Source organism: Erpetoichthys calabaricus, chromosome 13, assembly GCF_900747795.2.
Source record: "Erpetoichthys calabaricus chromosome 13, fErpCal1.3, whole genome shotgun sequence".
In the NCBI taxonomy this organism is placed as follows: domain Eukaryota; kingdom Metazoa; phylum Chordata; class Cladistia; order Polypteriformes; family Polypteridae; genus Erpetoichthys; species Erpetoichthys calabaricus.
The window spans coordinates 131,105,442-131,249,620 of record NC_041406.2 but is presented as its reverse complement, the minus strand read 5'-3'; the positions used below and the strand labels follow the sequence as shown (position 1 = coordinate 131,249,620).

The window sequence follows — 144,179 nt, the reverse complement described above, 5'->3', positions numbered from 1 at the left end:
CAGCAAAAATTCTTCTGTGTCATCATTTTCAACTTTACCGCCTGCTACAGCTTCAGTTTCGGAATGTTTTCTGTCCATTTTCACCTCCACTACCACATGTGCTCCGCCTGCTTAGTGGTGTAGCAGTGAAAAAGAGCCCCCGCGCAACACCGGTGTAGCAGTGATAAAGGTCCCCCTTAAACAATTTCCCCCAGCGCCAATTGCCAAACGTTGTTTAGGCAATTTAAACCGGTGTGGCGGTATAAGAAAAATCCATATCATAACAAAAATAAACGGTTTTCGGTATGAACCGGTATACCGCCCAGCACTATCTCACACAATCAATTAATTGATATTGGTAATTAAACTCTGCTTAAATGAAAATTACGTGCACATATGGTTTTAATCATTAATTACACTGTAGCTTTTTTGCTGTTAAAATATACTGTAGCCGCCAAAGTATAAGGCGAGTTCAAGCACGGGTAAAACACATGCTGAAAGAAATCTCTCAGTGTGAAACTTTGTTTTAAAAATATTTAGTGAAAATTAAAAGCAAATAATCCACACAAGAATAAAGAAAAAAGTAGTTGCACATGTAGAATAAAGGCAAAAAAGGGAAACATATATCTTCTCTGAACTTAGCTTTTCTTGAGAAACTTGTTATTTCTGTACTTAAAAGTTCTTAATTTCTTCTTCTGTACGCCTTAAGCGTACAGCTTTGCACTTAAATAAGTGTGTTTTCTTAAGAGTTATTTCACACACTCAAAAGGCCCATAGGCATGGTTTAAAATCATGCGCCCTCTACACCTTACACATGGCAAGGCTGGTCACTGAGAATAATGTTTAGTCAGAGCTGTTAGAAATGGCTAGAATATACCAATTCTACTCAATTTATGGAGTTTATAGGAACCTCCCATAGATTATGCATTGTCATCTAGTAAAATATTTATGAATCTTATATAACTAGGAAATGGCTCTTGCATATACATTTCCTATATTTATACAGGCAAGTTTTTTTTCTTCTTCAGTGCATCAGCCTGACATAATTTTTGAAGTGTAATTATAACTATGGATTACCATTTTAATTATGTAGTACTTGTTACTTTTCAAAACTTGTACTGTATGACATACAGCTACAAATAAACACCATACAAATCTTTTTAAAAAAAAAAGCCACAAGTCTATCAAATGTTCATAAGTTGTTTATCAAGAAGACGCAAGACTAACATGTTTAACAAGTTTATAAGTACATTTTGCTGTTAATGCTAACAAGCCTATCGTTTACTAAGCAGCAATTTCATATTCGTCTTTATCGTTTCATTTTCCAATTAAAAATGTAAGCTGCTGCACTTTAAGCTGGTTGTCCAAACGCAGCAGTGTCAATTTTAAAGTACAAAATAAAAAAATTGAATTAAAGTATCTTTTCTTGCCGTTTGTCTAATTGCAAAGGATGACTTCTCCATTTCCTTTTTTTTTTTTTGATTCTCCACCTTTTTAAATGTAAAGTCTAATATTCTAATAATCTCTCACTCTCTGGTTAAACAAGCCTTGACTTGCTGCTCTTTGTTTACATTGCAGGAAGCTTTCAGCAAAAAAGTAAAAGACAAGTTCTAGCTGAATTACCATAATACCTTGCACAAAGGAGCACTGCAACTAAATTACGGTAAAGCTTAGAAATGCAGCAGCTGAAACAATCTGTTTTTGTGTTCGGCCAATTTACCGATCACTGATTGTGTCTTTTTTTTTTTTTTTTTTTTAGTTAAAATCATCCAATTTAGATTGGTGGCCGACTGATCTGAGCATCACTAGTTTTGAGAGATTTAACTATACTCTTAACAGAATTGCAGAAGAAGAAAATCACATTATTCTTCATTTATTCCATATACTTGCCATGGTATATCCCTCTACTTTGTTTTACCTATATAACTAATTGAATTTTACATTGAAAGATCTGTGAGATGATTACGGTTATGAGCAACAATATTTCAACCCATTTATGGCAGATCACCAGTCCCGTCCAACCAGCTTGTACCCCATTCAGCATTATTACTGTATACTATTTCATGCTTAAATCTTTTTGATTGATTCCATTTTCTTAATCCCTTGACTCTAAGGTTTTCTCATAGCACTTTCCATGCTGTAAGATGACACCTTAATATTTCTTGCTTCTATATAGTGACTTCTAGGATAAGCTCTCCTCGATGTTAGAGAATTTTCTGTGTATAAATTTAAGTACATTCATGATCTTGCATATATCTGTGTAACTGTTGAAGGCATTATTCAAGATTTTACCATTAGATAAGTTGTTAGTTTGGGCAAGTGTATCAACAGACGATTCAAGATTTAGAGCCATGCCTATCTTTTGTGGAAGAGTAGCATCTGTGTCTTGCACCCTGAGAATGTAACTTTGATTAGAAATACCAAAACTGAACTCTGTGTCTTGCTGTTTGAAAAAAGTTGAATTTGAAAGCCACTATATCAGTATCAAATATTATGTTTTGGGTGACAAGCCTAGTGAATTGAAGACATTACAAGTACAGTACATCACTGTCCAGAATTTACTTTTGTTTTGACCATTGAAAGCAAAAATGTAATGCTGTCCAAAGGCACTGTGGTGTAGTGGTTAAGGCTTTGGACTTCAATCCCTAGGGTTGTGGGTTCAAATCCCCAACTAACATCATATCAGCGTAAACAGGTCACTTCACGTTCTTGTACTTCAACATGTCAAACAAAAAAAGAAATGTTAACAATTATATCACAAATGTTGTAATCACCTTGGATTAAGGTGTCAGCCAAATAAATAAACGTAAATGTCCACAACGGATTAGTAATGATGATGAAGTCTTTCTGTGGATCCTATTAAATGTATTTCTTGAACATTTATGATTACTCTGAACCATGAACTGAATTGTTTCCTAGAGAATTGGTACCTTCCCTGGTTAAATGAGATGGACGCTCTTAGACTTGTTTGAAATAATCTCCAGACTCAAATGATGGGAAAGCACTTGGTCAAAAAAGGCTGCCTCCAGCAATTCTACCCACTTACTCGAGTCTCCTGAAAATGATGTATCTCTAGATTCTAAACTCTGCTTTTGCCTCAAACAAATTAAATCCCATCTAATATCGAATCCCCAAATTAATTTATCTTTGATCACTATTATTTTTGAACATGACAGTATTCATTTTTGTTTTATTTCATTGAGTAATGTGGATGTGCAATTGCTGACTAAACACCTAATGTGACATCTTTATAGTCTTTAATTCACCAGCTAATTAATCCTGACCAGCCTTGTTTATTAAATCATAGCAAGCAGCGGACAATGTCTGATGCTTACTGCATATTTTAGGCATTCCCCAACCCTATGCCATTCAACTGTGCTTTTGGCCCTGGGTGTAGAAAGGGCCGTTGATGGGGTGAAGTGAAGATTTTGTGGCAGGTCAAATATCTCTTGAGCTTTGGGAAACTAATTGAAACTATTTTGCCTCTTCTAAATTTTGAAGGAACCAGGTGGTGATTAATTTTTCGTTTCCTTTTTTCTTCTCACCCTGTAATTCGGTCTTTCACAGAAGCCTTTAGCCACTCCTAAACAATTCTAGGTATTCAAACTCTGGGTATGTTTAGTATTGGTCTCCATTTATTTAAGATGTTTTGGTTTCACAGGCCTGATTGATTTATTTTTACAATGGAGATCATTTCTCTGTTATCAGTCACACCTCACAAGGAAGGTTTCTTTGCCCTCAGATAGGCATTCAATAGATTTCCAGCCCAGGATTCTTCCACAAACACCCTCATCAAACTGGAAGAACTGCTTTTTTTTTTTTTACCCTCAATGCTTTCTCTTTCGATAACAACTTTTTCCTCAGGTCAGTGAAGCTGCAGTGGGTACTAGAATCTGACCTAGCTATGCCAACATCTTTGTCAGCTTTGTAGACGAGCACTTGTTTTCTTTCTACCTAGGCTTTGAGAGCCGACCTGTATAAAAGTTATGTAGATGATTGTGTTAGTGTTGCCTCTTGCTGCAGAAGAGAGCTACAAGTTTTTATTGGTTTCCTCCCAGTTTCCATATATATCTCAGGTTTACATTCAACATTTCCCTACAGTTTTAACATTTTTAGTTACCAGTCTTTTTGTCAGCTTTCCAGGACTTAAAACCTTTATCTGTTGTTAGCCAACTGACTCGCACCATTACCTCTTCTACAACTCCATCTGTCCCTGGTATACTAAAAACTCTCTAAGCCTTTCACAGTTCCATAAACCATGTAACATTTTCAGTGATGAGGTTGACTTCTGTAATGAAGCACTCAGAATGAGGAATTTCTTCAGTAATGGAGAATATCCTTCTCCTATTGTAGACGGGGCCCTCAATCAAGCCAGGAGTAGACCTCATAACATCCACTCGATGAAGAACTGCAATAATGAAACCCACATTCTGCTGGTCCTCCCATTCCATCATAACATGCTCTTTCACACTGGTCAAATAAAATTATAAATTTTTACAGATTGATTCTTCCCTAGGAGTTTTTTTTTTTTTTTCTCTGCCTTGATCTCCTTCCATTGACTGCCTAACCTACACAAACTTGCCGTCTGCAGCTTACTTCACAGAGAAGAGCCACATTCCTCACCAGGCACCTTGAGCGTTAACAGGAGTTGCTGTGACACTTGCAGATTGTCACCCACAGTACCTATGTATCTGGTCAATCTGTTAAAAATTCATTATTAAACAGCAGGCCTCTTGACAATCTAAAAATCACTTTTTCCTGCCAAAATTGTGACTTAGGTTACTGAATAAGTTCTAAATGTAGCAAATATTCAGTCAGGAGTTATATTTTGAAAAATCAAACGGAAATATTGTAATTTAAAAAAAAGAGAGATCATTTGCTTTATAGCCTCTCTTATAAAAAGTAGAGAATACCAAAGCACATTATCTTTCAATTCATTGCTTTTCCTTAGTTGTTTCAAGCTTTTTTTTTTAACTAAATATTTTACTAAGTTACAAGAAAAAAAGCCAGTCTGTTTAACCTTACATTGTGTCAAGTGTCATTTCTCTTGTCATAGTGGCAACAGTAATTTTCCATTTGGATATTTTGCACTGTATGTTAAGTTTTGTTAACTACTTCTTGTCTTGGTTTAAGATAGCCAATTGTTCCAGATATTTTAGCCATCTTAATATTTGTTTGTTGTATTTTTTGTTGTTATTTTTTAGGGGCAGCTTTCCTGGCAATCACAACCATCTATGCAGAAAGTGGATCGGGCTTTGTAGTTCCCAGTGCTTCAGCAAAAGCAGGAGTTGACGCTTTATGCAAGTATGTGGAACACAGCACTGATTTAGCTGTAATACATAATTTTAAAACACTTACAATTACATAAGATTTGAACATGCAAAGTCTTTCTAAAATCTAAATATTTCATTTGTAGATTTTGAGTAAAATCACATTTCCTATGTACCTATGGTATATTTGTATTTTTGAAGTAAGACAGTGTGGTTGTATAGAAAGTTAAGGCTGCAGAATGTTTTTTTTTTGTGCCCAAGTGTACCAATGTATTTTGCCAAAAAAAAGCTGAATTATTGACTGTTTGCATTATTTGAAGAATATGTTTGAGCAGGGGTGAAGACAGCAACTGAAAAAGAAGGTTGGTCTAAGTAACATCTTGGTGGTTAAGAAATAATCTGAAACCAGGAAAATGAATCACTTTTTTTGTAGGACTATCAAAAGATAATTTATCATGCAAATATTGTAGAAGATGTAGTGAATGTTTACCTCAAAAAATCTAATTAACCCCACTCTGCTAAGAGCAGAATCAACAGCAAAAACTGTATCAAATGCTACTTTTGTTGATGATGCTGCTACTGCTATTATATGGAAATTTTCAGACTACAGAAAATTACTGGATAGAAGGAGGCTATCTTAAAAATTTCACTTTTTATGGGAGAGCACATAATTTATAATGGCAAAAGAAATAATCACATGTATCAAAAATTGTTAACTGTAATTGGTATGAAGGTGTATAAAAAATCAATTCTAATTTACATTTTTACTTAGTTACTATGAGATAACAGACTAATCAAACAAAGCAAGTTATTAACTGACCATAACTACACAGAAGTTTAGGCCAACTTAAGGTGGTTGACAAACAAGTGGAGTGTACTCCATCAAGCTTGTTTGGTTAGTTAATACTTATATCAATATATCATCCAGGTGCCAGGCAATGAGGACACATGACAGACAAAGGATAAGGTGCAAAAGTGCAATAATGCTTTCACACACAAAAGTCAAAACAGTGGTTCAGAACCTTAAAGTCCAAAAGTGCAGTGCTCTTCAAGAATATTCTGTATAAGTCAATTAATCCATAAAAACAATGTAACAGTGGATGTTTTAGGAGTCCAGTATATAAATAAATCAATGACCCATTTAAAAACCCAAGGTTAAAACATAGGCAGGATCTTTTTTTTTAAAACCAACACACGCCTTCATGTTAAACTGATGTATCCTCAGCATGAGAATATGTGGACCAACAAGCACAGTCCATCCTTCTCTTCAGGTTGGGCACCAGCCATCTCTGGCATTACCAGCTTGGATACCCCAACTCCAGCTTGTGTCCTTACCACTTTATCTTGGAATCTGTGGGGACCCCACAAGCCCTGCTCCTTTCTCCCACCACCATCCATGTCTGCGGGAGTGATACTTTGCACATCTTTTATTGCTGTTATGTCTTTTTTGTAATGCGTTGACCAGAACTGTGCACAGCACATAAGTTGTGTACATTATTTAAGCTTAACCTAAAATCCCTTTATTTATATACATTTTTACAGTGTAATTTTTGTGTAATTGCCTTTTCACATTTTTAGACAAAATTTAAAATGCATCAACATAAACATCTACAGTATATCCTTTTTAGAGATTGTTCCTGTAAGTCAGCATCATCCATCATGTATTACAATCATCAAATCATTCTGTCTTTTGCTTCACGTGAACAATTCTTAGCCAATTTCTCCTCAGCACCTGTTGCTTCCACAGTAAGTATTTCTCCTGTAGCTCATTTTTCATCTTTCTCTTACTTTATGACAATCTGCATGACCACGTGGTCATTTTGATCTCTGTTCTTACCAGTTTTGCTTCATGTTCATCTTTATCAGCCACATCTCACTCCCATAAGGTATGCTTCGCTGTCGTAAGCTTTTCTCTGCAATGCCAGAGAGGCCACCTTAGAAATCAGAATGTTAATCAACTTCCAGAATTTCTTACTTGCATGTGTTATGCTTGCTACCACAGCTATGCCTAGTATGTGAATTTATAATTTAATGGATTGGCATTTTGTACTCCCTAAGACACTTTCCTCCAACAAAGGTCGCACTTTCTTCCTACAGACAACCATTCACATCCTTACATCTTTTATGCACCCCTTCCAGCAGCCTGTGCACTGAATTGAGATTTTCCCAATACCTCTATTGCACATGCTGCCACAGCTATGCACCCACCTCTTCCACAATTCAGGCCTGTTTAACTCCAACCATCACCTTCATCTTTATTCCATTTTCCTTCCTATTCAGTATGTCTCAATTCCACTTCCAAGTTTTCTTTTTTAAATTTTATTGTAATCATTCCATGCAAATAGATTAATTTTTACAAAAATAGGATTGAAAATAAATCAACCCCCCCCCCTAAGAAAGAGAGCATTGGCAACGGAATAAAACTTAAAGCTAGTAAAAATAAATACAAAGCTAGTAAAAATAAATAAATGGATGAGTTTAATAGGTGGATAAAGATAAATGGAGAATTTAAAGAAATGGGAAGAGAACCTGCTTCCTCAGTGCTTTAAGAGCTTATTCTAAAATATTATTGATTAGATCCTGTAAGGTTTTGAAAAAGTTGTGCACAGACCCTCTAAGTGAGAATTAGATTTTTTCCAATTTCAAATAATATATAATGTTACCCACTGACTTAAAAGAGGAGAGTTAGGATTCTTCCAGTTTAGCAAAACAAATCTGCATGCCAATAGTGTAGTAAAGGCAATCACAGTTTGTTTGCCTATCTGGAAGAATACCAAACACAGCTGTTAATGGGTTAGAAGGGATTGTGACACCAAGGCTGTCTGAAAGGCACTTAAAAATTTTTGTCCAGAATGATGTTAATTTGGTGGAGGCCCAAAACATGTGACCCAGTGAGGGTGGAACTTGATTACAGCGTTCACAGGTTGGATCTTGCCCTGGAAACATTTTGGACAGTTTTAAGTGAGACAGATGTGCTCGATTTATATAATTTTGAGTTGAATTTTTCCCATCAAAAGCACTGAGTCCTGTTTGTGTGCTTCTTAAAGACTCAAGAGGCTCAAGAACACAGGAGCAGGAGACAATGTTTTTGTGGTTAGACGGTGGAAAGTTTAGGTCACAAACAATTGAGTAACAAGGATTTCTCTTATCTGCCTGCAAAGTTGAGAAGCAGGGAATGTTTTAGCAGTCACCTATCTTTTTGTCTGCCTAAGGATGCAAAGGTGCCTTAGATTTGTGTCTCCAATTATGATGGTGATACTTCAATTCTCCCTCATGGATACGGAGTTCAGCTGATTCAGCCTGTGTTCCCAGTGGTATGTTGCATGTAGAGTTGATGCTGCAGGGTAGACTCTGGCTGATTGGAAGAATTCTTATACTGTTTGTAGACAGGCTGTCTGTTCTCAGAGTTGGCATTATTGTGTGAGGAACTGCTAGACCTGTCTTTTTAAGGTCCTGAGTTCTTTATTAACATGCTGAAGCTCATAACTTTTTATCTTCAATTGCTTTACAAAGAGGACAAGTAAGACAGAAGTTTATAAAATGTGTGCTTTTACTGTACACAAGGAGAGGTTAACATGGGAAGAATACAAAGTATAAATGAAAAAACAAAGCAAGAAAATTCACTCCTCCTTTGGACTCTTAACATATAGGACTGAACCCATATTTGTTTGATGATATGGATTACCTACTTTCTTGAATTCCAAATACTGCCAAGCACTCACTTTATCTATCTTCTCTCTTTCTTTCTCACTCACTTTCTTTTTCTCCTGCCAGATATCTTTCACCCAGAACTCTTCTCCCAACATAGAATTTGTTTATTATCAGCCTCAAGGCAACTTAAAACTTTCACTTCCTGCTAAGACTCTGGAATCGCCCTTCATGTCTAGGGAGCCCTTCTCTGGCTATAAGGATTCTTAACTTGATCTCCTAAAATGGCCTCTGGTGTACCTGCACTCTAGTGTTTTTGGTAACTCTTAAAGATCTCGCTGACTAAGACAAAAGGGAGAGTTTTATGCTGCCCTTCTAGTGGATAAGCAAGAGAGAAACCAGTCTTTCTTTTTATTAGATATCCCCGTCAAAGTTTGTTAAGAGATCTGGAGGCCTCATGTCACCCTGCAATAGATTTTTACTTTCTTTGGATATAGGGTCAGGCATCCCTCCAGCATCATGGAGTAGATTCTTTCTGGGCTTCCAATTTTTCTAACTGTTCTGAATTAATATTTCTGTCGCATTGTCCATCTTAAACTGGCAGATGCAGCACAGAACTTTACACTTTCAGTGTGTGAGTCTCTCTCTCTACTTTCCCTCCCAGAAGTCTCTGACTGACGTCAGTCACTCCCTTACAATATGTTTTTTGTATGCATTTGGCTATTCATTATTGTATTTACTGTGCCCATTACGAGTGATAGTGTAGAAGACTGCACTTTGTTGTCCAGGACTGGTCCCCATCTAGTGTTCTTGGTTTCCAGCAGCATTTAGCAAGATAAACCAGTTAACACTAGAATTACCAGACTCTACGAAAAAACTTGTAGATCCGGTCCACCTTAAAACCATTCTCACCTCTCCATCAGCGTCTTTTGTCTTCTAAATGTGCCGATTAAGACGAGCACCAAGCAGCCAGCTATTCCATCCCCCACCATTGCAGAACGTTCACTAAGTTTTCCCAGCTCATGCCTTGTTTGATTATCTGAGAGTGACTGAACTGCAGGAGTTTTACAGTGGAAATAATAGATTGTTATTTGGAACACACGCATTTCATGTGTGTTCTGTTTCTACAGTAATCTGTGTAAACACATTGTTAAAACAAACTTTTTCATATTTTAGTAATAAATGTTACAAAATGTAGGCGTAAACTATAGAATGTGTGAAGCCTGACGTCCAAACATCAAATAAATACTTTCACAAAAGGTTCAAGGATGATACAACACCTTCCATGGCGTAACGCTAAGATTTGCAGATTCTGAGCACAGCAACCCTGCCGTGCCTTAGAGACCCGAGTTTGATTCACCACTGGGGAGGAAGTGTTTTTTTTTTTTTCTTCTTTGTAACCTCAAACGGACATAAAATTTATAAATTAGTATGCAATGTAAATCGTTTAAGTTTAAAATGTCGATCGCGGTTATTTCTGTTGATTAATTCATGTTTTTTTACTTAGAGTCAGAACAGGAGCTTATTCAGCTTCTGATCTGACTCAAACAGCGCCAGTATAAATTCACTCCCAATCTGACGCTGTTCATTTTCAAATAATATTGCATTACTTTGACGATGTTTTCTGATTGGTACTATTTGCGTCATAAAATGATTTCATCAAATCGTCACATATATTTGTCTCTTTCTTTTTTTAAAATGTGCGTTGATCACTACCAGCATGTTGTAGCACACAGCAACTGGCCACCTGCATGTTCTTGCGCGCACTGAATAAGACAGCGCTATATGCAATCATCAGATTCAAATGTTAACAGTTAACCATTCATTCACACACACACAAGGATCGTCTTTCTTACATTCACAACGTGTGTACCTGTTACAATGTACACCAGGCATGTCAAACTCACTACCATTGGTGGGCCGCTTCGACAACCATACGTGCGTCAGCGGGCCGCACTGTAACAAATACTATTATACAAAGTTACTGTAGCTTTCTTTCCAATACTGAAAACTTTAAAAAATGTAACACTTAAATTGCTTTTCTTTAAACTTTAAACTTTATTTCCATACAATCTCCGTACAACAGCGTACAATTAGAGTCTTAGCCTCTTAGCTAGGTCCTTGTATTATTATATTATATTCATTATATTATATTCATTGCTTATATAGGAGTCTTACAGTGTGAGATCCATTTCTTTTGTCCCAACACTTGGCATGTCTTGTTAGTAACCAGTTCGTCAATATCAGGCTTGAAATCTTGTGCAGCTGCAACTTTTATGAGGGATGAAAGGTGCTTGACAGTAAGTCTGGAGCGATGTGGGGTTTTGGTAGCTTTCATTAACGAAAACAATTGCTCATAAAGGTAAGTGCTTCCGAACATAGACAGTACTCTCGATGCCAACTTACGGATCTGCACATACAAGGGTGGCAGGTAAGCATACAAGCCTGGCACACCAACTTCGTTGTATTTTGCCTTCAGAATAGAATCCGACTGCAGTTCAATCAACTCAATTTGGATATTCTCAGGCGCATTCTCAACGTTGTAAGAGTATGGTGACGTAAACAGCGCAAAGTCCTGTTCGTGTGAACTGAAATTACGAAAACGCTCACTGAATTCATTGTTCAGTAATTCAAGTTGGAAAATAAATCCTCCAAAAATCTAATTTTACTTTACTAAGTTTACTTCAAAGTTTATATTGTAAAATAAGCCGATATGCAAAAAGCCCCCTGACCTACACTAATTTTACAAACTCAGAATCTCAAAAATTTGTTAATAAACAACTCACCAACTTCTCGCGTCCACTTCAGATCTTCAGCTGTAGTCTGCACTAACTGTTCGTTACAATACTAGCACAAAATTTCATAAAACTAGAGCAAAAAAAAAAAACGTGAAAATATGCGAGCTATTACTACTCGTGATGGTCAGTTCTGCCCAGTGGCCAGTCTCAGCAGCCCAGCCAGTAGTGTAGCCTGCCAGGGGCAGCTCTAGGCTCGTGGCGGCCCTGGGCAGAGAGAGAATCGGTGGCCCCTTCGCCCGCCAATGTCAATATGGTATCTTATGCACGGCGGATGGCCATGTCCATTGCAGACACTGCATAGCCGCCTCGTGCTCATGACACGCTTCTATATGCGCGTGTCTGTAACTTGAAAACCAAGTGGCGGTCTATGATATTCTCATTATGGCAGAACGTTATAATACTACATACAGCTTACTGCTCCAACTTGAGCAACATTAGTAAATACAGCGTACTAATTACAAGAAACACAATGTTTTTCGGCCACATTGCTGTAAGCTGTGTCGTTATTTTCTCCTTCTGTTTTATATTCAATATATATTGACGTGGCGGCCCTGTGCAGGTGCACAGTTTGCACATGCCTAAGGCCACCCCTGCAGCCAGGCTGCTTCAGCCCACAGCACTTCAGTTGCGACGTCGCGGCTCATTAACTTTGGACAAGGCTCATGGCTATACTAGCAGAGGACGTTTCCAGTACCGCAATGCCATGGGAAAATGCGCTTTTGTCAGAAGGCAGAAGTAAGAAAAGTCAATAAGTAATGCTGAAGATGCAGAATGATTCAATCACAAACGATAGTAATCATTTTGTACAAGTTTAGTGCTAACTAGGATCTGTTATGCGGGCCGCACAGATTTCTGTTGTGGGCCGCGTGTTTGACATGCCTGATGTACACACTTCTGTCTATGCTGTGATTTCTATTACACACCTGAAAGAAAGAGACAATATATGTGAAAACATCATCGCACTAATGCAATATTATTTGAAAACGAACAGCGTCAGATTGGGTGTGAATTAATGCTGGAACTGGAAATTCTCTGATGTGTGGAATCAGTTCTGTATGGTTGTGGGCGTGGGTGTGAGTGGTGGACATAACTGAGAATTACTGTGAATGTGAGTGGTGTTTTGAGATAATGAATAGAGCTGCAAATTACAGGGAATTCTCAGATGTGGAATTCTCTGATGTGGCGAGATAAAACCTGACGCACAAACATAGGTGAATCAGTTGTGCTTGATTGTTATTTTGAGCAAACAGACACCTCAATGGCCACAGCTCTTTCACGAAAGAGGAGGTTGTCCCCTTCAGAGGCTTTGGCTCTGCTGCAAGAAATGAATGATTGCGACTCATGGTGGCGAGGAACTTATTTTTGATATCGAGGAAGACGACGAGACAGACACAGAGGTGAGCCCAGATGAGGATTCTATATCAGAGAAAATGAACAGAAGCCCTTCCTGCAAGAAACGTCCAGTCCAACAGAAGAACACCGCAGCTGCACCAGGCATAAAGGCAAAAGATGGCACCATTTGGATACAAAAAATAAATGTGTAATGCCACGAAAAGTGCACGCAGACACTTCAGTTCGCAAGCATTGGTACGAGAATGCAGTCACAAGTACACTGCAGAGGTATGGCGCGTCTTTATGTGAAAACAGCAGTTTCAAACGGTTTGGTAGGATCCTGAACGTGACTGAGAGAATGAAAAGTGAATAAAAAAAAAAAACAAAGCTAACCTTTACAAGCATCATAAATTACACCGGCTGTTACAGACTGAAATCAAATGTATGTTTTTATTCTAAAATAGTAAGAATAAGAGCACCTCACTTCTCAAAAGGGAGTCGTACAGGATCAAACTTGTGACCTTTTAATTCCCAGTCAGCAACTGATACTGTTGCGCCACAGCGGCAGTCATAGTAAACGCATGTCAATGTCACACACTACGGCGGCTTTTTTTTTTTCTGCAGTTATATTTTTGAATAAAAGCGCATTGGTTCTGTTATATTTGTACCTTTTGTGAAAGTGTTTCTTTTATATTTGGACATTATATAGTTGATGCCTACATTTGGTCATTTACTACTAGAATATGAAAAACGTTTCTATTTTAAAAATGTGTTTACACAGATTACTGTAGAAACGGAACACACATAAAATGCGTGTGTTCCAAATAACGATCCATTATTTCCACTCAAACTCCACTTCACTCCCAGATAATCAATCAAGGCATGAACTGGGAGAAGTTCGTGCATGTTCTAAGTCGGGGGGGGGGGGCGGGGGGGGATGAAATAGCCGGCTGCTTGCAGCTTGTCTTTATCTGCACATTTAGAAGACAAAAGACGCTGGCGGAGAGGTGCGAATGGATTTATGAAGCGATTTAAGGTGGGACGGATCTACAAGTTTTTTTGTAGGCTCCGGTAATTCTAGTGTTAAAAGATGGATCCTAAATGGATGTCTTAAGAATCTTCTTCATATTCATGATCTACTTCTTTGATCCTGCTTTGTGATTTGCTCCAAAAATTCCACTTTTTGGTCTGGTTTTATTTTGTGCATTATAAATATTTTCATGTATAAACTGATAACTTCTAAAATTGTAATCAGCTATGAATGGGCTTTCTGATTTATAAATGTACTTATTTTCCTTTAAAATTTAATCTGTGACTTTCATGTTTTGGATGAACATTTTTGTTTTGCGTTGGTCTTGTTTGATATGTATAGCATTTATACAAAAGAAGTAAAATCAATGATAGAATGCATTTTGTTTTCACAGTCTCATAAAGAAAGGGGTTTTGCTAGGTTTGGGATTTGTTGGACAGAATTTTGGAAGTTATGTTGGGAATCATTTTGTATGAACTGCACTTGGTTGTAATTATAAATATGTCTGTGCACTATGCACATTAATAGATTGAGTGAAAGATGCACAGTAATTGCCAATTTCAGATGTCACACAGTTGACAGCTTCAATGAAATCCTCTCAAAAACAGCTTTGACCTTATATATTTTACTTTCTGTGTTTAATTTAATTTTGAAATAAATGTTGCATTTGTTGAAATAGTTATTTTATATGAAATCTGAACAAGTAACACAAACATTAACTTGGAGCACAGCCGAAACACCAAGTCAGAATCTGCACAGAAGTTCAATGACTTATCCTGACCAAATGGTTTGACCAAATATTTTCACTCTACCAAGAGTGGTTAAATTCTGCAATTAAAGTGGTGTTTAGTTGCATCTCTCTCTCTCTCTCTCTCTCTCTCTCTCTCTATCTATCTATCTATCTATCTATCTATCTATCTATCTATCTATCTATCTATCTATCTATCTATCTATCTATCTATCTATCTATCTATCTATCTATCTATATATATATATATATATATATATATATATATATATATATATATATATATATATATATATATATACAGTGGAACCTCGGTTCACGAACGTCTCGGCACACGTACAACTCGGTTTACGACCAAAAGGTTCGCCAAACTTTTGCCTCGGTTCACGCCCAAACACTCGGTATACGAACAAGCCAGGTTCTCTTTCGGTTTGTTGATGTTCATTCTCTCCCTGTGCATTTCCTGTGCAGTGAGCGAGAGAGAGCGCGCGCGAGCGCACGCGCACACACACACACAGAGAGGCAGCGCAAGAGACAGAGGGCTGTACACACACACACACACACACACACACGAGAGAGGCTTGTGCGCACACACACAGGAGCGCTCTAGACAGACACACTGTGAGCTGCAAAGCTGATCGCACCCCCAGAGAATACAGATGCCCCTGGGAAAACCCCTAAGAAACATGGACAGACTACCTTCACATTCCTCCTTTCCCTTCTTGCCGGCTCTGTCGCGTAATATGCCTCTCGTGCGGTGCTCCGCCTTCTTAAAAAGCCTGCACGGGCTTCTTTCAGTTTGTTAAATTGGTTGCTTGCTTCTCCTTCTTTCTCTCTCAGACAATCTGTGCTCCTGGCGGAGCTGTCATCTCTGACTTGTCATGGAGCACGTTTAAACTTTTGAAAAGAGACAAATGTTTGTTTGCAGAGCTTTGAATAAAGTTCCTTTTTTTCTACAACCTCCTGCGTCTCTGTGCAAATCTGTGACCCAAGCGTGACAACACACACAGGCGCTCCAGGCTCGCAAAAGAGAGACGCACACACACACAGGCGGGGGAGAGAGAGGCGCGCGGACACACACAGGAGCACGCTAGAGAGACACACACAGGTGCTCCAGGCTCGCAAAAGAGAGACGCACGCACACACACACACAGGCGGCGGCGGGGCGTGGGGGGGGGGGGGAGAGGCGCGCACACACACAGAGCAATTGAGGGACGCATAAGTTAGAGAAGGCTTGTTTTTGTTTTCACTTCTGTTTACAGTGATCGGTTCGTAGCCTGCATTGTTGCAATGTTACTTTTCTTGGTGGTTTATTAAATTATGGATTTTTCAAATGTTCCTTTTTTCCCCTGTGCTTAAAACTCATTAAAAAAAGTGTTTTTAGCGAGAGCGGTTCCTAGCACTATAGCGCGAACTATTGCAGTGTTAGTTTTCTCTGTTGTTAAAGGTTTTTTCAGTGTTATTCAATGTTTTTACATTTAGTTTACCATTACGCTGTGCATTCTATGGTATAATTAACTATATTTGTGCTTAAAAACTAAAAAAATGTATATATTTACGTACAGTTTCTACGGTCTGGAACGGATTAATTGTATTTACATACAATCCTATGGGAGAAATTGCTTCGGTTCACGACCAACTCGGTTTACGACCAGAGTTTTGGAACGAATTATGGTTGTGAACCGAGGTTCCACTGTATATATATATATATCGATATAGATATCTATCTATATTATATATATATAATATAATATATATATATATATATATATATATATATATATATATATATAAAAACCTGGAAAGGAAATTTCCAGGGTGACGATACGTGATCCTCTTGGAAGTTTTCGGAAGACATTTAAAAGACACACGAGACAAAAAGACTGGTCACGGAGTGTCTCGTGGGGACTGTAAACATGAGACTTGGTGCCAAGAGATTGTCCCAGGGCTGTCTCATGGGGACGTGGAACTTGAGATTCTTGAACGATACGCCCTTCTTATCAAATAAGAGCACAGCCAGCGGAAGCACACACAGATCCTGTGCTCTCAGCAAAGAAGAAACAGCAGCGTGGAGAAAAGAGACCTTTGGGAGAGAAAAAAGGCAGATAAAAGATTATAAAAGCAGTGGAATTATAAAGGCTCAAACAAACGATGGCACGATAAACATGCAGAGAAAGGTACAGAATATGAAAGCAGTAAAAATTGAACATATTGTAGCGTCCCAGCCAAGTTGAAGCCTTTTTTGTTTTAAGTTTAACTGCTGATGGTGGGTGAAATATAGTACTTACACAATTCTGGACCATACGTTATGAGATTCTGTGGTCCCGCAACAGTTAAAGCAACGATTCCAAAGAAGAAGAAAAAAAAGCTTTTAAAAATGTATATCCAATTAAACAAACACAGGGGTTGGTGAGCAAAGCGAGCAGGGGGCAGAGCCCCCTAGTTTTTAATAAAAAAAATATATATATATATATATATATATATATGAAGATCTGTTCTTAGAGCTTTTGGTATTAGTAATTTAAACAATATAAAAAGCTTTCAGTAATGTCTGATGCTTGAATAGTTCTTTATGAAAAGATTTGTGATAATTGAATGAAAAAAGTAATTTTATAGCAGTTGTTTTTTTAATTAAACAGTGTGTTACATTAGAAAAAGAGTGTGAAAACACGAAGAACCGGGAAGACTTTCAGTCAAATTCAGATTGAGGCTTCTCCAGATTAAAAGCTTCCTGTCAGAGATTTTTAGGGTTGTATAATAATTTTGCACATCTTGGTGCTGCTAGAATTGTTGAAAGATAATAATAAAAGTTAAAAATGATTTAGACAAAAAATGAGGGGGAGGGGATTATTTCCACCCTTTCTTCGACTTTGCATTTTGATTAAAGTTCATAATGGATCACAAACAAATATGCATTTTTATCTTAAATGAGAGGGAAGGTTTTCTTGATGACAGACTTGTCTTCACAAAAGAAGCAACATCCTTGCTGAACTTATGTCCTCTTTATGTAACAAAACTACTGAGTGTGAATGTAGCATGATTTATGCAAAGAACTGTACTTCTAAATTGAATTTAAATCCATAGACATTATATGCATATTTGTTCACTTGCTTATGTTATGTATTCTGTACAATGTATGTAAGGTGCAGTAAAAAAACAATCCAGATGGATAGGTTTATAGATTTTTTTTATAGTCATTATTGTCACATGTACAAAGTACAGTAACATTCATACTTGCATGTGCTACTTAACATGGAATATGTCACCACTCTCTGGTGCCATGATTTGAGCAAAACTACCTTGAAACATCCTTTAATGGGGGAAAAAAAAAAAAAAAACTTCCTCCTTCCTCTTCCTCCTGTGATCCCCAAATGTACAGTATCTATAAACAAGGAACTGCACATTCCTTACGGTGAAGTGATGTTTCATAGCATAAATCTCATCTGAAACAGACAGATATTTGTCAGTTTATATTATTTTTTGATACAGGGAAGAAGACTTTTCTTTGATCATATTTATCTGTATATTTGTTAATCACAAGTGAATGGAGTTTTTGGTTAGTTTTTAGTTTGCCATGATGTAGTTAATGGAACTGCTTAATTCAAAAGTTAGTTGAAAAAAGGGTTTTAGCTCTATCACATTGTTTAGAGGAATTGTTTTGCTTGCATTATATTATGTTATTGTGGTTCATCCATCCATTTTCCAACCCGCTGAATCCGAACACAGGGTCACGGGGGTCGGCTGGAGCTAATCCCAGCCAACACAGGGCACAAGGCAGGAACCAATCCCGGGCAGGGTACCAGCCCACCGCAGGACACACACAAAACAAACACCCACACACCAAGCACACATTAGGGCCAATTAGAATTGCCAATCCACCTAACCTGCATGTCTTTGGACTGTGGGAGGAAACCGGAGCACCCGGAGGAAACCCACGCAGACACGGGGAGAACATACAAACTCCACGCAGGGAGGACCCGGGAAGCGAACCCAGGTCCCCAGGTCTCTCAACTGCGAGGCAGCAGCGCTACCCACTGCGCCACCGTGCCGCCCTTTTGTGCATTTCAGATTCATACATTTTTTTCAGATTGCTTTCTGTTTCAAGTATCTAGGATTATAGTTACTACTGTTTGTGTTGGCATGAGTATACAAGTATTTTAATTTACCTCGGTGTTAGAAACCAATAAAAAAAAACACTTTGCCATCTAAACAGAATGTTTTTTTTTTCTTCCAGAAGTTAGGATTGCAAATTAAAATTGGATCAGTTTTGACCCAAATGATATGAAAAATTTGTATATCACCACTTGTGCTCCCATAATTCAATATTGTAAAACATTAGCTCATTGTTTCCAAGGGTAAATTCAATATTATTTTTTTTGCATAGACATTGTCTACAGGGAGTAAATCAACAAATGAAACATTTCTTCCTATGAAATGTTTGACTGAGCAGGATTGTTAGGGGTATGAAATTCCATATTGACATTTTTCTTTAAGAGGCATGGTAGGCAGCTGGAAAACACTTTCAAATCACTCTAACTGCCACAGAGCAAGCATAAAAGCTGCATTTTTAAAAGAACATTATGTGCAGCTCATTCTTGAATTTTATCATTTACTATTTATCAGGTAATAAATACATAACTAAAGTTTTATATGCTGTTAAAATATATTGTTGCAACAACATCTTTGACAATGGTGGCTATTGCTTGAGATTTTGGTATAAGGGGTTTTGTTTTATTATTAAACATAAGCTTGATAAACAGAAAAGTATTTATTAATTCTAGTTTGCTAATCTCGCTACTCATTCCCGGAGTAATTTTTTTAAAATTTATGTTTTCATGTTTAGGTCACTTGCTGGTGAATGGGGCAGATATGGAATGAGATTCAATGTTATCCAACCTGGACCAATAAAAACAAAGGTACTTTTAACATCTGTTACAGTATCAATGTAAATAAGGAAACTTCAAAGTTATTAGATACATATAGATATTCAATACACCATAAGAAATTATGAATGTATTGCAACCGATTTTTTTGAAGACTAAGGGTAAACCATCTTATCAGTGTTATTTTCTTAATTATTTAATTAGAGAGATGTTTTGCAAAATTTCCTTTTTTTTTATCAACTTTTCTCAGGGTGCCTTTAGTCGTTTGGATCCAACAGGAACATTTGAAAAAACAATGACTGACAGAATACCAGTGGGACGTTTGGGGACATCTGCAGAAATTGCAAACCTTGTTGCATATCTCTGTAGTGACTATGCCAGTTGGGTTAATGGAGCAGTGAGTTTCTGTTGATTCTCCATAAAAATAATTATTGCTGGTCCACTGTAGACGTAAAAAGATTGAACTGCAGTTTTTACAGTGTATTAGAAAAGTCTCTCCAGCAGTAGCAGAATACCTTTAAAAAGATGAGCATTATTGTATTATATATTTTATTGTGACCGTGATCAAGATATGGTGAAAAAATATCTGAATGAACTTCATGCATGAACCATATAGTAAGGATGACTTTTTAAACATTTGTTTCAATATAATTTGTGATACAGTACTCAGAAAAAGTTGGCATAGTGAGGGACCTAAGCAACTGGATAGCTAAAAAGATGCAAAAAATTAAGTTGTTTATTTGCAAGTTGAAGTGCAAGGGCTACCAAGAATTTGTGCTGCAAATAGATATTTCAGTTTTCAAACGCATAAATTATAGCACATTTTATTTGAATGTGGCACCACATTTTGATTCCTTTAAAGCAATGTAAATTATAAAAGTATAGACACAGTTTTAAGATTCACTGATGTTTTTCTTTTTACTTAAAGGTAATTAGAATGGATGGCGGAGAATATGTTTTTATGGCTGGTGAATTCAATAACCTAGTAAAGGTAATACAGCTTTCTAATTAAGAATGAATTATTTCATGTGGTCGCCCAATGGTCTCTAAGCATAAACTTCTCTTTCTCTAGGTAACCATGGAACAGTGGACTTTAATGGAATCATTGATAAGACAAACTAAGGGATCCTAGATGGCATTTGAATGAAAAATAATGAGGAATTTATAGTGTCAATGAAATTTTTAATTAAAAAATGTAGACATTATTTTGCGTTCAATTCTTATAATGAATGGCTTATTAAAGTTTGTTGCAAATATTGGTCCCATCTGGAGTAGTGGTGAATCAGAGGATGATCTACAATGTATGTTATCACATCAAATTTATGATGTGTTTCAATGCATCAATTTCTGACATTTTAATAAGCCACTATGGTATAAAGAGCACAGTAACACATTTAGATGTTTCTTTACCCTGTTATTTTTTTCTGACTTACCAGCTGAAGGTCACAATAAATTACATCATTGAAGTTTCTCATTTGAAATAGTTTTGAATAATGAAGCATAGATTGACACTGTATTCATCCCTTCAGGGAAATTCAAGATGCTCAACTTTCCCTAAAAGCAGGGTTAATTCCATGCCAGAAACTAGGATAAGTTAATAAAAAGGAAATTAGAAGCTGTAAGTATATTTCTTTTGCATTATCTTAAGAATTTATCTAAATTTAAATTTCATCATTAATATCCTTCAAAATAACTTAAAACCAAAAGTAAAATACAGTAACATATCTATAACTTTCACTGGACCAAGGAGACTAGAACATAACTCTAAAATTTGCTGATTACCTTTTTGAAATACTTATAACTGCTCAGTAGTATGAAACTTCAGCTTTTATGGTTTACTGTTTTACCCCCTAACTTCAAGCAAAATTGAATAATTTACTAAAAACAATAGTCACAAGTCAAGATTAAGTCAAAATTCTGAGCTGTACACATCTTATGATATAGTCACACAAAGTCATGTAAGAGTTCTGAGATTTTCTTATTGTTTGGCTCCAAAATAATAATATTACATAGCATCTTTTGAGATTCTTACATCCGTAAAAGTTATATTCAGTTCTGATTAGTTTTTGTTTGAAAAGTTTACCACCTAGTCTTCAAGGAATGTGGGCATAAATGAAGGGCTTTGTTGTGGTTGCTTAAATATTCTGTATCTGAATAAGGATACTTTGGAGGACTGAGGCAGAATTGTCTTTGTACATCATGAGTTTGTATACAGAAAATTTGTAGGTTTTTATGAGGAATGTTAAAGTATGGATTAACAAATACAAAGTTGAAAACCAAACAAATTCCATTCAAAAAATTACAATATTGTAAAGAAAAGTCAATTATAAGATCTCAGTTAAACATAAACAGGAGTTCCTTGACATCAAAATGACAATATAAAATAGAATCCTTAGCAGCTTTTTCATTGTAATGTTAAAGGTGTTCCTATTGAATACAAGTATCCCATAAAATTAAATGTGTGCCTTAAGGATAATGTTTGAACTGTAATTATCCAGTTACTTACTACTATATGTTAAAATTGTGGATGGATCAAATATCGGTTAAAGGATAAAATGTTATAGAACTTGATGTAATTACATTGCACCCTGATTAAAATTATACTGTTAATAAAGTAAGAGTGTTGAGTTTTTATTTGATTTTGTTTTTCTTATCTATTTCAAAGACTTTAAGAGGATTTTGCATTACATTGTTAATGTTTAAATGGTAGATGATTTTAGAAAGCATGAAACTTGCACATCATGTTCATTTTTTAAAAATAAAAAGTTAAGTTGTATGCCTGTATTGCATAGATTCATAGTTATTCCTGGAATACCACCTCTTCTCAATTTGTGGTTGTTTTTATTTTATTATTATTTTTTTTATTTAACCACAATCTTTGTAAGTTTATCTAGTATTTATTCTGAGTGGAGCTATACTATATTATTACTGTGTATTACAACAGTTAACATTTAGAGAGCTTTATCTGTTCACTAAACCCGTGGTGAATGTCTATTAAAATAGATTTCAGAGGGTATTAGAAACAAAAGTAAGGTTATGGTGACAGAAGTAAAGCCAATTGGTCTTTAATTGCTAGGATTTATTTTGTTATTCACCTTGCAAATTGAATTCACATTTCAGTTTTTGGGTACTTCAGTGTTATGTTTTTGTCAGAATTTTTTTTACTAATGTTTTTCTTTTATGTAACGTATTTCATTCATCATAACTGGTAGAACTGTATCAGGCCTAGGGGCTTTGTTAGTCTTTAGCTCTCTGAGTGGTTGAAGCACATCTGACTCTTTTTAAATGTAAAATTCTTAAAAACAAGCCTTTATTTCTGTGTCGCCTGGGTCATTCATTTCTTTTTTGATTGTTAATAAATACATGTATAAAATATTTGTTTAGTTCATTGGCTTTATATTGCTCATTTTCAGTGTTTCTTTTCTTTGTGGATCCCTGAAATGTCCTAAATTCTCTTACTTTTTCTTTTCTTTTTTTTTTTCCTTGAGCAGCACTGAAAAAAATGTTTGCAGTTTACTTACAGAAATTCTTATTGTTTCCCTTTTGCATTTTTACATGCTTTTTTTTACAGGCCAGTTTTTTGCCTCTTTTAATTTTCCTGTTCAATGATCATGGTATAGATGTATTAGGTCATTACTGTCACATACTGTAGGTTTAAAAAAATAACTTTGGGTATTTTTGTTTTTGAAAGAAAAAATACACTTTGTCAAGAAAATATCTCTGAAGTGGCATAGGCTATTACATACTGTATAAAGATAACATTAAGAGTTCCAGGCTTTAGGAAACTTTTGAGTGCACAGTATGTGTAGGTTCCAGAGATAGACAAGACAGAACATTAACACTTTTGGAATAAAAAACGAGGATATTTTGTATGTGGCCTATAAAAGGATAATGTAAGTGTATTTATATGTTTTTATAAGGCCACACAGCACTGTTTTGGACAAGTTGAAATCTATTAATGGTTTTCAAAGAAAAACCAGCAAAAAGAGAGTTGAAATGGTCAAGAACAGATTATATGAACTTCTTTCTTTTTATCATGAATGAACAGATAAGATCCACCCTTTCATAATTTCCTAATGAGGTAAATATAGTACCTAAGAGAATTTACTTCATATTTGCTCCTGTTCATTGAGTACCTTGAGAAGAGTGCATTATGGGTAATGATATGAATGTGAAGATCAAAAACAACCTAAACATTCATAAAAGCAGTTTTCTGTGTTTCATTGAAATACCTGCATGCCCAAAGTGCTAATTAAAGCATAGAACCTTCTTCAATGGTCTTAAAGGCATTGTCTGCCTGGGATGTCAATCTCTGCGGTGTTCAGGCCAGTTAAGTTACTTGAACCCAAAAAATATGTTTGAATGGTTTTACTCCAAAAATTAAAAGGGTGGTACAGTTCAAGCTTAGCACTCAAAAGTTAAATGTTAAGTTGCACCCTCTTGCAAAACACAGGAGGTTTAAAACAGGAAAATAAAGAAAAATTGTAGTGATTATGCACTTTCCCAAATATAGAAAGCAAATATGCTACAGTGCATTCAAATATCCCATAGAACAAATGTACAAATCAAAATACTAGACCAGAAATAGTAGAGTACACATGGTAATACTAGGCCATTAGTGTCCTTCAATTAGAGAAATTGAATGCAGTGACACAGAGCAAACAAGACCCACTCTATTGTGTTGCTCTGTATGAATCAAGGTGTTCACCAGTGTTTGGAGTTTTATTTTAGGACGTAGCAATGTGTCAGAATGAGGAACTTTCAGGTATTCATCACATCTTCAGTTTGTAGATATCAAATCCTTCTACCAAAAATGCTTATTCTGGTATGAAATGTTATGTTTTAATTAGCATGTTGATTAAATCTTCATATTTTTTATTTTTTTATCATAAAGTATATTGTCTTGAGAGTTAAGTAGCACTAGAGGTATTTTTCATACTGGATGACTTTATGGGTGAACAGTGAAAAACTTTTAAAGACACACTACTACAGCTTATTCTAATGTAGTATTTATTAATTCAATATAGTTATTCAGCTTTAAAACCACACTATAATACCAACCATTCTTATGAGAAATATTAATCTTTATTTATTGTGTTTTTACACAGTGAGTCTGGTTTAGATGCCTAAAGTTTTAAAATTTTAAAAAACCATGCCATTTGTTGGTCTATTATCATGGCCAATACCTCAGATATTTGTAAAGTGTATGACTAATTTGCATCTACATTGATAACAGAATAGTCTTCAGCAAGACCATGAAATTGAATATCTCTTAGTATTGTCAATTTTCATTAATTTTACATTTTTTATCATAGACGGAACCCAAACTATTCTGTCCATTTTCAGGTATTATTACATGAGTGGGAAAATTTACAAATGAAAATGCCAGCAAAATTCAATATTTAAATCTTTAAATACAGTGGTAACTTACAACCTGTTAAGTGCCCTGTGTAGCACAGAAAAGAAACCAAATATTGTACTTTTTATGGAATATAATGTAGTAAAAGGGATATAACCTTTATTATTATAGTTATTTCAATAATTACAAAAAGCTGTACATTACAAACAGTATAGAAACAACAGATTGCAAAGTATGTCCCACATATCCCAGTGATTTATTTCCTGCATATGCTGTCAGTTCGGTTTACAGATTTAAAAAAAAATACATCCTACACCCTTGGGAGTTAGGAGAGAATCTTTACACAGATCACTAGTGCATGGAGATAGTTGTAAAGAAGAGGATTTCTCTCAGTTTTCCTCTGCACAAAGAACCAGTGCCAGCTCTGTTCTATAGAGTTTGCCTCCATCAGATAATGCCATAATGGCATTTTTGTATGTTGAAATATTTTTTATATCCAAAACCTAAAACAAAAAGGAAAAACATTGGGTTCAATACCTGGAAAAATAGTGTCTAGAATAGTACTAAAGAAGTGCCCAGATAACAATTTAAAAGGTTTATTAGTCCATCCTTCGATTTTCTTAACCTTCTTTTCCATTTTTGACTCTTTAGAAGGTGACCCTGAGCAATTTTCTTAAATTGCCAACTTCATACCATAAGGAATATACTTAAGCAATCAAATGATGTCTATATTCTTTTAAAGAATGCTGGGACAGTGTTTGCTATGTAAATTTGCTACATAAAATAAAGGTTGCTGGTTTCATGGCATTCCTTGAGATCCTGCCGTAAACTTAAATTGAACGGGACTGCTGTTAGGTATGTTGTTGATCATTTTTATAAACTTGCTGTACATTCAGGTATGTTGTTGAGTGTGTGTGTGTAAAAAAAAAAAAAAAAAACTGCACACAGAAATAAACCCTCAAATGAAAACTTACTTTGACTCATCAAAGTCATGAGGGTTGGTTCTAGTGACTGGTGAAGTGTCGGTAGCAAGGATTTAAACATATTTACAGCAGATTTGAATTAAAGTAATGGCTTCTCACAGTAAATCAGATTTTTTTTTTTTTTTTGCAATTGTATTAGAAGTGCACAGTCACAACTTTGAACATGTGCATGAGCCACAGGATTCTTAAGTCAAGCAAAGTGCAAATGTTCACTCTGCAGACGATTCACCAGTCAAAAAACAATACTTGCTAGAGGCTGCCCTCTCATCACTGACAAGTAAAAATGACAGTTTTCATTTCAGGGCTTATTTCATGCTCTGTGTGGTGTCACTGTAATAAATAAATGAAGAAATAATTAAATAAATACTTGAAGAAATAAGCAACAAAAATATATTTTGTGACACATTATTTTACTTACATGGTATGTTTTATTTATTGTCATATTTCACAGTACTTTTATTTATTTGAGTTTTTAATTTTATTCAAAATATTACTATATTTGTGTGCATTTCGTATACCGCCCTTTATAATAAGCAAGTAGATATGCTAAGTTTAACATAAAGTTAATATGTGTACTAACGCTCTGTTTCTGTCCACCACAAAGTGATTGTGAAGACCCACTGATACTCTTATGCCACATGGAGGCAGGAGCTGGTTGAAAATAGGATGCACTTCAGTGACACGGTAAGTAACTTTTGGTAGGCAGATCTACATTTGTGCTCTTTACCACACAGTAGGGAATATGTGCTTCCTTTTTTAAATTTTCTTTCTACTTTTTAAATGACATAACTGTTTAAAGTCCCTTAGGCACTAATTTACACTGTCATATTTTACTAAGAAAAAAATAGCTGTAAAAGCATTCCATCTAAGGTGTAGTTCTCTCTTTCATTAGATATTTTCAGAACCGATTAATATTGCAAAGGAAAGGGTGGATTTGAAAGTAAAGGATGCATTTAAGCACCATGACAAAAAAACAAACAGATTAGTCACAATCAAGTTTAGAATTTCAACCAAGGATTATAGAATCGTGGGGAAAATACTGATGTATACATATACTTAATACAATAATCTCCTCATTCACTCTCTTGTATTCTGTATTATTCTTAGCATTTTCTTGTACATTATATGTATACACAATAGATAGAACATTTAGGTAAAGGCTTCTCTAGCTTTATTGAATTAGTTAATTATTGTGATTTAATTTTGACTTTTGAGATCTTGAGGATTTTCAAAAAAATTGTGCTTTATGTATTGTGATACCCGGCAGGGACACCCAGAGAGTGGAAGGATGGTGGAAGACAGCTACTGTGAGACACTGCCTCCCCCAAGACGTTAGATGGCAGCTTCCCTGCAGTGCAACAGTGCCCCGGATTCCCTCAGGGCACCATGGGATATGGAGTTTGGCATCACAGCCCTGCTGGATACCGTGGGTGCTGCCAGGAGACGCTGTAGGACATTGGGAGACAAGGTTCTCACCTAGCCCGTAAGTACTAATAGGTCACAAGAACGGAAGCCCCGAAGTACTTCCGAGCTGATTAAAAACTTAAGTGCTCCATCTGACCCAGAAGTGCTGGTAGGTCACATGGACGGAAGAGCAGAAACACTTCTGGGTCGGGCACTATATAAAAGACTGCTGTGAACCCAGCAGGGAGCCAAAGTCGGGTGGAGGTGGACAGAGCTTGCCGGGAGGTGAGGAAGAGAAAGAGAAGATTTATGTTTGTGCTTGATTTACTTGCCTGTTTATTGTGGCTGTGGTGCATGGAGGGCACTGTTTAAGAAGAAGAGAATTAAAAAATATTTCTTGGTGCTTTTACCCTGTGTCCTGTGTGTGTGTCTGTCTGTCTGGGATTAAGAAGCAACAGTGACCCCTAGCGTCCACAGTATATAGATATAGAAAATCTGTGAACTAAGTTATGCATTTTTTTCAATAATATAAGTAAAAATCACCTGTTTATAAAACATGAAAAGTTTATATCTTGGAATGCATAAATCAAAGTGGAAATTGTTTGAAAAGATTTAACATTTTGCATTGTACAATTGTGTTTAGATATTAAGGGATTCTAATGGATGTGCTCTCAAACTGAGGTTCTTTTTGTATTCTCTAAAAATTCAGCTAGAGTTTGTAACTTTCCACATATTTTAGTAAGCGTAACCGTTATTTTTTAGTGTTGTATAGCTGGCAAAAATGTATAGCCATGTTTAACGCTTGAAAATAGTGAGAAAAAAGATCTTGCATCTGATTTTTAAGTCTAACATTTTGTTAGGACTTTTTTTCTAGCAAATATTTTATAAGACATAATGTCTAAAAACTATAGGGGGCATCACTAATATGAAAAGCACATTGTTTAACAGTAACAGAAACCTTACACAATAGTCTCAATACTTGCACATGACCTAAAAATAAAACAGGAGTTTACCTTCTGGTTCTTTTCACATAAATCTTTAAGAAGTGCATCCAGTTCATTCTCATCCATGTAACCGTTGCCATCCTGAAATCATAAAGTACAACATTGTAAACTAATGGAACACCCGGACCTCTGGTACTCAAATAAAAGGGAAAGTAAAACAATTGAATTAACATAGGGGCTTAAAATGGATAGACATCAGGGTTTGTCTTTTAGACTGAGTAGATTTGTTTGTGGTGGTGTTTGCCTACTGTTTGTAGTGAACATGGCGGCAACACCACAAAATCTTCTGGTGTCTTTCTATGTTTGTTCCATTGAGAGTGTCATGATTCATGGGATACTAATTGTGGTATGGGAACAGCTCAGCAGCTGACAAAAAAGTCTCTGCAGAGAATCATAAAAACACCAGAGAAAATTACTAACACACCTTTGCCTACCTTAGAAGACATCTACACCACTCTGTGTCTACGGAAGACATCCAGCATCATAAAGGACTTGTATCACTTGGCACACAAACTATTTGAACTTCTCCCATCAGGAAAGAGATGCAGGTCCATTAGATTGTGGACCACAAGACTAATGAACAGTTTCTACCCCAAAGTGATGACTACACTAAATTTTGTACTGAAATCGTAAACCTTATAGACATAATTGTGAAAAATTCTGTTCATCATATAATCTATTTATTACCTGAACTTGTGCAATATTTTTAAAAAACTTTTTTTTTTTTTTTTTTGCATATGCCGACAGTTGTGTAATGTGTGAGCTGTATATGTGAGAATATTGGATATGAATGTGTGGTTTTTAATAGTATAGTTTTGAGCAAAGTTTCAGGTAGTTTAATCTCATTGTATGTATTATACGATGTTGGAACATTACCTAACATCATCGGTCTTGTGTAAAATGAAAATATGAAAGTATATTTTGACTTCTTGAACCTGTCTGTCCTCTGTCTGAGCATTTTTCGTTTAATTCTATTTATAAATGGTTGGGCATAAGGATTGTTAGCACAATGAAATGGTGCAGTTTTTGAAACAAATGAGGAGAGATGTCTTTATTTTCAGGTCTTGAAAGTCTTTGTGTAAACACTTGATTAGGATATGTTGTATAATAAGATTGGCATAGGCTGAAAGTTGACATTTGCAGGGGTGTAGTCCATCAATATAATGATAAACTTAGTTACGAATTTCGAAGGTGTAAGCACTGTGACCTGGGGGTTATTAATGAAGGCTCCCATATATGCAAAAAAATAAGGAGCTGTAGACACTTTGTTGGTGTTGCATATGGTGGTGTCTTGCACTTCATGTGGAAGTTATAATGTCTTTTAGTAGTTAAGTAGTGGTTAACAAAGGCATTCTGACACTATAGGTCTTGCGTAAAAGTGGTGAGGAAGTACTGTTTTTACTTTTTGAACCAGGTTGTCTTCTGCCAGTAGTTGTAGAACTTTGTAGAAGTTGTAGAACTTTGTTCAACTTGCCTTCTCTTACTAAAGGCTCCTGTGCAAGTGTTGTTTGCGTTAATTAGATACCATAATTTTCTAACTAAATTGGAGCAATGTCTGCATTTTAAGGCCACTTGTCACCTGTACAGTGTGGCAGGTGGCTGGGATTCATGCCCGGCCGGGGACACCCCTGCACTCTATATTCAGGGGGAGCAGCCCTGGGTGGTGCAATACCTCCCCCTGGACGCTAGATGGCCGCCCCCCTGGGTAGGAGTGGTGCCTCGGTTTCCCGCAGGGCTCAATGGGAATTGGAGTTGGATGCAGCCCTGTTGAGTCCTGCTGGCACCGCCAGGGGGTGCTGCAAGTGGGATTCCTGAGCCCATATGGACTGCATATTCACCACACCAGGAAGTGTAGCCGGAACTCGGCAATCAAGCACCTGGAGCACATCTGGGTGAACTATAAAAGGGGCCAGCAGCTACCACTCCGGGAGCCGGAATTGGGAGGAGGAGGAGGATGAGATTGCCTGGGAGGAGTGGTGGAGGAAGAATAAGAATTAGTATGGTTTTTGTGTTGCTGTTTTTGGGACTGTGCTGTGGCTGGGGAACATGGGGAAGATGTGCCCCCAGCTGAGGAAAAATACAATTGTGTTTTATTTTTACGTGTGCCTCCGTGTCCATCTGTGTCAGGTCGGGCTCCTATAAAGCGCCTTTTCACAACAGGTATGTACATGAGGAGTTATTGAACCTGCCAAGTGTCACTCATTTGTATGTATGCCCTATGTCCTGGGGGATTTTCAATAGAGGCTCCCATGGATACAAAAGGTAAGGAGTTATTGATACTGCATATGTGTTGTAAATGTATAACTTAGCTTCACGCACAAACTTACACTCTGATCGCAAAACTCAGTTGTTGTAGTGTCTGCATTCGGTGTTCTGAAGCTGACGCACGTGCCATGTCCTGTGTAAGGTGCTTTGTGGAGTTGTTCATGTTTCCTGTCAGCAATGTGGTATGCCAGTGCCTCAGTTCTGTTTTTGTACCAGACATGCAGTGGAATCGCTCAGCCATTGTTGTTGTGTCAGTTAAATCAAATGTAACTGTAAATTTCCTGTCACTTGAAGCACATTGCCACAGAGCTACACAGTCCAAATTCAGATCTGCTTTGGGTTGGATGACCAAATTATGGGTTCTGTTGGTGTGTCACATCATAAGCTATTGATAGAGACCTAGGTGAAGTTTCAGGAGCCAGGGGTGCATGAGTTTTTGAATGGTAGACAAACAATCCTTCAAATTTTATAAATAGGTCTAATCATATTTTCCATTTGCTTTTTCTAGTAAGTGGTAGTGGTAATGTGTTAAGTAAGCAAAGCTGAAGGGCCTTCCTGTTTCCAATAACAGTCTGCATCTCTTCTCTGGGAATGTCCAGGAACTTTCAGGCAAGGTAAGCAGTGCAATGCCTCCTACATGTCCTAAATGTCATCCCATATATCCCTCATAAGAGATGCACAAAGGGCATTGTCACTAGATATTTTGTTATCCTTACAAAGAAACCAATGAGAGAAGGAGTGAGATTCCCTGGTTGACACTTCCAGCCATCTGGTATGAAACATATCCCTAATAGGACTCCATTTTTCTATATACACAACAGACCGCTGCTATGGGGTACTGTAACCTGATGTTCCCGTACCAGCTGAGGACTACCCTTGATTTCTGAAGTGATTTTAGTGGTTTACTCAGAAGTAACCCTAGGACGTATGCTTCTTGCTATTAGATGAATGAGTGAGGAGTATAGCTGCTGAGAAAGAGAGAGATGTAAGGTGAGATGGGCAACATATTCTTGATCCAGGGCAACCAATTTTAAAAAGCTATTTTAGGATGACACAATATTTTGTTTGTTATTGGGTGCTTTGTGTTCTCGCGATAATTACTTTCTTATGTGTATTGCATAAATGGACACTTTTTGAGAGAAGCACTAGTTTTCTTGTGGCTATGGAGGTGGTGTATTATTATCCTTATTAAAATGGTATAACATGTCTACCAAGTCTGAATCTTTTACAGCAAACATAATTATAAGCGGAAAGTCTTCAATGTAAAACTTTTCATTTAGGCCTGCTATTTAAAATACATTTATTTTTTTCAAACATTTTTTAATCATATAATGTAGCACGGTGGCATAGTGATTAGCACTGCTTCCTTATGCATCCAGTGTTCAGGGCCCTAACCTCATTCTGGTTGTGTTCAGCCTTTGTGTGGTCCTCCAGTTTTTTTTTTTTGTGTGCATTTTCCTCCCATTTCTAAATCTCACTCCAATCTGTGTGCTCTGTGATGCACTGGCACCCTTCCCAGGGTGATTTGCAGCCTTATGTCAATTGCTGCTGGGACAGGCTGTGCCAAACCCCAACTCAAATTCAGCATTGGATTAAAGAGGTCTGACAATATATGTATTTCACTTTTTTTTTGTAAAGTTTTCAGTGACAGCTATCAATCTATTTTGGATTTAAACAAACAACCATATTATTTGTAACAGTCAAACAAGGTGCTGCAGGTCCCTGAGTGAATCCAACTTCAATCTTACAGTTGATGACTTTCGCGGTTTTCACTTATCAGCATGGCCCCAACTGTCTGACTTTGTGCGCAACCTGAGCCTGCCAATCAATAAACATCTAAAGCAGTGTCATCTGCTCCTTGAAGAGATGAGACAATAGATTACTAAGTGTTGAGGCCAAAACTCTGCCTGGTGTAATGTAACATAGTGCCAGCACAATCATAAATTGAATCCCGCTGTGCATACAAATAAACCTTGTCTGCCCCTAAAAGGTTGCATGTGGCTGCTTTTATCGAAAAGTTTCTTGCCTGAATAAAAAAATTTTGTATTACATTTTAAAAATCATTAAACTTTTACACTTCTGCGTGGGGCTTTGAGGGCATGGATGAGGCACATTTTCATAGATTCAGTGTGGTGTAAAGCAGCTGTGAATAACTTGTAACGGACAACATTATTATCATTTATTAAAATTAACATACTTACTTGATCATATAGCTCAAAAATTTTATTGAACTCCTTTGCTGGCATTTTCACATGCTACAAAACAGAAAAATATAAAATGATGCATCAGAGATAAAAGATTGCTGACACTCATCCTTGTATTGACATTGTGACATTTTCTTAATATTAGCTGCATTTTATTAACCTTTATTCAATTGCAATTGGTTTCATGTTTTTTAAACTCTGCGCTTAAAACTCTTACTTTATACGTTTATCAGTTAATTTTGCATCAATCGAAGGAGAGATTTTGAACAACCAGTTCTCTGATATTTAGTTTTCAGTTTTATGGTTCACTGTTTCAGTTTTTCATTTTATTTATTTATTGGATGCTGAAATTAGTGTATACGTTCACAGCAGTCTTCTCTTTTGTTGTAGAGTGCTTTTAATGATATTCACCACGGCAGACGCTACATAAATTAAGCTCAACAGTGTCAGTGTAGCTGACTGTAAAATCCTCTAGCTGGTTTGGTGCAGGCCTGTGCTGTGCCACTGTTGGATTGCCAGCAAGCAGCCTGAGTAACCACTAAAGTTTGTAACTTTAACTCAAGGACAGAATGCACCACTACATTTTCACTATAGCCTTATACAAAATAAAATGTTACATTTTCAAAGAAATCACCTACCTGGAATTTTAACAAAAAATTCTCATTTTCAGGCAACAGTCTACAAAAAAATACATATATAGAATAATTAACTATTTAGTAAATTTACTTCCATTCAAAATTATAATTAAAATCATCAGTCCATTAACTCATTGCAAATCAACTTTTTACTTTACTGTAGCCTAACCAACAAGTCACAATGGAGTCTTGGATACCAGTTCACTCGCACTAGTGCCAGTTTTGTGTCACCAATTAACCTAAATGACATATCTTTTGAGATGTCAAAAGAAATCCAATTACCTAAAATAAAAGCATGTATCACTAAAGGGAGACCATGCAAAGTCCCCACAGATGGTGAAGGGGATGGAAATCAAACCGAGTCCTTGGAACTAATCAAAACACCATCCCAATCTAAAATGAAGATCTACCAACATTTTGATCGTACCTTGCCATTTCTGCCAAACACAGTTTCCCATCATTGTTAGAATCAAATATCTTTAGCTGAAATAAAGAAAAAACCTTCAGTTTCTTATAGAATAAAAAATGAAAACATAAAGCAATAAAATTTAAAAAACACAAGTTCAGGAGTAAAACTGGGGTACAGACCCTCATTATAAAATACAAAGAGAAGCCCTACGGCTATCCAATGGAAATATGTATAGTCCACCCATCTATTTTTACTGAAAGCACATAACCCAGTTTAGTGTCACAAGGGTCAGAGTTTATCCCAGCAGCAATGAGCACAAGGTAGGACGTTAGCTGTGTGTGGAGCGTCAGCAGTGTAGTACACTTGAAGAAGTAACCTTAAAAATTTTCAAATTAACAGAAGCTGCATTTCACTGTTCATTTCTAACTGACCACTGTGACATAAAAATTCCTTTGTAGTATTGTGGTCAGTGGTATAAAATAACAATCAATGCATTGATGTGATTTGTGAGCCAGCTTGTTTAATGCAGTTGGTAAAGTCTTACTAGAATATAAACAGGAGGGCCTTTTCCTTCAAAAAACTAATGTGTGCCCAAAGGTTAAAAATAACCAGATGTCACTGTTTTCTGTAAGCGTAATTGTTTTAATGCAAGCAGTTCAGTTTACATACAAGATTAAATCTTAACAGATAATGAAGCCATAGCAGTAAACTGAAGATTGAAGGTTGCATTTGGAGGTTAAAAATGTAGGTGGCCAACAGAAGATGTACTCGTTAATCAGATGATTAAAAGAAGGGGAGGTAATGTGTGTATTTTCTTTAAGTAGCTCAAAAACGTTAATTGACAATTTAATTAATGAAGACAGCTGATACCAATGTACTATGTATTGTTCAGCAGAAATGATCTGCAAAGCAAAGAGTTAATAAGAGCAAACAGACAATTAGTTAATGGAATATGATGTAATGTCAGCAAGGCTTACTATTTGATTGGTCAGTTTTCTAAGAGTATAAATAGCATATAGTTCGGTCACTTATTGAAGTCTAGGTGAACAGGTGGAAGACATCTCCTGTTGTCTGTCTCAAAGACAATGCCTCTAATCCTCTGAAGATGGGCATACTATTGTCAAAGACTCCACTGAAAGACCGTAAGACAACTGTGCTGTCCTTTAGGCTTCCTCAGTTGTTTTCTTTATAGGAGTAAATTCAGTATTTAAAATCCTTTCTTTTGTGACATGATATCTTTGTCTTAATATCTCCATCGTGGATACTGGGCTTGATTTATTGTTTCAAGTAGGACTACAATTTTAAAAGAACACATTCCCATGCCCCCCCTGCTGGACACAAGTAGCAAAAAATAAAATAGCTGTATAAAAGTGAATGTATCAAATTCTCATCCCGTGTAGAATGTTTTAATTCCGTAGTAAAATAAAATGATAATTTTTTTAAAGCAAACAAAAATGAACTCGTAATCTCAGAAATAGGAATACCTTGTTAGAATTTCTGTTATATTTATTCTGTTATTTTAAATATGATAAATACAAAAGAACAATATTTTTAAAAACTGTTAGCTATTTGTTATGCCATAATATGTAATATTTTAAGGAAATTTTCATCCATTCAGAGTAAATGCAGCTATTGATCTGCGTATCCGGTTCAGTGCTTTGAGAATTTACTGCCTACACTCTTAAAAATAAAGGTGCTAGAGTAGTTCTTCACAGTGATGCCATAGGAGAACCATTTTTGGCTCTCAAAAGATCCATCCACACGAAGGATCCAGAAAGAACCTCTCTCTAATTAGATTCATAGCAGCCTCAATACAATGAATAACAATGAATAGATAACAGATTTATGAAATACCAAACAGTCATGATTTTAAAAGGACTCTTCCTTCAAACAATAATACAGGATACATCAAGGTTTTCTTACTCAGTGTTTAGTTCACTATACAGTAAAGATTTTAGTTTGTTTTTTTCCCCTACTAGGATGTTTTTCAAAGGCAAAGAACCATGTTCATATGCAGAGAACCCTTCCCAGAATGAAATGGTGCTTTGTCAAGCAATAGTTCTATGAGGAACCACACAATCTAGTAAAGAACCATAAAATGCCATTAAAAGCCAGGATTTTTTTTTATATTGTGGCAACTCTGGGTACAAGTCAGAAATCAATACTGAATTGAGACAGCAGTACGCTGTAGTGCACACTGCCACACTAACCACATTAACTCGTACTTCGGATGATTCAATTTATGCATTTTCTGAAATTGCATTTTGTATTACAGTGTCATAGGCGTCTTAAGCCTTCCATAGCAGCATAAGGTGGCATAGTAGAAATGCACCTTCAATGGGGTGTAAAGTCATCACAGGGCATGCTCACTAGCACACACCTTACATACAGTGGACCAATGTTAAATTTAAACCCACCAGTTTATGTGAAATGCACATCTTTAGGGAAGACCCTAAAGGAAAAAACTCCACATCAGGCAGGAATTTGCACCCATGCCCCCAGTGCCATGAGGCTACAGGAACAGCAACTCAGTGTCACCATGTACTACTCATGTAGGCTATTGCCCTTGAATTCATAAATACAGACATTTGATGACTGTTGCTCACATTTGATCACACCACATCCCTCACTGACCAACACTGATACTCATAAGTTATCACTGACTCCCAAACAAGCTTTTTTTTTCTTTTTTCTTTTATGATGGTGGCTTTTCAGCTTAGGATCAATGTTAAAACCTTAATTTTAGAACCATCAATACATTTTGTTGCACAGGATGAGGATATATTTTCTAACCATTTACACTACCTTTACTTAGTCTAAGCAGTTAGCAGTATGAGATTCAGAGGTAAACATACAGTACAATCAATTTGAAAACTTAACAGCAATGAAAATCAGGGGGGCATTACAGCCCTCTGGATTCTGAAATAAAAAATCAGCTTAAATACCTACCGTTGTCTCTGTGTATTCTTCTAACTTTTTGTCGTCATATGATTTTTTGGCTTTCTGGAGTAGATCTTTCAGAAAACTCTATTTTGGGAAAAAAAAACGGGAGAGTCAGTTGATAACCGTTTAAGAACAAAGCAATGGGTTAATATTGTAACTGTCACAAGCGGCAGTGTCAGTCTTAGAGGTGCTTGACCTGAACTTGGGCCCAGGACTGTCATAATTAATGGGCACAATGGGAACTGGCAGGGGCTCTAGGTACATAGGGACCTACAATGCTTCTGATGCCTATGTATGTTTCTGTTTTGCTATCAAAGCAGGAGCCAAAGCGCACTACTTTGCCCGGTGGCCTATGATGCTGTTAAGATGGCCCTGAGAAGTTGGGCCACAGGATTTAGAGTGAAGAGTACAGGCAGATTAGTCAATTGATCTGAAAAAGAACTCTTCTCACTTTAAGGACCAATCAGGCTTCTCGCTGCAGGTTCTCTCCATTTCAGCCTCGCTACATTTGCCCCTGTTGTTACAAGAACAGATGTTTGTTACATCTTCTGAAGGCCGAGCCACTCCTGGATTCCATCTCCAGACTGATCGTTCCAGGCAGAAAATGTAGAAATGGGTCCATACAGAATGACTGCTAAGGTTTAAGTGTATGTGCCTGCAGCCTGGGATGCTGAGAATTGGCATGGTAGCATTCGTCACTGTAGCAGGTTCACTTGTCATGTCTGTTATTATTTCAAGGGTCCATGAAAATTGTTATCTTCCAATTTCAGCTTTATTTTAATTTAAGTAATTGACTCCCTTTCTTCTATTACGTTGTTTAATGCATTGAAGGAGGTGAAGGTTAAAAATTCCTAACAGAGCATTTTCATGGGGTACTGTATGGTGTGTCTTGTTTATTTTTGTGTGCTGCTGACTATTAATTTAAATTAAACTGGTCAATCTAAAGAAGACAAAAGAGGTGAGGTGTCGCTACATAACTTGCGTTGAAGTTCTTTTTGTGCATTTGTTTTGTTCTCTTGACCAGGTTTATTTTTTTCCCATGATGGGTGCCAATTAAGTAGCTTACAAGTGTTTATAGGAAAAAAATTCAAAATATAATTTTAAACCAGTTTAACCTCAGATACCCTTTACCAAGGTTTCTGTTGTTTTTCATTGTGCCTTAATAACAAAATAATGACTTTGAAAACTAACTATATCTGAGACAAATAGTATCTCTCTATTATAAAAAAAAAAATCTTGGAAGGAGACAAGACGTGATTTTCTCAGAGAGACACTTTCACGTCGTGCAAGATATTGTCAGACACATTTCTTGTAGAGAGTAAGAAACGATATTTACTCACGGGCAGTTATACGTTGAGTTGTCACAATGTAATTCCAAACACGGAATCAAAATTCAGTGTGATATTGATGAAAAGGCAAAAGCGAAAAGAAATCAAATATATGGACATAGGTGATATGACAGAAGTGTGTCGTGCGAGATGCAGATCACATGGCGCAACAGCAGGAGAAGAAGAAGAAGATCGAGCGAAGTGGAGGTAAAAAAAAAACAAAAAAAAAAAAACCACTTTGTTTCCCATTGTATCACTGTTTAAAAGAGAGTTTCAGAGGAGCGACCACGTCTCCTTTTTGGGGGATGGGGGTTCGGTAGTTGGTGAGCAAAGCGAGCAGGGCCGAAGCCCCCTAGTACATTTACAAGTGCTGGTCATAAAATTAGAATATCATGACAAAGTTGATTTATTTCAGTAATTCCATTCAAAAAGTGAAATTTGTATATTAGATTCATTCATTACACACAGACTGATGTATTTCAAATGTTTATTTCTTTTAATGTTGATGATTATAACTGACAACTAATGAAAGTCCCAAATTCAGTATCTCGGAAAATTAGAATATTGTGAAAAGGTTCAATATTGAAGACACCTGGTGCCACACTCTAATCAGCTAATTAACTCAAAACACCTGCAAAAGCATTTAAATGGTCTCTCAGTCTAGTTCTGTAGGCTACACAATCATGGGGAAGACTGCTGACTTGACAGTTGTCCAAAAGACGACCATTGACACCTTGCACAAGAAGGGCAAGACACAAAAGGTCATTGCTAAAGAGGCTGGCTGTTCACAGAGCTCTGTGTCCAAGCACATTAATAGAGAGGCGAAGGGAAGGACAAGATGTAGTAGAAAAAAGTGTACAAGCAATAGGGATAACCGCACCCTGGAGAGGATTGTGAAACAAAACCCATTGAAAAATGTGGGGGAGATTCACAAAGAGTGGACTGCAGCTGGAGTCAGTGCTTCAAGAACCACCACGCACAGACGTATGCAAGACATGGGTTTCAGCTGTCGCATTCCTTGTGTCAAGCCACTCTTGAACAAGAGACAGCGTCAGAAGCATCTCGCCTGGGCTAAAGACAAAAAGGACTGGACTGCTGCTGAGTGGTCCAAAGTTATGTTCTCTGATGAAAGTAAATTTTGCATTTCCTTTGGAAATCAAGGTCCCAGAGTTTGGAGGAAGAGAGGAGAGGCACAGAATCCACATTGCGTGAGGTCCAGTGTAAAGTTTCCACAGTCAGTGATGGTTTGGGGTGCCATGTCATCTGCTGGTGTTGGTCCATTGTGTTTTCTGAGGTCCAAGGTCAACGCAGCCATCTACCAGGAAGTTTTAGAGCACTTCATGTTTCCTGCTGCTGTCGAACTTTATGGAGATGCAGATTTCATTTTCCAACAGGACCTGGCACCTGCACACAGTGCCAAAGCTACCAGTATCTGGTTTAAGGACCATGGAATACCTGTTCTTGATTGGCCAGCAAACTCGCCTGACCTTAACCCCATAGAAAATCTATGGGGTATTGTGAAGAGGAAGATGCAATACGCCAGACCCAACAATTCAGAAGAGCTGAAGGCCACTATCAGAGTAACATGGGCTCTCATAACACCTGAGCAGTGCCACAGACTGATCGACTCCATGCCACGCCGCATTGCTGCAGTAATCCAGGCCAAAGGAGCCCCAACTAAATATTGAGTGCTGTACATGCTCATACTTTTCATGTTCATACCTTTCAGTTGGCCAACATTTCTAAAAATCCTTTTTTTTGCATTGGTCTTAATTGATATTCTAATTTTCCAAGATGCTGAATTTGGGACTTTCATTAGTTGTCAGTAATAATCATCAACATTAAAAGAAATAAACATTTGAAATACATCAGTCTATGTGTAATGAATGAATCTAATATACAAGTTTCACTTTTTGAATGGAATTACTGAAATAAATCAACTTTGTCATGATATTCTAATTTTATGACCAGCACCTGTACATTATAGAGGTGAAGCTAGAAGAGGCAATATAATAAATGCATTGTCATATAATTGTGTAATTTTATATTGTATTCATTCTTGTTTTGTAAAATACTGTGGTAGTATTTGCCGTAAAAGTGACTGCAAATATTAATCTGATAATTATGCAGCAGGAAAGCAAACAGCAACAGGTAAGCACTACATGATGGCGGCGTCTTCTTCATTGCTGCAAAGGTTCTCGGTGGTCTGTTTATGTATTATTCAGTAAGTGGTTAGTTTATTCTTTAGGAACACCCACCTAAAAACCAGATAGCCCCCACTCATCCCCCAGAATGAGGAATATTTGAGAATAAAATTTAGAAAATAGAGACAGTCACCTAGAAAGCACACAGTGTACCAGGGAACAGTTCCAGAACATGAAGAAAAGTCCCATTTTTTTTTGAGATATCAAAGCTGATAGTTGGGACTGGCATAAAACATCATAAAAAATATAGGCAATGTTAGTTTGGATTTTTAGAAGAGGAAGAGATGTTTACCAAAGTAGATTTTCAAGTAATTGGGGGCAATCAAGGATTGTCATGCTGCTAGACTGAAAATATCTGTAAAGGGTCTAAAAAGTACACAGAATTTCATAGTGGACCACCATCAGTTTATAGTTTAGTGACAGTGGACAAAGAAAAACAGAGAGAGAATAAGAAGAAAAGCAGGCAAGACAGCAGGCTGCCATTCGTTTTAAGGGTTCATCTAAGATGAAAAGAGAAGGGAAAGGGAGGAGAAAAATCCAAACGTTTGGAGTCCACAGTCATCAAAGGTGTCACAAAGTCTCAAAATATTGTGAAATGCCTTGAATGGAAAAAGTCCACATAATGAATGGTGGAGGGAATAGTCATGCCATGCTGTAGAAGAACCAAGGTACTTCTCAACCCTGTTCCATACTTAGTGTGCAAAACGGCACAAAAAAAAAACTTTAATGTCCTGGAAGTAAAGAAATGTACAGAATTGACTCTGGGAATAATTAGGACTGCATTTCTGATTTTTCAACAGAAGCAATAAATATTTTTCATTGTACTACAACAATGTAGAATGACAGTAAGTTGAACTGAATATTCCTGACTTCCTTGTTGTATTCCTAAAAGTATTTGAAGACTTTCCTAACCTTACTGGATTTTGCAGAAAAAGACCAATCACAGCAGAGACCACTGCTTCCATGGAATGGACTTAATCAGTACTAGTATTCATATATTTTGTGGTGCTTAAATGTTGCTCTGCTTGCATCAAGGGAACCATAGTGGGCCACAAAAACAAATCTATGCTATATTTTCATAGGGTTTTTATCATGTCCTGCTCCTCCCATTAACCTATAGTCTTCTAATGTTTAGCCCACTACAACCACACACTCTTGAGTTTTCTGGTACCAGCAAACCTCTGTTCAGTTGTCAAATTGCAACACCAACTCTGTTACAGGGTGCAAAAAAAGTTCTGACTTCCTGAATGCCTCTTTTTGCAGTATTGTTGTACTCTGCTCCTAACCCATGTGTTACTCAGCAAACATTGTGTCTGCATCTATTAATCTCTTCCATCAATGGTCTATTTCTGACCCCAGGATTTCCCTTGAGTGGATTCCTTTTTTGAGTGAGGACCCTTTCTTGATGCCTTTTATAATGTAACATGTACAAATGGCAGAAGGTTTGCTATTCCTTCTACTCAATGTGTCTGTCACCCACTATCACACAACGTTCAAGGACACTTAAATCTTTAGTCTTCCAAGTTTTCTTCTGGGCTACATAAATAATCTATGGGTAACTGTCTGTTTTCTATGTGATGCTATCTGAAAGAACAACAAACTAATTCAACCTTAAATGTTGGGCTCACTTCTTATTTTTTTTAAGAGACAGAAGACCTGAGGATGAGAGAAACCATAAAGGTAAAGAAACTTTAAATGCCATTGAACGTTCTCTCTTTTTAGAGGAGCTCAGGAGGCATCAAAAAGAAAACATGCCCCAGAAAGTACCAAGAAATAACAGGTTACTTGACCCTGTAAGGTCGTCATAGTGGAATGGACTACCTTTTGTGATCATTTGACCTGAAAACAAAATGAGAGCAACCTGAGACCGAAACAAAAGACCTCTATTTGAGGCTTTGCGAGGATGTTTTGACTAAAAGTAGTCCCTAACAATGATAATTAGTGCATGGATGAAGGGAAATGGTGTTGACTTATCAGGGCTAAATTTGTGAACTTGGAATTACTTTGTTTTACACATACTGCTAACAGATGGAGAGCAACCATGTCCCTAAAAACCCTACTGGAAACCCCTTGAGAATGAGATGTGTTGCTCGTTTAGTGCTCTGAATTAGAAACTTAATTCAAAGACTTTGTGTGCTGGCTGGTAGAGCACCTCCACATAGTCACCAAATGTAAAAACATGACAGTGGTGCGGCATTATAAGACTTTCTTAGTCTCTGTTTCTTATTGTGCTGTTTGTTTTATTTGAATTGTTTCATAAACTCAAAATTGTCATACGTTACAGGTGGTTGATTACAGTGACAGATTAAAAATGGCTACACTTCATAGTTCTAAAAATCAGGAATAATTTAATTGCATTTTTAAAACAATAACAACAACAATTTGAAACACATGCCAGAGATGGCTCAGCTGAGAGCTACGCTTTGTTCCACTAAGATCTCTTAATTAATGTAAATGGAATAATTATTTGAATAAACAGGCAAAATTCATTTGTTGGCAGTATACCCTTTAGTCAAATGAATTGTTATAGTAACATAAAATATTACACTGATGTGGTCATTTTAGATCAATGAACTGAAAATCTGAGTTAATGCTGGCAATGCATCACTTGAGGAGGGAAACTTCTACTGCAAAGATAACCAGGTTAATTTGATTATTATATAAATAATGTATTTCAGTAAGCATTTAAATTAGAGGCTACCATTATATGGGCAGATAAAAGGCATTAAGTGAGACAAAAGCATTATTAGTGCAAAACAGTCATTTGTAATTAATTCAGTGTTTAAAGTCTGCGCATTGTGAAGTAGAGATTATTCCGAAGTGCCCTGTTGTTCATTTTAAGTGCTTACAATTGTTGAAGTTACACGGGCGCCCTTTCATCTTATGATAAAATGAAAGAAATGGAAAAATTATTTAGCAATTAATTTCAAAACATGCCACGTAGGGCTGTCTGTATATTCATTTTCTAAAACTACTTTTTTAGTGCAGGGTTACAGTGACTCTATTTTAGAATAACTGGGTATAGAAAATGAATGGGTGGATAAATATGTAGAGCAGTTAATATTCCTTAGCATGCATTTTATCTTTTACTGGAGAATGATTGCCCTTCTCTTTTCCATTTTAAGTGCAGGACACTGTAATGCAATTGTGCTGTGCTTCTCAAGTTCAGTCCTGGGGTCCCCTGTGACTGCGGATTTTTGGTCCAACCAATTTTACAATCGGTGAGTCATTTTTCCTTTGACTGATCCCTCTATTTAATTAGTTTGTTTTCTTTTTGATTCTCATATTTTTGTGTTCAGAAAAGGGCAGTAATGTGAGAGTTATCTTTTTCAAGAAATGTAGAAATATTTATACTTTTGTCATTGCTTTAAATGCTCAAAGGGTTTTTCAAGTCAAAGTGTTTTTCTTCACAAACATGGCATATATACATTTGCCATTTTGAAATTGTCTTGTAAAGTTCTGCATTTTTTTTTCTATATAAATTTTGATAAATTCCTTGCCTTTATATTGTTTTATATTGCTTTATATTGGAATTAATGAGGCATTGAGCACCACCGGAAAACAAAAGTTTTAAAACCTACCGAATATGTCCATTTATTATACCAAGACAGTTGTCGAGTATTGATCTGCATCTTGTGATTACACACATTGTAAAATAGCTTATACTGTACATATAATTTTTGAACAAAAAACACCAATGTTATGAGATTCAGCCATTTTAAAAGAAAACCAGCTGTGTGCAATAGTGCAGCATTAGGGATGAGCAGATCGATACCACAGTAATCGATACTTTGATGCTCAAACGGTAATCATTATATCAATTACCAGTTAAAATATTGATTACAATTTTTTTCTGTAAGATACAGCTGTAAGGTTCTGGCAGAGACATAGAATTTACTAAAACACTTTCTGCTTACATGTACTGAAATGAGCAGACATACTGTACTGCGACACCAGAATGCTATGAACCCACACCCGTCACCCAAACACAGACTGTGTACAACAATGGCTGACTGAAAGCAAAGTGAAAAGAAAACATATCCTTACCTCGAGAAAAACAGTACCAGGAATATGTGATAAAATAATTATTTGCTGGTCCCTTTGTTGTCACAAACAGGCATTGCAAGCATGGGAGGCATTTCTTTGTTTATTAAAACTCCAAGAAGACATATTCAGTAAGTTTGAGCCCTTTATTTTCCATTGGTGCTTTGTGCCCCATTGCCTCCAGTGTGGACAAGATGTTTTTTCAAATTTACAGAAAATGCTTGATGTTGGAACACAATTCTGGTGGCTAATGCAAATATATTATGTCTGTCAAGAAATAAGCTTGACTTGTAAAATACCAAACTTTCCCTTTAAATCTATTTTGTTGTTTTCCTCCAACTTTTCCTCCTAAATTATATCCTAATAGTGACAATCAATGACAAGTGGAGTAAACAGTGGGGCAAATGCTGAAAGGCTGCAACTACGTACTAACATGTTTATTGAAGAATAATGGATTAGTAATTAGAACACATGAAAAAGCAGAGTGAAAACCAGCACAATAAATTTATTTAAATACAAGATAAAAGCTGCAAATGATGTCCATGTAACATTCATCAATGCTTAAATTCCAATAAACACACTCGCAAACCCAGTTTTGTAATTTTTTAGTAATCTGGCACTAAATCATGGGGAAATTAGCTTAGCTAAGGCAAGAGTCCAATTAAAAGCAGAAGATGGTTGAGATGAAAGCCTGCAGCCACAGGGGAGATCAGGAGAACCCCTGCAGTAGAGGATATTTACCTTGTTCAACCTTTTTATTTTTGTCTATTAATATTTTTAAAACTTTTCTTTCTTTTGAGCTTTAAAAACTGGCTATGACACTTAGCATTTTATAATTTAGAGGTTGCTAAACAAGGATTTATTGACATTCTACTGAGATTTAAAATCACTTTTAGGTCCAGACAGTCTTCAATGGATTGTCACGCTTGGGTCACAGATTTGCACAGAGACACAGGAGGTTGTAGAAAAAAAGGAACTTTATTCAAAGCACTGCAAACAAACATTTGTCTCTCTTCAAAAGTTTAAACGTGCTCCATGACAAGTCAGGGATGACAGTTCCGCCAGGAGCAGAGAATGTCAGAGAGAGAGTGTGAAGCAAAATAATCAATTCCAAAAGTGACAAGCGCTGTACAAGGCTTTTAAGTAAGTGGAGTACCATGCAAGAGGTTTATCACGCTTTATAGCGCAAGTAAGAAGGGTAAGGAGCAATGTGAAAGTAGACTGTCAGCTGTTTCAGGGGTTTTCTCAGGGGAGTCTGTATCCTCTGAGGGTGCGATCAGCGCTCCCGCTTACACCCCCCTCCTCAGCTTTATTCACATTCTTGTGAATCAAGCGACTCTCTGTATCAGGTTCATACAGCCGTGATAATACGTCTGCATTGACGTGCTCAGAGCCTGGTCGATGCTTTACCGTAAAATTGTAAGGTTGTAAGCCCAAAAACCATCTCATGAGACGAGAGTTTGTATCTTTCTGACGGTATAACCATTGAAGTGGAGCATGATCAGTTACCAAAGTGAAATTTCAACCCCATAAGTAATAACGAAGCGCTTCGACAGCCCATCTAATCGCCAAGCATTCCTTCTCAATTGTCGAATAATTGCATTCCCTAGGAAGTAATTTCGTACTCAAATATGTGATAGGGTGCTCTTCTCCATCAAAAATCTGTGACAGGACTGCGTCTACACCAAACTCACTTGCGTCCGTTTGTAAGACAAAATCCTTTGAGAAATCGGGGTTCCACAGAACTGGAAAAGTAGACAAAGCAGTTTTCAAATCACAGAAGGAACGTTCACAAATTTCTGTCCATATAATAGGGCGGTTTCTATTGTCTCTAGTAAGTTCTGAAAGAGGAGCAGCCATATGTGCAAAGTTAGGGATGAACCTTCTATAGTAACCAGCAAGCCCCAGAAAGGTGCCTATCTGTTTCAGTGTTCTTGGTCGTGGGTAAGCAAGCATCTCTTCCACTTTCCTTAATTGTGGCCGAAGTAAACCCCTGCCCATAGAATAACCTAAGTAATGAGTCTCAGACATACCCAGTTTACATTTCTTTGGGTTAGCAGTAAGGCCAGCCTGTCTCAAGCTTTCAAGAACAGCTTGAAGTCGCTCTAAATGCGTTTGCCAATCATTGCTGAAAATCACGACATCATCAAGGTACGCCCCGGAATATTCAGAATGAGGACATAGGATCTGATCCATCATACGCTGGAAAGTTAGAGGTGCCCCATGAAGACCAAACGGGAGTCTCATAAATTCATAAAGTCCGTCAGGAGTCGCGAATGCTGTTTTCTCACAACTGCCAGCCTCTAGAGGCACCTGCCAATTAGTGCTGGGCGGTAGGACCAAAATTCTATATCACGGTATTTTTCAAGATTGTACCGGTTTCACGGTATTCGACGGTATTTTTTCCCATGCATGAGTTAATCACATTTTCCACTGCAATTACTGCAGTAGACTGGCTAAGAATAACCTATTCCACTGTCATGAGAATTGTACATTGTACAAAAAAACATTTTAATGTGCACACAAGTATTAATACACGTTTGCATGGCTCCATAAAGTGATAGTTTTCAAAGGTGGGGGGGGGGGGGGGGGGGGGCACTAATGAAGAGAAGGAATCACACTGCATGACAGTTGCTGTCAAAATATAGAACCTTTTTATTGAACAAATTTTGCAAACAACTTAAACTAAAACTTTGACAACAAATTGTCAACCATCCAAAGAGGCATGTAGTTGTATTGCATTGAACATGTCTTAGAAAAGGAAAAAATGGCAAATATTTTTTGTAAACCAACTACACTTTGTTAATGTTAACAATCTCTGTCCACTGACATGTTAAAGTGACTTTTTAAACAACTTTACCATCATTAAACTGCATAATATATAAACTAATAAATAATAACAATAAAATAAATAATAGTGCAACTTCCAGTAATAATACTATTACATCAAAACTTCAAGCCCAGGTACATTACACAGTATTCACCAAACTAAAATAAAACAAGTGCAACTTGGAGATGACATCTTTACCAACTGAACCGTCATTAAGGCAAATTGCATTAATATAGACCTTGCTTCAAGCTAAGCTATATATATATATATATATATATATATATATATATATATATATATATATATATATATATATATATATATATAATAAAATAAAACTGCAACTTGCATTTATAATACTATTTGTTGTTTAGTGGGTCAAAAAAAACAAAAAAAAAAATGGTCCGTTTTTAAATCCAGTTTGCCGTGTCTGTCTTCGTGGGCGCGATTGCTCAACCGCAGGGAGTTGATGAGGTGATTGGGGCAAGTCGCATCTGATCATTCTCAATGGCTTCGTCGGCTTAGTGTGGTGTGTGAATAAGGCGCTGAGCCCACGGACGGAGACGTATATTTATGGGCCGGCAGGATGGGGGAAGGAAAAAAGAAAAGATAGAACACAAGGGGGTTAAAGAAGGGAAAAGGCAGTCATGGGAGACGATCCAGACACCAGGAAGGAGAAGGCAGCACGAGCTGGGGCTCCGTGAGGGAGTGCAGGCTTAGGCGATCTAGGGGCTGGTTCACCCCACTGAGTAAGCGTGTGGAGTGGGGCCAGCAAAATGTAAGACCTCCAAATGGATCTGAGGAGTGACTGAGTGAGCACGAAGGAAGACGGGAGGTGTGCCAACCTCGGACGGTCTGGCTGCGCAGTGTGGCGGCAGCCAAAACAGGGGTTGGCAGAAAGCAGTTCATGCTGCAAAGGCTCCGTCAGCAATGCCAGTGAAGGGTGAGCCGTGGAGACAGAAGGTGGTGTGCTGCGATCAGTCAAGGAGAGAGACTGCATTTTAACAGATATATTTATTATGGATTTTATCCCCACATTTCACTGGCTTTATGGATTTGCTATTTATTTGGGTACTGTATTTTTCTGAACACTGTCCAACGGACACTTTTGGTTTTACTTTGACTGTTTTTAACAAAAGCACTTGAGCACTTTCCAACATCTCCTGGCTTCAATGAGATTTCTCAGCTCATCTCGGTCATAACTATCAACGGTGTTGGTTCAACAGACTCCCATGTGGGAAGAGGGAGTCTGTAGGGGACCGGCACCGTCACAGTATTACACAGTAACCAGATACATTACACAGTATTGGAAAAAAAAAAATAAAATAAAACAAGTACAACTTGGCTTGCAGTATTATCCAGTAGTATAGAAACAGTATTCATACATTTGAACATAATGCTCCACATCCGACCTTTTAAAAGCAAAGTATCTACAGATAACAGACACAGCACCTTTTTCGTCAAAAGTTCTTCTGTGTTATCATGTTCAACTTTATCGTCTGCTACAGCTTCAGTTTCAGAATGTTCCCTGTCCATTTTCACCGCTCAATATCTCCACTAACACATGTACTCTGTTGGATGCGTATTTTGCGGTGCACCAGTGAAAAAGGTCCCCCTTAAACAGTTTCGAATGTTGTTTAGGCTATTTAAACCGGTGTTCCGGTATAAGAAAAATCCATATCATAACAAAAACGGTTTTTGGTATGAACTGGTATACCGCCCAGCACTACTGCCAATAACCCTTCGTGAGATCTAGCGTGGAGATATAGCTCGCCTGACCCAGTTTTTCCAACAGCTTGTCAACACGGGGCATCGAATAAGCATCAAATTTAGAGACCTTATTCAAGCGCCAGAAATCGATACAGAAGCGAACCGAACCGTCTTACTTTGGGACTAATACGACCGGGCTGCACCAGTCACTTTTACTTTCACATATTACACCTAATGCCAGCATCTTCTTGACTTCTTTGCACACAATATTTCGTCACACTTCTGGAATCCGATACGGCTGCATCTGTACGCGAACATCGGGTTCAGTAGTGATTTTATGTTCTGCAAGGTTAGTCTTGCCTGGCAAGTCTGAAAAGACATCAGTGTTCTGTTCGATCAAAGATAACAGTTCTGTCTTCTGTGAGTCAGTCAAATCGTTACCAATGGCAACATCGGTCTGAGAAACAGCAGCCAAGGAAGTGTAAACCCCTTGTCGGCCGTGCCATTCCTTCAAGAGGTTAATGTGTAAAATCTGGAATGGTTTGCGCCGGGCTGGTATTCTAACCTTGTAATTTACCGGACCCATACGCTCCTCAATAATGGCGGGGCCCTGCCATTTAGCTAGGAATTTGTTCGGGTCAGACGGAACCAGTACCAAAACACGATCACCAGGTTTGAATTCACGGAGCTTACTGCGCCTAAGTACCTGATCTGCAAAGCTCGGCTCAAGAGCTGTTGACTCATTTCCTATCCATTCCTCTCGTACAACATCCAGGATGGCTCTCGGGCGCCTGCGGCGATTCCCACACTGTGAACATAACAAAAGGCAGGACAGAGTCCCAGGATGTAGGATCATTATGAGCGACTCGCCTGATCATCTGTTTTAAAGTCTTGTTAAACCTTTCAGTCAAACCATTAGTCTGTGGATTGTAAACAGTGGTACTCAATTTCTTAATAGCAAAGCTGTCACACAATTGTTTCATCATGCGAGAAGTAAAAGGTGTGCCCTGATCAGTTAAAATTTCTCTAGGGATGCCAATACAAGTAAAAATCCCGCACAGAGCTTTGGCTACAGCGGAGGAGTTAGCCTTTTTCAAAGCAGCCACCTCTGGATATCGTGTTGCATAGTCAACCAACACCAGCAATATTGGTACCCATTTTTAGTCTTAGGTAAAGGGCCTACAATATCTAATTCCACCCGCTGAAAGGGGATTTCCAAAATAGGCATAGGACAAAGGGGAGCCCGAAAGGAGCCTTATAAGCGGAGGCGATCTGACAGTCAGGACATGAAGTACGGAATCGTTCAACATCTTTTCCCATATTCAGCCAATAAAATCATTTTGATAACCGCTCTCTGGTCTTATCAGCCCCCAGGTGCCCTCCCAAGATGTGAGAGTGGGCCAGCTGCAAAAGAATTTCCTTATGTACTTCAGGTACAACTAGTTGTTCAATAAATTCCCCCATTAAATGGTCTGAAATCACTCTGGAAAGGCAACCATCTTTTTCTAGAAAGTGTGGAGTTTTCAAGCCCCCGGTATCATGCTCTTGGTAATAAGAGTCATTGGCAGAGCAAGCCTGTTTAAATGCATATTCTAATGAGCTATCAGTATGCTGCAAGCACACAAAATCCGACTGCTCGCTAGTACTTGGTTTGTGATCGGAGGCATTTGCAATCTGAGAAGATGTAGATGGGCCTGCCTGCCACTTTGTGAAATTGGTGGGGTGTCTCCCTCAGTCTCCCTGGACAGATCGGGTTCAATATCTAATTGGGGCTCTAGATTATCCCCGACTGCCACTAGTTCTCCTTCTTTTTCTCCCCCACTAAGCTCAACAGGCGACTCGATAACCGGTGCCCGACATTTATTAATTAGTTTAGGAAAAAGGGCATTCCTCCTTCCTATGAGTAATGGCCAGGGGCAGGATTCTGAAATGGCAGACCAAACTTTAAAGTGGCGACCCTTATAAGTCAAAGGAAGAAGCAATGTCTGATAGTCTTTAACATCACCATGTACACAACGTATCTTTACAGTCTCAGTGTGACTAAGGCATCTGTCATCAAGACAGTCCCATCTGACAACACAAAGGTCACTGCCCAAGTCCAATAATGCTGAAATCTCTCGGTTCCCCAACTTCACAGAGATTAACAAGCCATCTTTTTTTATCCAGAGAATAGGGAATATTTGAGCAACAAACCTTGGCCAATCCAATTTCCATTGATTGAGCTGGAGACGAGCGACATTCTCTTGCCAAGTGACCGGGTTGATCACACCAGAAACCTCTTCGGTCAGCTCCACTGCCGAAATATCCCCTGCGTCGTCCACGACTTCTGCGGCCTGCTCCTTTCTCCCCAGATATGGGCACCTCCTCAACAACCGGATTCCCCGGAGGCCTTCCTGACCCCATTCGATTGTCAGGTCCTGCAGTTTGTGTTTGCTCTAGCCATCGATCAAAGTGACGAGAATGTCCTGGACGCTCGTTCGTAGGTTGTGAAACAGCACCAAATCCACCGCTCTTTCACCAAGCGGTCTGAGAACCTTGCAATCGTCTGGACATAATCGATAATGATTTCACATCATGATGCAGAAATTCATCTCAAAGAACTGCAGGTATCCCGGCCAGTAATATATTCATGACAACTTTCTCCACAATTTGCTCCACCACGTCTCCCTCAAACCAGCAATGCACTTTATGAATCAAATCTTGAATTTGTGCACGGATGGGACCATCCTTGTTTAGGTTCCAGTCGTTAAGTGCAAAACCTTTAGCCAAAAAAGTCAGTCTTACGTAAAACAATTTGTTGCTTCAGGAAATTATAATCGCCGAGCTTATCGCGAGGCACATTCCGTAAGGACAGTAGAGCATCACCAGACAAAAAAGGTGTGATGATAACGGCCCAGTGTCATTTGTCCCCCATCCCAATAAAGTCGCCACTTGCTCAAAGGCTAAAAGGAACATCTCTGGGTCATCGGATGAACCCATCTTCGTCAGCACATTCTTAGAATTTTCAGGAAGCGGAGGCAAAGGGATGTACTGTCGACGGTTATGAACCGGGACATTCAGATCAGGGATAGGGGGCAGGTCATTCTCTGGATCGTAAGGAAGTGGAACATTGTGAGCGATTTGAAATAACTCCTCGGCATCCATCTGTGCAACCACTCCTGGTACCACTTGCCACACTTGGGTCACAGATTTGCACAGAGACACAGGAGGTTGTAGAAAAAAAAAAAGGAACTTTATTCAAAGCACTGCAAACAAACATTTTGTCTCTTTTCAAAAGTTTAAACTGTGCTCCATGACAAGTCAGAGATGACAGTTCCGCGAGAGAGAGAGAGAGAGAAAGAAAAGCAAAAGAATCAATTCCAAAACTGACAGGCTCTGTACAAGGCTTTTAAGTAAACGGAGTACCGCGCGTTATAGCGCAAGTAAGGAGCAATGTGAAGGTAGACTGTCGGCTGTTTCAGGGGTTTTCCCAGGGGTGTCTGTGTCCTCTGAGGGTGCGATCAGCGCTCCCGCTTATAGGATAAATGCAGAAAATGGGTAGAGTGAGTGACAGGTACTTTTTCCTACCTTGATTACTCTCCCTGCTGTGCACAGAATAACCCCAGTGCTTTCAAGGCAAAGTTTAAACAGACATAACTGATTTGCTGCCAGCGTTATGACTGACTACCTCTGTTGCCCATACTGTCATGTAATGCTTTTACAACCAGTATGAAGTACTTCTTTGAAGCGGATCGTAGACAGATGATAAAGCAGTGCCTTTACATATGTACAGTCATGTGTAAAACAGGTGAACCCTCTCTCTATTCTGTGGTTTGTTATTTTATACAGAGCTGGCAGCACTTTTTGATCATCACTAGTATTGATTGGTGAAATTTGCCAAAGTGTTTTTCACAACAAATATGCTGTGTTCTTCAGTGAGATTATTCGCCATGTATTTTCCTGGAAATTTGCCATGTGGATGCCTTAGATAAGTGCTCTATGATGCTTTGCGAGGCCAACGTGATATCATAGAGCTGTACCAGCCATGTGCAGTGCTTTCATGCATGCTTACTGTAAGATTACCACCTGATATGCTTTGCACATTATGATTTCCTGACCATATCCAGCTAGATTTGCACTCACTTGCCTTAAAAAAAAATGGAAAATTGTAGTGTTTTCATTTGAGAGGTACATTAGCTGATCATAATGAGAAAATTATTATGAGTAATGCCACTGGATATACAGTCATATGAAAAAGTTTGGGAACCCCTCTTAATTCTTTGGATTTTTGTTTACCATTGGCTGAGCTTTCAAAGTAGCAACTTCCTTTTAATATATGACATGCTTTATGGAAACAGTAGTATTTCAGCAGTGACATTAAGTTTATTGGATTAACAGAAAATATGTAATATGCGTCATAACAAAATTAGACAGGTACATATATTTGGGCACCCCAACCGAGATAATTCATCAATACTTAGTTGAGCCTCCTTTTGCAAATATAACAGCTTCTAGATGCCTCCTATAGCCTTTGATGAATGTCTGGATTCTGGATGGAGGTATTTTGACCATTCTTCCATACAAAATCTCTCCAGTTCAATTAAATTTGATGACTGCCGAGCATGGACAGCCTGCTTCAAATCATCCCATAGATTATCGATGCTATTCAAGTCAGGGGACTGTGATGGCCATTCCAGAACATTGTACTTCTCCCTCTGCATGAATGCCTTTGTAGATTTCGAACTGTGTTTTGGGTCATTGTCTTGTTGGAATATCCAACCCCTGCGTAACTTCAACTTTGTGAATGATGCTTGAACATTATCCTGAATAATTTGTTGATATTGGGTTGAATTCATCTGACCCTCGACTTTAACAAGGGCCCCAGTCCTTGAACTAGCCACACAGTCCCACAGCATGATGGAACCTCCACCAAATTTAACAGCAGGTAGCAGGTGTTTTTCTTGGAATGCAGTGTTCTTCTTCCGCCATGCAAAGCACTTTTCTTTATGACCAAATAACTACATTTTTGTCTCATCAGTCCAAAACACTTTGTTCCAAAATGAATCTGGCTTGTCTAAATGAGCATTTGCATACAGCAAGCGACTCTGTTTGTGGCGTGAGTGCAGAAAGGGCTTCTTTCTCATCACCCTGCCATACAGATGTTCTTTGTGCAAATTGTGCTGAATTGTAGAACGATGTACAGATACACCATCTGCAGCAAGATGTTCTTGCAGGTCTCCCAACCTTTTTCATATGACTGTATAACCCTGAGCCATGTGCATTGTCAGGCAGTTCATGATGGTTCATTTGCATGCATAATTAGCCATGTGCTGTATTTAGGAGTCAAATTAAGCTTTAAAGGATATCTCATCTTCTATCTACTCTGAATCAGTATAAGACCCCTATCTTATATATAAATGTCTACGTGTGTCTGTTTGTTCAGCCCAGAAGTGAGAGATGGAGTTGGGGTAAGGGCTGCACCTCCAAGGAAACAGAAGACTCGCTAATAACACAAGCATGGCCAGCACATTAGCAAAACAAAACCTCAGAAGAAAGACAAAGTCGCTTAGCCACTAACATCAGCAAAACAGTATCCCTTTTACTTTTCCTCTCGCCGCTAATGCACAAGCGATGCAAGCACGTCGGCAAAACAAATCCTCCTAGGGGAGAAATGCCCTGATTAGTTCCTTTCAAGTACCTGACATCGCTACATTTCAATTTTTTTTCTGATGATTTCAATAGTTTCTAGGACCCTATTCTTTTTACTGCACAGGCTTACACAGCTAGTGAAGGAAAATAATAACAAAAGATTTATAACTATTTACAAGGCATTTCTAACTTCTTGATGGAGGAAAAAAGTGCAATCAAAAATGGTTTGCCTAAAAGGGACCCCAAAGCAAACTAATCTAGACCATAATTAAAAATTAGAATCAAACTTACAAAGTTCATCCTAATTCCACAATATTGGCGCTCTGAAGGATTTTTGCCCTCGGGGAAGGCCCCCCAGCAGTGATGTTATGATGGCCTCTTGTGGTTCCACCCACAGTGCATAAGGGACATAACTCATATACAGTATAAAAATGCATAAAATTAAAAAGCATGGTTCAAGTTAGGATTCTAGTATTAGCATTTTGTTCTTGAAGTTTAACAAACAATGTGAGAAAAACACTGAAAGCACAGGTGCAACAATACAATAGACAGGTAATGAAGCATAGCAAAAGCACCTGGAGGGGGAGAATCTGTCAAATGTCCTTAGATGCAAGAAAGGCATTCAAAGAGCATTCTGTTTTGGGGGAGACCCAGTACTCAAGGAGAATCAGAACAAAAACAACCTTATTTGCCTAAAGGAATTCAGTTAAAGGCTCGAGGTAACCTGTAAGTCAGAGGCTGGCTGCAACAGATACCAATACCCAAAGGGATCTTACAGCAGGACTGAAAAACTAGCCAAATGTTGCATTATATGTGATCTTTGTTTCTGTAGCACTAATGTCTTATGCTTGTTATGATTATTTTAGGGTGATTAATGGCTATTCTGATGAAGAAAAAAGGCAGAAAGTAAATGCATTTGACATGTATGTATTATGTGTGAGAATCAAGATTTGCAGAATAGTGTCAAATAGGAATTTACAAATACAAAGAATAATGTATTTTCAAGTGCAGTGAGAAACATCCAGACTAGTTACTGGGATTATGACAAGGAATATACTTGATATCATTTTACTTAATCTCAAAATTATTTAGAATTAACAGGGGTTTTCAGTGTTGCCCAGGATAGGGGCACCAAATACATTTCAGAAAGAACATAGCCTAGGGTGTTCCCTGTTAAAATGGGGAATATGTGCAAAACTTGGTGATGACAGGTGGAATTACACACCATACAAACACACATTCACTTTATATATTAGATGCTCCAAAAATGTATTTAATTGTAGAAAAGTATACTTCTAAATAGAGAAGCACATCCATGGAATGAAAATCATGCTACGTAGCGACTCCCATATTTCAAACCTCTATTTGGATACTCGAACCTGTCGTCTTTATGATGGCATCAGCCACCAGAAACGGGGGGTCTTAGATGAGCAGCAGTGAGGTAATGAACTGAAAAGCATTTGTGATTCAATCAGCACTTCTCAACCTGAACTGACAAAGATTTTGATCTTTGTTGTATTTTATTTGGACAAAATGGCTAGTAAGAAGATCCAATTTATTTTTATGTGTTAATATATGTTGCACATTTATAAACTTTGTTTTACTCTATTGTAATCATTGTGATCTATTAGAAGTTAATAATTGAATAATAAAGAAAACATACTCTTCTTGCTTCTTCTCATTATTTCCCTTAATCTCATCATATGTAAACACTGTATGTCATATTGTCGCTTTGTAATGCTTTGGCATCACAAAATATAAAGCAATTAAAGCCCATTTGAATCTAAATTTCTGTCTTTTAGATGGTGTCCTGCAGGGATGAGGTAGAAGGGCAGTCCAGGTTTTACTTCATCAATCCAAAAATCATGATTAATGCAGACCCGGGCACAGTTTAAGACTCTCTTGATCTCAAGGCTGAGTCACATCTCATTAAGCGAGAGCACATTTCCTCAGCAGGATATTAAAGTCTTGGGTAAACTGCTCGCTGAACCTCTTCTTGAGCAATCATCAGCTGACATGCTTAAGTTTACGCTCAGGATTAATTCTTCTGCTACCTAAGCAACAGCAAGGTTTTAGGTTGTGGTAGCACAGCATAAGTAGCTCATTAAATTAGTTAAGACAGGAAAACTCAGGATGGCTCATTTGAAAAGAACTACCTCAAGAATTCCAGTTCATTCATTTGAATATTAACAATTGAATTAGTTTATTTATTTATTTATTTTTTTAAATATTTACATTATATTTTAGAATATGTCCAATAATGATCACACTTGAAAGGATGGATAGAATAATAAAAAAATAAATTAGACAAAAATGTAATAATTGAGGGCGGCATGGTGGCGCAGTGGTAGCAGTGCTGCCTTGCAGTAAGGAGACCTGGGTTTGTTTCCCGGGTCCTCCCTGCGTGGAGTTTGCATGTTCTCCCCGTGTCTGCGTGGGTTTCCTCCGGGTGCACCGGTTTCCTCCCACAGTCCAAAGACATGCAGGTTAGGTGCATTGGCTATTCTAAATTGTCCCTAGTGTGTGCTTGGCGCATGGGTGTGTGTGTGCGCCCTGCAGTGGGCTGGCACCCTGCCCGGGGTTTTGTTTCCTGCCTTGTGCCTTGTGTTGGCTGGGATTGACTCCAGCAGACCACCGTGACCCTGTACTTGGGATATTGCGGGTTGGATAATGGATGGATGGATGTAATAATTGAATGAAAAGCAGAAAGGCAACAGGACTAGAAGAAATACCAGCAGAAGTGTGGAAGAGTTTTGGAGAAGAGGAAGGAGATGTATTATGGGATCTAATGCAGAAGTTCGATGAACAGGAGAGAGATGCCAGAGGAATAGTGGAACAGTGTGATTGTGCCCATTTATAAGGAGAAAGATGATATTCAAGATTGTGAAAACTACAGAAGAATAAACTTGATGTCACACACAATGAAAATTTGGTACAGGGTTATGAAGAGACAACCATAGGGGAGAAGCGGTTTGGTTGTATGTTAGGGAAAGGAGCAACTGATGCAATCTTTGCAATGAGACAGCTCATAGAGAAGCTTTGAGAAAAACAAAACGAGATGCATATAGGAGGAGGCTTAAAATAGGGTGCCATGTCAAGAGGTCTGGAGGTACACAAGAGAGCAAGGAGTGTCAGAGACGTATGAGAGGATTGAGGACTCTGATTAAACTAAAAACAGATAAGAACCCAGTTAGAGTAGGACTGCACCAGGGATCTTCTTTAAGTCCTTACGTCTTTGATCTGGTTATGGATGTGCTGAGTCATGGAATAAAAGACCAATCTCCCTGGTGCGTGCTATTTTCTGATAATAATAATAATAATACTAATACATTTTATATATTGCCTTTCCCATGCTCAAGGTGTTTATAATGTTGTGTTGTGTAGCCCCAGAAAAGAGGTAGTAGAGAGGAAGTTAGAAGAATGGAGAAGGGCTTTGGAAGATAGAGGATTAAAGATAAATAGGAAGAAGACAAAATATATGAGGTTTAATGATGATTAGTATTCAGACGTTTGCCTGCAGGGAGAGCTACTGAAAAGAATTTATAAATGTAAATATGTAGAATCAGTGGCAGCCCAAGATGGAAAACTAGATGCAGAGATAACCCACAGAGTGCAGTGTGGTTGGAACAATTGGAAGAAGGTATCAGGAATTTTGTGTGATTGAAGAGTTAAGACTAACATAAAAGGTAAGGTTTTTAAGGCAGTGATAAGACCAGCAATGATGTATGGAGCTGTGGCATGGGCAGTAAAGGGAGTGCAGGAGAAGAAGTTAGATGTGGTAGAAATGAGAATGTTGAGATGAAATGTATAAAATAAAAAATGAGACAATCAGAGGTACAACAAGCGTGGGAGATATATCTAAGAAAGTACCAGGAAATTGGTATGGACATGTGATGAGTTGAGACCATGAATATGTGGGCAAAACAGTGATAGGAATGGAAGTACAGGGGAAGAGAAAATGAGGGAGGCCAAAAGATAGATAAAGTAAAAGAAGATCTGAAGGACAAGGGTTGAACTGGGGAGGAGGTGCAGGACCGAGCTGGTTAGAGAAGGTTTATCAAGCACATCATCCCCACATAGAAGTAGAAAAAGATGAAGAAGAAGAATGCAAAAATGTAATAATAATAAAGGATGTCCAGTTAATTCCAATGTCTTAAATAACATCAAATCATCTTTGAACATTTCATTAGCAGTAATGCCATTGACACATCAGACATGACACGATGTGAAATCAAACATATCAGTTTTTCCTTCTTATTTTTCCCCTTTAGTTATTAAATGTATTTATTTAAAACAGATACAGTAGATAGGCTAGTAACATGGGCAAAAACACAATCTTTATAAATAAAAAGAAATACTTTTTCTTCAGAGCTTTTTTGAAAAATAAGTTCCAAGGACCACAAAAGGCAAAAAGGAATTGCCTGAAAACAGAAGGCAATCCAAGTGAACAAGTCCCTAAACCAAATCCAGAAAGCAAAAAAATACTAGAAACACTCACTTATTCCCAAGAGCATTTGAAATGAACCGCAAGGGACTGTCAGTTGTCCCCACCTTTATAGAGCTGAGGGCAGACCTTTGACAGTGATAGGCAGGAGGCCCTGCCTGTTGGGGGACCACCCACACAACATATGGCACATAATAAAAGATGCTTAAACATAAAGAAACTTAATAATCAATGTTAACATAAACAATGAACAAAACATACATAACATTGCATTTGTACCCCAGCTGGGGATGAACCCTGGCTGAAATACAACAGCCTATGTATGGTTTTGTTTTCATTTCCATATATTAAAGATCCTTTATTTGCTCTTGTTGAGGTGTCTTCAATGATGGAGGTTAAAAAGATGCTTGGTCTTTGTTGTATAAACATTAAGCTCAATGCTTTTTGGCCGGCAGCCTTGTAAGCTCCAAATACCAGTTTAGGATATTGGTGGCACATCTCCATGTCTTTAATGTTTTGTAATATATGCTGACTAGCTGGATGGGCATATCCCAAAGTGGTTTCTGTGGGGATGCCCTGTTATGCTGTAGTCTACCATGTTATTTCCACTTTATGGTTGCCCTTAGTGTAAAAGGAGATAGAAAGGCAGCACTCATTCTGTTGTATTAAGCTCTGCATACTGCAACGTCCCATTTCTTTTTTCTTGACTTTACTGTACATATACTCCTTAGCCTTGTCTTGTGCTTTTTAATTTGGATTGACCTGATTTTCTTAATCTTTCAAGCCTGAACAGTCTCATGCAACCATCAACACTAGATCTTCACTTCTGACAATAATGTTTCTCCCGGCAAGCTGACCCAATAAACAGGGGCTTAAAAAGCTCTGATGGGATGCATGTTGCTGTTGTTACAGTTTTACTCGTGCGGATCGCCAAGGAAAGAGAGGCAGTGGCTTGGCAAACATTTACTCAAGCCGGTTAAAGTGTAAAGATATCAGTTTTGGTAAAATCAAGTCCTTTGAGTATCTCACCGTTGTTATTCATGGAGATTCTCACATTCTAGTATTATCCGTGTACAGACCTCCTAAATTCAACGCGTCTTTCTTTGAGGAATTCTCTGACTTAATGTCAATTTTAATTACGAACTATGACACACTCTTAATAGTCGGCGACTTTAATTTTCATATAGATAATCAGTGTGACCAAAAAGTAAAAGAATTTATGAACCTCCTGGACTCTCTTGATTTGAGACAGCTCGTTAATCAGCCTATACATAAAGCAGGTCATACGTTAGACTTAGTAATTACTAAAGGACTAAAAGTTGATATAAAGCAGGTCATTGATATTGGTCAACCAATACCATTTTCTTCTACTTTTTAATACAGAAATAATGATAGAAAACACTCATGAGAAGCATATTGTTAAAAAACGCTTCTTTGACTCATCAGCAGCTTTAAAACTTACAAACATTCTAAGTAATCAGTTCGTTTATAGTGCCAACTATAATAGCGAGGATAATGTAAATAGTAAGGTGGAAGGATTTAATACTAAAGTGAGAGCTGCTGTTGACATAGTTGCACCTGAAAAGACAGTTAAAAAATCTTCTAGCATTGTTATACCATGGAAGACCCAAAGAGTGTCTGATTTAAAGAGAGCATGCCGTAGAGCTGAGTGTAAATGGAGGAAGACTAAACTAACTATCCACTATGAAATATTAAAAGTTAAAATAACAGAATACAATAACACAGTCCATCTTGAGAGGTGCTGCTATTTCTATAAGATTATAAATAATGCTAGTAATCCCAGAGTTTTATTCTCGACGATTGATCGTCTATTAAACCCAGGTAACTCAAAGGAATGCCTCCTAAGTACTTCCAGTAAAACCTGTGAGGCTATTGCTGTATTTTTCAATCAAAAAAATTAATATTAGAAATAACATAGTATATCTTCCCAATACTAAGGATCCTCCTAAACCCCAGCATTCTGTTATAAACAAATTAAACTCTTTCACTAGGATAGATTTACCTGATTTACATAAAATAATTTCTCAACTGAAACCCTCCATCTGCGTCCTTGACCCAATAGCAACAAATTTTTTCAAAGAAGTATCGGGCGTGCTAATTGATAATGTTCTTGACATAGTAAATTCATCATTAGATACGGGGGTCTTCCCAGACTGTCTTAAGACTGCTGTAGTTAAACCCCTACTTAAGAAAAATAATCTCGACCCCTCATTATGCAGTTAAATGAGCACCTCAATAAACATGCTATTCTTGATAAATTTCAGTCAGGTTTTAGAACAAATCACAGCACAGAAACTTCACTCGTTAAAGTAGTAAATGACTTGCGGGTAAATGCAGACAGAGGCCATTTATCTGTTCTCGTCCTCTTAGATCTGAGTGCCGCATTTGACACACTTGATCATAATATTCTTAGAAATCGCCTTAGTCAATGGGTGGGCCTCTCTGGCAGTGTCTTAAATTGGTTTGAATCCTACCTGACAGGGAGAAAATTCTTTGTTAGTTGTGGTAATTACAACTCAAAGACACATGATATTCTATATGGTGTTCCACAAGGCTCTATCTTGGGTCCGCTGCTCTTCTCAATCTACATGCTTCCGTTAGGTCAGATTATCTCAGGGCACAACGTGAGCTACCACAGCTATGCTGATGACACACAGCTGTATTTATCAATAGCACCTGATGACTCCAATTCTCTTGATTCACTAACACAATGTCTGACTTGTATTTCAGAATGGATAAATAGTAACTTTCTCAAGCTAAATAAAGAGAAAACTGAAATCTTAGTGATTGGCAATAATTGATACAATGAGGCTATTAGAAATAAACTGGATGCATTAGGATTAAAAGTCAAGACGGAGGTAAAAAGTTTTGGGGTAACTGTTGACTGTAATCTGAATTTTAAATCGCATATTAATCAGATCACTAGGACAGCATTTTTTCACTTAAGAAAGCAAAAGCAAAAGTTAGACCTCTTATATCATCGAAAGATGCAGAGAAATTAGTTCATGAGTTTGTTTTTAGTCGGCTAGATTACTGTAACGCAATCCTCTCAGGAATACCCAAAAAAGACATAAATCGTTTGCAACTAGTGCAGAATGCAGCTGCTAGAATCCTAACCAGGAAAAGAAAATCCGAGCACATTTCTCCAGTTTTGATGTCACTACACTGGTTACCTGTGTCATTCAGAATTGACTTTAAAATTCTGCTTATGGTTTATAAAGCCTTAAATAATCTCGCCCCATCTTATATATCGGAATGTCTGACATCTTATATTCCAAATCGTAACCTCAGATCCTCAAATGAGTGTCTCCTTAGAATTCCAAGAGCAAAACTTAAAAGAAGTGGTGAGGCGGCCTTCTGCTGTTATGCACCTAAAATCTGGAATAGCCTGCCAATAGGAATTCACCAGGCTAATACAGTGGAGCACTTCAAAAAAACTGCTGAAACCACATTATTTTAACATGGCCTTCTCATAACTTCACTGTAATTTAATCCTGATACTCTGTATATCCAATTCATTATAATAACTATTCATGGTGGCTCTAAAATCTGTACTAACCCCTACTCTCTCTCCTGTTTCCTTTTCCGGTGTCCTTTTGGTGGTTGCGCAACCGTGATGTTCCAACAGTGATGGATTAAAAGCCAAAAGTCTGCATGACTATCATCATCAAGTCCTTCCGTGAGAACCCTAATTACAAAGAGGACTATTTCATTTATGTTAGGTAGAATGCCCAGAGGGGACTGGGCGGTCTCGTGGCCTGGAACCCCCTGCAGATTTTATTTTTTTCTCCAGCCGTCTGGAGTTTTTTTTTTTTTTTTTTTTCTGTCCCCCCTGGCCATCGGACCTTACTCTTTTTCTATGTTAACTAATGTTGTCTTATATTAATTTCTTATTTTGTCTTTTATTTTTCTTTTCTTCATTATGTAAAGCACTTTGAGCTACTTTTTGTATGAAAATGTGCTATACAGTGGAACCTCGGTTCACGAAAGTCTCGGTATACATACAAATCGGTTTACGACCAAAACGTTCGCCAAACTTTTGCCTCGGTTCACGACCACACACTCGGTATACGAACAAGCCAGGTCCCCTTTCGGTTGTACATCTTCAGTCTGTCCCTGTGCATTTCCTGTGCAGCAAGCAAGAGAGAGAGTGTGAGAGAGCGCAACACACATACATACACACACACACAGGCAGCGCGAGAGAGAGAGCCGCACACACACACACAGGAGCGTGCGGGAGAGAGAGGCGTGCACACACACACAGGAGTGCGCTAGAGAGACACACAGGCGCTCCAGGGTCGCAAAAGAGAGACACACGCACACACACAGGCGCGAGAGAGAGGGAGGGACGCATAAGGTAGAGAAGGCTTGTTTTTGTTTTCAGTTCTGTTTACAGTGATCGGTTCGTAGCGTGCATTGTTGCAATGTTACTTTTCTTGGTGGTTTATTAAATTACAGATTTTTCAAATGTTCATTTTTTCCCCCTGTGCTTAAAACTCATTAAAAAAGTGTTTTTAGCGAGCGGTTCCTAGCACTATAGTGCGAACTCTTGCAGTGTTAGTTTTCTCTGTTGTTCAAGGTTTTCTCAGTGTTATTCAATGTTTTTACATTTAGTTTACTATTATGCTGTGCATTCTATGGTATAATTAACTATATTTGTGCTTAAAAATTTAAAAATATATATATTTACATTCAGTTCGGACGGTCTGGAATGGATTAATTGTATTTACATACAATCCTATGGGGGAAATTGCTTCGGTTCACGACCAAATCGGTTTACGACCAGAGTTTTGGAACGAATTATGGTCGTGAACCGAGGTTCCACTGTATAAATAAATGTTGTTGTTGTTGTTGTTCTTCATGGGATTCAATGGTGTTTGACTGATCACTGCTGCTGGGAAGTGTGACGATGCAGGTTCTGCTCCAGGCTCCTGTCTGCATTTTGGGAGCTCTTGAACCCGACACATCAACGAAGCAAGGGGATGGTGCTTTTATTAAAACTGAATAAAAAAAAAACAAAGCTAACCTATACAAGTATCATAAATTTACACCGGCTGTTACAGACTGAAATCAAATGTATGTTTTTATTCTAAGATAGTAAGAATAAGAGCAGCTCACTTCTCAAAACTTACTCGACCAGGGTCGAACCTGTGAAGTTTTGATTACCTGTCAACAGCTGATACCGTTGCACCACCGAAGCGGTCATAGCAAATACGTGTCAATGTCGCACCCTAACGCAGGTTCTTTTTCTGCAGTTATAGTCTTGAATAGAAGCACACTTGTTCTTATTATATTTGTACCTTTTGTGAAAGTGTTTATTTGATATTTGGACTTCAGGCTTCACACATTATACACTTCATGTCTACATTTTGTCAATTATTACTAAAACATGAAAAACGTTTGTTTTAGCGATGTGTTTACATAAACATGAAATGCATGTGTTCCAAATAACGATATAGCATTTATAAAAGGTGTCATTTTGCTTGACATCTCACTCTATACAACTCTAAGCATCTGACACGCAGGTAAACAGATTTGAGCTGAGAAAACTGTGCAGCGGTGGGGGGATGTGATAGTAGGCTGCTTGCTGCTTATCGACACATTTACAGGACGAAAGACGCTGATGGAGAGGTGCGAAGCGATTTAAGGTGGGACGGATCTAGGAGTTTTTTCGTAGGCTTTGGTAATTCTAGTGTTAAAACAAGGCTAAAACGAGATTGAAATCCTGCTGACAACATTGGGGTCACACCAACCAAGCTCTGCTCCTTCCCAGTCTCTCCAGCTCACCTAAGGTATATTCAGAGGGAGAGACTTCAGCCACCGCGGTCCTCATTCTACTGACCCCAGTCATGGCTGCCTCTACCAGCATCTACCTGACCTCCTGGAGTCAGTTGTCCTCCCATCTTCCTTCTCGCACTCGGTTGTCCCTCAGATTCTTATGGCGGACTTTTCCCCGATCTACCCACTCTATTAACTCAATGTGCACAATCCTGTCCCACGAGCGTCAATCACTCGCTCCCTCTGGGACCGCTGTCCATGCTGACCTCTCTCTTTCACAGCAGGCTGGCTCATCCACTCTTTCCCCAATGCTGTGCTCTCACTCTCTGCCTCTTCCTTTCTTTTTACCGTCCTCCCTCCCCTTCCACCTTGTGCTTCTCCTATATATTATGGGGACATGGCTCAGGTGTGGCGATTGGCAGCTCCCAGCTTCAATTACGGATGCGGACGATTCCTCACCTGTGCACATAAGCAAGGAAACGCCTGCCTCATGCAGCATCCAGGAACCGCTCCAGCCACACTACTCGGCCCCCTGTTTAAGCCGCGAGTACGGTGATTATCTATTTAAAAACTGGGCTTTTTAATTTGAGATGTGGACCCGTTATACCACATTCCTCCCCCCTTAAGCCCCAGTTTCACAGGAAGGCTCCATCCCATGACTAACCCTGTGCAATTGGCGGCCCACGTCCACAGCTTGGCCACACTACAACTGCACTACAACCAATACATAATAAAAGCACTACAACAATCCCACACTAAAACCAACCCAAGCCCCCTTTGTAAAAACAGGACGTTAAAAGAATAAGAACTTTAAAATGACAATAAAAGTTAATTTTAATAAATGTCCATTAAAAAGCTCAATTCTTTAAAAATGTCCTCCTCCGGCTTGGGTCCATGGGTTCTTTGAGAAAGTCTGGCACATATCCCAATTGATGCTCTTGGCTCCTGCTCTTCGGTCCCCACTGCCAGATCATCTGGTTACATTACCGACGGTGTCAGCTCAAGAGCTCCCAAACTGGAGACAGGAGACAGGAGCCTGTAGCAGAACCCGCATCCTCACAGGGAGATACCATATATCCACAAGAATCCAAGGTATACATTAGAGTGAATAAAGCTAAACTAGTAAACGAAGATGTGTGTTAAAACTTCTATTAGGCCATGAGTACAAAGCAAAAGCCAAATGTCATTAACACAGGAAACTAGAGACTACAAGGAATACAATAAATTATTGAGTGACTAAGAACCAAGAGGAAGCAAAAAAATGTAATTAAACTGCATCAGGTGCCTCGTGAGTACTAGGCATTGGCTCGCAATGGGCCCCAAAACAATCAACACATATAAAGTATAAATCAGATGACACGGCAATGGGCACATTTGAAATCATAATGTGATCTCTCAAAGCAGTGTGCAAATGTCACGCAAGCCTGCTAGAGGAACAAACTATCTAACATCTTGTTACAATTGGCCCAAGGAGTGGTCAGCTTGAAGTACAGAAAATTATTTTGTGTTAAAAAAAATCATATAAATGTGCACAAGGACAAAAAATGGAGATATGTCTGAGAACAAAAGTGCATAGTGACAAATGTTTACAGTGACAAATCTGCTCAGCTAGCAAGTTGCTCTTATCACTTCAGAAAGTCATGGTGGAGAAAAGTGAAGGAATTTAATTTAATGGACACTTTCAAAAATGAAACCTGTTACAAAAATTTGCCTGGTGAGGAAATTTGATGCGTCCAAAAGAACATAAATGTATGTCCAACTTCATCACCATCTGTAATAGTTGCTACCAACGTATGAACTGGTGCTACTTTTGGACTTTTACAAGTGATTGCACCTAATATGATATATATAAAATATGATTGCAATATAATAATGTGAATTTCCCCTTGGGATTAATAAAGTATCTATCTATCTATCTATCTATCTATCTATCTATCTATCTATCTATCTATCTAATACAGAGCTATAAACTGTACAGTCTGACCACTGTTTTATTTATGTGGTTTTGTATTTCATTTGTGTCTCTTTTTGTGTTATATTTTCTTTTGCTGCATTTTTATATAAAATTTATATATCTTTTTCTTAAACCTTTGAGTGGTAAAATTACAATTCATGAGAGACTAGTATTTCATAATTGAAATTATATTTATTCAGAATTTATTACCAAAAGGGAGTTTACAATCTCTGCATTTTCTTCTCCAGATATTTGTTGCTGTGCTTTTGTCTGCATGTATTTGTCGGCACACTTTTGTTGTGCAACCCCTAGAAGGAGTTCAAACAAACAGTCTCTTAAAGACGCAGTCCATTTCTACGGTGGCCCCGAAGGGCAAGTGACAAAAAATGTAAAGGTGTGACGCACACAATTAAAGAAGGTGACATGCACATTCAAATGAAGTGACACACAGAATTAAATGCGGTGCTGCACAATTAAAAAAGGTGATGCGCGCAGTTGCACAAGATGATGCGCACATTCAAACAAGGTGACGTGCAAAATTAAATGTGGTGCCGCGTAGGATTAGAGATGAAGCGCTCACAATCAGAGGGGTGATGACAAGTAAAAATATACAGAAAGGGTAGGTACCTTGGCAAAACAAAAGGAAAACACTGATTGATGGCACTCGGGTCGGTCCGTGTTCTTTTTGGTATTTGAAATTTCATTTCAGAAGCAAAAACGAAAATGAAAGGAATTTTCAGATTTTGATTTTTGATTAAAGAATAAAATGAGGGAAAATAAGGTATTTTTTAATTCTATGGTAACAAATAGCAGCCATAAACTTAAAATTACACATACTTTTCTGGATTTATTTGTGATTCAAATAATTAAAGTGTAATAGCTCAAAAACAACAAAACAGACGCATTTTTGATATCTGAAACCGAAAGTACTGTACTACTTCTTCTGCACGATTTTTGATGACACGCACAAACAGTCCTCCTCACAACACATCGATCGACAGCCTTGAAGTTACACTGGCATCAGCAGAGGATGGACCATTAGGGTATTTTTCGGAACAGTAAAAGAGTGACACTCCGGGACAAGGACATTACTGCAGAAAAACTGAGTTGCAGTTTTTTGAAGTGCTTTGCAAGCTTTGCAAACTTTGCTTCATTGATGTAGCAGTTCTTTTATGAACGTTATTGTTGTTACTTACTGCAAAATAAATAAAGGGCATTTTCTCGTTCTCGTTTCTTGCATTTTTCTTTTCAGATGTGCGAAAGAACAAAAGGAAAAAGTAATTGTTTTGCGTTTTTCATTTTTCACTTTTAATTTGAAAATCAAACAAGTGTCTGTTTTTCTTTTTAAAATGACATTTTCTGAACCGAAATTTCAAAAACCAAAAAGTACACGGACCTCGCACATATAAATCATGAACGTGAGGGTTGATGGTTTTGTCTCTTTTGCTGCTATGCCTTTCCAATGACACAGCACCCAATCGAAAGTAAAATCACCACGGAGCACCATGTTAGATTACAAATAAATTCCTTTAGTGATTGTTATTACAATAAAATGGTATGTAGAATCTTAAACTGAAACAAACTATCAAGCACCACACCTCAGGCAAAGAAAAAAAGAACGGGGAGTACCCCAGTTTAGTTTGGGATCGGATTTTTTTGGCATTGGAAAAAAGAATGGATGTCCGCCTGTTAATGTACACCATCATGTACATACATCGAGAACTGTGATCACCAGCAATTTAATTGAAAAAAATGCTATATTAACTTTCCCTCACTCACCACACCAGTTAACCATAAACTTCCCCTGTGGACTGACAGGCAAACCTTTCCACCAATCAGTGTTTTCCTTTTGTTTTGCCGAGGTATCTACCCTTTCTGTATACTTTTACTTGTTGTCATCTGATTGTGAGCGTGTCATTTCTAATTTTGCGCGGCTCCACCTTTAATTGTGCACTTCACCTTTTTTAATTGTGTGGCACCACATCTAATTCTGTGCTTCACCTCGTTTGAATGTGCGCATCACCTTGTTTAATTGTGGATGTCACACCTTTAAATTTTTTACCACTTGCCCTTTGGGGCCACCGTACATTTCAACTGTGCAGCCATTTCAATTCTAGCTGCCCACTATTTCATACAAGAGGGAAACTGCAGCACAGGGTCATCAAAGATGGAGCCACAATGCAGTATGTAATGGCAGTAGCGGTGGGCTCTGAATAAGTATTGGTTGACAGTGTGTAATGGCAGCTCAGGCATGGGATTCGGAAATCAGGCAACACAATCAATGGAAATGTCTATGTTTTTATAAAAATACAAAATACGGACAACAAAATATCAAAATAAAAAAATCTAAACCATCATTTTTTTGAACAAACTTTATAGGATGCAGATCATAAAATGGTAAAATATAAACTTGAATGCATCTGACAAGGAGCACCTAAAATTAAAACACTCAAAAGAGTGCTTGCATGACTGTGCTTCAGAAATCTTTCTGGCAGGGTGCAGCTCCAGGGTCTATTCGGAAATGTGCTGCTGCCTTCTCGGAACGAGCCACATTAACCATTCAGTTGAAAAGTGAGTGATTGCCGTCAACACATATAAGACTTGGCTTAACATGCTAGAACAGAAGGCCTACATGTTTTATTTATGCAAGCAGACTGATGTATGTAATTCGGTCTATTGGAATGCATCACAACATTCTCATTTTCTTCCATTATAGTTCAGAAATGGAAACATCCACTGCTGTGGAGATCTTACACTTGTTAGCACTCTGGGAAGGTGGTGGGGCCTGACAGTGTTTCCATATACTTAATTAGCTTCTTCTATTACAGATTGTCAAGGAGTCAAGGCCAGATTAAGACACCCCCAGGGTGTCCAGGTTTAAAAGAGCTCCCACCTCATTACAGCCACTAGGGACTATCACATACTCTGCCATTATGAACATCACATCTGTCAGTAATACATCAGGCACAGGGATTGAAGTAGAACAAGTCCAAAACTTTATACAGTGGAACCTCGGTTCACGAACGTCTTGGTACACGTACAACTCGGTTTATGACCAAAAAGTTCGTCAAACTTTTGCCTCGGTTCACGACCACACACTCGGTATACGAACAAGCCAGTTTCCCTTTCGGTTTGTGCGCGCCGATGATTTCCGCACGTGTTGCATTGTTCTCGGTCAGACGTGTGTGCTTGCACGTGCTTGCGTGCTTGCGTGCTTTTGCTGTGAACTCTTTGTGCTCTATTTCATTTCCCTTCCGGTTCGTACGCACCGATTACTGTATTTAAGCACGTGTTCAGCCTCTCCCTGTTTATTGTTCTCAGTCAAACGTGTGCTTTCGCTGTGAACTCTTTGTGCTCTGCAGTATTTCGTGTGCTTTTGCAGTTAACCATGGCTTCTAAGCAAGTGAAGAGTGGTGAGAAGAAAGTTTTGCAGAAAATTGAAATCGAAGTAAACAAAGAAATTGTTGAAAAGTATGAGCGTGGCATTCGTGTTACTGATCTTGCCGCCGAGTACAAGAAGTCAAAATCTACGACTTCGACTATTCTAAAGCAGAAAGAATCTATTAAAGCAGCTGATGTTGCAAAAGGAGTTACAGTGTTAACCAGGCAGAGGCCTCAAGTGCTGGAAGAGGTGGAAAAACTGTTTACCAGTTTACTCGTTTACCAATTTGAGACACTCAAGCAGCACAATGTAAACAAAGCCAGACTGCCAGTGATGTGGAGGGCAAACAGGAAGGGTTGGGTCACAAGGACTTTGTTTTTGGAATGGCTGCACAAGGCTTTCGCTCCCACCAGCTAAACCGCTAAAAACACCAGAAACCCAAGAAATCACAAGAGAGAAAACACCTGAAGGAAAACATCCCTCCATCGCGGAGCCAGACTCTCCCTCAAAACTGTAACCTCCTCTCCACCCAGTTCCTCCTCACTTCATGCCAGACCTCGACTCATGCAAGGTTAGTTTTCTTGGTGGTCTATGGTTAGTTTTTGTATTACAGATTTTTCAAATGTTCATTTTTTGGTTTGTAGCGTGAATTGTTGCAGTGTTACTTTTCTCTTTTTTCAAATGTTAATTTTTTTTCCCTGTGCTTAAAACTCATTTAAAAAAAGTGTTTACAGCGAGTGGTTTGTAGCGTGATTTGTTGCAATGTTACTTTTCTTGGTGGTTTATTAAATTACAGATTTTTCAAATGTTCCTTTTTTCCCCCTGTGCTTAAAACTCGTTAAAAAAAGTGTTTATACAGCGATCAGGCGCAAACTCCTGCAATGTTATTTTCTTGGTTGCTTGTGGTTGGTTTTTAAATAAAGTTCGGATTTGTTCAAATGTTCATTTTTTTCCCCTTGAGCTTAGTGTTTATACAGTGATTGGGTCATAAGGCTATAGCGCAAACTCTTGCAATGTTATTTTCTTGGTTGGTTTTTAAATAAAGTTCAGATTTGTTCAAATGTTCATTTTTTTCCCCCTGAGCTTAGTGTTTATACAGCGATCGGGTCATAGGGCTGTAGCGCGAACTCTTGCAATGTTAGTTTTCTCTGTTGTTCAAGGTTTTCTCAGTGTTATTCAATGTTTTTACATTTAGTTTGCTATTACGATGTGCATTCTATGGTGTGATTAACTATATTTGTGCTTAAAAATCTTTAAAAAAAAAATATTTACATACAGTTCGTACGGTCTGGAACGGATTAATTGTATTTACATACAATCCTATGGAGGAAATTGCTTCGGTTCACGACCAAATCGGTTTACAACCAGAGTTTTGGAACGAATTATGATCGTGAACCAAGGTTCCATTGTATTGGGTTAACTTCACCTTCCTTTTTTGTTCATTAGTGTATTGCAATGATTGCTATAAACTAATTAATGAGTGCCATAACACATCAGAGGGAAGTCAACTTCCATTAGGGCAGCTATCAAACATCAGCTAAATATTTTTAAAAGGCCTCTGGCACTTTGTGGTAAAGAAGTAATATGTAACTGAACAGTTTGGGTTTTTGCATATTCATATACACTATCCTTCGTTCAAAGTTTGGTGTAATTCGGCGCATCTTATCTCCTGCTTGCCTGTGTCAGTGTTAAGATTCAGACCACAAATTGCTAGAAGTGGCAAGTTAGTAAAGTTAGTTGTAAAGTTAGTCGCATTCGTCTCATTCATATTTACAGCTTGTTCAAATCATCATTTTGGTTTATTTTTTGAAAAAGTTACCAATTCCCAGTATAGTTTTCAGCAAATCAATATATTTTTAATTTTTTTTTAAATTTTTCTTTTTGCTACACCACTGGTCTGTCATTTTGAATTGCCATTTATTTTGAGGTTTTCTTAATTTGTGGCATTTTAACACATCAAATGCAAAATCATAAAAATGCGATCACTGATACACCTGCTTTGATCATGTCTCAGGCATATCAATCAACCAGGAATCATACTTTTCTTTTAAAAACTTTTAACTCTAGTCTGAGTGGATATGCTTATAATTGTAAAAATCAAAGTGGGGTATGATTTTTTTTCTGGATAGCTGATTGCTAGCATTTTTTTTCTTACATAAGACCCCATTCTGATCAGGGTGCTTCCAAGTTACCCTGATGGTGGGTCTAGCCATGCAGGGAGTTGGAACCTGTTCTGATAGTACTGGGTTTCAGATATTAACCAGGCCTTGATGGGATTCTGGAACATCACAGGGAATAGTAATGAAGTATCTATCAATCTATTAACATTTTATAAACATGCTTAATTCAAAAGTAAGGACTGGGAGAGGCTGGAACCTGTACTGGGGCCATGTTAGGAACCAACCAGAAATGGAATTGCAGTCTGTCCAAGTGAATCAATGACAAAAATCAACAAAGATTAATAATTGGCATTTAAATTCTTCATCCTGAAGAAGCCTGGATATTGCAAGTCAAATACTTGTACTAGGGCTTTTACTGCATGAAAATATGTTATGTATCACGAGCATGGGAAGGCAATCTAAAAATAAAATGTATTATTATTTTGTGTCTTGGCTATTTACAGGTCATCTTTAAACAGATATGAAGAGAAGAGAAGAGAAGAAAAGAGACATTTTTAGGTAGAATTCACACATGCCCACAGTTAGGGAATGCACAATATTTGTATGAGCCACACTGAGGCCTTTAGCCTATAAATCAATCCAATTTCGGATCAGAGTGGCCAATGACTTTGTCTTTGACATTTTTGTTTTCTTGTTCAACTTCATAAATAACAAATGTGTTCAAAAATATATTTTGCAACAAGTTGCTCAGCTAGCAAAAGGGGGTCGGAAGAAGCAACATGATGCCATCAGACTAGAGACGGGCCCAGCTAAGGTCACAAAAGGAAACAAAAGTCCACTCCTTAAAGGGCTCTGCCATTTCCTCAAGTGGCAGTGATGCAGATGGAGACCATGACAGCACTCTAAATCTTCCTGTTGCCTCTGGCTACTGGTGGTTAACTTGCATTTTGTGACTAATCCTGTTCAAAATGCCATAAATAATAATAATTTACCTTAAGTTCCTCGGCTTCAATGTACCCACTATGATCAGCATCATATCTCCTCCAGGTCTGAGGGAAAAAAAAAACAACATTAAGTCAAAATGTATTTATTTTGACATGTTCGGGTGGTTGTCATGTATGTAATGAGACCTTCAGAACTGGGGCCTCTTTATCCCTAAAGATAATTTGAAGACTTGTTAAGTGAAGTTACCAAGGAGACTAGAGCCATGAAACTGACATGCTGCTCATCTAAATGCTCCCTTTGCCTGAACATTTATTTCTATTCTCGGAAATTTCCTGATAGTATCATGAGGTGAGGAGTCTAGTGTGAATTGCTCTGATACATTTTAATATGACAAATTGCCTTTTTGATTCTATCCTATTTTTAATGACTCACAACAAATGTGTTCAAAGAAATGGTTATTTCACTTTTCAGTATTTTAATGCTTCTTTGTGTGTCCAGTGCAGCAACAAATACTCTGTTTCTTGTCAAGTATACATGCATGCCATCACCCACAGTGGTTAGATGTTGACTTGTTGCAAAGCACAGTAAGAAAGAAATCCCTCCAAAGGATGAGGGCTTGTTCCAGATGGGGTTTCCATTTCAAGAGTCCACTAAATAGTCTTGTCTGAGCTGTTTAAAAAAAAAACTGAGCTATGTAGTCAAAGCAGGAGATGTGGACACCCTTGGGGTTTAATGGTGTGTGATCAGGTACAGTCTGATCTCCCTGCCTTAAAACTGGTTATTAACCAGACAAAATGTTAAGTAAAGCTTACGTAGGAGGCTATGGCAGCCATTATTTTTATACACTTTAGTCACTTGGCATACCTGCATGAATTCTGTACAAGATTTCAACTGCTGTCGGAAGAATAACAGGAAGTTTTCTTCAGTGGGCAAAATTTGAACAAGCTGTAAAATAAGAAGAACATAAATCAGTGACATATAAATGAAAATATTAGTGCATGTTTTCATAAACATTCCAGCAATAATCAATAATTTGGCTTTGATTCTGAATTGCCTTAGTATTTTAGGAGCACTACGATGGCACAATAGTTAGCACTGCTGGCATTTGAATGTGGTGTGCTGGATTTAAATCCTATACCCAGTTACTGTCTATAATATAGCTTCCTTAAAGAAGCCAAATTTCCCTGGTGGACAAATAAAGTTCTATCTAGCTATCTGTCTATCTATCCATCCATTGGGTTTTCATATAAATAGCCATACTGTATATAAGGTGCAGTGCTACTCTATAATAAAATAATTTGAGAAGCCATCAATACTGCAGTTGGGTCAAAGAGCAGAGACATCATAAAAATGTATCTGAGAGATAATAACACTAGTGTCTCTTTAAGACTTAATTTAAAGTAGAATCACATTGCTTTTCTTTTCTGCCCAAGATTTTTTGGATTATATATGGTAAAAAAAATAGAGTACATAAGAATAAACTGTTTTCGTTAATGCAGGTGTCAGTGCACAGAACTGACTGCACCTGCATGTAACAAGCAATCAGCTTGCCTCCCCACTTAAAATTCCACGGCCGCAGTGTTTCACAGCAGAAGGCTTGAGCACACACAATCCAAAGCAGCACTGATTCTATATCTAAAATACTGCACTGCCATGGACACCTAGCTCCAGATGCCTTGTGTTATGTGTATACTTCAATTCTCATTAATGGACAATCAGTATGGCACATGCCAATGGCTTTGCCTCCAGAAAACAGTGATAGCTTAAAATGAAATATTAACAGCTTGCACATACATATAAATAAACAATTTCTTGGCACACCAAAACTTGTTTGTGCAATGGCTGCACAGAGCAGCATCAGTTTTAAATAGGATGGAATCAGAAGATGGAACATGATAGTAATAATAAGTCTGGGTCAAAGCCGAGAGGACACGATACAAATAAACAATCGTCAGGATGTGAGGCAAAATCCTAGGTGGATAGACGTAGCAAGAGAGTCAGCAACTAAGAATATTTCAATTAGCTTAAGCCGAAATGCAAGACATAAATAAAAGTCAAACAACAGAAAGCAATTTGTAGTCAATAAATTCCTTGGCCTCTAAAACCATTTTTTAGAAAAAAGCTATAAATATTAATTAAATAAAAAGAAAAAAACAATGTCCAACCCATGACAATTTGTATATATTTTCAGTTAAAATTTTAGCCTTCATTTTCAATTAAAAAAAATGTATTTATTGATAAATATAAGACAATTGCAGTTCAGATAAGTAAAAGAATCTGTTTCCTTCTGCTGGGCAAATAAAATAACAAATATAGAAACTAATATGTTTCTATGTACATAGCTTAAAATTTACAAGCTTATTTATATTTAATGGCATATGTACCTAAATGGTAAATAGTGTGTCAGCTTATCACAGAACAATTAGCATCAGCAATCTGCACAGATTTGTTACACTTTTTGTGAGCAGCCTCCTCACACAAAACTGTGGCACTTTATACTGTTGTTTGGTTCTGGAACTACATCTGCACTGTCTTGCTTGCTACAACCTTGACCATCTCAGTTTGTTGCCTTTAAAATAAGAGAGTGCTAGCTCATTTTGGTCAGTGTACTAAATGGGCTTGTCTTTTTTGCATATAGCTTATTTGCCAGGGAAAGTAATGTAAAAATATTGTCTACAGTGACATTTATCCCTTTGCCTGTAAAAGGCTCATTAACACTAGAATTACCAGAGCCTATGAAAAAACACGTAGATCCGTCCCACCTTAAATCACTTCACACCTCTCCATCAACATCTTTTGTCCTGTAAATGTGTAGATAAGCAGCAAGACTCAAATCAAATGTATGTTTTTATTCTGAGATAGTAAGAATAAGAGCAGCTCACTTCTCAAAACGGAGTCGTCCAGGGTTGAACCCGTGAAGTTTGAATTACCAATCAACAGTTGTTACTACTGCGCCACCAAAGCAGTCGTATCAAAGGGGTGAGAATGTTGCACCCTAACGCGGGTTCTTTTTCTGCAGTTATATTCTTGAATAGAAGCACACTTGTTCTGTTATATTTGTACCTTTTGTGAAAGTGTTTATTTGGTATTTGGAATTCAGGCTTCACACATTAAACACATCATGTCTACATTTTGTCAATTATTACTAAAACATGAAAAACGTGTTTAATGGTGTGTTTATATAGATTGTTGTACACACGGAACACACATGAAATGCATGTGTTCCAAATAACCATATAGTATTTATAAAATGTGTCATTTTGCTTGACTTCTCACACTATACAACTCTAAGCAACTGAAACGCTGGTAAACAGACTTGAGCTGAGAAAACTGTGCAGCGGTGGGGGGATGTGATAGTAGGTTGCTTGTTGCTTATCTTTACATTTACAGGACAAAAGACGCTGATGGAGAGAGAGGTGAGAAGTAATTTAAGGTGGGACGGATCTGTGAGTTTTTTCGTAGGCTTTGGTAATTCTAGTGTTAAGTTGCAGCACCACAGTCAAAGATAGTGCCCCCTCATGACTCCAATGTTAAGTGCTCAATTATGATCTTTCTCTAAATAGGGAATAGTGTTTAGCATACATTTGTGATTTACATCAGTGGCTATCCAAAACATAATGGCTGTCTTGTTGGGTTTCATTTCATTGACATATACTTAGAGAAAGGGCTTCCACATTTCATTAAGAATAGCTGTTAATCAACAGTTAGGCCTTGCCCTAACTTAAAACAAAGTTGGCAGTTCTGCACAAAAGTGTGTCAAATATATGATACAGGGGCAAAACTGTCAGTTTGCTGTAAGATTTCATTTATGAAAAAAAAACATTTGATTTGAATACACATGTACCATCAGACAATTGTGACTTATATGTGTTTATTTAAGTTTCCTAAATGTTTTATATATAGTCAAGGTCCATGTTGCACTGGCTCTCCTGGCCTTAGCTGCAGTGCAGTTTCAGGTGTGTGTAAGCACCTCCCGGTGCTGTGCTCTTCACTCTGTGTCATCTTCTACATAACCCACGTGGAAACTGATCCTTTGTTGAATCACATACAAACAGAATAGTTTAACTATAGATGCTTACAGAAATCATGTTTCTTGTTTTCCTTAAACAGCAGCTCAAATATGGTTAATTTCCAAATTGCATAATCCATTCAGCACAGTACAATCTTGGATGTGCATCAGCAATTTCATGTCACACTAGCAAAGAAAACTGACTATTTATTCTCTCATTTATATACAATGTCGGGGCTGCCGTCTCTGTGAAATGGGCCACTTTCCAGCATTGTGCTCTTTGCCCATTATTTGCTCTATCCACTTTGTGATATCTTCCCTATTCCCCACTTGCAAAATGATGCTGGCAATGTACTTCATTCTCCTAGTTATGTTAAAAACATTGGGATGCCATTTCAGGTGAGATTATATACATTTTTCACCTAACTGGAATAACTGGAGTGCTGACAGTTTTCCAGATTTGTCTATGATTTTTTTTAATCACACATAGTGAATGAAACAAGGTGAGTGTTATTATAAGCATGAATTACCTTGGTAAATATTGTATATTTGTCTGGAGGTGAAACAGCAATTCACACTTAGGCAGTAACATTCAACAACATCAATAACATCGCTAGGAGAGAATTTTTCAAAGTAAAAAAGAAAATACAAATGCGGTCCAGTGAGAGCTGGAGGAGAAAAGCACATGTAATTTATTATAAAAACAACAAAGGAAATATCATCAATCTGTTAATAGAATTTTAGAGTAATAACAACTTTGGCAGTGCAGCGATTTAGAAAAAGTCAGTAAGGAAAGGAGCATGACATGCACACAGATAAAGTAATTAAAAATGTAAGCAAAGTATGGAGAAGTCATCTACAGCAGCTTTATTTCTGAGTTACCTAATTACCATTCATGTTAAAAAAATTGATATGTCTCTATTTTTATTCTGAATGAAATGTGGTATATTTTACTGGTTTTCATTATAATCCGATGTTCAGAGGAACATAATCACAATTAAAGGGTAATCCCATCATGACTTTGACATTTCTGGTCCCTGCAGGGCAAATATTTACGTCACGATGGCATTACTTTGCATTCAGCTTACAACCTCCTCATTGTTACTCTGTATCCTGACTCAAATAAAGAAGGTCCTGCAACATCATGGCCAAATTTTGCTTTTATGTAGAGTACTGTAGCAGTGAGCACTTAAAACCAAGTCTTTTTTGGTGTGGATTATTTCTGCTGAGTTATACCATTAGCCTTCAAGCTGAATTTATAATGTAAAACACTTATGAACTTGACTAAATGGGGACAGACATATATCGACATTTGTGCATATGTTATATAACAGTTCCATTGAAGTTAAACATTCTTAATATTTATGAAGGCCCCGTAAGAAGGACCACAGATAAGACATGAGTCCAAGAAAGGATCGGTCGGCTGTAAATGAACCTGTTACAGTGAACCCTCGTTTATCACGGTTAATCCGTTCCAGACTCTACCGCGATAAATGAATTTTCGCGAAGTAGGATTCTTTATTTATAAATCGAATATTTCGCAGTTAGAGTATAGAAAACCTGTTTACGACCTTCTAAATACGTTTTTTAACACTATTAGAGCCCTCTAGACATGAAATAACACCCTTTAGTCACCATTACACTCGTATTACCCAATATATTAAGACAAAATTAGAGACAATAAGACATATTAGACGTTACAAATATCATATTATTATTATTGTACTGTACATTAAATTACACACACACAGTTCTTACACACAACCACTAACCTATGAAGACACAAGCTCAGTAGGAGAGTCTTCAGGTTGTAAGCTGGAGCACTGATCGCACCCTCAGAGGACACAGACGCCCCTGGGAAAACCCCTGAAACAGCTGACAGTCTACCTTCACATTGTTCCTTAACCTTCTTACTTGCGCTGTAACGCACGATAAACCTCTCACGCGGTACTCCGCTTACTTAAAAGTATTGTGCAGCGCCTCTCAGCTTTGGAATTGGTTGTTTTGTTTTTCTCTCTCTCTCTCTCAGACATTTTCTGCTCCTGGTGGAAATGTCATCTCTGACTTGTCATGGAGCACGTTTAAACTTTTGAAAAAAGACAAATGTTTGTTTGCAGTGCTTTGAATAAAGTTCTTTATCTTCTACAACCTCCTGTGTCTCTGTGCAAATCTGTGACCCAAGCGTGACAAGGTGGTGCAGTATCTTCAGCAGGTGCGTCGTTGTCTTCTTCCGCTGAAGGAGTACTAGGAGTAGGCAGTGGGTGTCTGGGTGCGCGGCTGAAGAACATCTTGATAGGCAGTTGCTGGCGCTGTCTTTTCATATGCGTGAGGAGGCTTTTGTAGGGTATTGCCATCTTTGATCATATCCAAGAGTTTCACCTTCTCCTGGATGGTAAGCATCTTCCTCCGGCGCTTAGTTTCATTGTCTGAAGGCTTAGAAAAAGCAGCACGTTTAGGAGCCATCGTGGAGCTTAGATTAAAGTTCTCAGAAAGCGCACGCGTAGTGACGTAAGCGTGTATGAGAAAAAATCGCGATAGAGTGAAGCCGCGAAAGTCGAAGCATGATACAGCGAGGGATCACTGTACTCTGAAGTCAGAAGCCCACTCACCATGAACACCAAAATTACACTGAGCTTTGCCAGCCTCTTGGAGAATGTCATGTACAGTATACAGTATTAGGATTTGCAGTAATATCACACTGGACAGGACTGGCAGTAGCTTCTACCTGGAAATTCCCTTGGATCCACAGGTTATAATTATGGTTTATTGCTTATCTATTGAATTATTTTTGGGATGTTAGTATACGTTTAATTTCTTCCACACTAATATTTTTTTCATGAGGAATCAGATTTTTTTTCTTTATTTGGTACTCCATGCTATAACAATGTTCATATTTTTTAACATTACATTATTTTACGTTTACTAAGTGTCACCTAGACATCACATGACTCTACCTGCCACATCGACGATGTAGAACGGTTGCATACAAATTTACAGCTCTTGGATCTCAGAGTTTAACTTTTGGTGAATAAACCAAAGCTTTCCTTGCATTTTGTTGTAGCTTAGCTTTCAAATAAATAGAGAGATTCTTTTCGGTATGCTGACTATAGCATTGTTTTGATGACTCTTCTTTTGGCTTTCCCCTGTCTTATGGTGTGTGGTAATTTTGCTTTAACAGTATTGATGTTTGCCGCTCTGACAATGCCTTGGGCTACATTCATCTCTTGGTCCCATTTAAATTCTCACAATAACATTAGTGTGCCTGAGAGAACATAACAGGTTGGTGTTCACTTACTCTGTGGAGTGGCTGAACATCGATCATTCATGTGAGTCCAGGATAACCCTAATCTATAGTCTGCATGTCTTACATTATGCTTTTGGAAATAGGTACCTGAATTTCACAAAATTAACTTTCACTTCACTTATCCTGGTCAGTGTGGCAGTTGCAACTGGCTGAGGTGGATATACCAGGTCATCCTAATCTCAGCAACTTCTTTCAACACCTCCTAAGGAATTCACAAGCTGCTCCAAGTAAGTGTGTCCTGGGTCTACCCCTAGATCTTCAAAAAAGGGGGACATAACCCAGGTGGTATCTTAACTACTGTATGTACCCAAACAACCTCAAATAGCTTCTCTTGTTCTGAAGAAGTCATGGGTCTACTTTGTAGTCCTTCCTTAATGCCGGGGTCTTCTCTCTGTCATAGATGGGCAAGAAAAGAACTTCTGTACAGGAATGTTATTCCAAATACTTATATTCACAACCTCCATCTTTCTATTAACCTCCCATAGCTTGTGTAAAGATTAAAGTGCCCCTGAGGTTTTGTACTCAAATTCTTTTTCTTTACTAATCTCCATATTTATATTTTTACTTTTAGTAATAAAAAGGAAATGGTGTCTTCATTTTTCTTGTATGCTTCTTGTTATAGCTGTTAATTTTAAGGCATGTGATCAGTAGCTGAGCTCTTTGGTGAATAATTTGCCATTAAAAATGCATGCATCTTTTCCTTTCAAAAGTGTGTTTGAAGAATATGAGATACTTAAAAAAACGCTGACAGTCAGTGCTTGTAATACTGTGTGCCTTCCAAAATGTGATATTTCCTGGATATCTATATAAGGTGCCATTTTTACAATATCTTCAATAAATTATGTCAGGTATTCGGCGTCTCTGCTTACTCAGTAGAAGATTAACACATAAATGAACAAAATGTTACATGTTATGTATGAAATAATTATATTTACTTGAAAATTGCCAGGACTGAATAAGTTTAAAAAAGAGACCATAATGATATGCATTAAAGAATTCACATATAAATAAAAAAATAGATCTTTTTTTACAAAGTATGCAAATATAGCCATATTATACTTCTTGTTCATAATTTACAGAAGAAAGTTTTAAGCCTTGGTAAAACCAGAGTTTAGACCATAATGAGTGTGTTGTGATGTGAGATTTTACATATAACTTGATGAATATTTTGTGTGTCTTTATTTGTAATTTAGGCATAGCAATGTAATTTAGTGTTTACACACCACCACACCCCCACCCCCCCTTACGACTGAGCCTCTTTGAATTTTACGACAGGATTTGGGGGATGTGTCTTAAACCAGTTTGCCAAGTGGTTCTTTGCTAAAGTCATTTCTACCCCCGCAAATAGGCTAAGGTGTACTTTAACATATGGTTTGGGGGCAGGTTTTAAGATGTTCTATTCCCCCATTGGTCTGAGGTTTGGCTGTTTGGAATTGGCTTGTCTCAGAGGCCTTTAAGTACCATGATGTCCTATTGGCTCTAGGAGTTGGATAGAACATCTATAAATGTATGTGTTTAACCTCACAATCTCTCTCTTACCAACCAACATATGATGATGAAGTATCTCTCTCTTGCTAACCTGTGATGATGTAGAAGTATCTCTCTCTTACTAACCAACATCTGAAAGAAGCATCTCTCTGGCTAACCTGTGATGATGAAGACAACACAATGAAGAGCACAGCTCAGCAGCCATATTGAACAGACATGTGGCAGAAAGCTGAGCACCAATGATGCCTTAACTAGAGACATTTAAGTAACTACAAGTCTGTGCCGCCTGAACTACATATCACCATTTAATCAGGTTGTATGGTTGCCAATATTCAAATATACTTTGCATTTTGTTATTATTTATGAATATTATCATAGAGAAAAGCCAAGCAAAATGACACCTTTTATTGGCTAACTAGAAAGATTACAATATGCAAGCTTTCGAGGCAACTCAGGCCCCTTCTTCAGGCAAGATGTAAGACCCGGTGGAAGAAACTAGTACTATGAATATTATCAATAATACATTGTTTAAACTGTAACTTAACTTCTGCTTGTCTTTTTACTACATCTAATTGCCTGAGGTTATAGATACAGAAGGGAAGGTGGGGATAAGTTATATACAATAATACCTTATAAACAGTGGTAAGTCTAGGAGATTAGGCATTCTAAGGCTACATATTAATAATACAATAGGGGAAAGTAGAGCAATATATATTACTCTACCAAGACAAAACAGAGTGGATTATAGATTATGTGGGATGTGGTGAAATGTATGCTAACCACACATTTAATTAAATAAAAAATATTTTGTCACTGAGCACAAATGCAGACCATTTTAACATTCATATTCATGTTTTTTAAAATTCTATGAGTCTTCATACTTGGCACAATGAATGACCAGTACCCATATTTATTAAGCATCTCAAAATTACCCATAGGAATGGCACTAAGAGTCTGACTTGGATAAGCATTTGTCCTAACCCAGAATAGGACATGAGAACTAGTTATGAGTTGTCCTACACCCATTCCCAGCAAGGAGTAGAAGGCCATGTTTGATAATGAATGATGTCACAATTTTACGGCACCCTAAGCACTAACATGGCACACGTGAATGTGTTTTGTAGTTTTGTTGGAAAGCATGATGATGCGTTATAGTTTTCTGATACTAGCAGTAAGGCTTCAAACATAATAATAATAATAATAGTTATAATAATAATAATCAAAGTAGTAGAGGAAGAAGATGAAGAAAAACATAATAAGGTAGAATATTGCGCTAAGCTGCATTTAATTGTTGCTTCTTTGCATCAACATCAACAATAATACCATAACAAGCACCGAGATGGAAAGACTGAGACACATGCAGACTCTGAATGAGAGTAAAACCAGATATGTGGAACGTTTATTTAACAATAGCCGTAGAATCACTTTCTCATTGTTACAGCCACGGGAAACACCTCGCAAAGTGACAGTTACTAAAACTAGTCACGGCTATTCTTGTACAGTTTCTAAAGTCGCATTTAGTCTCCCAGTGTCTCTGATCATTTTCCAGAATTGCAAGCTGTGACTTTCTCCACAATTTCCCTTTATCTTCTGTGAGGTTCTATTTCTCCAGTGCCCTGAGAGTTTCTGACTGCCTTCTAGAACCTTCCCAGACTTGTACAGTGTAGCTCAAATGTTCCCGGGGTTCGTGGCATGAAAGCTCAGCTTATCTGTGGGACATTTCACTCTCAAGTCACCCATCCAGCCATGCCTATCATCAGGGTAATATGCTGCCTACCAAAGTACAGTTTACATCAGTGACTACCTGTATTTTTATATTGTAATATCACTTCCGTAACCCATATCTGTGTTCATCCACATTTGGGACATTGATCTTTATGTGCATGCCAGTTTACATGAATGCTGCTTGCTTTAGCATTACCTTATGTGGATTGGTGAAGTATTGTATAAATATACATATTACCTCATACACTGTAGGGACTTTCAAAGTTTGGTGGAAACTGAAGAAACAGTAGGTTTTGACATACCCAGATCATCGCTATTGCAAAGCTGTCTTTTCCCTGTGGCCAAAAAAATATCTTGTTACCACCAATTTCATTTCAACTGAGAGAACTCATGGATTCTCCATGTAGATGGAACAAATCACCTAACGTTCAAGATTTGTTACAACTATTATACCCATCTCTGTCAAATTGGTATCTTTTTACAAATTCATTGTTATCCAACATTTTCATAGTATTCTGTCTTTCCTGGAACATGACTGAATGCCATCTTCTGGCAGCTTCCAGCAAGTTAGGGCAGCTTAAGAGCTCTCTTATATCCTGGTGATGTTAGGAATAGTTTCCTAAATTAGTAAAACTGATACAATGCATTTACTTCCACTCCTAAAAGTAGGACCAAATTTGCATCACTCTGAGATTTTTGAGCCAAAATTTCAGTGCACAGTAGGCAATGTTGTTGCTTCACATGTACAGTGTCTTGGGTTTGAGTCCTGTGCCCAGTCATTGTCCATGTGGAGTTTCCATGTTATTACCACGTCTGTGTGGATTTTCTCCTTAGCACTCAAATTTTCCTTCCTCATCCCCAAAAATATGTCCAGGTTGGATTTCATTGATGATTCAGAACTGGCCTTGTGGTTATGGGCTCTGTGATAACAATGACATGCTATGCAAGGCTGTATAGGGGATTTTTTTATTATTTTTAGTTGAAGGATGCCAAGCAATAGACCTTAGCCTGTGTTTGGTCAAGCAGAACAGGAGTACAGTGTTTGAGTGTTTTTGCATTGTTTGATTCTGCAGAGTTTGATTTCCATGGGAAAAATAACCTTGAGTTTATGATAATGATTCTGTAACATTTTCTGTGTTTTGAGGAACTATAAACTGTCAAGGTGCTCAGCTCATGAAGATAAAAACAAGTAAACCAGGTGTTTCATGTGTGTGTCCATTTTAGGCAGACATGCTAATGCATTCTTTTATTGTAAAAAAGGGACACGTTTTTCAAAGAGCCCTCAGTTCAGTTACTGCATTACACTTTTTAGTTCTCTCTCAGCTGACAGAAATTTTCGAGGAGCCCCTCTCTTTCAGCTGCTTCTTTTAAAAACTAAAATTGACATTTTCATGGAGCTCTCTCTCTGTTGCTCGACCTTTTTACAAAGAGCTCAGACTGGCAAGAAATCGTCTCATTTTTTAATTAACTTTGAAACCTGGGAATTTTCCTCAGTGTCTTGCTGTGGCAAATGGGACTGCATGAAGACTTAATCAACGTAGGTTGTATGCTTCTTTGTATCTTAATTTGTTGCTATTGGTTTTGATGCACATAAATATAATTAAGTATGAGTGAAAACTTAAAAGCCAGTGTGTCTGTCTGACCGTTATTAGTGTTTAGTATCAGGGGGTAGTATTAGGGGGTTTAGGTTTTCTAACTGTACACCCTTAAGTGAAGTGCATGAGAGGACACTCTTGTGAAGCCCCCAATTGGTGGTAAACTCGGTTGAAGTAAAGGTGTGACAGTAAATATAACTCCAGGGTGATGCATGCCATAGCGATCCCCAGGGTGAAGTACATACTGTAGCATACAATATGGTTAGTGGGACAAGTAAAATGTAACAGTAAAATTAAACAGTTAGGTAACAGTTGAATTAAGAGTTAGGTGACAGTTGCATTAAGAGTTCTCCAGTTAGTTTTGACATTTCTTTCTATCCACCATTGAGAAAAGACCCTAAAAGGTTACTTAGTATCTTTCATGTTTGTAGCATGTCACAGGAGATCTGATAATATGATAAAATATTTGCAGTGCCATCAGGAAAGGCTGTGATGCCCCAAGACCCTGAATTGCCCCAAGTTTAAGAATGTTCTATTATGGATGGTAATAAATCATCCACACCTTTACATCTCTTGTTATGGTCTTGTTTTAAAACATGTTAGAGGTTTTCAGTGGATAAGGAAAATTGAATCATTTTAATCAATGTAACGGTCTGCATACTTACATTCCTTGTGAATAAGTACAGTATAATGTGCAACTATGCAGTAGGTGAAGATGAGCCTGTAAATAAATTAATTTAACTGGCTCAGCTTATGCTGGATGTAAAGAATAGGTCTCCTGACTGCTTATATGGTTTCTGTCCAATTTTATATTTAAAGTAACACTGTGATAAGCTAGTATAATTCAAACAGTGTATCACTCACACATTTTCATTGAATCAAAATAAAATGTTCTAGAACATTCTGGAACACACCAACATTCCACTCTTGGCGGGACACCCACACACAGACACATCCAGCGTTGGTTTAGCATTATTAGTTGTAAGCAGAACTTGCAGGAAGAAACACATATGAACAATTGGGAGAAATACCTGAACCACTGTTCTAAAGATATTAATATTATATAGATACTCAATACTCAAGAAATGGCACAGAGGTCAAAAATATTTATACTGTTATGAAACATAAAAATATATAAATCATAGAATCAGAGAAAATCGAAGTGAAACAGTTCTGAAACTTTGACTTGTTCTGAGGTCAACAAGATTGTGGCACACTATGGGCTGTTACCCAGGACTGCAAGGTGTATGAGTTGTTGAGTAATAATGGTGCATTCTTTTAATCCAGTGCCCTCTTTTAACTAACTACGTCTGAAAGGACAGGTGTTATATGAGCATGTGTGGTTAGGTGGGCGTTAGTGGACTTCTGGATCCAGCCTTGCATAACTCTAAGTGGCTCAGAAAATGTCTTGACGTTACATTTAAAAGAATATGGCACAAGCAGACAAACCAACAGAGATTTATTTTTTTCTTAGCAAAATAAAACAAATATTCTCCTTCTCCACCCTTCCATATGCCAAACCCAGCTGTTTCACAAAGGGATCACATTAAAATGAAACTCATCTTTGGAGCATTGGTTTTATGGGAAGTCAGCTACTATCATACTGGGTCAATTTAGGGCCACTAATTCATCTTCTCTTCTTTTGTGTTTCTCTTTTTTAATGGTTGGTGACATGCAGTATTTACATTTATGGTGCTGGTAGGACAGACTGCATTATGACAAAGATCCATACTGTCTTGCAAAAATATTCTGTTATATTTCAATATGCACCTCTCAGGAATGCAAAATGCTTCATTACCATGTTTAAACCTTTAATTCTTATAAAAAGCTTTATGAGCTTAACATTTCCAAAGTTATGATGGCACTATGTTTCCCCATCTAGGATTCCCTCCTTGCAACCAAAGGTGCCATGGATGCACTATACAGTATGTTCCTCTTTTTGATTATGTTTAAAACTGTAACTGTATCTGTGACCTCCTTTTTGCTCAGTTATATAAGATATTTTTGAATGCATCACTGCATCCACAAAGCCATTCTCATCAAATCTCCAATACATACTTTCAGCATGGTTTGTTGCCATACATTGCATGAACATGCATTGACAACTGCAGTGCACAAACAAGAACTAAATGAGGTAAGAAACAAAAAAAAAACCTTCAAAGAATAGCTTGAAACATTATGTTAGGGCCACATGTACTGTAAAAATAAGAAAAGTGGCAGGCAGACCAGGATGCAGCCATTCCTACTTTCACTCTCTACTTGAACTAGTAACACTAGTGCTGCTTCTGCTCAGGCCACACATGCTATGAACTTTCCAAAAAGAATGACTGACACTGAGCTGGAGTTCCATAATGTTTCACTGTTTCTCATCTGCTGCTACAGTCAGATGTGTGATTGAAATATGTTCTAAAGCCATGGGGCACTGAAAGGTAATTTGTCTTGATGCACTGCAGGGGATGTTTGAAGCTGTTGGACAAAGTGGACATTGCCCGTTCTGCTAGGCTTTAATGCCATACCAGGCTTATAAGGCAGCAGATTTAGCAGATCATCAGCTGCATAAATCTCCCACTTGCATTCCAAACTAAGTGATTGAACTTCATCTGATAACAAAATCAGAGTTGAGGCCCTTCAATAGACTTCTTGAGCCAGAAGGCGTGAGATAGACTTAAGCCAGAACAAACATGTATAATTCAAGGGATGACTAGGATGGACAGAAGAATTCACCTATGAAGAAACACTGATTTTCTAACTGGAAGTGACTTTAATCTGATCAGGTGAATTTATACATTCCCTTAAATCTCTCTGCACCATCCTGAAATTCTTTTTGGGATATTCTCTGGATTCTGACTGAACTCCCTGGGGATCCTCTTAGTGCACCCTCTATGGGAATCTCTCAGGGAAGGGGAACAGTTCAAAATGACTGAAAACCTCTGAAACCTGCTCTCTGAACCAAAAGACTATGACACACGCTTCTTTGGAGAACCAAAGCCAACAAACTCTTCTCTTTGTGAACCTGAGATCCAGTCTGCCAAGTCAAAGCTATGACAGTAACCTGAAAAGGCCTGGGAAGCACTGAGGAAAGCACTGCACATCACAGACAAAGGATCATGCAGCACAGAGAAAGAGTTCACTCCAATGCATGAAGAATCCTCCACTTGAACCTGGAGCAACAACAAAGCTACAACTACACAAAACATCAGACATCATCCACAAAGACTTGGAACTGTAAAACTAATTATCTGTGCTAAGATAAATTAGAACTGTAAATAACCAGTAAATAGCCAGTGTATATGTTATACAGTATGCTCATCTTTCTAGTCTTCCTGCGACCAGTCTTAAATGTCAATATATGCTGTATATGCATTTATCTTACTTCTATAATCCTTGTGTTTATTAATAAATAGAATTATTCTGTTTCTTAAAATGCTTCAGTTACCTTGATATGTACAGTATAAGACTAAAGGCCAGAGAACCGCTTCCTACAACAGAGATAGCTAAGTTAAATAAAGTAGGAGCCTGCCAAAGTATTTAGTTAATTACCAGTACTGCTGAAGGTAAGACTGGTGAGTAATTAACCAACTTAAAAATCACTTACTTCCTACAGAGCACACAAGTTACAAATAGGAGGAACTCCATTAGTTATATTTCAGTTCAATGGAATCTGTGGATAATTTAGGGTTGACAAGTGGCATTCAGATACAGATGGTCAGTCAGTTTTAGCTACAGTGTGTAATGGTTCAACATTACTGGTGTGCCATCCAGGACTGTCTCCTGACTTGCACCATTAAATGGCAGCATTAACTGCCATGACCTTGAGCTGATAAAAGGGTGAGATAATGAGTTGATGGTTTGGTATTATGCTGGCAACAGTTAACTGGATTCAAATCCTACCCTTTGAGGAGTTTGCATTTCCTCACTTCAGAAACATATTTTGACTCCAAACCAAACTGTTTGAAGTGAATGTGATTTTTTTTTGTGCAACAAAGTGTTCCTTTCACTGATTATGACTAGTGACTGCATTTCTGGCATGGACCCCGACACCATAAGACCCTAAAATTAGGTCATGTGTATTCATTGTGTATTCATTGATGGATGGATCAATAATTTTGCCTTAAAACATTAAAAAACAATATCTTTAATAATTCTGCCAACCCATATATCTATTATGAAACTCAGTTTATCCAGCCATTACACTCCCAAATCTTTCATGTGAAGTCTATTTGCTTGAAACAACAGAGCTCTATGAGAACTCAACTTTAGTTTGCTAAAATCAAAAATTACCACTCCTTGCATGAATCACATAGCAGAAGTGGTTTATACCAAGAACAATTCCCAAATATCCTACTTTGCACATGAGTAAGGCCCTCTTTATAAATTAAATATATTATTATTACATTTGAATAATGGTTCATATGCTTCTGCTCAGCATTAATGAGCTATAATATATCTTGAGGCATTTTTTCCTTAAGTTAATGATTCTTTGTCCTCAAAAATGCTTGTTCCTTTTATAACATAAGGGCTTATTTAAAGAGTGATTAGACATTGAACTTTGTGCATAAGCTCAAACCTGCAGCCTTAGTGAGCCCCCAGGACCGAGGTTGGGAAGCACTGGTATAATTTACCACGATCCATAAACTATGGTGGCCATTGTTTGTGTAAACATTTCCCGCATTTCTCAAATATTAACAATCTGTTTTACTAATTTTTCAGCAAGACAATTGAATTTAACAATATGGCAATCACAAAAAGTGTATAGTGCAGAAGTAAAAAATGTTAAAGTTAATTGCATGCCGAAATATATCAACACCACCTTTAGGCTCGTGTGGCAGGCATGATAAAGTCTCAACATCGTGGACGCTGGTTTTTTTTCTGTATTCTTTTTTTTTCCTTTTTGAAGCTGCATACTCACCTCCGACTCCACTTTGTCAATCAGATAGTCAAAACGTTATATTGGTTCATGCAATTTAAAGACATGATATACAATAAACATGGGCTGGTTGCTGTGCCTCAATATTTTGTATTAATTATAGCTAACATTTGTGGTCACAGTCTCATTCTTATGTAACCAGCTTCCACCACCAAGGTCTGATGCCTGCACGCAATTAAAAAATGGATAAAATACACAATAAGAGGTAGTGAACATTCAAGGTGTAGGTCGAAAGTCAAGGCATGTGTAGGTAAGTGTAAAATTGGTTCAGACACAGGAAACAAAGGGTTATGGTACGAGGAACCCTATAAGAGTTAGGGGACTTTCAAAGTGGTGTCCCTCAGGGATTAATGCTGGAGCTGCTGATATTTGTAATATGCATACAGTAAATGTTCTTATAATCAATAAGCTGGTTGATTTTGCAGATGGTACTAAACTAGGTGGAATTGTAGATGACACAGAACCAAGTAAATTGTTACAGAAAGACCTGAACAGAATACAGACTTGGTGGAATTTAATGTAAGTAAATGTGAAGTTTTACATGTAGAAAGTAGAATTGTTAGATTTGAATACAATGGGAGGTCTGAAAGTTGAAAGGACCTTCTATGAGAAGGATCTAGGAGTCCTAGTGAACTGGGGCCTCATGTATAAATGGTGTGTACGCACAAAAATGTTGCATAAGCCCGTTTCCATGCTCAAATCGCGATGTATAAAACCTAAGCTTGGCGTAAAGCCACACATAATTTCACGCTAGCTAAAACCCTGGCATAAGCAAGTTCTCCGCTCAGTTTTGCAAACTGGCGGCACCCCAGTGTGGTTTCCCTTTCTTTTTTAGATGCACATCTCTGACGCGGCTTTATAAATACACTGAAATTAACCGCATATTGTTTATTAGTTTAAGGTATCTCCATTGTAACTAAAATGTAACAGTATAATGGTTCACGGAATGGCCAAACTATTCTAAATACCATAGTTGCTTTAGCGTTGTTACTCTCATTGCACCTTCTTCTTCTTTTTTTGGCTGCTCCCATTAGGGGTTGCCATAGCGGATCATCTTTTTCTATATTACTCTCACTGCACCACTCGGAGTATTTATATCACTGTATTTGAATGTGGAATCACAGCTCTACAGCAGCTGATTGGAAAGAGAATTATCGGTATACAGCATCAAGCACACGCTGCCTCAGCCATGCTGTCTATTGAACTGCTGCCTGCAGGGACATTGCAGTTCAGAAACAGTTTTATCCCCAGATCTGTAAAAGCACTCAATCAGTCCATCAAGTGCTCCTTGTAGAACGCTTTGTACTTATAAGTACAATTACCTCACTGTAAACTTGCGATACAGTTATAATATTGCACAACCTGAGCCACTTTATAAAGCGTGTATTTACATATGATGACGATATCATTTTTAAGATGAAATGCAGCAAAATATGTTTATTATATTATACATATAAAATGTTAACATCATTTAAATAATCTATATTGTTAATAATTAAACATGTGAGGACATGGTGTCGCAGCACTAGCGACGAGCTGGTGCCCCATTCAGGCATTGTTCCTACCTCGCGCTGTATTCTTGCTGGTGCTGGCGTGACACTGGAAGGATAGATGGATGGAATAATTAAACATGTACTATTAAGATAGTTCAATGTTCCTTAAATGTTTTGAAGAATCAGCGTTCTAAGCTTACAGATGGCTTAAAATCTATTACAGAGCTGAATGTTTGGCGATTGGTTACTTGGAGAAAGAAAAGGAAGGACAGGAATTGGAGGTTAGTACGTTTGAAAGAGACAGTACTGCTGCAATAACTTATTTCATTTAAGGTCGCACACAGCACAGCATGCATCTTGCGGGAGGCACAAAAAATCTCTGGACAGGGCGCCGGCTCGTCACTATCACTGCGCCACTGTGTTCCCATGTTTAATAACATGCTTTAACTCCTATCATCATGAAAATGATATGAAGTATACATCTCAGTATTTTAATTATTCAAAGAGCTGTAATATCACGAATGTAATGGATTCTGTGTCCAGTCAGAGGAAGAGAAAGCCCATTTAAGAAGCACATAGTGATTCACACACATAGAGCACATAGAAGAACATATACAAAACAAAGCATGTAACGTACTACTTTAGTTACGATGGGATTTGTGAAACTAGTAAATTAAACAATTTAAAGATTAAGTTTATGATGTTTTTTACTTTAATGACAAAATAAACTACATGATTAAAGTAGAAATTTTGAGATTAAAGTTGACATTTCGTGCTTTTTTCTCACTTTTCTCTGTACCCTAATAAGCTTTTATATGACACTCAGACGGTGGGCTACGACTCTCCTTTTTACAGCGACTTTGATATCTGACAACTTCTTTTTTATTTCAGGCACTGTGCAACTTTGTGAACTTGAGCTTTCGAGTTTCTCCAACACACTATGTCACTCGAACAACTTCCTTTTGTTGTTTATACCACTGTTTAAACCAACAAATAGTACGTTTTTCCTTGCCTCCACTTAGTATTCGCTGTAATTCTTCTATTTCCATCCCCGTGCTTTTGCCATTGCCTTTTCACAGAATGCTGAGCTTAAGGGCTATTTATATTGATTTGCATATTCAAAGAGGCATAATTCTGGGAGGAGTTTGGGTGGGGCAGCAGGCACGTGCACGTGCGTTACTTTCATTCTGACTGGGATTTATGGAGCATCTGGATTTTTTTGTGCATACACACATTTCCGCTTTTGTCCTTACGCCATGTTTTAGTGTGAATTCTATGCACAGCGTTATGCATGAGGCCCCTGATCGCTATCTACAGCAAAGAAGTGTACAGAAGTTATCAAGAAGGCTAATAAAATGTACTCCACACATCTTGGTGTATAACCTAACAAGTCAAGGGTGGTAATGCTTGCGATGAATAAAGAACTAGTGCGGCCTCACCTGGAATACTGTGTTCAGATTTGGTCTTCATATTATGAAAAAGACATAGCAGCACAGATTCCAGCACTGCAAGGTGTGAGTTATGGGGGACGAGCATTTTCAGTTTAAGAAAAACAGAGATTAAGAGTCGATATGACTAAAATATTTAAAATTATGAAAGGAAATACTTACTTTTACTTTAAAATGAGTTCAAAAAGAATACAGGGACACAGCTGGAAACTTGCTCAGGGTATATTTTGCACAAATATTAGGAAAGTGCTCAATCAAGTTAGAATGAACAGTTACCCTAATACATATTTTTTGGAATGTGGGAGGAAATCTCATACACACAAGAGAGAATGAGCAAACCCAACGGAGAGAGTGGTCAAGTCAGTCTTAAAGGACTCTGAGGCAGCAGCGCTAATCATCTGAAACATTTTCCAGCTAATTAAACAGTAACATTTGGTAAGTAAATGAAATCTGGTCTACAAACGAAAGCTGGTGGATCTAGCTCCTTAGTATTCTATATCTAGTATTCTGATTATTAATGCTATTTGGAAAGGTCTTTGTGTGAGTAAAATTTGTTTAGTAATATGGATGTAACCTTTGCATCTACATGATCACCTCCATATCTACTCAATTTAGTTTTTGCTTCACGTGCCTCCATTAAAACACTGTGAGGATCTCCTGGCAGTTAAGATTTTTTGGTGTGTTTTGTCAAGTTTTTTTTTTCTCATCTTTTGCTGAAATTAACTTTTTACCTTTTTAGGCTCTGTTTTACCATGGTAGCAGACAGATGTCAAGCAGTACTAGCATTGCTCTGATTTCTAGGGCCACTTTCCTGTTGCATCACTGCTGTTACACATGCATCAATTGATTATAACTGATATGAAAACTGAATTATATGTTTCTTATATTGCCATTTTTCAGCATTTTCTTGAAGCCCAATGCTTTTGCTTTAGATTTTTGATGGTAGGGTAATTTCATTAAATAAGCATGAATTATATTAACAGAGCCCAAATTTGAGAGTGTTGATTAAATTCTAGGAAACATTTCAAAAAATGTGCACTTAATAACAAATGATAATGTTGAACAAATGTATGGAGCAGTTTAGAGGGTGCCATTACCCAACTGGGGATCAACAAAGGTAGCCATCAGCTGCAATGTTGAAAATTAGCTACAATATAATAAGGGGGATATTTTCTTCTTACCTCTGCAATTCCAATCTTGCCATCAGCATTCTGTCCATACTCTTCCACAAAAGCCTTCATTTTCTCTGTCAGTTCCTAGTGACAGTGAACAATACAACAATGTTACTAGAGAGATTTAATAAACTAAATTATTTTGGCTGCTTATCACATTTACAGGTTATAAGTGTTAAAATGGCATGTAATCCTTTTATTATCCTTCTTACATATGCTGCCTGCAGATAAAAATTCTGAAAAGACTTAAAGTCAACCAAAGGAAAAATAGATTTACTAAGAAAAGACAGTCCTAACTTGTGGCATACAATACCATACAATAAATATCTGACTTTGTTTTTGCAGCTCAATATTAATAATCAGTGTGCATATTTTATTACTTATGGATAGAATGTGCACCTTATTTAATACATTCCAGCCATACGTTCAATAGCACTTATAATATACAAAGCAAACTCCTCAGTCACATAAAGCCCCTCTGGTCTCCACTGATCACTAAAATTATTTACTACAGTTAAAAATAAATAGTTTTCAATGAATACCGAATGTGAGTCAATCATCTCTTTTGCACATGCATGCAATGCCGTCATTTTACAGTACTTGTAATTTATCAGGTGTCATGTGTATATTAAAGCAAGGATTCCCAATAATCTTATCCTTTATTTATGTGTGAACAAAGCTCTTGAGCTTCCCAACATGAATATACATAATTTTGAAGCAGCCTGCTATAAGATGTTCTGATGTCAATACTAGAGAAGCAAAAAAGAGGCTGAAAGATGACGTGCTGAAGTCTTTTTTACCATCTTATTTAAGAATGAGGGGTCACAGAGTTTCCTTGTCTTAACTTAAAAATAATAGAAAATGTTTCATACTCTTGTAAAAAGAATAAGGTTTCATTAAGATTTTCAAGTTCTTGAATTAAGCTATTATAAGTGTGCAACATATTTTGCCTAATCAGATAGATTTGCCCTAATGATTGACCCTTGTTAGTAGTAAAGACTGCCAATGATACAGTACATTCTTTTCATGGAGAAATATCTTAGCCTTTAGCACATTGACAGCCCATACTGTTTTATTACACTCATTTTGTGTATACGTCAGCAACTAGATGTTTTTTCAAACATATGATGAGGAACTTGGTTTCTGGAGCAATATTTAATAATTGGCTCAAAAAAAGTCAGGGATATCAGAAATAAAAGGAGCTACCTGCCATTTCAGCTTAGGAGAAAATGATTTCACGCTTTGTGCTTGATACCTCTGGCCCAACACAACTGAAAGTTATTATTATGTTATGTTAAAACATGTGGCTGTATATAACCAAATTATATACAGTAGGTCACTTGGTATATTAACAGACCAATTATAAAAAAATTATAGACCAATTACAAATTTTTAAAGCACGGGCAGCCTGAACCCTAATATTCTTACTTTATTTCCAGGGTTAACAAGAAAAATGTTGAGACACACCATCCTTATTTATTGCACTACTGTTCTGGTAAAATAACAATCTTGTAACTATATTATTTAATTTTTTTGAGCAACTGAAATTAGAATATTATTTTATTTTGTGTTGTATACAGTAAATATTAGATAGATATTGAATAGAAATCCAAGGCAGTAATTTAGTGAGTTGAATCATGAGAAGAGATGTAGTCAAAAAAGTTTGTAACTCATAAATCAGCCATGATTTTACCAAACCCCAAAATTAAATTAAAAAAATCTTAGTCAGAAAAAAGTCCAAAGAATCAAAAATCAGAAAGCAATACATGCTAGTCTTTTAAGTTAATCCATCACACTTCTAAATCTATATATGTAGCGTCTATGATGTCACAAACTGTGCATCTCCAGACAATGCTCCAGAGAGGTTATGCTCAAGTTTCATAACGCACTGGTGAGGCCTCATCTGGCGTACAAAAAAGATACAGCAGTGCTGGAAAAAGTCCAGAGAAGAGCGACTAGGCTGATTCCAGAGCTACAGGGGATGAATTACGTGGAAAGATTAAAAGAGCTGAGCCTATGCAGTTTTAACAAAAGAAGATTAAGAGGTGACATGACTGAAGTGAAAATTATGAAGGGATTTAGTACTGTGGATCGAGACTGTTTTATTAAAATGAGTTCAGCGAGAATATGGTGATACAATTGGAAACTGGGTAGATTTTACACAAATATTATGAAGTGTTTCTTTACACAGAGAACCATAGATACTTGGAATAAGATGCCAAATAGCGTGGTACACAGTAAGACTTTGGGAACTTTCAAAACTAGACTTGATGTTTTATTTTGAGGAATAAAGCGGATAGGACTGGTGAGCTTTGTTGGGCAGAGTGGCTTGTTCTTATCTAGATTGTTGTAATGTTCTAATGCTATATTTCCTGTGACAAAATGGCAGTGTCCGTGAAAAACAACATGGCATTGCAGGAAAATAAAGAAAACTAAAATAAATTAATTGTATTTTTAAAAATTAACTAGAAATTTTGAATTCACAGGTCCCTGAACCTGAAATAAGAGCAAAAACATTGCAAAAAATGTGCCTGAAGGTTATAAAAATTTATAAACAACCTGAACTATAACAGATATAATCCAGATCATCCAAGATAATGTTTATCTCCAACAGTACCTTATGTGAAATAGAGATTTGGGCACTACTGCCCAGCACACCCAGGGACCAGAACTTGAATGTCAGTACTCTCACTTCTCACAGCATAAAAATGTACAGGTTGAAACTGGCAAATTTTAATTGCTAGAGTGAGCGTGTGCATGAGAGTGGGTCCTGTGATGGATTTTGTCCCATAGTGTAATGTTTGGAAGCAGACTGGATTTGATAGTGAGCCATTAAAAAAAGACAAATGACAAAAAGGGATCAATACCGAGAGTTCAAAAAGAACAAGCAGCAAAGCCAATATAAGACAAAAATTATGGTAAAAAATAAGTGCAATGAAGTCATTACCCAAAATCGTTTAGGATAAAGAGTTTGAAAGAATGAATTTGAAAAGGTTTTGAATCCACTTGGATAAAGAAGTAATTTCCTGCAGGATCGTTTAACCTATCACATCATGTCATGAGCTTAGATCAAACACCAATAACAGTAAACACATTTGCCGTAACGCCAGGAGCAGCAAAATAGCAATGAGTATGAAAACCAAAATGGCAGACATAACAATCTAAAAAAATATTAACCTTCTAAATGAAGGAGAATCAACACATTTGGATGTCAGAATCAGACTCACTGGCTCAAAGTACCTCTAAAACAAGTGTCAGAATGATACAGAAAAATGTATAAAAAAAAAATCAGGAAAAGGAATCCAATCCTAACAGTTACAGGATTGATTTCTACCTTGTGGCTGATGTTGCTGGGATAGGCTCCAGAAGTCTGTGACCCAGAAATAGAAAATGTGGATTCAGAAAAATTCATTGATGGATAAGTGTTTATCCCTTACACCTGCTAAACTGGGGCCATCAGTCTGTCTAGGATTTTTGATAATTTAGCCTGGAATTTTAACTCAACAGCTGTATACAGTATATTTAACATCTGAGGAGTCACCTGCAAGAATTGTCTCTCTCTTTCAATTTATAAAACACTTTCTGTAGCATTTGTCTCAATTACGGGGGGTGCTGGAGTCAATTCCAGCTAGCATAACGGGCAAGACAGGAAAAGCCTTGGACAGGGCACAAGTCCATCTCAGGGCAAACACACACTGTTTTGTCTTAGTAGAGTTCTATATTACTCTACTTTCCCCTTTTGTGTTCTTTAATGTGTAGCCTTTGTCAGAATGCCTCAAATCTCATAGACTTACCCCTGTTTTTAAGGTATTGTACTTTATTACTTCTCTCTACCTTCCCTTCTACATCTATAATCTCAGGCAATTACATAGAGTTTAAGACAAGCAGGAGTTAATTTACAACTCTGAATAATGTTGTATTGGTAATATTCATAAAATAATAACAATAAGCAAACTACAAGTGAACAGTGGCAACCATACAACCTGATAAATGTTGATGTAGTTTCAGGAAGGACACAGACTTACAGTTACTTTAACTGTCTCTAGTTAAGTCATCATTTTTAGTCAGCTTTCTTCAGAACAGGCCACATGCCTGTCTCAATATGGCTGCTGAGTTGTGCTTCTCAGTGTGGTCTTCTTTTCAGTCCATGGTGTGTGAGATGCTACTTCATCATAATGATGTGAGAGAGAGGGAGGGGTAAAGCAACCGAATGTTTATCGTCCTTATCTAAAACTTTACACCAATAGGGAGTCATGCTACAGAACAGCCTCTTATTCAAACCAATCCCAACCTGCCATACTTCAGACCAATTGGACAAACAATACCATTCACACCTGACCCCAAAACCTTTTGTTGAACTGATGCTGGCCAGCTAGGCATTCTGACTTTCCTGTGGAGATTGATTGAGAGAGTCCTGCAGAGAATCACTTCCCAAACTGGTTTTAGGCACTTTCCCCGACCCTGTCATAAAATTACAAACACTCAGTCCTAAAAAGGTGGGGGGATTTCTTGCCAAATATCAAACCACCACTGTTTCTATCAATGATAATATTACATTGCTTTATCTAAGTTACAAATAAAGACATACAAAATATTTACGCACACACACATCAAACACACACTAGGTCCAATTGAGCCAGATGCTGAATCAGGTAATCATTCAACAGAACTGTCTTTAGAACTAGAAGTCCGATAACATTAAATTTTATGGAACCACAATACAAAAACATGAAGAATACAGGAAAATAAGTAGCAGCCAAAAATGACAAAATTTCCTCTGCTTTGTTTACCAAGGCACCAGCTTTGCTAATGCAGTGAGTTTAATCCTGACAGAAAGCAGCATGTGCACAGCAACCGTTCTAAAGAGGTGATGAAGGGGACAAGTGCTCTGAAAATAGAAAAGGACACGCCTGAAGCTGTACTGAGGGATATTTCACTTGACAAGTTTCCAACAGACAAAGGAGATTTTCCAGAAAATGACAGTGATGCTGATTTTTTAAAGTACATTATTTTAAAGATTTTGCTCCTACCCAGAAAATATCTGGTTTTCAGAAAGGCAAATAACAGAAAAATACACTAAATGAAAATGTAAAATTCTGTGACTCTGGGCCATGCCTATTGTGATCCCTACTCCTTAACTGAAGATAGTCTAGTTAGCAAGAATATATACCCTGACATGGCATTTCAATAAAAATAAAGAAGTGCAAACATTTAACAAAGTAATACCCAGGCAGATGGTAAGAGGAGTGAGATCTAAATGTTTACAGTAATTGATGCACACAAGAGCAGTGAATGGTGTAAACTAGGGGACTGTGCTTCTGTCTGCTCATCCCTCAGGTTGTGCTGCTGCTTCCGTTTACAGACACCCAACTCTCTGAATTCTGTCAGGGTCCAGTTAGGCTGCTAGACTTCAATTATGCATGCAAATTAGCCATGTGCCCAGCTAGGATCCCAAAACAAGCCTTAAAGGAGCCCTCTGCCTTCCCTCATCAGAAACCACAGGACACACTATGAAATTATAAAACCAAAAGATTTATTATTATTTACACATATTTCTTTCTTCTTGATGAAAGTATCTGCACAGATAAATCAGAAACACAACAGACATTCTAGCTGTGCCAAGAGCCGTGTCAAACAATGGAACAAGCTAGTCCCATACTTCTACTTTATGACTGGCTCAAATTGTGTCCCAAGAGCGGAACTCTGTGAACGCAACTATCTATATTTTATTTACTTATTGCTATTTTGTGGCTATTTGTTGTATTTTGTTTGTGGTATTCCATCCTTGTGTCTGTTGGTGTCTCAGGCACACTGGTGCAGTACTGCCTCACAACTCATATCACATTTTTGGCCACCATAATCAATCCAGCACAGCTGATAAACTTCTCCCTATCCCTCAGGGCATTTAAAAGACTATTGCACCATTATAATCTGCTTCAGTTGCTCTATCCCCATTGACTTCAATTCAGTTTGTGAGTTCAGTGAAGTCTGAGAACATTTCTATCATTTCGCAGAACTCATGGCAAAAAGAACTCTTTGGGGTTAGCTCATCACTAATCACAACATCTCAAACACTTGTATTATCACTTAAATGTTGTCAAATAATTCACTTGTGGATAATACTCTCAGGAACTTAACAGGAATATGTACAGACGCGTTCCAGCAAGATTTCTAACAAATGGTGAATTGTCTTACCTAAAGGGAACAGATAAAACTAAGAGAGAGGGGGTCTAAGATAAGGAATATCTGAGGCAAGAGAAGTATATCTATATAGAAAATGAAGGACAAAAAGCTGCAGATAGCAGAACAGAAATCTTCAAATGGTGTGCATTACACAGCCAGACTATGAATATTGTTAGAAATGTAAAGGATGCCTTAAAAAGAATTGCATATAGAACTGACACTGGCTTCAAAGTAGGGAAATAGAGCAAAAAAAAAAAACAAGCTACAGAAAGGGTGGGAAGGAAGCAAGGGGATAATGGTACCCTACTCAATTTAACAACAGACCAAAATTGAAGGTAGAGGAAGAAAAGAGGAAGAGTTAACATTGTAACTAAACTGGAAAGCCTCAGTATCAACAAAACATCTGTGAAAGTCAGAGTACCTTGTGGCATTGAAGGTGGGAAAGAGATGGGGTTGTCACTAATACACTGAGTCCAGTTGTGGAAGATAGGGGTGTATGAGTGCCAAACAAGGCATGGACCGATCCTGCACTTGCAGTTGTGAAAGTGTTTAAAATAATATACACCTCAATTCGAACAAGACTTTAGTTTATAGGAGTATGGTTTTATTTTAATATCCTCCAGAATAGTGGGGTGGTGGCATGTATTGTGTCATCACTGAGTCAGAGCTTTATGATTTTTTTATGTAAAGCTTTTTCAGGGAATTGAGACAGTCTCTAAATTGCAAACTTTTATGAGGGAGAGAAAAAAACAATTAAATAATTTTGGAAATGGAATATTCAATACATAAAGTGTCCCACATAACCAGGCAAGCAGAAATCCGGTATACATGCGTTTATATCCCCTTGATTTATTATATTCTCCACAGATCACAGCTTCTCACCAATGACTTTCGTGAATACTCAAGATAGCCGATTTTAAAAGCAGCCTTAATTAACTCGACGGTCATATTACTTTCAATCCCTCAACTTCTTTTTAATACGTGTATATTGCCCTAGGGAGACCTCATGTCACTCAGCTTGTACAAATACTGACAAGATGGACGGCCAATTAATTAAGCATTCTTTTTTCTTTTTTTTTGCTGGTAAATGCCATGAAAAGAGTTTTAAATATTTATAAAGGTCTTAATATTTTAAAAAACCTCCATAATTAATCCATGCCTAAGGGTTTTACCAGCAGAGATTTGCTGAGTGGCAATGGCTGTTGTGCACTTTTCTTAAAAGAGTTAAAGCTGCTCTGCTTGCAGTAAGAAAGTCATTTGAGTCTCAGTTCAGTGTAATTAAGACTAAGGATACAAGTCATTAGTGCCTAAAAAATGTCGCCCATTCTTCTTTAAGATGAATCTGTATGGGCAGAATTGGTGGGTCATTTCATATATAATTGCAGTACTAATAGGAATTCATTTTCTTTTTTAGCTTAAAACTTCAGTTATTAAAGAGCCGCCTAGGTGGGCTATTCTTCATCTAACCACCCATTTTCTAAACCTACGTAATCTACTTCTTGGGGCACAGGTGGCAGCACTGACTGAGAGTAAATGGAGGACATTCTGCCAGAAGCTTATTTGTGGAGTCTGCATGTTCTGCCAGCGTTTGAGCGATTTCTTCAGGAGCTTTGACTTTCTCCTTGATCCTCATGATGTGTAAGTTAGTTTTATTGGAGATTCGGACATCTACTATTGAACCCATTTAATCAAGTTCAGGGACACAGAAAAAATACTAGCAAACTATACTATGTCTGCAATTCTTTTAAAAAGAAAACATTACAATGGAACCGTGAAGTGAAGCTCATTAGGTTTAGAGATGCTGCGGGACATTTGGGTGGAAACCTTGAACAAGATTAGTTGGAACTAACTTTCAGAGTCTAGACTCAGGGTTCATTTGAAAATAAACTGCACATCAGCAGGAAATTCAGTTTTCAACTGTTTTAATGAAATTAAAATAAATTATGGCATACAGTATAGCTATGGAAGTTCTGAAATATTGCATTGCATTGCACCTGATTCTGCCAGAATAAACATTAGCTCCCTTCAACCCTAAACTAGAATGTCTAGATGAGTGTGTTTGACAACTCATGTTAAATTCCTAACCATGTTCTTGTCTCTATGGAGTCTGCTCATTTGTTTTCCAGTCTTCTCACATATCCCAGATTGTCACAAAGTAAGTATCTCCTCTGATGGATGAGCATCCCATCCAGGCCAGATCTGAACTGGATCTGAAAACTCATATGTCGGTCTGAATATGCTAATAAAATACAGAAGTTATTTTCATAATTTGGAGTTTGTCCTAAATAGAAATTTCCCTTACAGGTTTTTCAATTTTTGATCCTGAACAAGATCCTGGGGTAATGTTAGGGTTATGAAGATGGAAGAAATGTGTCATGGTTTCTACCCTTTCCACCATTAGTGTGGAAGAACTTGCCCCGAGGAAGCCTTGTGATGTTAAATCTGCTTTTATGAAAAAGACCACACCTTTTGCTCAACAAAGAGTAAGAAAGAAGCCCAGGCATTATTTGTCTGACCAAGAGCATGGAGAATCAATTCTGAGTCTAAGCCCTTACCTTTATTCAGCACATTATAACTTTTGCAAATAGAAATTAAATAGGGTATTCTCTCAACTCATGCCCCAACACTTTGACATGCCTTTCCCTGATCATCTTATATAATGAGACACCATGATAATCCAGACACTATAACTGAACTGCTCAGTTTGAGACCAAGGCCTTTGGACATATGTTGGTCATAATACAGCTGTGGGCTGTCTGTTAGCATTTATTACACAGCGTTCCCATTCCTACAAAATAAACAGTCCCCTGATTAGAGATCTTAGAACTTCCATTTCTTGTCATCTTGCCTGAAGAAGGGGCTTGAGTTGCCTCGAAAGCTTGCATATTGTAATCTTTTTAGTTAGCCAATAAAAGGTGTCATTTTGCTTGGCTTTTCTCTACATTCATAATGGCTAACACGGTACAACACCCTAGTACTATTGTCATCTTTAAAAAACATTGGTTCACAAAACTAAGCATTCTGTTCTAATGTTTATCATAGAAACACTTTAAAGGAAAAAAGATGCAGTTAAAGAAAGTGCCTCTCACGGAAGATGCATTCAATTTACTGTTTGCTGAATCTGACCTGAAATGAGCACGAAGTGATGCTGCCGCATGAGGATTACATTTCATCTTGTCAAAGAAGCAATTCACATGGAAACAGGCTGCTCAAAATGCTCTGGAGCTTTCACGATTAATCAATAATACCAAATGAAGTGTTGCACACTGTCTTCACGTGGTGGTTGGACCATGAGTGTGAAATACCCTTTGGTAACCAGATGGTCCTGTTAGTGGTGCAGTGTTGGCTGAACACTGAAATCTTACACTGGTACAGGAGAATATACAATCAATTAGCTACAGACAATGGTATCAGTTAGGCTATACGGCGCCTTTAGAAAATAATCTGACCCCTTTATTTTTTATACAATTTGTTATGTTGCAGTTTTATTTAATTTTGTTTATATTATTTTTTACACAACAAACAACATTCAGTGCCCCAGAATGACAAAGAAAAAAACAGGATTTTAGAATGTTTTACAAATTTATTACATTACTATTTATCACATTGACACAAGTATTCATATGATTTGCTATGACACTTGAAATGTGGCTCAGGTGCAACCCATTCTATAATCAATTTTAAATGGAATAAGTCTCTAGCAACAACCACTCTTCCTAGAGGACAAACTGAGCAATCAGGGGAGAAGGGTCTTGGTAAGCGAGGTGATCAAAACCCTGCTGGTCACCCTGGCTGTGCTCAAGAGAACCTGTGTGGGGATGGGAGAAACTTCCATCTGCAACATTCCAGTAATCTGGGCTTTATGGTAGAGTGGCCAGAGGACTCATGAATGCCAATGTTGGAGCTTGCAAAAAGACACTTAAAGAAGTCTCAGACTATGAGGAGAAAGATTATCTGCTCTGATGAAGCCAAGATTTAAGTGTTTGGCATCAGTTCAAAATGTCATGTCTACAGGACATCAGGAAGCATTCATCACCAGTGCAATAACATTCCAACTGTGAAGTATGGTGGCATCAGCATCATACTGTGGGATTGGTTTTCAGTGGCAGGAACTGGGCAACTAGACTGGGATGAGGGAAAGCTGAATGGAGCAAAGTACAGAGATATTCTTATTGAAAACCTGATCAAGAACTCTCTGTACATCAGAATGGGCTGAAGGTTCACCTTCCAACAGGACAATCTCCCTAAGCACAGAGCCAAGACTAAACAGGAGTGGATTAGAGACAACTCTAGGAATGTGCCAAAGCCTGAGGTTAAACCCAATCGAACATCTCTGGAGAGACCTGAAGATAGTGGTCCACTAACAGTCTCCATTTACAGTGGTCCCACAAATTTTGAAAGATTCTATCATCGAACATTCCAGAGTTCAAACACTAAATTAGAGAGAAATTTGATCCCGTTTTCAAACAATGCCTCTACATTCAAAATTCATCAACAGATGGCGCTTATGCAGCGAATGTAAACATCATCTGTTGTGCGCCCAAGTCATCTCTCTCTTTGAAAGTATCTCTTGCATGACACTTGTGTGTTTTCAGTGCTTTTTACGCTTTATTTTTTGATGTGTTTGATCGTATATATAGCCCCTATCTATTAATCATGGTATTTAAGAAGAGTGTAGAAAAAACGAAGCCAGAGAGAAAGATTGTAGTATCGACAATTGATGTGAAAAAGGAACTTTTTGCAAAGCATGAAGGTACAATAAATGCAATTTTCATTTTATTATACAGTATTTATGTATTTTATTTATTGTTTTCATGTTCTAATTTATTTTTAGGGTGTTTAATTAAGTTATTTTTACCTTAAGTTACAGTATGTGAATTTGCTGTTTAAGTTTATCGAAATGGGTATTGTTTAGGGACTGGGGACAGATTAGTTCACCTTCCTTTATTTCTAATGTGGAAAATTGATTCAGACTTCAAACAATTCAGAGTTCAAACTGCCTCGTGAAATGAATTAAGTTCTAAGTACAAGGCTTAACTGTAACTATTTTGTTGAACATGTCAATTTATAGTATACAGTAAATGCAGCATGCGAAAACACCAAAAACATAGGCACCAGGTCAGGATTTAGACTCAAGACTTTGGAGTGATGAGGTAGATTTCAAACATTATTAGTGTGCTCTGAAGAAAAGACACATTTGAAGAGAAAGCCCCACTTAGTCAATTAAACAGAACAAGTCTGCCTTTGTCTAAACTGGCTTAGGTGGTTGCGTTCCACATTGAGTGATGATCTTGTTATGATCACTTAGCAAAAGTAAGGTGGTCAGTGGGAGGGTGAAGGAGAAAATAATGAAAGTGTACAAAACTATTTAGAGCAGACAGAAATCACAGTCTAAAACACTCAAAGGACAAAAGGCAGACAGACAGAACTGATAGCCAAGGCTAGAAACAAAAAAAACAAGTCAAAGTCAGGATAATGTTGCAAAAGTCCTCACACCAATTTAAATTATTTCCTTTTAACTCTAAAGGTATTTTTTTGTTTTTACTGTCAGTCCAAAGGTTTGGGTGTTAGAAGCTGCAAATTGCCATTTAAAACAGAATGGCACAATGAACTAATGTCTTATGTGACTTCCATGAGGCATAACACATGCAAGAAACATGGCCACAGACATTAGAAACATGCATAAAACAAGCAAACAGCCAAAATGGTGCCATGGCGACATCACCATTAAAACAATTAAAATAATAAGCCACAAGAAAAATACATCCAAACATTGGTAAAGCAGAGTGATAGATGGCCAAACTCAGAAACAAAAAAGATGTCACTTTGTATCCAGGCTGGGGATCACAACAGGAATGCCACCTGTACAAAAAGAAACCACCTACACTTAAGCGACTATTGCACTAAGGTTTTGCAATTATTATTATTGTTGTTATTGTGGTATATACAGTGGATTCAGAAAGTATTCAGACCCCATTACTTTCTGCACCCTTGATTGTGTTGTAGATTTAATTTTCAGTAGATACATTTTACATTTTTGCCCAACAATCTACACTCAATAATCCATAACAACTAAGTGAACACATTTTTTGAAAAAGATTTAAAAATCTGTGAAAAATCAAAAACTAAAATCTCTCATGTATAATTGTGGCCAGGTGCATCCTGTTTGCTTTAACTGTCCCTGAGATGTGTCGAGAACGTGACTGGAGTTCACCTGTGGCAACCTGAATTGATTGGACATCGTTTAGGAAGGTACACACCTTTACAGAGAAAGTCCCACAATTCACATTGATTGTCAGGACAAAAACCCAGTCCAAGGAACTCCCTGTAGACCTCCCCGTTCAAACTGTAGTGTGGCATCAGATCAGGGCAAGAGTAGAAAAACATTTCTAAAGCTTTGAGTATTCCCAGGAACACTGTGGCCTTAATAATTGTGAAATGGAAGACGTTTGGGACCATCAAATCTTTACCTAGAGTTGGCTCTTTGACCAAAGAAGAAGATTCTTGGTCAGGGAGGTGAGCAAAAACTCAACAGTCACTCTAACTGAGCTTCAGAAGTCCTCTGCTGAAATGGGAGAATCATCTCAGCAGCACTCTATCAATCAAGCACATATGGCATCCCTATTGGAATTTGCCTAACAGCATTTAAAGGATTCTGAGAGCATGAGGAATAAGATTCTCTAGACTGATGAGTCAAAAACTGAACTCTTTTGGCAGAACTCCAAGCACTATATCTGGCAAAGACCAGGCACTGCTAATCACCAACCTAAAACCATCCCTATAGTAATGCATGATGGTGGCATGCTAAGGTGGGTGTGTCTCAGCTGCTCCTTAGACTGGGGAATGGTTAACCTTTCAGCACTATAATGATGTGAAGCATACAGCCAAGACAACACTGAAGTGGCTCCAGGTCAAGTCACAACTTTCCTTGAGCAGCCTAACCAAAGACCAAATTTAAACCACATAGAGAAACCAGAAAATGGCAGTTTACAGATGCTTCCCATCAAGTCTACTGGAAATTTTGAGGATCTGCCAGGAAAAATTGGATAAAGTACCTAAATCCAGATATTCTTGGAGCTTGTAGATTTACATAAGAAGACTCAAAGATGAAATTGCTGGCAAAGGGTCTAATACAAAATACTGAATGAAGGGTCTGAATACTTATATAAATGAGAGATTTCAGTTTTTTGATTTTCAATAAATTTCCACACCTTTCAAAAAACATGTTTTCACTTTTCCATTATAGTTTACTGAGTGCAGATTGTTGGTCAAAAATTACAAATCCATCCATTGAAAGTTAAATCCACAACACAATCAATTGTGCAGAAAGTGAAGGGGTCTGCATACATTCTGAATCTATAAATGCATTGAGTTTTATTAAAATGGTTAAAATAAAATACATTTTTGACACTTAATTAAAAAGTCAAAGTCAAAGCCATTAATGGTGTGATCTGGAACAAGCAGCATTTTTCGGGTGAAACCAATGCTCTGTCTTGCCTAAAGAGCACTACATGTTAATTCATCTAACATGCTTATCCTCATCCAAACAGCTTGATCTTTAGAAAGTTTGCATAATAACAAACAATTGCTTTCATTTTATTTGCACAAATTCCTCCTTTAAGTGACAGAGTGTTAACTCCTTTGCACATTTCTGCATTCATCAGTATGAGGAGGAATATGGGATAAAGTCCAAGTCCGTAACAGCTCACATCAAGTTGTGGGAAAGTGGCAGTGCATTTGAATTTGACTTCTAAAAGTAATCTCATTTGTCAGTTGCTCCCCAGAAATAGAAATGTTCAACAAACAAAAATAATATATGGTATCTCTGTCCTTCTAGGGTGGTGTGGTGGCTCTGAGGCTAGGAATCTGTGCCAGCAATCGGAATTTTGCTGGTTCGAATCCCATAAACGCCAGAAGGAAGAAGGCCCTTAACCTGCTATTGCTCCTTCCTGGGTATGACATTAATCTGCATCCAGCCCTGCAAGCAGGTCCTCTAACTTACAGGTAAAACCTGGGGGTTGGTGGCAGCATTGGCACTCCAGCCACTGTAAAAAAAAATCTCACATAGTGTGGTGCTGAGGCGTCAACTGTTGCACGGCTACACTCGGATCTCAATCCAGTTTGTTAAGCCATTTGGTGGGTACAGCAAACTGCTGTAATTGGCGCAAGCTCCCAACTTCTCCTCTATCCTGCTGAAATAGTTCACTGTAATGTCCCAGCTACTGAAACACATATGATGGATTTCAAGTTCAGACATTCATGTCCTGCTAATTTCTAGGTCTGAATTTGTAATGTGATGGCTCAGCATATTTATTACTTAATGAACTGGCAGAAGCAATCTGATCCGTTTCCAAGAAAGGCACAAAATCTGATTTTCATTTTTAGAAAGCTAATTTGCATCCCATTATCATGTGCTTCTTGACTATTCATGCAGCAGTTATCACCTTCTCTCCAGTACTCTACAGGTATATCTCTTTTTAAACCCCCATGGATCTCTTCCAATCATCAGTGAGCCCTCATCCAACTCACATCCAGACTCTGTGCTCATTTTAGCACTGGAGACATCATGCTTTGAGTCCCACCTTTTTGGCCAGCCCCTCTACAGCTAAGGCGTCACAATGTTACTGCACCTTTTGATGTTCACTGATTTTCCAACATAGTCCTGAAAAGCCTTTAAAATGGCAGGCCTCCAAGACAGCTTTATACAACGTGTCCTTGGCTGTGCCTGTTGGTCAGCAGTTCATAATCTGTCCAAGGTAGCCCTGCTGCCTTCTGCCTGGCTGGAGGAGTTCTTCTGCCCTTCTGCCAGTGCACAATAGACATCAGCTCATTCCAGTGCCTTAAGAGAATTCATTTCCTGGGCTGCTTTCTAACATATGGCTCCCTCGCGGCCCTTGTCTTTTCATGCTGGTAAGCAGAGGAACTGTTCCAGCTAAAACTGTGGCTTTATTTCCCCCTTTTGGGAACTACTTGAACTGTGGACAACAATTTACAGTTTAATACAGCACAATTTGTAATCTTTGTTATTGGGTTGAAATGTAAATTTATTTTACTAGAGCTCCAAGTCACAAAACAGGTTATCAATGGCAATTGAAACTTTGACCTTTTGGATTCTGTTGCAGCTCTATAGCTTATGCTTACACTTATGCAATCCTTAAAAACAAACACAACAAATGCAATTTGAAGCTTATTCTCTTGACTTGCCAGAATGACTCACATTATTATTATTATTATTGTTTTAAGAAACTTTGCTCTTTCCTGACACATTTTGCTCCTGCAAAGTGCCCAACTAAAACAATTCCTGGCAGCTTATCCCAAAGCATTTCTTGGTCATCATTTGGCCCACCATACATCAGCACTGTGTCGGCCTTTACTGTAAATTGTTGAATGCAGTGAAGACTGCTTGTCATTTTCAGATTTGTCACAATGCCTTCTGTTATTTTTGGAAATAGACACACCAAAGCACACAAACACTACTTTGCATTTTGCATTCACTTGTTTTTAGCCGGCTCTTATAAAAAGAGAATGATTTGGGCAGATGACTGATCAGTTCACAGCTAACAGAATGTTTTAAATGGAGCTTTAATGCTGGCACAAACCTCCTGGAATATCGATTCTGTTTTGTGCAAGGTAATGATGGGGAGCCATATGAGTCATTGGAGCTGCGCCCTGCCTCAGTCTCACTTACATTCACTGCACTTTGAGCCTCTCACTTACAAACAGGAGTGTCAAACAGTAAAGGCGAGGAAAAGTCCAGCATTCCTCCACAGATCTGGATGAAAATAAACAATTTCATTCCCGAGTAAAAGACACACAGTCCCTGGTTTACCTTCTGTGTGGCACTTAAGATCAGTAAATGCTTTTATTTATGTGTAAAGTATATGAGTGCATTTTTGAACATCAATCTGGTTTTATGTTTGCTGGACCACATGCACACTCTTCCTGATTGAGTGCAGTATACTTATTGTTTGAAGCAATATGGTTGCACACTTGTAAGTACTGCTGTACAGCTCCCGGGGCCTGGTTCAACTCCTGACACAGTCTTTGCGGTGCATTCTGCCTGTGGCTATGTGAGATCAGAATCAGAATCACATTCATTGGCCAAATATGCGCGCATACAAGTAATTTGACTCTGATTTTTAGGTGACTCTCCAAGTAAAGTTACATGACAGACATACAGACAATTGAAAAGTACACACCTCAAGTAAATACATGACATACAATGTAAACATATGCATACCAACTGCGAGACAGTACAGAGAATACGTAAGTATATACACATTAGCTATATGTAAGAATATTGTGAGATACTGGGGGGGTACTAATGCAGAGCAGTGGGGAGAGCACACATCCTTGGTTGGGCACGAATGCCGATTGTATGGGTGCTAGAGGTGCATTACCCAGTTTCACCTGCTGTTTTCTATTTGGGCAGCCGAATTATCCATTTGTGAGTTTGATGGCTTGTGGAAAAAAACATAATGCTTTGTAAGTCTATAATGCTTGGCAATTTGTTGTGATCTGAGGGGTCCCTGATGATTTTCCTTGCCCACTTCATGACTCTGGAATAGTACAGGTCCTGTAAGGTGGGAAGACTGGTGCCAGTTATCTTTTTAGCAGACCTGACTATTCATTGTTGACTGCTCTTGTCTTGTTTAGTTGCTAATTCAAACCACATTGTAATGGATGAGCCAAGAACAAACTCAATAATTGGTGGATACAACTGAATCAGCAACTCCTTTCAGAGACTAAACTACCTCAGCTTCCACAGGAAGTACATCCACTACTGTGCCTTTTTTATTATGGAGTTTATGTTGGTCTTCTATGTCAAGACCCAGGTCATTATAGAGCTCAGAAATGTAAAAGTTTCCACAACTAACACCTTATTGTTAAGTATGGTGAGGGGAGGTAATATTGGTCCACTGTCATCTCCACAGTTTTAAGTGTGTTTAGCTCTAGATTGTTCTCAGCACACCAATGTTGCCAGCTGCTCAACCTCCTTCTTCATGCAGATTCATCAGCATTCCTGATGAGTCCAATAATGGTTGAGGAGCTTGACAGATGGGTCCTTAAAGGTGCAGTCATTAGTATAGAGGAAGAAGAGCAGTGGGGAGAGCACACATCCTTGGTTGGGCATGAATGCCGATTGTATGGGAGCTAGAGGTGCATTAACCAGTTTCACCTGCTGTTTCCTTTTTGTTAGGAAACTGACAGGTGGAGGATGGAATAGAAAGCTGGGTGATTTTAAAGTGGAGGAGTTCTGGGATGATTGCATTAAATGCTGAGCTGAAGTCCACAAACCAAATTCTTGCAGAGGTCACTGGGTTGTGAAGATGTTGGAGTATGTATGTAGTACAGACCCTTATTGACCGCATCTTTCACTGATCAGTTTGCTTGGTAGGCAAACTGAAGAGGGCCCAACTGTGGTACTGGTCTCAGTGCAAAAATGTTTTACATGGGGTAGTAGTTTTAAACTGAATCGGTTTGAGAAATTGTGTTGAGGATTGGTTTCTGTGTGAGGCTAACTGTTGCCATGACCATGTAAACGAGCAAATGATCAACATGATAGCGGCTGTCAGTTCAACAGGAAATTGAACACAACTGCTGCACAGTAGCAAATCAGTTAGTTACATACACACATACATACATACATACTTTTTCTAGCCCTCTGTTTAGTCATGTTAGGCTCCTAGAGTTCAAGATGCTCTCCTTTACACTCTTTCGTATACAGACCTTAACAAAATGTCTCCAATCCCACAACCTTACCATGCTGTCATGTACTGTAGTTTAGCACTCCCACCTTCCCCTTTACATTCTGTAACCCCAGGCAATTAGGCAGAGTAAAAGAACAGGCAGGGGAAAGAGTTATACATTTAATTATGTATTTTACATAATATATTTTATTATAACTAGTGCCAGGTAAAAGCAAATAGAATGTGGCTTTAAATATCATACAACTTGATAGTGCTAGATGTGTAGTTTTGGGTGGCACATAAATTTGTAGTTACAATCAATTCTGTTCTTAGCTAGCACATCTTCTGCACAGGGCCAAGTGGCCTGCCTCAAAATGGCTAAAGAAATAGAATGGTCTTCTCAAGATGATGAAATGGAGAGAAAGAGGGTAGAGGCAGAGCGATCAAACTTATACTAGTGCCTGTCATGCGTCATGCTCATCATGATACTGAGTGACCTTTCTAAATCAGTGACCAATCCTAATCAGCCACAACCCAAAATAAGTGACTTCATAGATAGATAGATAGATAGATAGATAGATAGATAGATAGATAGATAGATAGATAGATAGATAGATAGATAGATACTTTATTAATCCCAAGGGGGAAATTCACATACTCCAGCAGCACCTTACTGATACAAAAAACAATATTAAAGATTAATAATAATGCAGGTAAAAAACAGACAATAACTTTGTATAATGTTAATGTTTACAACCCGGGTGGAATTGAAGAGTCGCATAGTTTGGGGGAGGAACAATCTCCTCAGTCTGTCAGTGGAGCAGGACAGTGACAGCAGTCTGTCGCTGAAGCTGCACTTCTGTCTGGAGATGACACTGTTTAGTGGATGCAGTGGATTCTCCATAATTGATAGGAGCCTGCTCAGCGCCCGTCGCTCTGCCACAGATGTCAAACTGTCCAGCTCCATGTCAACAATAGAGCCTGCCTTCCTCACCAGTCTGTCCAGGCGTGAGGTGTCGTTCTTCTTAATGCTGCCTCCCCAGCACACCACCGCGTAGAAGAGGGCTCTCACCACAACCATTTGATAGAACATCTGCAGCATCTTATTGCAGATGATGAAGGACGCCAGCCTTCTAAGGAAGTATAACCGGCTCTGTCCTTTCTTACACAGAGCATCAGTATTGGCAGTCCAGTCTAATTTATCATCCTGCTGCACTCCCAGGTATTTATAGGTCTGCACCATCTGCACACAGTTACCTCTGATGATCATGGGATCCATGAGGGGTCTGGGCCACCTAACATCCACCACCAGCTCCTTGGTTTTGCTTGTGTTCAGGTGTAGGTGGTTTGAGTCGCACCATTTAACAAAGTCATTGATTAGGTCCCTATACTTCTCCTCTTGCCCACTCCTGATGCAGCCCACGATAGCAGTGTCATCAGCAAACTTTTGCATGTGGCAGGACTCCGAGTTGTATTGGAAGTCCGATGTATATAGGCTGAACAGGACCGGAGAAAGTACAGTCCCTGGTGGCACTCCTGTGTTGCTGACCACAATGTCAGACGTGCAGTTACCAAGATGCACATACTGAGGTCTGTCTTTAAGATAGTCCACGATCCATGCCACCAGGTATGAATCTAATCCCATCTCTGTCAGCTTGTCCCTAAGGAGCAGAGGTTGGATTGTGTTGAAGGCGCTAGAGAAGTCTAGAAACATAATTCTTACAGCACCACTGCCTCTGTCCAAGTGGGAGAAGGATCGATGTAGCATATAGATGATGGCATCCTCCGCTCCCACCTTCTCCTGATATGCAAACTGCAGAGGGTTGAGGGCGTGTTGAACCTGTGGCCTCAGGTGGTGAAGCAGCAGCCGCTCCATGGTCTTCATCACATGTGATGTCAGAGCAACAGGCCGGAAGTCATTCAGCTCACTAGGACGTGATACCTTTGGGACTGGGGTGATGCAAGATGTTTTCCAAAGCCTCGGGACTCTCCCCTGTTTCAGGCTCAGGTTGAAGATGCGCTGTAGAGGACCCCCCTCTACTTCATACCAATTCTTGTTTCAGAACGACTCAGTCCCATTCTAACCAGCTAGAGTGCCCTTTCATTTTAGTCTAGCTGGACACTTTATGTCCTTCCTTGGGGGATAGCTCATAGCATGTCATTGTAAAAGGTTTTGCAAGTAAATTGACGAATGCCTCCAATCCTAACCCTACCACAAATTACACTCCCAAGTCAGCATTTAACAAAAAGCTTCTTGTCAGTGTTAGTACTCCTTAAACTTTAGGGAGTTTACAATGACATTTTTTTTTTAAAACCTGTTTCTTTCTTTAAGTCACTAGTTAATGTTTAAATGACAATTTATATGAAATTATCAAACTATTAAAATATTAATCTACATGACACCCTGTTATTCCAGTTTAGGACAATAGTGGCCCTGGAGCCTATCCCAGCAGCATTTAATTAAAGGCAGTAAAAACCCTGGACCTAGGACCTACTCATACACACACTCCCACATCCACACACACACAATGATACAATTCAGAGTTGTCAATGAACTTAACTTGCAAGTCGTTGGGGATGTTGAAGGAAAACTTAAAGGTAGACATGGAAAAACATGCTAACTCCACATAAACAACTGCATAGCGTAGGATCAATAAGGCAGCATCTCTAACCATTGTACCACCCTGTCACCCACCTAGTCAGATAAATTTTATTTCTTTGATTTATAAGTAATTTACTTCATGTAATAACCTGAAATCATGACATTGCTAGATTTACTTATTATTTCAACAAAATTGCTTATTTTATTATGCCACATGTAGAATTATGTAATATGTAGAATTTAATACTGTGATGAGGCGTGTTAGGAGTCTGTGGCAGTGTGCATGTTTTAATCAAAAAAGCAGCGTGCTCAAGCTCCTGGCAGAAGTAGATGCACACAATAATGTGAGCAGGCAACCCTGGGGTGTTGATGGGGAGATTGGCTGAACCGGCATCCACGTGCAGATGTGCACAGTTAGCAAGTATTAGGACTCAGGGGTTTGCAATTAAGGTGCTTGTGCCCACAGGACAATAAAAAGAAGCCAAAGTTATAAGAAGGGGAGAAATGAAAAAAGGAAGCTGAAAGTACAAGGAAAGGAAGAATTGGAAGTGTAAGCCAGCACGATGGTAAGGAGGCAGGTAGTTTGTGGTCCCTGAAGGAGTGAGGGTAATGGTGCTGCAGGGGTGGATCATCCCCTCTTGAGCATCATGGAGGAGCAGGGGACAATAAAACTAACTCCTAGGGATCTGGTAGACACCATAAGTATATATGAAAGAAGGAGGTCCAACTCCAAGTGTCCCAATGGTTGTTGAAGGATGAGGTTTGGAATGAGAACTGGAGAGAGAGGGACCACAGCTTCCAACATTTCTGCCAGCTAAGAAGACCCAAAGGAGTGAACAGGGGAAATGAAGGAGAAAGACGAGCTGGGCTGGCAAGACAGGCAGGAAAAGAGAACCTAATTATATCTTAAGAATTTTATTCTTAAATTTTAAATTTAATATCATTTTATCTCCCACAACGAGCACTTGGTTTTATTGAATTATTTATTTATTCAAAGAAGTTTGCACTACACTTTATTTATTGATGAACATGGTTTGTAATAAAAGCACAAGTCACTTTGCACCAACTGTTGTTGTGTTATGTGTATATCATCCCTCCATACCAGTAATACCTGACTGGAGGAGAATCACCTCCAGGAAATAAATTGCTGTCATGACAGCAGATTACAGAATATAAATATAAGCTCTCACCAAGCTTGATGACTGCCAAGTAGCTGACCTTTGCACCCAGTTTATATGCTTCTGCATATACTATATTTACACCGATCAGCCGGAACAATAAAACCAGTGACAAGTGAAGTGAATCACAGTGATTGTCTCATTGGAATGGCACCTGTCACAATATGAGATATACTGTATTAGGCAGCAAGTGAGCAGTTAATTCTTCAAAGCGATGTGTTGAAAGCAGGAAAAGTGGGCAAGTGTAAGGATATGAGTGACATTGACAGTGCCAAATTGTAATGATAGACAACTCAGTCAGAACATCTCCAAAACAAATGGTGTTGAGGGGTGTTTAGTACCCACCAAAAGTGGTCCAAAGAACAACAACAACCAGTGAACTGACAAGAGGGCCATGGCTGCCCAAGACTTAATAATGTGTGAGGGGAGTGAAGGCTAGCCTGTCTGGCCCCATCCCACAGAAGAGCTACCATAGCATAAACTGCAGAAAAACTCTGAGGTGCCAATGATAGATTGGCCATCAGGTTCTGGTAAGAGGCTTGCTTATGTTCTGTTTTGTGCATTGTATTTACCCCATTTTTGACATCTGTTTGCACGCCCAACCTGCCCAGAAGGTCTCTCTTTGAATTAGCTTTCCAAACATTTCTTCCAATTTTTTCCATAAAAAAGCCTGTCAAAAATAGGGCCTGTTAAAGTCCATTGAGGCATTCTTTATGTGATTTTGGGCAATACAAGAAATAAATTGTTGTTGTTGTTGTTGTTGAGAGAAAGGTGTCAGAACACACATTGAACCCCTGCTTGCTGAATATGGGCCAGTGTAGCCACAGCCTGGCCAGAGTGATCCCGGAATGGCTGGGGGAACTTGACTTCATATTCCCTAGATCTCAATCTAATGTGTGGGGAAAAAGAAGCCCAATTCATGGAGGCCCCACCTTACAACTTACAGTAATTAAAAGATCTGCTGCTAACGTCTTGGTGCCAGATATTACAGGACAACTCGAGAAGTCTTGTGGAGCCCATGCCTTGATGGGTCAGAGCAGTTTTGATGGCATGAGGGGGACCTACACAATATTAGGCAGGTGGTGTCAGTGTTGTGACTCATCAGTGTATATAGTAGTTGTATTAACAACATCACTGCCTTTTGTAAATGGTAAAATTATTTTCATTTCTAACCATGATGCAACATGTGGTTTGCTTGTTGTATATATAAACAGATATATACAGTATATAGCATCACATGGGTGGGTAAAGTCAGTGTCTTCTGAGATCTAATATAAAAGAGACACAGGAGGAAGGAGATAGAAGTTGAACAATGGTTCATGCTATCATCACAGCCCCATGTTCATTCCTGCCTCTTCCAGTCCTTCCACCATTAAAAAGCACAGGATTAAATAGTTTCATTTTCAGACCAGCCCAAGCACAAGGCACAATTGTGTTGATAATTCCTGCTCTTCTTTACTGCAAAAAGCAAATAACAATAACTTCATCAAATGGGTTAACTGGCGACATCCTACTGGTGTCGGTGCTTCTTCTGTTCACAGAATATTTACTATACCGACTAGCATTCAAAAGTTTGGAATCATCCAGAAGTTTAATTTTTTTTTATAGTACTTGATACTTTTTATCAAGATACCATTAAATTTATTTAAACATATAGCCAAGCCATTACTATTGTTGCAAGTGGCTATTACTACTTGAAATGACTGATTTTTTATTTATTATTCACATACAACAGCAAAGCCTCATTTTCAATGATTACTACAGTATCCTAATGGTAAACTCTATGAATTAATCATGCTTAACTTCTATTTGGTTATTAGGGAAACCTTTGAATTGTGTTAGCACAGCTGAAACGTTCTCTTTTGTTCAAAATAGCAAACACCCTGTATTTTTGTTGTAAGGTACTGGCATTAATAAAGTTCAAGTCTCTGTTTAAACATGGCCAAAAATGAAACAGCTTTCTCGAAGAACATGTCAGCCTATTGTTGTTTGGGAAATGATGGATATTCTATGCAACAGACAGCCATGAAAGTGAAAATTTCATACAAAGGTTTCTATTACTGCCTTGAGAGAAAAGGGGGAAACTGGAACTAAGCAAGACATAAAAAGAAGTGGAAAGCCGAGTTGGACAACTGCATAACAGGATAAGGACATCAGAGTGTGTAGTATGAAAAGGAAACACCTTAAAGGCCTTCAGTTGGTTTTTTCCTTAAATAGCAGACACCAAATAACAGTTCCATCTATACCAGTGAATAGACAACTCTGGGAAGCTGGCCTTAGAGGCAGCGTTTCACAGAAAAAGACATCTGAAAATGGTTAAAATGGGCAAAAGAAAACAGATTTTGGACATGGGATAACTGGAAAAGAGTATAATGGATAGTATCCTGTTGGCTTTAAAAAAAATAGATGGGTGATTCTTTAATATTTTTCCTGACTGTTGTACAATGCACTTTGATGACGGTATTCAATAAAGAAGGTGCTCTTCAGGAGAAGTGATACAATGAGGAAGGGACCTGCCAAAGACTGAGATAGAAAAACATCATGCTGGTAATTGCTGAGCACTTCATAATGGCAGTGGTTAAACAAGGTCCTTCAGGGCATGGTATACTCTCTCACTGTAAGTGGTGCCCTAGAAGAAAACATATTGAGAGGTCCAAAGAAAGACAAGCCATACAGGCTTTCAAGAGGAGGACAAAAGAACATGTTTAGGAGCTTGGAACTCAACAAAAAGATAGCAGACCCAAAAGACAGTATGGACATCTTAATCTACGAGTAGAAAACGGTTCAATAGTGTTCGTATTCCATGGGCTGGTGCAGAGGTGATGTAAGCTCTTGACATAAAGGAAGACCTTAGGTGAGGTTGTTCCTCCCACAAGGTCTCACTGCTGGGATAAAAGATAGGCCACTGAAACATATATGGTACTTGAGTGGGGGTCATCTCCTATCTATTGAAACCCAATGTTAATTTGGTATCCCCTGATACTGTATTCCTATATGCAATCCCTTTCATGCTTTCTGCTTTTGGAATAAACCAAATAATTCCCAGACTCTGGCACATGTATCCCTGCTTGAAGTGTCCTCTAGCGGTTATGCTGGTGATGAATAGGAATCATGGTGATTGTTTAAATTATTTAATTTTAGTGTAATCCTCATTCCGAAAAATGCACTGATAATGATCAAAAAATTGCTAGCATTCCACTGACAATAAAACTGAAGTGTTAGCTTGAAGGTTGCAGTCACTCAATTTTTAACCAATGTTGCAATTTGAAATAATGTCACAACAGATAGGAATCCCACTTGACATGCTCCATTAACATCATGTTAAAAAAAAGGATATTTCTGACAGTTGCATTACTGAAACTGAAGCTATTTATGTGAATGTCAGTTTGGACAATGCATAACCAAGGAGAGTTTGGTACACTAGCAAACTGCACAGACTGCCCAAGTGATCAACTTTTATTTGTTTATTGATCATAGGGCACACAATCACGCAGGACCAATGTACAGACGTCATTTAATATAACAGCATGTCGTGGGTTGCACATGCAAACACTCCACTAAAAACACTACCAAGAAGATGAGCTGGGGTTCAAGTGGTGGGGAGCATTGCTTCTGCTGCTACACTGTGCCACTCAAATTACATTGAATTTGGGTCACTTTATTTGTATACACTTTCAAATTGCAAGGGTGAGAGGACTTTACAGTTTTATCGTATCACAAAACCAAATACCATAACATAATGTGACAATCTCCAACTTACTTAATCCATTTCACAATGGTGGTGGAGGGCCAAAGACTATCTTAGCAGCACCAGGCACAAGGCAGGAACAGCCCTGGACAGAGCAATGGCTGGCTTCAGGTAAAAGAGATGAAAATGTCACATTAACAACCACCAATTGATTGAACCCACTTTATCCATTACAGGGTCACTGGAAACTGCAGAGTCTTCTATCAAGTAACAGTGAACACCTTATTAATTACTTAAATGGTAAAGTATAAAAGGGAGGAACATGAATGCATACTTTTACCATAATGATATTTAAAAACTTTGCCTATTGAATACATTTTTGAATTTCAATATGCTGTTGTACTATTGAGTGGGTTTCTGAAAAATACGTTTATATTGTTGTAATAAAAATAAATTGCTTTCTAATTCCTAACATTTGAATTTCAGCTTCTTTTAATGTCTACCTGAAGGATTCAGAAAAAAAACAATCAATGGGTGTTTTTGCTAATAATGATAGTTAAGTGTAGCTAATGGCGACCTTTGGGGAATTCAACTACATTTTCAACTGGATATAATAACACTGTCGTGATGTAAGAGACAATATACAAAAGTGTTGACCTGTCACTTGAAATTAAGTAATTTCCATTAAATAAACGCAGGCAAATTAACCACTGACCTAGATTTGTGTTGAATCATGAGAGCTGTCTGGGAAAATTTCCAGTTTTAGGTTTGGACTCTAGGTAAAAAGGCTATCGTGGACAGTAATTTCATCAGACAGGGACAAGAATCATGCATAAAAATGATCATAACTCACGGTGATGCTTGGCATTTTGGGAACTAAAATATGCAGTATGGATTATAACAACTCCAATTTCTTTTACAAGAAAGAACATGAGGAGATTCTACCTAGTTTAAAGGGAAGGGTTTTCATAATATTCAGAACCTATTAATAAATAAAAAGTGAAGAGCACAAAGGAACCCTCACTTTTGTCCATAGTTCCCTAAAGATATCTAACACATTATATACAGTTTATATACTGCATTCTGTATTATGTTTATATCATACAATTACAATTTAGCTACACAACAATTACTACCTGCATAAATATAGTGCAACTAAGCATTCTTATAGTTTAAAGAGATTAAGAGACAGACAACTCAAGATCAAACAGAGATATTATCAGAACAGTCAGAATTTTTAAATGAAAAGTATTGAACAGGAATAAATCCAAAAATTCAACTTTGAGAAACAGTAAAAGATCTAAACACAGCCAAATCATAAACAAGCCACAAGCGTTACACAATTAAAGTTATTTATCGCAAACATGGCATCAATGCATTTGCCATGCGAAATTGTGTTATAGTGCTATTAAGCACTTTCTGTAAATTATTGGAGACTATGGGATGTGGAGGAAAAGCTTAAAAAACTTACCAAATGCGCCCATTTTTCAAGCCAAGACAGTTGTCGAGTATTGATCTGCATCTTGTGATTATGCACGCATTGTGAAATACTTAATACATGTCATTTTTGAACAAAAAAAACCCACCAGTATTATGCATTCATCCTCCGTTTTAAAAGAAGACCAGCTATGTGCGATAGTTCAGCATTTAGTCTTCCTGTACACCAACATTCTACCCCCAGTGCAAGGTTGTATCCTGATACACAGTAAAATTTTCTTGCGACATGGTTGGTTTTGTTTTGATTTACTTCTCTTTTTATGTAAGAATTAGCACAAGTGAATAGAAGATGTATCCTTAACACGAGAAAAATTGTACCAGGAATGTGTGATAAAGTTAGTATTTCCTTTATGTTGTCATGAACATCTATTGGAAACACGGAAGGCACGGATCAATGCTGGACAACTGCCTTGACTTTAAAAATGGACGGATTTGGTAAGTTTTAAAGCTTTTCCTCCATGTCCCAGTTCAAAATTTTCTACATTTAGAAAACAATTTTGCATGACAAATGCATATATAACATGTTTGTGAAGACATAACATTGACTTGAAAAATAGAAAACTTATCCTTTAAAACTACTCTCACATTCAGTGACGAATCAGAACTAAAAGGCCCTGCTCTGACACTTAAATCATATAGGAAACACTATAAGCCACTGCAGACAATGTATTACACAATCAAAAGCGAAGCAGACTACCTCACAGAATGCAAACCAATAATCACAAAATCTAAATTTTATTTTAAAACAAATGCTTCTGACAATAATCCTGACAATCACTTTTTAATGTAACAAACAGTAATTTTTAAATGTTCCTTCTTAGCTGGGATGGTCATCAAGCTATCAAGTTTCTTAAACCCACTAATCCAGGGCAGGGTTGTGGGGCAGTGTCTGACGGCTGTATTGAAGCGATTTTCTGCATGGTACATGCACACCTATAAGAAGCTGTCTAGACTGTGATGATTTATTTGATTAATTTCCAAGTGGTAGAGATGCCAACTTTCATAAGAGTTTAAATGGGAGAATAGTCAGCTGTCAGCAGGATCAATACATGGAGAAATGTTAAGCCAAAGCTCCAACACTAAGAAAACCCAGAAGCCAACATCAGTTCAAAACCTGTAGAAAATATTTTCTTATCAAATAGTTTGTTTTACTTTAAAATTTCCCTTTATTATTTTTATTATGCCTGTTTAATGCCATAGCTATTATTTGTACCATGGCTGCCACAATTTTACTAGTCACATCATACATACGTAATGTGCCTAGCAACCCAGCGGCATCACAGCAACAAGAACAGGGCTGGCTCTAGCTTTTAAGTGGAAATGTCCTGCCCAAACCAATTAGTCTTGAAGTCAGTTGCTATATAAATATAGCATGGAAAACCTGAGGAGGGGCTGGGGTGCCCCCCATTGGAGTTTCGAGCATGATGTTACACAGATCTAATATAGAACAACGAGGAGTGTGAACCCCTTAATACTGAGGAGCAGTGATGATACACTAATATTATGGCATAGAGCAGGGTTGAGGGGAATTTGTCCCCCTTGGAGTTCTAAGTGAGATGTTACCCAGATATTTTAATGAAGAGCGATAAGAGGGGTGTCCCATTGGTGTTGTTTTGAGTCCAAGTTTTGTATGGCAACGCCTATGATGTTTGATAAAAAATTTGCGACCCTAGGCTACTGACTGCCCAGTTGACCTACATGGTAAGGCTGGGCCTGAATAAGATACACAAAATTGTGGAATTCATGAAATAATGAAAATGGTGACACGATGTTGATACTAATATAACATTAAAATAAGTCAAACAGAAAAATAACAATTTTTCACAAAAAAAATGACTCTAAATGAAGTGCTTAGGAGCTTCACAAGTACAGAACTCCTGATTGGTCAAACCTTGTCTGTTTTGAATAGAACTGCTGTGATTGGTGCAGTAATGTAGTGCACAGCTGTTTTGGCTCAGCAGGAAACATATAACTAATTTTTTGAGTTGAACTGGGATGTATGGCTTGTGCAAAAGGCAAAATAAAACAAATTAATTATAAACTAAGCGACTGAAACCCAGACGAGAGGCAAGAATCAAAGTAAAAAATAAGGCAAGAAGTCAAAACCAGGAAAGACATGAAGATCACTTAGCAAAAAGAGTGTTATTTTGTTATTTGAATGATTTATCCACAGATCAGATAAAGCCTGGTGCAAACATTATCTTTTATGTCATTAAGTAAATGAACTCAAAACTAGGGAAGCAACCCTAAAGTTGGTTACATGAAATGGCGTCTAATATAGAAAAACCAATAGGACCTGTAAATTCATCCCTAATCATGACAACAGAATGGTACTGTGTCCAATAAACTGCATAACTCACTAAAGGGAGGAAAATACAGGACAATATACATTCTATTTGAATAAAATGTGATACGTAAATTGGGACTAATATTTGGGACTGTCTCATTAAATGCTGGATGTGTAAGCTACTAAAACTAATTTTATATTTCAGTGGCAAACACTCATTATTCTCACCACTAACTAAAACTAGTATCCTTAATACTGTTGGGATTCAATATCAAAATCAAGATACCAGTTTGATGGTCTCAAAAGACAAAACCATATGAAAGTCACTAAACTATTCTAATTGCTAAAGTTTTATTTATCTCTTAGGAGGAGGAGGAGGAGGTTGGGAGCATGTTCTGATTACAGCATGTTGCCGCACCCACCACATGGCAAACCACCTGGACTGAGATCTGAGTGCAGACATTCAACAGGTGACACCTCAGCACCACACTGAACAGTGTGAGGTATTTTAAAGTGGCTGGGGTGCCAGTCCTTTCACCAACCTCCAAGTTTTCCCTGCTATGAATATAATGGAACACAATAAAGAATGCTCATCGCTTCAAATGTTTACCTGTATATAGAAAATGGTGTCCATGATGCATCACACCAACATGTCCATGCAAGAATGTGCATAGAGTGGCCATCGGACCTTACTCCTTTTCTATGTTAGCTAATGTTGCCTTATTTTAATTTCTTATTTTGTCTTTTATTTTTCTTTTCTTCATTATGTAAAGCACTTTGAGCTACTTTTTGTATGAAAATGTGCTATATAAATAAATGTTGTTGTTGTTGGAGTAAAATGACTTTCTCCATAGCAGATGGTAATTCTTACTAGATTCAGTTATATGGGAGCCATTCCAAGTGTGCAATCCCACCAGACTTTGGCAGTTACAGAAATGTTAGATAAATAAAGTCGGCTCTTTTTTCATGTGCACAATTCAAATAATATTTGTAGGAACTAATTAAGGAGAATTTATGAACACTTTTGTTGCTGAAGTTATCTCCATTGAGTTAATAGATACTTCTTAATGATGCTTTACAAATTACAAAAATTCAGGAACAATCTGCTATAATCATTCATTTAGCTGCACTTAAATGATTAAAAGAGATTAAATAATTGACCAGGAGATGGCAGGAGTTTAAACGGTAAAACAGAATCCTGGTCATGGAAACTAGCCAAAAAAACTAGTCAAAAAAATAAACCATCCAAACTAATTGTCAGAATAATATGCATAAAAATCCATCACTCTAACTAGGGTATTTGCTCGTAACCTGCACTAATAATTGTCGTTCATTTCTTTTATTTTTTTGATGTACTATTTGGATTTTTAAAAAATCTGTGCGTCACCATCTTGAATAGCAGAAGTGCAGTGCTATACTGTGTCACGTCACCAGCAAGTGACGTAACAACTGTAAATCAAATGACAACAACCATATAAAAAACAAAAGACAAAATGGCATCAACAAAAAAATGATAAAATGAATAAACAGGTTGGATTAAATAAACATAAATTATAGAAAATTAAAAAGAACGGATAAAGAATATCAAAACTATGGGTTATGACATCATCAAACTCTCTCAGTTATCTATAGTCATATAATAATCAGATCTGGAAGATTTTCTTGATTTACTACATTGACAGTATAAATGCCTTGAAATCATAGTATCATCCAGTTACAGAAGGCCTGTTACATGGGTGTCTAATGATGGTCACCAGTATAAATGCTATGCCAGGCTAAATTGACCAAATTGATTTTTTTAAGCAAATTTGATTAGTCCTGCTGGAAATAATTATTGTTTATGTGTAAAGCAGGCATGATGGCCTAGTACAGCGTTTCTCAACCTTTAAGTATTTGCGACCCGAGTTTTCATAACAGTTTTAATTGTGCCCCCTTAACGTTTTTTTGAAAACCCTAATAAAATTTATTCCTATATTTTTTGCTGCCAATACACTGCTACAAGTTTAAAATTTCCCTATGAATAGCGAAATTACACCACATATGGCAACATTCGCACCCCCTTTTTTGTTTACTTCGCACCACCCCTAACCGCTGGCCTAGTAGTTAGGGTGCCGGATTATCAGCTACAAAGATGCCAAGGATGCCAGCTCTGACTCACTGGACCACCCCAAACAAGACAATTCAGTGGCTTAACTGTACGAATGTGCAGCTCTGTTGTGTACATGTAAGCTGTACTGGGATAATGTTTACTAGAAATGGGCTAGGTGTTTAAAATTCACCACAATAATGCTTCTGTGCCTCACTTCAAGGGGTTTATCTATTTGCACATCAAGACACTTGAGCTCACCTCAAACTAATCCATTCCACTGTTTACTCCAGAGAACTTAGAATCCCCTTATGTTGCCCCCATATTACCACACCAAATGTTGATCGCTTAAAGGCCAGTTTCCTCAACTTTAACCTTAACCTGTTTGACATACTGTGGTCAGGTTTAAATCTTCTCTGCTTTAAAATATATACTGAATCCCCACAAAGGAAGATGACTAAAGTGTGATGATGTGAGTTAGGGGTTCCCTGTCAGTGTACAGGTTTTCTTCTAAAAAGTGTGCATTGAGCTTTGTGGATGCGCACAGTTGTAGAGCTGGGTGGCGGTGAGAAGGTTGGTGTTGAAGCGAGCAGATTGCTTAATAAGTTCAGCTATTCCATGTTGGTACTCTTGCGGGTCACATGTAATTAGAACATCTTACCAATAGAGGGAGAAAATGGGAGATTGAAAGAAAAAAATGAGAATGAGAAAGAAGCATGAAAGTTAAATGTAATCAGGAGATGCAGGATCACGGAATGACCGTTGCCATTATAGAGAGGAGGCAAGCGGTTGGGAATGATGGCCCATAGGGAGTGAATAGATGGCGCTCACTGTGCAGGTTTGCTCCCGTTGAGTACTGGAGAAGCAGAAGTGACCAACTGCTCTGGGATGTTCCCCACAGAATGCTGAGGGATGGTGGTGACAGAAGGGAGTCGGGTTGGCGGGGTCCTAGTGGACCCTGGGGAATGGTGGCAGGAATACAAGCCAGTTAAGAAGGTTAACTGCACTTAACTCTGCCCCATGCTAGGAAGACCATAGTGGGTAAGCACAGAGGAATGTCGGTTTTAGAGGGATGCCCTCTGGCTCCTGATAGTCTTTATGAAGGGATCTTGACTTTGACAAATTCTTGTTTTTAACCTATTTAAGAAATATTTATGTAATTGCATTTTAACCTCCACATAATCACTGTTTTATTCTGAATTATTTAGTGAATGACTATACTGAGTTATATCTCAGCCAGGGTTTCTTCCCTGGCTGTTTTTCAAAGTCTTGTTTTATGCCTTATTTGTTCAGTAACATTTGTTTGTGGTACTTTTGTTCATTATCTGCTTTGTTTTCTATGCCTGTGCTATGTTCTGTGTATTTTATGGGAGATCCCTATGAGGCAGGGCCACCTGTCAATCACCTCCAGCAACTTCTCTGTGCTCTATAAATCCAGAAGCCGCTTTTGCAGTTTCAGATGGTTCTTTTTTTGACATGCTAAGGAGTGGTGAGTTTGCTTGTGTGTTTTATTTTTTTTGCTGTAATTATGCTTATTGTCATTTTCTAGAGTTTTCATCTGCTGCTGTGGTTTTTGATTTAGGATTACGGTATTGGGATTTTGGTCACCTTGGGATACCTTTGCTGGCAAATCCTTAAGGCATTTTGTGCTCTTCAGGGCTTCGCAGTGTAACAGAACATTTTATGTGAATAAAACATTTTATTTTATTAAGATATTTTGTTTGTCCTTCTATCTATCTGGGGTTTGATGGGAAATCCGACCCTAGTGGGCATTTTGGAAGTGTTTTTGGGACTTACATGCTTTGGGACAGCTACCAATAACATATGTTCTTTATTGTGTGAACATTATGGGGAAATAAAAGCACTGATCACTTTGAAGCACCATCCACTTGTTGCCATGTGTCCTCATTGCCCAGTCCATCTCAGTTTCATGACTATTGATGTCCAGGGTTCAAAGGAGTGATGCCTGTTGTGGGCAACCAGGGCATGACAAAATTTGTAATCCAGTCTCATATACATGTTCTCCTGATTTAGGGTTTTCACTCTCACATCCCCTACCAGCTGAACCATCGCTACTGCCTACTTCTAGAGACACTGTCATTTTTACTATTTTTGCCCCCCCCCCCCCTTTGCCAACTAAAACTAATGTTCTCTTTGTACCACTTTGCCAACCTGACATCTGTCACTTACTTGTGCAAACATGCAACACATACAGCTATGTACCACTTATCAGATTGTTTGCTGTAACAATGCTACATACACTTTCTTCTATCATCCTTTTCGTTTCAAGTAAGCTGATAAATACATGATAAGGAAATGCTTTCAAATGCTTACTTTTTTTCAATTTGATTTTATACTAGATAGATAGATAGATAGATAGATAGATAGATAGATAGATAGATAGATAGATAGATAGATAGATAGATAGATAGATAGATAGATAGATAGATATTTTATTAATCCCGGTGGGAAATTCACATAAATTCACACTATTTCCTACATGCCTCCTCTTGACAAACAACTAATTTCATTCAATAGAATGTAATCCAAACAGCTGATCTTGACAACGACAATGTCAATGGGCTGTCACAGGTGGCTGGGTGTGGTCGGCATTCAGCTGCCTATAAAAGGGTCCACCTCCCGACAATCAAGGCTGGAGTCGGGTGAGGAGGTGGACGAGGTTGGAGAAGGAGGTGGGCGAAGAGAGGCCCGAGTGTGTGAAGAGAGAGGAAGAAGGCTTAAAGAGAAGCCTGGACATTGAGAGACTGTGGGGGGTGTTTGGTGGTGGTGCACATAGGACATTGTAAATATTAGTTGTGAATAAACGTGTGGTGATGCCTGCTAACGTGTCCTCCTGTCTGTGTCCGGGCTGTACCCTTTCACAGTGGCGTAGTCGGCAGGATGCTCCACCTGGGTCAAGGTGGGGACCTGTATTGTTGATAAAGTCTGTGGAAAGCCCGGCACAGCAGGGAAGCTCACCCACGTGCCGCAGGGGTGGTGTGCACCGAACCCCGCAGGGAAACGTAGAGTCGTGGACCATTAGCGGTCCGCCATTGGACTGTATGTTTCAGGGTGGCTCAAAGACGCGGTGGCAGCAGGAGGACTTGCCGAGAAGGAAGGGCTGCAGCTTCGACAGCCGCAGCAGCCGCGGAGCTGCCCGGAATCTCGTCTCCCTGTGAGAGAGGAGGACGAGATGGGCGCCGACCAGAAGTCCCTCCTCATGACAGGCACGGGATTGGACAGCGTGTCCTGTTTTCTCGCCACTGATTTGTCGGAGGCGGGAGCAGGGAATGTCCATCTCATGCCTCGAAGAAACCCGAGTGGGCCGCAGGGAAGGGCCCATAGAGAGCAGTCAGCGAGTGGCGCTGCTCAAAAGGTAAGCTCACCGCCGGCTGTTTCTCTCTCCTTGGCAACAGTTTTACAGGAGCTGCAAGAAGAGCTGCGGCTTGTGCTATCGCTGCCGGCCTAGCGATGTGCCCTCCGGGCGGAGACGCAGGAGTCAGGAGGGATGCAAGTGGCATGCGATCAGGAGCCGCAGGCAAAGGAGGATCGGCATGCTGCAGGAGCTTCTGAGATTTCTCAATTTTTTAATTTTTTATAAATTTGCAAAAACCACAAGTAAACTTTTTTCACGTTGTCATTATGGGGTGTTGTGTGTAGAATTCTGAGGAAAAAAATGAATTTAATCCATTTTGGAATAAGACTGTAACAACAAAATGTGGAAAAAGTGATGTGCTGTGAATACTTTCCGGATGCACTGTATGTTGTTTAAAAATATGTATAAGGAGATAAAAGAAAATTGTAATAGATCACTTCAGCAAAACTCATCCACCTTTTTTATAAAGGGTAGCATATCAATGAAAAATAAGAAGAAAAAGCAAAAAGTCAAAAAATGGTCTTAGGCCCAAAACTTGGTTGGAACAGAGTTTGAGTAATGCAGGATAAATCAGGTTAGTTGCAGAAAAGGAAAAAAGCAAAACCTGCATTGCCTAAAATTCTATTTTAATGCTATTTCTCTATTGATAGCACATTAAACATATATTTATTATTACCTTTTGTAAAAAATGTGCATCCTCTCCTTTATAATTGACGATTTTACTGATAAATCCAGATCTCAACAAGAGATCAAAGTGATTTACCCAGGCCCTTTTGAAGAATGTATGCAGTGCCCATAAGTGCAATCTTCTGAACTTCACTACCTGGTGGGTGGCACCGGGAGTATTCGCAGGTTTTGATCAAATCCTTTCTTCAGTGTTCTCTACTGCTCCTGCTATCATTGGTACAGTTCTTGTCTTATAATTCCACATCCTGCTGATGTTAATTTCCAGGTCCTTAAATTTATTAATCTTTTTTGTTTCCTTCAACATGATGTTCGAATCATTTGGAACGGCTATATTAAACAACAAGCAGGTTTTCCCATCCTTGTCATGTAGCACTACATCAGGACAGTTAGCTAGGATGGTTCTATCAGTAACTATTGGATCATTCCACATGTGGATGATGTTGCTAATATGAACATCAACTAGAAAAAGTTGTGTATAGTATTTATCTAGTAGTTGTATCCCCAGATGCGTGCACAAAGTCCAGTGAACATAACTGGCTACTTTATTGTGTCTGTAAGTGTACTCAAATGATGCAAGTGTAGTGCAGCCTGCAACAACATGCACTTCTGCTTTATTGCATGGTCTACATTTACTATCTCCTGGCTGTTTTAAGATGCTCTTCTGGTGGTATCTGGTATGAGTGTTTGGTCCTGAGCTGCTATGATTAAGCGTTATGTCTCTCCTTTAAGACCAGAACTGCAAAGCCATTTCACAGACGTCTGCTTATCGACAAATGACTTTCCAAGTCCCCCAAGAATTGTCCATGTAATGATCTGCTCTCCAATTGTTTTAATTTGGCTTTCACTATATTTTATTATTATTATTATTATTTAAAGATGGCTGCAGATGGATTTAAGTCATCAGGAATTAATAGTTATAATGAATGTATGTTTTCTAGTCCCTTATATTTTATAAACACCTTTATAGCTTTTGATATTATTTTGACTCTTTTAAGTGACTAAGATGTTAAGTTTTGTTGTCTCTTTTGTCTTGCAGGGTTACACGTTTACAAAAACAGAAGAATATTTTATGTCTAGATGAATACAAAAACTCCAGATGGCCTATTAATATCATCATTCTCATTGAGTCACTTGAATGCACGCTTTTTAATTTGATGTCTTTTATGAGATGCACAGCTCAATGACATCTAACTACAAAAATCATCAGATTGATTTTTATACACAAGCTATCATTCTGTTTAATAAAGATCTTATGGATGGCTGCTCGAGGTAAGCCACACATTTTACTAAGCTTGTCTCCAGATTGAAGCCAAAGAGATTGGCTCTGGCACTTTATTGCTTTGACATTTTTAAATTAGTTGGAGGGACAAACAGAGATATTCTAGCTCAGATTGTCCTGCTGCCAAAAGATGGCTGGTTCAATTATATAAAACAAAATCCTTGCATCTTAAGGGGAAAAAAGCAGTTCAAAAGCCAAAGCAAGTACTTAACAGTAGTGCAAGATTTTATTCATTGTCACTTTTGAAGTGCTAGCATATATATGAAAAGGCATTTCAGTTTGGCTGTTGGCCAATTGGTTACTTATTTATTTATTTTTCAAAAAATGTGCACCACTAGAATAAAAAAAATGTGCACATTAATCTGTCAGTGTAAATAAAATAGCAGAAATATAATGTAAAGAAAACAAGAAAATATGACATGACAGTGGGTGTCACACAACCACTGCTGTCCATAAGTCGTTTTTATTTCCCTGAGGCTATCTGTGACTTACTTAAATCTGCACTCATAGAAATAAAATAAAATGTAATTTGCCTCCGACCAGTTAAAAATTACTGATGGCCACTGTGATGTGGCCAAGATGTTTAGTGTATAAAAGAGCATGGCATCTAAAGGCATCTCCCCTACTTAAGTCACAATCTGCTAATCTTACATAGCCAAGCGCATTACCCCAGGTCTTTAAAAAAAAAAAAAAAAAAAACAGAGCGAGAGATAAGGTCACTGGACACTTACTGTGCACATCCAAAGACATAAACATAGCTAAATAAGGCCAAAAGCAGGCTAACACTTTGGGATTCAAGCTTCTTCTACAGTACATGCCTCCGTCTCCAGGCCTTTTCCCTTTCAATTTTCCTCACCCACTTAATCCAGATATAAAGTCATAGGGAGAGAGAAACACAGAAGGACTTATCATATCTAGAGCAGCAATTCTGTTACTTCCTAATACTTTGCTCCAATATTTTTTTTAATATAATTTATTGCTTGTGCTAGAAGATGTAATATTTTATTTAATGCTTAGGGGAAGCCAAAGAATATTCAACAAATAAAAAAAATAAATGCACACGTGAGCAAACAAACAAATAAATATAAATTATTGATAATCATTATGGCATGTCAATTCAATATTGCATAAAGATTAACAATAAATATTGATAAGGATACATATTGTTAGTGTGATAATAAATAAGTAATAAGTAAATAAATAAATCATTAATAATTATTACAGTATGTCAATCCATATATGTGTCATTAAAAAGGTAGCAACAATTGATTGGTAAGAACAAAATTCAAATTCAACCATGTCTACTGCACACTTTGGCTCTGACTTCACCAGTTGTTCCTCTGAATGTGTGGCTCTTATTCTCTTTATGTGAAGGGGATTGGGACAGCCGTGATGAAGAAAGGCGCCATAGAAAATATGGATTTGGATATGATATGTCTGGTTGCCTTAACATTTCCTTAACTGCTATTGATAAACAATATTTCATTGAAATATACGGTGTGTATATATTACTTACATGCATACATTTATGAGGTCTGTAGAGGTAGAAAAATAAATAAATAATCACTTTAATTGGAAGAAAATAATTTGCTTCATGAAATCCCTGCCCCTTTGCCTTTCTCCCTAATTTTCCCCACTAGTGTCTAAGTGCGATTATGTTTTCCCTGAAGTCACCACTGATCGACTGCGTCACCTGGCTGCTTTCTCTTTTGCGCGCAGGGACTTTCTTTTGACACGTGATCACGCCTCCTTCAAAGGGTCCTTCTTGCAATCTGTGCATTTACGTAATCTGCGGAGCGCAATATTAGTAAGGAAGTTGAGCCGCTGCTGTTATCCGTCCAGATCTGTTCCTTCTGATGTTATCACCTTTCCAAATTAATCCCCGTTACCTCTGCCAAGTCAACAGAGCGTATTTGCCCATTAGCAAACTTTCCAAAAGGCGAAATTAAATCCAGTACATTTTCTCATCACATTTTTGGGAAGTACAATGGAGCCAGTTATAACTGGTAAATAGAGTAATATCGAGCGCTGGAAGCGTCTCTTTCTCTTCTTAAAATATCCGTGCGTGCAAAACGGAATAAGAAGGGACGGCGCACAACTGAGAACATGGAAAGCATCTGAGGACACTGCCGATTAGACTATTAATACTGGGTTTATGTAGCTTACCGAGGTGAGCTACTTCAGTCTAGACATTAATAGAATGTGCTCCTTTTTTAGACTTGAAGGTATTTAACCATTTCGACGTTAACGCCATCACCATATAAGACCCTCGTAAAGCAAATGGCCAACCGAACGAGCAACGAGTAAGTATAGATGGGGTGGTTCAAATGCATTTTTACTGATTATTTAACATACTGAAGAACCGATGAAGCATATTTATAGCCCACCATTATGTTAGCTGTGTTAGGCTATTCATTATCCAAGTACTAAATCAGTAGTTTTTTTGTTTTTGTTTATTTGTTGTAATTCCGCCATTTAATGACAAAGCCACTACATGTCTTCAGCGAACTCACCAGTCCTGCTTGTTTGCGAGCTTGCTGCAGCTCCTCGATGAAATTCTGCAGTTCTTTCCCTTCAATATATCCATTTCCTACAAAATAAATAAAACAATAGGGGAAAGGTCAAGTCGGCTTAACACGCCTTTTTCACATCACAGGATAATTACGGTTATTGCAAACGGGGGTTCTCAACCTTTTTCGGCGAAAAACAATTAGGAGCTGGGTGATGTAGCCTACCAATGTTAGTATCCCCGTTTGTTTGTTTGTGACCGCTTAGTAAACCTAATGTGTCATTTAGTGCAAACAAGTAAATGTTTTCCTTTGATGAAAGAAAGAAAGAAAGAAAGAAAGAAAGAAAGAAAGAAAGAAAGAAAGAAAGAAAGAAAGAAAGAAAGAAAGAAAGAAAGAAAGGCAGGCTTGGGTGCTTTCTCTTTATTTGAAAGCCTGATCAACAAAAGCATAAAGCTTACTGAGGTTTCGATCCATCTATTAGCAAAATCCAGTTTATTTACCATAAATGCATGCAGTCGTTTTCTAAGTTTTGCACATACACATTTAAACTTACGGTGCATTACTCTTCACAATCCATAGCAATAAGATCCACGATTTCGAATCTGTCAAGTTAAGCCTAACGGAAAAAGTGCGCTCTCTGCAAAGAGCCGTTTCTGTGTAGCATTTGAAAGATGTGTATTATAATTTAAAATCATAGTTACCATCATTGTCATAATGACGCCAGATATCCAGAAACTGAGTTGCGGAGATCTCGACTCCTTGCAGGTGAGCGTTTGCCATGCTGTCTGTCTGTGTGTGTGTCTTTCCTCGAAGGACTCGCTAAGTGCCGATGCTGAGACTCGAGCACTTTGATGAAATCGCTTCTGTATTTAAGGAGGCGGCTAAGCCCTCTGGATGGAAGCCCCGCCCTCTCTGGCTGATGTGCGCTTCGCTGCGGGCGGACCCTCACCTGGACAGGCGCTCACAAGACACGCTACTCCTTGACGTTCTGAGGTAAGAAGACATCATGTGTTCAGTTTTGAACGACTTTTGTCCAGACCAGTATCGTTGGCACTGGCAAAGGTGCGCGGTTCAAAAGTGAAATGGAGTGTTGTCCAACAACATCCTTCCACCTCACAGAAGTGCGCTTCTTTTAATATTTCAGATTTCATCATCCTAAAGCAAGACTGACGTTTTTATGAGCCGCTTAACGGAATAAGGATTAATAAAGATCTCGTGAATTCTAGATGCCTTTTTAAGGCACATTTGTGTAACGAATCAGATGTCTGTATTATCTCAGTTCAACAGAGCACAATTTCTATTGTACGTTTTACAGTACATGATTGCAGTGACCCTTGAAATGTGTATATGGACAATAATGTGTTTCAGTGTATACACTTTAAGGGTATAAGGGTCTCACGCTGCATTTTTCCAGTCGGCTGAAATGCTGCACCTGATGTTTTCCTTTTAAGTGTTATACGGTAACAGTTTATCAGTCTTTGTCGATCAAAGCTGTGAGGAAAGGAATTTCTTCGAAAAGTTTGGGAACCCTGCATGCAGTCAGTCAAAAATTGAGGGATTCATTTAGGACATTTAAGAAGCTTGAGATGCCGATGAATTTTAGCTTTCCAGCTCGCTTCTTATCCGCCAAATGCCTATTTCTTACTTGCATTAATTAAAGCACAGTCAGTTGCATGATAACAGTCAAGTGGAGATTGGAGGCCAATTCATCATAGCGCACAACCAAATGCAGACGCTACGATTAAATGTACTCCTGCCAGTGAATCTAACATGCAAGTTTTTGAAAGTGGGATTAATGAAACTGAACATGAGAAAAACTCCAAGCAGACACGGAGTGACCACCGAGACACCGCACAGTGACACGGAGCTCTGAGGAGCTTATATCCATGACCAGGGACTTCAATTTCAAGTTGAATTATTTAGGATTCTCCTCTGACATTTTCTAATATAAACAAGAAGTTTCTTCTCGTGATTGTATTTGACTTAAATATATTGGGCAGGGAGTATGGACTGATGCTCTGCAAATAGTAAAGCTCAGAACATCTGGGTGAGAAAACAAGAAATGACAAGATCATTCTTTTTTCACATTTAAAGAGAAATGTCCAAATCACGTCATTCATAGGCTGTTGGTGCCATGAATGAAAGAAAGCCTTGATATGACAAGTCCTTGACCTGAAAATGAAAATGAAAAAAAAATATATAAAATTTTACAATTCAACGCCCCATGCGTGTCTGTATTTTTATTGACATACTTCAATATTTGAGTTATTTTGACAATCTACTTCTTCATTAATTTCCTGAACTATACTTAAGCTTCAACATGGAGGGCTGGCTATCTGAATCTTCTTCTGTGACCATCACCTCCTTTGTTTCACATTACAGATCACTTCGACATAAAAATAAAGATGCCAAAGTGGTTCTTTGTGGTTCATCTTCAGAGCGATGCCATAGGAGAACCATTTTGCTTCCCAAAAGAGCCATCCACATGAAGGTCCTTAAAAGAACCTTTATTTACTATAAATAGCCATGATTAGACAACAGCTTTGTGAAATCCCAATGGGTTCCTGATTTTAAAAGAATTCCTGATGTATACGACAACTAAGGCTAAGGTGAGGTTTTCTTGAACTATTCATATCCTGCCAGGTAGTCTACTATGCATTAAAGATTTCTGTTTCATCCACATATTTAGAACTTTTTCAAAGCCCAAAGGACCATGTTAATATGCAAAGACCCCTTCCCAAGCAATGTCAAACAATGGAACCACAAACACAGTAAAGTGCCATTAAGGGATAATTTTTAAGAGTGTACAGTCTTATTTGGATCAGATATCACCTAACTGATATCTCCTTTTAAAGTGAGAATTTCTTTGGGTCAAATATATGGTGACTGTACTCTGATCTTCACCCTCTTTGTTTCCACTTCTGATTCCTTTAGAAGAAAAAGGAAGTTGCAGCATGGACACTGAGAACCAATTGCTCCTTATAAAGTTTCTCCTCGTCTTGTAAAATGACTCTCCCATTATTTAGGACATTCAGGCTATAGAGAGCAGAGAGTTCTCTTGCCAGCAAGAGGAAATGAGAAATGCTAATTCCATTGATTAAAAACACTTCAAAAATATGACATTGGTGGCTGAAGGATGCAAAGACACAGCTAACTGGTCAAGGTCAGTATTCCTTATTAGAAGTTTGACAGACAAGAGGAGACCATTCAGCCAATCAGACTTGTTTGTTTAGCAAATAGCTAAAGTCTCCCAATATCGTATTTCGACACTTCTTAAAGGTTTTCAGTGTTTCTGGTTCAACTACATGTCTTGGTTTGTTTTTTTGTTTTTTTGTGTGAAGCAATGGTTTCTGGTTTTAGTCCTAAATGCGCTTCCCCTTAATTCCCACTGATGTCCTTGAGCACTTAATTCACCTTTAAGCTAAAAGAATTCTGCTAGATCTTCTTAATCAATCCCTTTGAGGATTTTGGAGACCTGTATGAGGTCCTCTCTCCATCTCCTCTGCTCGAGGCTAAATAAGTTTAATTCTCTGTGCCAGTCAGAGTAGGACATGTCCTTAAGTCCTAAGATGCACCTGGTTGCTCTTCCTTTGCACAGCTTCAAGTTCTGCTATGTCTGTGACCAGAACTGCATGTGATACTCCAGATGTGGACTCATTGGTGCATAATATAGTCTAATCATAATGTTCCTCGATTTACATTCAACAGTTTTTACAATTTCATTTCAAAAAGAGCAGGAAGAGACAAAGTCACATTCAGGGAAAACATCTAGGCAAATGGACAGAGGTGAAAATTACTGTTCAGAACAACATGTCAAGCATGAAAATAAGAGTGGTACTCAGCTAGAGAAAAATAACAAGGTAGAAGAAATGGCGAGTATGTCAATTGCTGAGAATTGCAATTCCGGGGAAATAAGACTATTGATTTACTGTATGCAAACGTTAAAGGCACATACAGCGCCACCCCGCTGCCTGTGCTTGGGAAAGCAGATCATAACCTGGTTCTGCTTCAGCCTCACTACAAACCAAGAGTGAGGGTCCTACCTACAACCACATGCTCATTCAGGAAGTGGTCCCCGGAGGCAGAGAATGCTCTGAGAGAATGCTTTGGAACTACAGACTGGGATATCCTGCAGGGATCACATATTGAGAACATGAGGAGGTTGTTGACTGCACTACCGATTACATCAACTTCTGTATGGACATTGTAGTTCCAGTAAGAACTGTACGCTGCTATGCTAACAACAAGCCATGGATTACAAGTGACATCAAGGGCCTTTTGAACCAGAAGAAAAGGGCTTTTAAAAGTGGTGATCAGCATGAGCTCAAGCGCGTGCAGAAGGAACTCCGAGTCCAGCTCAGAGCGGCGAAGGAGCAGTACAGGAGAAAGCTGGAGCAGAAGTTGCAGAATAACAGCATGAAGGAAGTGTGGGATGGGATGAAGATCATCACTGGCTGCAGCTCGGAACGGGGTGCCACCATCGAGAGAGATGTGAAGAGAGGAAACCAAATGAACAACTTCTTTAACAGGTTTGACCACCCTAACCCACTCTCACTCTCACCTCGGAGTACTGCACCCTCCACACATCCTTCTGCTGATACCAGCATAGGAGAGACATCCCCACCCATAATTACAAGAGCGCAGGTGAGCAGAGAGCTGAGGAGACTTCGTGCCAGCAAAGCAGTGGGTCCAGATGGAGTATCGCCACAACTGCTGAAGGCCTTTGCGCTGGAGCTGGGGAGTCCTCTACAGCACATCTTCAACCTGAGCCTGGAACAGGGGAGAGTCCCGAGGCTTTGGAAAACATCTTGTATCACTCCAGTCCCAAAGGTGTCACGTCCTAGTGAGCTGAATGACTTCTGGCCTGTCGCTCTGACGTCACATGTGATAAAGACCATGGAGCAGCTGCTGCTTCACCACCTGAGGCCACAGGTCTGCCACGCCCTCGAATCTCTGGAGTTTGCATACCAGGAGAAGGTGGGAGCAGAGGATGCCATCATCTGCATGCTACACTGATCCCTCTCCCATTTTGACAGAGGCAGTGGTGCTGTAAGAATTATGTTTCTGGACTTCTCTAGCGCCTTCAACACCATCCAACCTCTGCTCCATAGGGACAAGCTGACAGAGATGGGAATAGATTTATACTTGGTGGCATGGATCATGGACTATCTTACAGACAGACCTCAGTATGTGCGTCTCGGGAACTGCAGGTCTGACATTGTGGTCAGCAACACAGGAGCGCCGCAGGGGACTGTACTTTCTCCGGTCCTGTTCAGCCTATATACATCGGACTTCCAATACAACTCGGAGTCCTGCCACATGCAAAAGTTCACTGATGACACTGCTATCATGGGCTGCATCAGGAGTGGGCAGGAGGAGGAGTATAGGGACCTAATCAATGACTTTGTTAAATGGTGCGACTCAAACCACCTACACCTGAACACCAGCAAAGCCAGTTTAACATCTGTGGCAGAGCGACGGGCGCTCAGCGGGCTCCTATCAATTATGGAGAATCCACTGCATCCACTAAACAGTATCATCTCCAGACAGAGGAGCAGCTTCAGCGACAGACTGCTGTCACTGTCCTGCTCCACTGACAGACTGAGAAGATCGTTCCTCCCCCAAACTATGCGACTCTTCAACTCCACCCGGGGGGGTAAACGTTAGCATTATAAAAAGTTATTGTCTGTTTTTACCTGCATTATTATTAATCTTTAATTTAATATTGGTTTTTTTGTATCAGTATGCTGCTGCTGGAGAATGTGAATTTCCCCTTGGGATTAATAAAGTATCTATCTATCTATCTATCTATCTATCTATCTATCTATCTATCTATCTATCTATCTATCTATCTATCTATCTATCTATCTATCTATCTATCTATCTATCTATCTATCTATCTATCTATCTATCTATCTATCTATCTACCTACCTACCTAATTATGGGTCCTCCACAAAACACAAGGAGGCAGCCACAGGCTGACAGCAATTAATGAGACGGAGCCCACTACTATCGGCCCTGTATTGACAGTGATCAGGCTGCTATTTTAAGTCTGCTAAATTAGTAACAAAACACACCTATTGTGGCCACTGGTGGTCTAGTCCTTGCACTTTCATAACTGAAAGCAACATAACATAAAACATTGATAAATAAGTTAGGTTTGAAAACGATGTATTATTGCATGTATTGTATAAAAGAAAACTATGAATGTGCGATTAAATAGTGAATATAGTATGGAGGGAGGGACACACACTCACATTCACTAACACAGTGATGGTTCAGAGTTATGAGTCAACCTAATCTGCATGTTACTGAGGAATGGGATGGAACTAAAGCAACCAGAGAACATCCATGTGGACATGAAGAGAACGTGCAGATGGTGACCAGGCCCCGATTTGATTCCAGTCTCCTAGAGCTGTAAGGGTTCAGCACTGTAAGGCCATACAGTCTCCATAAATTGATGAAAACCTTTAAATATCTTGTTACTTAATCAATCACTTTGAAATATTATATACAGGATGCTAGCCTGGGGGACATTTTACAGTTAATTTTAATATCATAAAAGCCTTCGGTTGGGTAGATTCCAATTGGAATTTAAAGTTGGGCTGTCAGTTGTTTAGTGCAGAAATGATTCAAAGGATTTAACCTTTTCAAAACTCTACTACACATGTTTAATTCTGGCCCAGCCTCTTAAATAAGGTTGGCTTTAGCAGACCCCTGTTGTTAGCAGAACAATATACAACAATATTCCTTCTTCCATTTTCTCCATCTCTACCTACTCTAAGGCAATAAAGTTTTGTTTCGAGGCAAATTAGGAACTTAGGTAGATGTTCATCCTGCAAGGCACTGCTGCCTGCCAGTGCAATATGACCAGCTGCCGGGTTGTCAGCCAGACATCACCCTTCTCAGATGTTTAGTTCCTTTAATCTCAGAACATCCTCAGGTGGTGGGACATTGGTCAGGAATGTCTCCCCATCACCTCCTGCAACTAGACATAGATGCTATTTTTGCTTCATACTACCCTACTCAGTCTCCTTAGTACCCAAACCTTAGTCCTTCCTCCTTAGCCAAAGATAGGAATTGGCTTTCTCTGCCTATTACACCATTTCCCTTAGTGACTTTTCAGTTGCCTCCTGATAGTCCAGTGTTGCTCAGGAAACGTCTTTTTGAAAGGCCCATGAAGCCGCGGAAGCCAACTTCCACTGGGTAGGTTGATGTCTTCCAACCATTCTCCCTGCATTCGCTCAAAAGCTCTGCAAATCTGGTCTTCTTCTTCTCATAGACTGCCTTCATTGTCTTCTTCCTAGGGGAATGCTAGTTACACAAACCTGACCTCTTTATATTGCATTAACAATGTCAGGTCTCATTGGGGAACCTCAGCTGTTGGCTAAAATCTACTTTTATTCCTTTCCTGAGGCCAAGATTGAACTTGCCCAATATATGCTGGTTCTTTGTGCTGACAAAACTGAATTAATTGATTCTGCTGATTCTGATGATTGGTGTTTAGACTGACTCTAACTGGCTCCACAATCTCTGCCAGCCTCTTCAGCACTTAGTCATATTGCCTTCTGAACTTTCTTCTGGGCAAGGCAGTTTTACATCCAGACAACATTTGTTGTAGTATCAATGGGTTAAGCTGGCTGAGCTTGGAAGTGCATCATGTGCGGCCTGTATTAGATAACTAATCCTTGCTTGAGGCATCTTCCAAAGGTCCAGCCATCCTACAGTTCTGGCAAGAATACCCTTTCACATGGTCTCACCCTCTGCACCTTCTGGCTCACTGTTTTCATCTGGTAGTAACCTTTATCCACCTTGGTCACCTCTGCAACTACCACGTGCCTCCTCTCTTTCACAGCTGCCTGTGACCAGAGCTCAGCTGGCTCAGCCCATCCAAGTCTAGTCCTTATGTGCTGGGTACTTCTCCTTCAACTCTTGATGCCTCAGCTTTACAACTGATTGATTTATGCACACCTCTGCCTTCCACACAAGTCTAGTTTAGTTCTTGGTGCAGGCATCCCTGACACTGTGGTCAGTTTATTCCTTAAATTCCAGCACCCGTCGGTGGTTCTATCCAGCTTTTACTCCAGCAAGATGGACTTCAGTGGGAGCTGTAAGATGTTTCTTTCAAACAGTGCCTCATTCAAGAGGCGTTGGGACAGGCTTAGTTATTTAGGGATAAAATTGTTGGCAGTCACATCCAGTTTCTTCACTGTGGTTGATGTTATCTCACACATTTTTATGAGCCACAAAATACACTGGCACTTAACACAAGAAAACCCTTAAATACATACCAGGCATGTGTCACCCAACATTTGCACCCCCATCTGTTTAAAATCAGGTACTATTTTACTCCCTGTTGCTGAATTCTCTTAGGAGCATTCCATGCTCAGGCTTGATCTTTATATCTTATATCTTGTTTTTATCATGTCTTTGGCCTTACATTTGAAGGAGGCTGGGACTGTACTATAACAGCTTTCTACACTAAAGAAAGCTCAATATGAAGAGCAACAAAGAGTCAGATGAAGAGCAAACATAAATATCAAGTGAAATAAATCAAAAATGACAAAAAAAACCCTCTATATTGATTGATTGTCTTGGGCTTTTGGACTTTGTGATTTCCTTGATACATTTGCTTAGCCACAGTATACTCTTCAAAGCAGCTCTTATTTCATTACTTTTTTATATTTAATATTTTTAATTTATATGAAAGAATTTGTAGAAATAGTAAACTTCCTGCAACATCATCTAATAATCGAGGATTGAGAAAAAGAGTTCAATGTCTACAAAAACATATGAAAACATAGTTGGCTGTCCTGTTCAGTTTGCCGTAATCCCTTAATTGTGGCCACGTCATACACTCTTCCATCCAAATTCTGCTTGGTCTTCCTCTTTCTCTACATTCTTCCCTCTAGTATCATCACCATCAGTTTTCCTCTTCACCTACACATTATATATCTTGAATACTTCATCTTAAGGCCTTTAATGACTTCTTGGGCACAGCCATCAGCAGCGTTTCTGTTTGTGGACAGAGTGTTGACCTTGTCAAGAGGTTTACTTACCTTGGCAGTGACATTCATGTCTCTGGTGACTCTTCCTATGAAGTCAGTAGATGGATTGGGAAAGCATGGGGGGTCATGAGGTCGCTGGAAAGGGGTGTGTGGTGCTCCCGATATCTATGCAAAAGGACGAAGGTCCAAGTCTTTAGAGTCCTGGTGCTTCCTGTCTTGCTATATGGTTGCGAGACATGGACGCTATCCAGTGACCTGAGACGAAGAACGGACTCCTTTGGTACTGTGTCTCTCTGGAAAATCCTTGGGTACTGTTGGTTTGACTTTGTGTTGAATGAGTGGCTGCTCATGGAGTCCCGAATGATGCACATTACCTGCATTGGGAGGGAGCATCAGTTATGGCACTGCGGCCATGTGGCGTGTTTCCCCGAGGGTGATCCGGCTCCTAAGATCCTCATTGCTGGGGACCTGAGTGGCTGGACCAGGCCAAGGGGTAGCCCACGTAACACCTGGCTGTGGCAGATAGAGGGTCATTTCCAGAGGGTGGGAATGGACTACATGTCTGCCTGGGGGGTTGCAAACCGGGATCCCGAGTTGTTTCGTCGTGTAGTGGGTGCGGCAAAGCACTGCACCAGAGCATGCTCCCCAACTTGACTTGACTTGATACTTCATCTTGCCTATTGCTTTGTTCTTCAGGAGATGTTTCACTGCATCCATTCTCCAGTAGTTACTTTCTGGGCCCAGCTTATTTTCAGAATCTGTTGATACCACCATTGCTTGAATGCATTTATTCTGCATATTGCTTCCTTGTCCAAAGTCCGGGTCTCACTGCCATAGCACAGAACCAAGAGAATGTAACATTTCAGTATTCTCTGTTTAGGCAAAAATATAGGTCTTCTCTCATCTGGTACCTTTGTTTCCAGAAAGTATCTTTTGTCCTGACATCACTGCATATCCATCTCTCTAAATGTTTGTATTATCAACTCGCTCCTACTTTTTTCTGCTTCCATCATAAGATATTAACTACACAAATTAGACATTATTGGCAACATGATGCATCCTTGGCAAACTCCCCTCCTTATGCTGAAGTCCTGTGAACTCCTTCTTTAGTTCTTACACATACTTCTTTCTATTTCTGGTATTTCAACCCTTGCTAGTAAATCTATTAACTTATCATGTACTCTACCAATAGCCTTCTTGAAGTCAATATAGCATATGTATATGTCTTTGTTCAGCTCCAGTTTTCTTTCATAAATGGTTCGCAATGCAAAGATGGCATCTCTGGTACATTTTCCCTTATGAGATCCCATTTGGCTGTCAGATAAGTTTCTCTCTTTTGATTGGTTCAATTTTAATTTTCAATTTAGAAGATTTCTATGAGTAGTAAAATGTGATTCCTTACACCATGACCTGCAGAAAATGTTGGAGATGTAGAAGTTCCTGCTTACGCCCTGTGTTGGCTGGGACTGGATCCAGCAGACCCCTGTGACCCTGTGTTTGGATTCAGCGGGTTGGAAAATGGATGGATGGATGGATGGATCATCAGCTGCAGTTCTTGTTCTCAGCAGGATAGTCTACATCTACTGTTAATTTCTAAGTACACCAGAGACTTTTTTCTTTCTCAACATATTTCATATTGTTTTGGCAAATTTCAGTTCCACATT

At 38.3% G+C, this 144,179-nt stretch overlaps 2 protein-coding genes across 3 annotated transcripts in view; one reads left to right on the top strand and one right to left on the bottom strand.

The window, feature by feature from the left end:
• Window positions 1–22,306, top strand: part of decr1 (2,4-dienoyl CoA reductase 1, mitochondrial) — a 49,884-nt gene extending 27,578 nt beyond the window's left edge. For both annotated transcript variants that reach the window (XM_028817772.2, XM_028817773.2), the window contains 5 exons: window positions 5,184–5,283; window positions 19,649–19,721; window positions 19,939–20,085; window positions 20,617–20,679; window positions 20,761–22,306. In XM_028817772.2, coding sequence (XP_028673605.2) covers window positions 5,184–5,283; window positions 19,649–19,721; window positions 19,939–20,085; window positions 20,617–20,679; window positions 20,761–20,820 — 443 coding nt within the window. In that variant the 3' untranslated portion in view covers window positions 20,821–22,306. The remainder of the gene's footprint in view (window positions 1–5,183; window positions 5,284–19,648; window positions 19,722–19,938; window positions 20,086–20,616; window positions 20,680–20,760) is intronic.
• Window positions 22,307–25,168: 2,862 nt separating this feature from the next.
• Window positions 25,169–134,372, bottom strand: calb1 (calbindin 1). The gene is made up of 11 exons (XM_028817775.2): window positions 134,208–134,372; window positions 133,510–133,586; window positions 94,453–94,527; window positions 74,147–74,227; window positions 73,330–73,386; window positions 36,901–36,978; window positions 33,970–34,025; window positions 33,546–33,585; window positions 32,905–32,958; window positions 28,448–28,519; window positions 25,169–25,550 (listed from the first exon to the last, which is right to left on the bottom strand). The coding sequence occupies exons 1-11, from the start codon at window positions 134,284–134,286 to the stop codon at window positions 25,437–25,439; spliced, it is 783 nt and encodes a 260-aa protein (XP_028673608.1). The 5' UTR covers window positions 134,287–134,372; the 3' UTR covers window positions 25,169–25,436.
• Window positions 134,373–144,179: the final 9,807 nt, after the last annotated feature.

What these genes read in the sequence shown, in the direction of transcription:
- calb1 (XM_028817775.2), bottom strand. Translation starts at nt 134,286, where the DNA reads ATGGCAAACGCTCACCTGCAAGGAGTCGAGATCTCCGCAACTCAGTTT. An exon ending in CTCGCAAACAAGCAGGACTG is followed by an intron (nt 94,528 to 133,509) that starts GTGAGTTCGCTG and finishes CACTGTCACTAG; the next exon opens with GAACTGACAGAGAAAATGAA. An exon ending in CTTGTACAGAATTCATGCAG is followed by an intron (nt 73,387 to 74,146) that starts GTATGCCAAGTG and finishes TTTTTCCCTCAG; the next exon opens with ACCTGGAGGAGATATGATGC.